Consider the following 144,179-nt stretch of genomic DNA (forward strand, 5'->3'; position numbering starts at 1 on the left):
TTGGTGTGCCTCAGTGGAAAGCATGGTCAGGGTCCCTTTTACAGGGCAGCCATTTTGTTGTAGCCCAGCATGGTTTTTAGCCTCGGCGCTGGCCCCTGCTGCTTAGGAGCCCTGGTAGCTGATACTAGATGCAGAAACCTGTAAACTGAATGGCGCAGCACTCGGTTGGGGTGGTGAGTCCTGAGCCCCTCAGTCTGCAGCAACTAGGTGGGATTGTGCACCTGTCCTATGTCCCCAACGGTGGCAGACAGGGTGGGTCATGGTTTTAGAAACTGGTGTTTCTTCCCCAGAACTCCCTGCAATTGCAACCGGCTCGTCTGCAAACAGTGCAGTGCCTTTGGATGCTTTGTCGGCGGTCCTTGAAATGTTTGTTGCCAGGGTGGAGGCGGTGTGCGGGCGCAAAGGTGGTTAAAAAAAAACAAAAAAAACAGCCCGTGCCCCCCCATCCTCCGGGGAAAGCACTGATGCAGACACAGACTGGCGGCCCCTGCTCCGTTTCAGATGATGCTGACCAGAGCGAGGATGAGTCCCCACTCGGGTCCGCGCAAGACAAATTGCTAGTTGGAGCACTTATCACAGCTGTGCGTGATACCCTGAAAATTCAGGATACAGCAGATTCCTCTAGCGGCCCCTTTTGGGTCCCATAAACCAGCCCTGCACCTAAGGTGTTTCGTATGTGACTTATTTCGATAAGTTCATATACAAGGAATTGGAAACCTGCAACGGACCTTCTCGGTCCCTAAAAGAATGGCGGTACCCCTTTGAGGAGAGCCTTCTTAAAAATTGTTCGGCTCCTCCAGTCGTGGACCCCCCAGTATCCAGGCTAAACAAAGTAACCACGATTCCGGTAGAGGGGACTCCTGCCTTTGAAGACCCTACTGACAGGAAGGCCGAGGCAGTGGCCCCTTCCTTGTTTACGGTTGTGGGGTCAGCAATACAACCAGTACTGGCCACAGCCCTTGTGTCACAGACACTTGCTGAATAGGCAAAACTTTTGTACCGCGAATTGCGAAGCGGCAGGCCTCTCCTGTCTTCGTGGAACTAGCAGACGAGTTACTGCATAGCCTTAAGTACGTTTGTGACGCAGCCCTGGATACGCTTCCTTTGCTCTCCAGGGCTTCAGTGTCAGCAGTGGTGCAGCGGCACCCGATTTGGCTAAAATGCTGGTCTGCAGACCAGGCATCTAAAAAATGCCTTGATGGATCTACCCTTCCTTGGTGAGTGGCTCTTTGGAGCCACATTGGATGACATTATTAAGAATGTCACAGGTGGGAAGAGTACCTTACCCCACAACCGTAAACAACTTACTCCCACAGGCCAGGAAGACCAAGGAGTCCACGCCGCAGGCAAGGGCCCACATTTTCCTCTCAAAAGAGGCTTTTTCGTCCGTCCGAGACTTCGGGTAAACGCTCCCAGTCCGACCTCTGAGGGACAAAAGCATCCCTGGAACCACAAGCCTAACAAGCAAAAGTGCTACCACATGGTTTTCCCCCACCCATCACGCAGGAGAGGGGGTCGCCTTCGGGAGTATGCAGCCCGGTGGCCCTCTCGGCTGTCCGACCAATGGGTCTGCGAACAGATTTCCTCTGGCTACAAGAGAGTTTCTCTCTTGGCTACCAAACAGGTTTTTCCCCTCCAGCATACCCTTTGCTCCCGGCTCCCCGGGAGGCTCTATTAGGGGAAGTAAGGGACTTGCTAAGCCGCGGGTGATAGTGCCTGTGCCTGATAGTGATTGGTTCTACTCCAATCTGTTTGTAGTCCCCAAAAAGGAAGGGGTACGTCCAACCTTGGACCCGAAAGCCCTCAATTGCTTTGTAAAAGTACAGAGGTTCAGAATGGAATCAGTTCGCTCAGTAGTCACTGCACTCCATCAAGGGGATTCCCTGGCATCTTTGGACAGCCAGGATGCATACCTGCACATACCCATAAGCCTCAGGCATCAGAGGTTTCTGTGATTTGCAGTAGGGGAAGCCCACTACCAGTTTGTGGCGCTCCCTTTTGACTTGGCATCAGCACCCCGAGTCTTTACCAAGGTATTGGCTCCAATTTTGGTGTTGTTGCGATAATGTGGGATTGCAATCGTAGGTTACCTAGACTATCTCCTCCTGAGAGCAGCTTCTGTCTCAGAAGTAAAAGGGGGATGTGGCGATCAACATGCAAATCCTGCAGGAATTTGGGTGGCTGTTGAACCTCAAAGTGGGTGCTTATACCGACTCAGTGCTTGGAGTACCTAGGCTTACTGCTGGACTCCGTAGAAGCAAGAGTTTTTCTCCCTTCAGACAAGCTGCAGACTATCGGTGCCATGGTAAAACTATTGATGAACTGCAGGTGGTCATCGCTGCGCCTCTGAATGCGAGTCCTGGGCCTCATGGTGGCCTCCTTCGAGGCGGTACTGTATGCCCAGTTTCACACCAGTCTTGCAGAAGGAGATATTGACAAAATGGGACAAATCTCTGTTAGCCCTGGATTGACAGATTCGGGTGAGGCAGTCAGTCAGGGACTCCCTGCTATGGTGGCTGAGGTCCCCGGCACTTCGGTCCGGGAAGTTGTTCCTACCTCTGCATTGGATAGTGATCACAACGGACGCCAGTCTGACCGGCTGGGGTGGAGTACTGGGAGTACAGTCGACCCAGGGCCTCTGGTCGGGGGAGGAATCCAAGCTGCCGATCAATGTGCTCGAGCTCTGAGCGATCAGGCTATGCCTCTCCACATGGTCGACAAGACTAAGAGGGCTTCCGATCAGGATCCAGATGGACAATGCCACGGCGATGGCATATGTCAACCATCAAGGAGGAACAAGAAGCTCGGCTGCAGCACGGGAGGTTGCTCAGATCCTGCAGTGGGCAGAAGGACATGGATCGGCCTTGTTGGCCATTTACATCCCGGGAGTAGAAAACTTGCAGGCAGTGGATCTTCTGGCCTCCCGTCTCAATCGCAAGGTGTCGAGATTCATATCTAGGACAAGAGATCCTTGGGCATACTCGCTGGTGGCTCCATGGGGTCAGTACTGACTGATCTATGCCTTTCCTCCGCTAAAACTGTTACCACCTCTGCTCTGCAGAGTGGAGGTCGAGGTGATTCCAGTGACACTGAATGCCCCAGATTGGCCTCGGTGTACGCCAGCCTAGTACGCCTTGTGGCAGACACTCCCTGGCGACTGCTGCTGCAAGAAAACCTTCTGTGTCAAGGTCCGATTCTCCATCCTGCTTTACCATTGCTGGTTTTAAGGGCATGACTGTTGAAAGCCAGGTGTTAAGGAACCAGGGCCTGTCGGACTCAGTGATTTCAACTATGTTGAGGGCGCGGAAATCTTACCTGGAAGGCCTACATCTCCATGTGTGAGGAGAAGGGGTGGCACCTATTCCGTTTCCAGGATCCTGCTGTTCCTACAGCGAGGAGTAGACCAGAAACTGGCTTTAAGCACCATTAAGGGACAAATATCAGCCTTGGCTGTTTTTTTTTCCCCAATGACCCCTGGCGTCTCACTCTCTAGTGAGCACTTTTATTTAAGGGGTCCGGCCTGTAGCCCCTCCGATGCGTCCACGTTTGCCCCCGTGGGATCTGAACCTGGTGCTATTGGCACTTCAGAAACCGCCGTTTGAGAACATCGGGGAAATTCCTGTTGACTCTTTACCAGAAAGTGGTCTTCCTATTTGATCCCCTGCAGATTTTCTTAATTTCCCCACTTACAAAGAAATGAAGAGTCTATATTTTTTATCATAGGTATATTTTAAATGATAGAATATCAACCAAAAATCCAGAAAAACACATAAAACAAATGCTACAAATTAAGTTGTAGTTCAGTGAGTAAATAAGTATTTGATCCCCAAGCAAAACATGATTTAGTACTTGGTGGAGAAACCCTCATTGACAAGCAGAGAGGCAAGACGTTTCTTCTAGTTGGTGACCAGGTTTGCACACATCTCAGAAGGGATTTTAGTCTACTCTTCTTTACAGATCTTCTCTAAGCCCACATTCACATTGGGTTCATTTGGCATAAGATGTAAAATGACATCTGTCTACAAGACAACTATTAATCATTAACTCCACAAAGCTGGCCTTTGTGGAAGAGTGGCAAGAAGAAAGCGATTGTTGAAAAAAAAAAGCCATAAGAAGTCCTGTTTGCAGTTCACGAGAAGCCATGTGGGAGACACAGTAAACATGTGGAAGAAGGTGCTCTGTTCAGATGAGACCCAAATTTAACTTTTTGGCACATCACGGTGGACACACCATGGTTTATAGCAAAGCATATGCATGTGTTAGAATGGACTGACTGGGCCAGACCTAAATCCAATTAAAAATCTGTGGCAAATTCTTAAATATTGCTGTTCACAGATGTTCTCCATCCAATCTGACAAGAGCTTGAATTATTTTGCAAAGAGGAATGGGCAACATTTTCACTCTCTAGCTGTGCAAAGCTGGTAGAGACATACCCAAAAAGACTTGCAGCTGTAATTGCAGGGAAAGGTGGTTCTACAAAGTATTGACTCAGGGCGGCTGAATACAAATGCACGCCACACTTTTCAAATATTTGTAAAAAAAAATAAAAAAATGTATCATTTTCCTTCCACTTCACAATTATGTGCCACTTTGTGTTGCTCTATCACATAAAAGGGGTATGAATACTTTTTCTAGGCACTGTAAGTTGAGATAATGCATGTATGAATGCTAAACATCAGGTAGAAATGTGTTCCAATCACAGTTTAGCTTAGTAAAGCTGGCACTGCAGGGTCTCAAATGGCAAACCACCAGATTAGAAGACAACTGGTTTTAGACTTGCTCTCCCAAGTCTGAAGCAAGGTTACCCTTTCAGCCAAGCAGATATTAGAACAAACATGCAACGTTCTATTATTGACAAAAACAGCAGTGGCTGCAGTGACCAGTATTGTACTAGTTGCATATAATGGGGATCTGCTGAACCTTGAGTGAGGTTACCCATCATTTGTGATAATCTGTTTAATATACAACTATATAGGGAACCTGCGCTAAGGCACCATTCACACTTGTGCAACTCGTTATGCGACTTTGGACCCCAGTCACATGATAGGTCATACCCCATGGTTTTCCAATGAGTACTGTACACATGTGCGACTTAGTAGCTCCTGCACTACTTTGGTTCAACTTTCATGCAACTTGTGAGCCATATACTCCAATGTAAACCCTCAAAAGTCTCATGAAAGTCACACCTACATGTGCATTAGAATTTGTAGAACGTGTGAATGTACCCTTGGATCTCTCCTTTCAAAAATGCTGGTTGGCTGACTATCATACCAACCCTAAGGTTTTTGAATGCATAACATGAGTTTTAAACTTAAAAATTAAATAGCTCTTTGCTTGTTCCAGGCAAGTAATCCAAAAGTACTGAAGCCAAAGATAACCAGATAACCAGCATTGTAGGAAAACAGCAGCAAAGAAAACTTCGATTTAGCAATAAACCAAAAGACCTTGATGGGCAAAATGCAAATTTCAGATGGGTATTACTGTGGGACAGCCATGTGACTAAAGCGGTTTCTAGCATGTGATGTCTGTGCCATATTACATGGCGAATAGAAGCTTTTTTTTTTTTTTTTTATTTCTCTGGATACAGGATTTCATTAAAATGAAGCCATCATGAGAAATTTCTGGGGGACAAAGCTGGCTTCCTTCTGAAAATGCTAGTTGCCCGGTTGTGGACACAGTCTACCCTTAATGCTTTACACAGAATTAATGTTGGAATTTATTTCTATACTTGGTCTAAGTTAGTGACTCAGAAATTCGTGTCATTCAGCCTACGTCATTAAAATCCATTCTGTATTACTTTCTGTTCATCACCCTATGGGATTTATTCTGTATGGAGGGCCTCCTTTTGTGGCGCTTTCTGTAGCCTGAGATTGTGTAGACCAGCCATTGTCATATCTACTAAGCTGAGCATGTTCCAGTTTTTAATTCTTCGATAGTGTTTATAAACTGTATATATTTACCCCCCCCCCCCCCCACCAAAAAAAAAAACACTGGACCCTGGTGATCTTTGTTCACTTTCATGTCGTTCAGGTAGATCTCCATCGCTCCAGGGTTGCCTACACGTAGAATACAGAAGGTTAAAATCCCTATTTTATTTTTTATTTGGCTGCGATTTGTGTCTAAATGGGAAGATTTTTCTATCTGTCCAAGACAAAATGGGGAGGTCTCTAAAGCAAGTAAAGTCTTTCTCTAAAGATAGCTATCACTGGAACAAGCATCCCACACTGGAAGATATCCCACCTATTCCTGTTCGAGTGACAACTCAAAAATCAGGCACTTTACACCAAAACACCTTAAAAAAATCCTTGAAGAATTTAAAGCAAAAAGGAATTACACCACAGTACAACCTAAACAGAGCAGCATTTGTAACCACTGAAGGCTCCGGTACCTGGCCTTGGACAAAGTGCCAATACAGCAAGAAATAGCTTGGGTGAATCTTGTCAATTGTTATTCAAAGCTAAATGCCACCATCACCTGAAAGTGCAAAGAGCCTGGCAAGTTGGCTTCTTTTCCAATGGAAAACATCACTATTTTCATTGAATTGAGTAATGGATACTAGTCGCTGCTTCACACCACCACCAAGAAGAGAGGAAAAGATCAAAGATTTTGTGCTTTATATTTCTCAAATACTAGACTGATTTCTAGACAATTCATTGCACCATAGTGCACAGACATCCATAGGCAACCCTTTTGAAGGGTGGGTCCATGGCTTTACAGTGGTACTCTACAAAATCCAGCTATAAATAGAAAACCAGCACACCAAGTAGTAGAATCTAAAGTTGGATTTAAAGTCCCATATCAGGATGTCTCTGTCTTAGAACCTTGGTTTAACTTTTTTGCAAATATGAGGCTTAAAGAGAAAATCAGCACACCAAGAAGTTGATTCTGAAGCAGGATTTACTGATGTCTAGGTAATTCTATCATTTAAGACTTGAAGTGATTATTTAAAAAAAAAAAAAAAAAAATCAAAAAAAACTTTACAAACATGTTATACGTACCTGCTTTGTGCAAGGGTTTTTCATAGAGCCCCCCCAATTCTCTTATGGGATGCACCTGTGGCTATTCCCCTTTGTCGGGTGCCCCCCAGAGAGCCTCTTTCCATGGATATGCCCGTGTGGGTTTGTGCGCTCCCAAGTACTGCTGCTGCGTCCATTGACACAGACAGTAGGACTCAGCCCCACCCCCCACTGCTGTGTCACTGGATTGAAAGCAGCAGGAGCCAATGGCCATCAATCTGTCCAATGTGGCCAGTAACAGTGCCTGGAGCCGCTGGCCTTGTGCACTTTGCTGGGATGGATCAGAAGAAGAAGAAAAAAAAAAAAAAAAAAGGGGGGGGGGGTCTGGGTGCAGTTGCAGCACAGGTTTTTCACCTTAATGCATAAGGGTGAAAAACCCAGAGACTTCACAAGCCCTCAACTCCAGGCAAATATATAAAAACACAAAACAATGCAGTTATAGTCTCATTAAATATATAGAATGCATTTTATTTGCAACTAAAAAACTAATTTGGAGGTTGTAAGCTCTACTTTTAATCCCTTGCACAGTTGCTCTCACACTGAGTGTGGTAAAGGCAAAACTGAGGGCCAGTCAGTTGTGCTGCAGTGCATATAAGCTGTCAGGAAACATTCTGGAACTAGTAATGCCTTCACTGTCCAATCACAGGCTCGGGGCAGAGAAATTACCTATCTGTATTCCTTAAAGAGTAAGTTCACCTTTACAGAAAATCTGTAAGGTAGCCTTACACTGGACTCCCCTCCCACTTTTCTGTAGTCCTGCAATCCTGGTCTGTCAGGAACTGGAACATCGCTTCATCGGTCCAGGGATTCGCTGACAGGACAGATTCTGATTGGTCAACGCCATCCACGTGACGGTGCTGATTAGAACGCCTCATGTTCATACATGCCGAGAGGTACGGAAAGGAGATTAAGCTGCAGGGATTTTTGAATGCCTGGACCAGCGAAATGGCGTTCTGGTTCCTGATAGGGCAGGACCGTAAAGGCAAACTTACACTTTGAGGCTGGGTTCACGCTACTGCGGAAGCGAGAACCGGATGTGATTCGCACCGCACTGCAGTGCAAATCACATCCGATCTCTGTGCGATGCAAGTTCAGCCATACAGATAGTATGGCTGAATTCGCATCGCACCCGCCACAAACTCGCACGGGACCCTTTTTTGGTCCGCAGCAGAATCGGATCGCATGGGTGTTCACACCATGCGATCCGATTCCTGTCCGAGTTTGCAGACCGCACTGCGATATGCAGACTGATCTGGGGGTGTCATTAACTTTTCACTGACACTCCCAGCAGTCCGCATAGGGCAGTGTGAACTGCCGGCGGGAGGCATGCGATGCGGGAAAACGCCGCGGATTCGCGGCGTTCCCACATCGCTCCGGTGTGAACCCAGCCTAAATGCAGTAGAAAAAAAATCCTAGTTCTATTGTCTGGTAGGGGTGTATAAACACTATATTGCAAAAACTCTGGACACCCGACCACCAACATATACATTATAAGGCCAACAGTAATTGAACAAATATCCAAAATTATTGTATTCAGGTGTTTCCACTGAAGGGCACTGTTAAAGCTGAACTCCAAGATAAGCAAATATTGTTTAAATACAAAAAATGTGTATCCTTACATGAATCTTTGTGTGTTCCGTTTATTTCTTCCAGACTTGTGCAGCAATCCAGTGTGATAACTTACCTTTGTGCAAGACCTGTAATAAATACCAGTCACTGATGCACACTCTCCCTCTCTCCTTGTGCAGCGTGACTGGTCTTGTCTCCACCCCTTACTGTAGTTTAAGCCAGCCTGTAGTGGATGGATCCTGCTGGGTCCCTCCCACAGCTTTGCTCTTTGTGCAATCTAGTGATTATGTCAAGGCTACATTTGAAAGTGAATACCAAAGGCATTTGGTGCACTCAAAGTGGCCACTGAGAAATACCATTAAAAGGAAAAGCAAGGTCAAAGCTCTTTTGGCCATACTTATCCTGTGGGTCACAGGAGTGCACTTATTTCTGCACTCCTGTGACCTGTATTCTATCGACAGCAGGCTAAAATCTGCTGTGGGCTGACATCACTCAGCTGCTCCAGGGTCTGGCGTGATCCTGACTTAAATATCGGGATCCACCTAGATGCCTGACTGGCAGATGGCTCAGTGTTTCAGCACGCTGCTGAGAGCCTGAGCCAGTGGCTCCTGCCCCCTTCCCAGCTCAGAATTCTAGCAAGCACTGGAGGGGCAGAGTGGAGAGTCAGTGGCTGACAGGCACCAGCTCTCTACTCTCTGAAGACTGAGAACCAAGTGACAAGCTGTCTTTGATCAGTCGGTTCTTGGTCTTGGGTGCAGCAGGAGACAGATGCAGCATCCAACCAATACTGAATCCACCTAGGAGAGTATAATATATATATATATATATATTGTGGCAGCACGCATGTAAAATCACCTGGTTGTATTCAGGATGGGAAATATGTGTGTCCTAGATTCAGGCTTTATGCAGACTTTTACAATTAGAGGGGAAGAGTTAATGAGCCCAGCTGTAGTAAGTGGGCTCATTAAGACCTCTACAAAAAACCCCAGCATGCATAGGGAGATGCTCCATCCTGGAACCAGTTTTGTGTGTGTAGACTGGGGAGTCTGAGATCTGTTCTGTGCGGTGAGTTAACGCCTGTGTGGCAAACCCCTACAATAGAGAAAGGGACTGGGGCAGCACAAGGCTGCACCCAGTTGTTAGACAGGGAGTCTATGTGTGTAGTTAGAGGTCAAGCTGACCAGGATTTATTTTCTTGTTTTATTTTGTTTGGCTGTTATATGTATCACTGCATGTTGCCTAAATAAACCGGATCTTTTATTTTTTGCACCTACACCGCTGTCTGCTGTGCCTGACTTTGTGTTGTGAACCCATCCCGGGGGACACACACACCCGCTACCGAGCGAACCCCCTCACAGTTGGTGGAGAATTTTGGCAGTTTTTTTTTTTTTTTGTTGTTAAGGCCAGCATGGAGGAGATACTGAGACAGCTGGCTCTAGCAAATGCAAACCAGCAGCAAACAAATGCAGCTTTGCAGCAGAGTTTGGAAGCCCAGCAGCAGGCAAATGCAAATCAGCAGCAGACAAATGCAACTTTGCAGCAGAGTTTGGAAGCTCAGCAACAAGCCCAGCAGCGATCTGAAGCCCGCTTCATAGACCTGTTGCAGAAGCAAGAGCAGAAATTTCAACAGCAAATAGAGACATTGATACAGCAACGTCCGCAGACCAATGAAGCAAGTGGGTACAATAATACCGCAACCTTTGGTGTGAGCCGTTTACTGACAAAAATGACTGGAGAGGATGATCCAGAGGTGTTTTTGACCACATTTGAAAGGACTGCTGAAAGGGAAAAGTGGCCTAAGGAGCAATGGGCTGGACTGGTGGCCCCTCTGTTAACTGGGGAATCGCAGAAAGCTTATCATGACCTAGAGCCTGACCAAGCAAAAGACTATGTGGTGCTAAAAGCAGAAATATTGGCACGGCTGGGTGTCACCCTGGCAGTCCGGGCTCAGCGTGTGCATAACTGGACTTTTCAGGTTGGAAAACCTCCCAGGTCTCAAATGTATGATCTCATTCACCTGAGCAGGAAGTGGCTGCAGCCAGAGATTTTGACCGCACCAAACATTGTGGAACGTGTGGTTATGGATCGTTTCCTGAGAGCTCTTCCTACTGCCATCCAAAAATGGGTAAGCCATGGAGACCCAGAAAATGCAGATAAACTTGTGGATCTGATTGAGAGGTACTTGGCTACAGAAAACTTGACCACCTCTTCCAGGGACTCACGGACTTTCCCCCCCAAGACCAGATCATCCCCAGTGGCGGGTAAGATGACTCCAAGGGGTGAGGGTGGAGAGAGTGAGAGGGTGGGAGTTATACCTAAGGTCTGGCGGGAGCAGCCCAGGAAGCCCATGCTGCAAGAGGCAGCGAAAAAAATTATTTGCTACCGCTGCCGGCAAGAGGGACATATTGCAGCCAATTGCCCAGTTGTGGATGAGCCTATGCAATGTGACTTTATAAGGGAGAGACGTCAGTCGCTGTTTGCGATAGTTGCATGCACTGCCATTCGGGGACCTGAGAAACATTTATGTAAAATGTGTATTAATGGTAGACATGTTGATGTGTTGCTAGATTCAGGTAGCCTGGTAACATTGATAAAAGCTGAATTAGTTACTACAGAGGTCTCTGGGAAGAACAGGGTGGCTGTTATTTGTGTGCATGGGGACACCCGAGAGTATCCTGTAACTTCAGTGTTTTTTGAGACCCCCCAAAGGTAACCTCTCTCATCAGGTGGGGTTAGTGTCTCAGTTACCACATGATGCTATTGTGGGAAGGGATTTTCCAAAATTCTGGGAACTCTGGGATTGTCCTGAGGCCCCCATTGGTGCCCCCTATAAACCAGGAAGATGACCAGAATTCCTCTGGGAGTGGTGAGGACTCTGCTGAATTTCCCTTGTCGGTATTGGCGGGGGAAACTCGAGAAACTGGGGAGGAGCCAACATCCTCAGATGAAAACATGCCGTCTGTGGAGTTTTCGGATCTTGAGGTTCACAGGGAAAATTTTGCCACAGAACAGTTAAAAGACCCCACCCTAATAAAGGCACGGGAAAATGTGGTGAAAATAGATGGCGAGTTAGTGAACCCAGATAAGACTTGCCCTTATCCTTACTTCACTATGGAAAGGGACCTGCTATATCGAGTGGCTCAAAGGGCAAAAGAAACCATTGAGCAACTTGTAGTGCCCAAACCTTACAGGAAGTTGGTGTTAGAATTGGCTCATGGACACATTCTGGGAGGTCATCTGGGGACAGAGAAAACCAGAGAGAGGGTATTGCAGAGATTCTATTGGCCTGGGGTCATGAAGGAAACAGAAAATTATTGTTCCTCCTGCCCTGTGTGTCAGAAGTCGGCACCTATGCCACATTTCCGTAACCCACTGGTACCTCTTCCTATCATTGAGGTCCCCTTTGAGAGGATCGCAATGGATTTGGTAGGTCCGATAATGAAGTCTGCTAGGGGGCATCAGTACATTTTGGTTATATTGGACTATGCCACCCGTTATCCGGAAGCAATTCCTCTCTGAAATACCTCGGCCAAAACCATAGCCAAAGAGCTATCCCTTGTTTTTAGCCGCGTGGGTATTTGTAAGGAACTGCTTACGGACCAAGGTACACCCTTTATGTCCCGGGTTATGAAAGAATTATGCAAGTTGTACAAAGTGAAGCAATTGCGTACATCTGTGTATCACCCCCAAACAGATGGGTTGGTTGAAAGATTCAACAAAACCCTAAAACAAATGTTAAAGAAGGTGGTGGATAGAGATGGAAAGAATTGGGATTGTCTAATACCCTATCTGATGTTTGCCATTAGGGAGGTACCCCAATCCTCTACGGGTTTCTCACCCTTCGAGTTGCTCTATGGGAGACACCCAAGAGGGCTGCTGGATATCGCCAAGGAAACTTGGGAAAATGAGAGTTCTCCTCACAGGAGTGTGATTGAGCATGTCGCCCTGATGCAAGATAGAATTGCACAGGTAATGCCAATTGTAAAGGAACATTTAACCCAAGCGCAGTTAGCACAGCAGAGAGTGTACAACCGTGGGGCCAAGACACGTACTTTTTCCCCGGGGGATAGGGTCTTGGTGCTAGTCCCTACGGTTGAAAGCAAATTTCTGGCCAAATGGCAAGGTCCATATGAAGTAATTGAAAAAATTAGTGAGGTGAACTACAGGGTTAGACAGCCAGGAAGGCGAAAGCCGGAGCAGATCTATCACGTCAATCTGCTGAAAGCCTGGAGGGATAGGGAATCCCTAGTCGCAGAGACTTTGTCACAAGTACAGCCTGATTGCTTAGTTCCTGAGGTTGGAATAGCAGACACCTTATCGAAACCCCAACAACAGGAGGTTAAAGAGTTTGTACTTCGTAACAAAGAGATTTTCTCTGAGCTTCCGGGACAAACATCTGGCGTAGAGCATGACATTATCACCCCGCCAGGAGAAAGGGTAAAACTAAAACCTTATAGAATACCAGAGGCCCGACGGGAGGCAATACGTGGGGAGGTTCAAAGGATGCTGGAATTGGGTGTGATAGAGGAGTCCCAGAGTGACTGGTCCAGTCCTATTGTACTAGTGCCCAAACCTGATAGGAGCTGGCGGTTTTGTAACGATTTTAGACAAATAAAGTTACAAAATTTGACACCTACCCCATGCCACGTATAGATGAGTTGGTTGACCGGCTGGGAACAGCCCGATATATGACAACTCTTGATCTCACCAAAGGGTATTGGCAAATTCCCCTGGCCGAGTCGGCCAAGGAGAAAACTGCGTTTGTAACCCCAGATGGGGCATTCCAATATAAGAGAATGCCGTTTGGGTTACAGAATGCACCGGCAACATTCCAGCGGAAAATGGATACGATTCTGAGGCCCCATCAGAAATATGCTGCAGCTTACCTGGATGATGTGATTATCCATAGCACAGACTGGGTCTCACATTTGCCAAAAGTACAAGCAGTCCTAGACTCTATCCGGGTTTACGGCCAATCCAAAGAAGTGTACCATTGGACAGGAGGAGGCCAAATATCTTGGGTACACTATTGGGAGGGGGGTGATAAAACCCCAAGTCAATAAAGTCGAGGCCATACAGAGTTGGCCACGTCCCAACAGCAAGAAACAGGTACGAGCCTTTCTGGGAATCGCTGGCTATTATCGACGATTCATTCCCCATTTTGCTTCTCAGGCTGTGCCCCTCACCAACCTGACAAAAGGGAAAGAGTCGGTTATGGTTAAATGGTCCCCAGAGGCTGAGGAAGCATTTCAGTCCTTAAAAACAGCCTTATGTAGCCAGCCAGTGTTGTACTCACCAGACTTCTCTAAGGACTTTGTTGTACAAAGTGATGCATCAGACGTTGGGTTAGGAGCAGTGTTATCCCAGGTCTGGAACGGGGAAGAGCACCCAGTCATTTACCTCAGAAGGAAGTTAAAATCCCATGAGGTAAATTACTCCACGATTGAGAAGGAATGTTTAGCAGTGAAGTGGGCTCTAGATTCCCTTCGGTACTATCTGCTAGGTAGGCACTTTGACCTGGTGACTGATCACGCTCCTTTAAAGTGGATGGCTCAAAACAAGGAGACCAATAGAAGGGTAAATAGGTGGTTCCTGGCCCTACAGGAATTTAACTTTACAGTTAAGCATCGCCCTGGTGTTAAAATGGGGAATGTGGATGCTTTGTCTCGGATACATGCGTGTCTGGCTGCTTGTGTTACAACCCCAAGGTTGAAACAAGAGGGGGGGGGGGGTATGTGGCAGCACGCAGGTAAAATCACCTGGTTGTATTCAGGATGGGAAATGTGTGCCCTAGATTCAGGCTTTATGCAGACTTTTACAATTAGAGGGGAAGAGTTAATGAGCCCAGCTGTAGTAAGTGGGCTCATTAAGACCTCTACAAAAAACCCCAGCATGCATAGGGAGATGCTCCATCCTGGAACCAGTTTTGTGTGTGTAGACTGGGGAGTCTGAGATCTGTTCTGTGCGGTGAGTTAACGCCTGTGTGGCAAACCCCTACAATAGAGAAAGGGACTGGGGCAGCACAAGGCTGCACCCAGTTGTTAGACAGGGAGTCTACGTGTGTAGTTAGAGGTCAAGCTGACCAGGATTTATTTTCTTGTTTTATTTTGTTTGGCTGTTATATGTATCACTGCATGTAGCCTAAATAAACCGTATCTTTTATTTTTTGCACCTACACCGCTGTCTGCTGTGCCTGACTTTGTGTTGTGAACCCATCCAGGGGGACACACACACCCGCTACCGAGCGAACCCCCTCACAATATATAATATATAATATATAATATATATATATATATATATATATATATATATATATATATATATATATATATATATATATATATATATATATATATATATATATAATATTTTTTTTTCCCTTAAATACCCATACTTCTTTAAATGAAAGTGTTAATGCCACAGCTTGCAAAGTTGCTCTAGACTTTCAACCTTACACAAAGACAGCTCCATAAACACATGGTGTGATTTTTGCTGTGGAGTAACTTGAGTGGCCTGCACAGAGCACTGACATCAATCCTATTAACACCGTTGTAGTGAAATGCTGAAAATGGTGAAAATGCTGATTAAAAGACAACAGCCAAAGCTTGTTTGTTGTACTTCTCCTGGGGATCACAGGAGTGCAGTTTGTTCTGCACTCCTGTGACCCATTTCAGCCAACAGTGGGCTGAAGCCCGTTGTCTGTTGACATCACGGAGCATGTCCAGGCTGGGGAAAGAGCATGATATGGTCGGGATTCACCCAGATTGATTGGACTGGCACCTGGTTCAGCCTCTCAGCGAGCTGTTGAGAGCCTGAGCAAGCTGCTCCCACCCCTTCCACAGCCCAGCAATCCAATGAGGCAGTGACTGACAGTCACCAGCTCTCTGCTTACGGAACACCGAGAACAGAGCGAACAGCAATGTTTAATCACTCAGTTCTCAGTCTTAGAGCCAGCAGGGGACCGATGCTGCATTTACCCAGCTAAGTCTGATTTTTAAGAATAGCCAGGTCTTCTGCCCCAACATCAGTACCAGACCTTACATAGACTCTTTAGGTTAAATAACCACAAATTCCCACAGAGACCCTGCTAAATCTTGTGGAAAGCCTCACCAGAAGAGTGGAAGCTGTTAGGTCTACAAAGTGGGAGCCAACTCTACACCAACATCCACATTATTTTGGAAGGGGATGTACAAGCTTATATGGATGTGATGGCCAGGTGTCTACAAATTTTTGGTCATATAATGGGATTGATTGACTAAAACTGGAGAGCGCACAATTTGGTGCAACTTGGGATAGAAACCAATCAGCTCCCAGGTTGTGTTTTTTGTCAAAAGCTTAACCGATCAAGCGGACATTAGAAGCAGATTGGCTACTATGCACAGCTACACCAGATTTTTCATTCTCCAGTTTTAGTAAATCAACCACAACGTGCATCAGGTCCTGGAACATCATAAATACTAATCCGTTTGCAGGTAAATCTGCTCTAATATATGTATTTAAATAGCATATTGAATCCACTTGCCTGGAGTTGCACACTTAAAAACACAATTTTTAACAGAGCTGTAAGCACTGGTATATTTATCGTTTTTGAGTATAATAAGGAAGAAAATGTTTTGGGTCTCTCAAGCTATCCACAGGTTATAGAGGGTGAGGTTAAGAAGAGATCACCACCCACTACACTAGGTGCACAATGGGTGAATGACGAAATGCCAGAAAGCAAGTGCCAGTTGTTTCCAAACTCAGAAAGATGACAAGGAGCTCAAGTAGAATGACCAATTTATTCCAAATTAGTTTAAAAATTACCTTAAAATGTCATGACATAGAAATTATGGAATAAAAAAAGAAAAACCACCTAAGATGCAATTCTTGGCCCTGATTTCTGAAGGATCATAATGTATATGTGGGAACGCTAGAAATATTTATACCAGCCATGCGTTCCTTACACATGTTTAGTAAATAAAATTTTCCAACTGTCATGGTCCTAACAGCAAGGCTGGGGAGGGTGTACGTGATATTTGATAGATCAGAGCAGATAGATTGCTGCCTAAATACATACCGGTACCACCTACCAGCTTAGCATGCCTAGCAGAAATTAAAGGGTTATTAATGTGCTATAAACTAACACTCTGAGTCTGTGCAATTTTAAAGACCAAGGATTTACCTAAATGGATATTTAAATTACAGATGTACTGTAGTTCACTTGTTTAAACCACCAACTGGATTCCTACCTTATCCCAAACCTGAGGACTCCAGTGACATGTTACAAGAAAATTGATCATCATGCCATGGAGTCATGGTTCTCCTACTCTATTCTCCATATAGATGAATATGGTTGAATAACTCCAGTAGGAAGGGAAACCCCATTATAATGGTTGCAGCAGGTAGGACTGGGAACTGTGCGAAATCTGCTGCTTCTAGTCAACACCGAAATCCCAGTTTCGGGGCAGTGACCCTTACAAATGTTACTCTACCATATTGCAAATTTCACCTTCAAGATAAGTTCTCTCAGTTCCCCCTTTACAAAAATTTGCTAAATTATCCCTTGACTGATTGTGATAGCCGTTTGTTGTCTATTAATGTTTTCCGTGACTTGCTGAACTTATAGGCAACAGAGATGATGTTGCCACAAAAACAGGAATTTGCCCAACTAAACAATCGATCCAATCCTCAAGGGACAAGCTTCACCTGTTTTGAGAGATAACCAAACTAAAAAGACTGCAGCTAAATGGATACAATCCCCTTTAATATTATTGCTCAACTTTGATCATATTTGTCCTTTGTGCTCCAGATTGCAAAAAAACAAAACAAATGCTCAGTAGCAGAATGAATGAGATTAGACATTACAGCAAAGCACAAACCACCAAGAAAAAAAAAAAATAAAGTCTACTGCATCACTTAGTAACACCTATCAAACAATTCTTCCTCTGCGTAGACCTGCACAGAATAAAACGCTGTAAATTCTATGGCAAACAATTGATCTTCAGAATACAGCATAACACTGCTCTGGTACTGCTCATACACAACTAATATATTCTCTTTTTTCTTATTTGAAACATCCCATCAAAAAGAAAAAAAAGTTTATTGGCACTGGAAAAGAGGCATTTTAGTCACTGTGCTGCCTTTAAAAAAAAAAAAAAAAATCAGGGGAAAATAAAGACAAACAAGAGTTTTTATCTTTACAGATACAATTCTCTATATTTAGAAATTATCAAATTATCACATACATGTTTAACTTTTAAATCTTCGTTGTTTCTGGGAATGAACTGGCAGCTGACCTTATCGCCTGGACAAGTGCTTTCGTTAAGCCACAGTGTAAAGGGAGGAAAAAAAGGGGGGAACCTCTATCCAATACACATTACAACGCATGGAAATGTACCATAAACATATCCAAACTTAAAACTAAAAAGATAAAAACAAAACAAATGATACAAGTGGATTGGCAATGAGGGTTCCAAGTGGAGTTGGAAGTATAAAAAAACATTTTTTTTTATTATGTTGCAGAAATGAGGGTCAGTGGGAAACCGCAGAGCAGACTGCAAAGTTATTCTTCCGCAGGATGTACTTCTATTTCATGGAACCGTTTTATTGAAAGGCGGCCAAACCACCCAGAGAGAGAGCAGAAGATAAAGCCAGCCGCCTTTAAGCAGCATACTATGTGAAAAAGCCTACTGTGCAACAGAGAATGGAGCAGATAGTTCTGTAGCTGAAGCTTTGTGTTTGTAAAGAAAATGGGCAAATAAATGAAAGTCTAATTTAGCCACGTTAAACATTGAACAAAGCTCCCCCCTCCCCAAGAAATTGGGACAAAAAAAAAAAAAAAAAAATCTGACCAAATAGGCCAGAAGGGCACAGACAGGCCTTCCCAAGTCATGTAGCTGAATGAGTTCAGAGATTGGCAATAGAGGAAATAAGGAAAGCTTTAGAGAAGCAATTGGAACTGGCAGTGGAATTTATCGGACAGTCACGCCGAGCTTCTCCAGCACACGCACACCCTTCTCCTGGTACTCCTCCCGGGTCATCCAGAAGTTGTCTTTGTCTTTCATGATGTCTGCTAAAACAGCTCCTCCTAGGAATACCATGTGCTTACGACGAGGAGGATCTTCTATACGAATCTTGAATTTCTGAAAAGACAGGAGGCATAATCGTCAGTATAAATGTCTTAATAAAAAAATTAAGAACTACCTTAAAATTACCAGGTCACTGTCACTACAGGGTCAAAAAAGCAAAAATCGCAATACATGCAGAAAAAGAAGGCCCTATTACTTACCTTTCTGATGGCCTGTGTCTTGAAATGCTGTCAAAAATACTTGCTGCCCAGGTGGCGCGAGTATTACACTAACTTGAGGTATAAAATACTTGTTTTCCCAGTTGCACATAGTGGTTCCTTCCACTGGCTCATACGTTTTGTAGTGACATATGAGCCCGCACAAGGAGAAACAGCCTATTGGGAGGGATAACAGGAATTCACACAACCAGATGTGTTAAATACCTGCAGGGGCTGGGTAGCAACATCACAGTGGTGTTTTAAGACACTGGCTGCCAGAAAGGTAGGTATAGCATCTCTGGTTTCTGCAAATAATGACATTTGCTCCCCCCCCCCCCTTTAGTAATAGGTCACTTTAATAACCAATATGAGTCTACAAGTAAAATCAAGCGCTGAATTAATAAAATGCAGGTAACACTGCAAAATTCAGTTTTGCAATACAGAGCCAAATTATCAAGCTATAATTATACAGAGGGACCTAAAAGTCCAATTTTCACCACCCGGCCTAAACACAACCATTGTGGTGTTGGCATACTATGGAGATGCCAACAGTTTTACAAGGGATAGCGTCCAGAGATGAGAGAGCCTAACCAACTCCACTAACAACTGAAATGTCACTTTAAAAAACAAAGCAAAAAAACAACACACACCACATACTAGATAGGTTTTCAAAACTCTGAAGCAGTAATACGATCTTACTAACAATCAAACTAAGAAAAATATACAGAAAGATAACATTTTTATTGAATGCCAAGTGCAGTAGACAAAGATTTAAAATACCACCAAGCAAACCATAAAAAACAGAAAGATGTACTCCATCTAGTGGCGAAATACTGTATGGATAAAATTCTGTCTTACAAAAGGGCTTGTGTAGAGATAGGGTGTGGTGCTGCGTTAGTAAGCATGATTCTTTTGCAAACAGCCAACATGAATTTAGTCCAAAAATGTCAGATTATGCATATCAACAGTGACATATCTGGGGTACTGCACTGCAATACTGATTCCTAGCATGTTTACAACGTAAACAAAGTTACAAGTATATCAGATGTAACTAACCCATTCCCAAGGTAAACAGTTATGGTCCTAGCCTAGAGCAAAGAGATGTTCAAATTAGCTGCATCTCACATTTTACGTGTTTTCAAGGGAAGCAACCCACTGATTTTAACCGTTTCCCCAAACAGTCATCAGTCATGGCATGCCTTGAATGTAACTGTCACAGCTGCTTGTTCTCTCAACCAAACTTTCAAGGGACCAGAGCGAGAACTGATCACATGTGCAACACCAAGGCAACTGCAGATCAAACAAAGGCTAAGATGGCTACTTTGTTCAACTTTAAAAGGCATGTACATGCTGGCAATCAGGTTATAGCTGCATTGATCTATAGGCACCATTCTAAACAAAGCTCATGAGTGCCTAAGGGCTACTCTCAAATGAAGCAATCATGTCTTGCTTGCTTCATCAATAAAAAGGATGGAAAACATTCGGCAGCAAGCAGAGAGGGAAAGAATATCTTTTTAAAAAGATAAACGGGTCAGACCAGCTATTACTGGAGTCTATACTTATACAGCATCACACACATTGATGTGCTAGCTCCAGACCTGCCACTGTTGCAGAAAGCTTGCAATGGCAACCTCAAGGACTGGTAGGTATTCTCTTCTGACCAGACAACTGGTGATCCTCTTTAACCATTATAAAACCAAGGATGGTGGTTCCTGAAAGTTATGCCTTTGAATATTTATATGTGGCCCAGATATTATGTTGAGCTACAAAATAAGCTTGGGCATAGTATCTGCAGATGTACAGTCCAATTTAAAAAAACAAAAAATATGTTAACTTACCTGTAAAATTCCATATCTTGGAGTACAGTACAGGACACAGGCAACATTCATACACACTGGATATTGGCATATACCTTTAGGTGACTGGATAATGGCAACCTTTTGAGAACACCCCGGGGCACCTCCTCTATACCCCTCCCCTACATGAGAATATATTAGTTGTGTATGAAATCTGTAGCAAGCAATGCAAAGTAAACTAAGGAAAGGAAGGGAAGGTGGTCTGCCCTGTACTCAAAAGATAAGAAATTTACAGGCAAGTCAAAATTCTTTTTATCCTAAAAGTGAAGTATGGCCAAAGCTTTTTTTGGCCATACTTCTCATGTGGGTTCACAGGAGATCACCTAGTTCTGTCAACATAATCATACACCATGGGACAAGCAATGAATACAAAAGATATGTTTTTGAAATGTCGCTCAACGCAAAAGATAAAAAAAAAAAAAAAAAAAAAAAAAGATTAAAAAATGAAAAAAAAAAAAAAATATGTCAAAATCCGGGCAGCTGCAGCTTAACCACATGCCGACTGCTGCACACCATTTTACGTAAGCAGAATGGCAGGGCAGGCAAAATGGGCAAACCCAGACTTCCCTTTGAAATTACCACCTAGCGCACACACAATGCAGGAGCATGCACGTGGGTCCCACAAACTTAATGTTCGCCAGCGGCCTGTGATTGTGGTGAGAAGAGGCAGAATGGGTAGATTCTGCCTAGCAACATGACAGGGATCTACTGTAGGTTAGGTCTTCTGGGAAAACTGCCATAGCTGTACATCGGCCCTTTAAATAGACATAGCAGGCGCTCGCCCGCTGCGTGACGTAGGAGCTGATGCACATGCCCGGCGGGCGGCCGCGTACGCTCCTGAGGGGGCACAGGGCCAAATCACAAAAAATGCTCTGGTCAGCAAGAGGGTAAATCCTTCCAGGCCTGAAGTGGTTAATGGTATGTTATACCCATGTGCATAAATCCTTGAAAATAAGAGCTCCACGACCCTATTAATGCACCATATCTGGGTTCAGAAATTAAGTGTTATAGTTCTTTCTGGCTGGTTAGTAGCATGGGTAAGCTGAGGGAAAGAGTCTGCTTTTCCCATGCCATCAAAAATGTTTTCATGGAGAGCCCTTGAAAGAAATTGGGGCGAAAGGCAAAATGGTCTTGAAGGAAGTGACCATTAGGCCTAGAGAACACTTAAAGATCCAAGAGAAATCTCTGTGGTTCTCTATGAGTTCGAGCATGAGCTCCTAGAGAAAGAATTTTCTTTTCTAGAAGAAACTTTTGCTTGGCATGTCCAAAGAGTCTGCAGATAGAAAGCACTTAAGGGTGCTCTTTAGAGGTGTCCAAAAAGAATGTCACATTTCGATTCATCTGACTACTATATTGTTTTACACTTTGCAACAGACCATTTTAATAGAGCTTTGGCCCAGAGAAGATGGCAGGGTTTCTGGATAATGTTCAGATCTAGCTTCTTCATTACATGATGGGGCTCATCTTTGCATTTTTGGATAGCACAGCAAACCGTCTTCACAGACAGCGATTTTTGGAGGTATTCCTGAGCCCATGCAGTGATGCCCATCACAGAATGATGCTTATTTAATGCAGTGGTGTCAGAGGGCCAGAAGAACACAGGCATTCAATATTGCGTTTCAGCATCGTTTCTTGTGCACAGAGATTTCTCGAGTATCTCAAGTTTTTTTGATATTATGTACTGTAGATGAGGATAGATTTAAAACCTTTGCATTTTTACGTTAAGGAAGATTATTCTGAAATTATTCAACAATTTTTAGATGCAGTTTTTCAGATTGTTGAACCTCTGCTCATCTTTACTTCTGAGACACTACTTCTAAGATGCTCTTTGTATAGCCAGTCATGTTACTGACAAATTAACCTAATTAGTTGCAAAATGTTTTTCCAGCTCTTCCTTGTTAGTACCACCACTTTGTGTTTGTCAGCTTTTTGTTGCCCTGTCCCAACTTTTTAGAGACATGTTGCTGCCATCCATTTTAAAATGATATTTTTTTCCTTTAAGTGGTACATTTTGTTCAGTCTAATCATTTGATGTTTTATTTTGGGAATAAAATATGGGTTTAGGATATTTGCAAATCAGTGTATTCTGTTTTTATGTAGATTTTACACAGTATCCTATTTTGGAATTGGGGTTGTTCTGACCTTGCAGTATTTTAAAATTTGAGGGAATCTGTTGCTTAGGCAGCCTTTGGTTAATCTGAAAGAAGAAAGCAGAGAGGGAACAGACTTCTGAATTCTCTACCCACTTAAAACGACTGATTGAACTCGCATGCCTGTGACCCAGAGAGCGACAAACTAATAGACTTCTCCCTACTCTTGGGAATGAGGGCACCTCTTCATTTGGGGGAAAATTTAGTGGGCCAAGCCTTGTGCCAAGGGGAAGGGGTGAACTTGGGCTTTGAAGCTGAAACCTGGGTAGTGCAAACGGGTGTTCTACATTTTCAGGAGCTGGTTCTCCTGAAGAGGCTTTTGAAAGTAAAACCTTTCTGCCAGTGACCTCTAAAAAATTGGATAAGTGCCTAACCAAACAGGCATCTTGCTTGGAAGCTCAGGCAAACAAAATGGAAAGCCGGCCACTCTGGAATACCTTCTGAAGTTTATTGATGTGACTCTTCAGTTACATCTAGAGGATAGTCATCTTTTGAGACTGGCAGTGTGGGGATTCCTGCTTCAAAAAACACTCTTCAGGTCAATTGGACAACAAAAACAAAAAAGAAAACTTGAGATGGGGATGACGTGGGACCAATATAATAACCGGATAATATATAAATAAAAAGGGACATGTAGGTGTTCGATGATTTAATGTGTATCGTTTATACAAAAAAAATATATATATTTTTTCTTTTACACTATTTATCTTCCCATGTATTCCCTCATCTAGATTGATTGTCCAGATCATTGATTTTAAACAATTGTGATATATTCAAAGAAAACTTCCCACCCACATTTACAGCTGTGTTTCCAATGAACTTTTTTGGAATTACGTCAATTGAGCAATGGGAGGGGACTGATCGTGTGTGTGTGTGTTATATATAAAGATATATTGTTTTTCTGTCTTAAATGTGCTGTGATCAAGGCTAGAGTTGCCGAAACATGTTAGCCGTTTGCTTTTACTGAACCATATTTCAATAAACTTCAGAAGCTATTCCAGATTGGCCGGCTCTTCATTTGTTTGCCTGAGCTATGCTACATGGATGTGTGGGAGGACATCCGAGCCTGAGCACCTGGGAAGGAACAGCCAACCTTTACTGAATGTCATTTTCCCTCACTGATCAGAGCGGTGCTTTTTTCGTGTTGCATCTTCCTTGGAAGGCCAGAAGTGCGAGGAGCCTTTTACAGGCAGGTTCAGCTGTCCAAGCTTTAAGGGTAGGTTCACACTGGTCTGACACGTGCTCCAACTTCCAGAGCACAAGTCGCATGCCATGTCAAAATCAATGGTTCCCTACGTGAGCCATCTTAACTGGTTCGACTTGTGTCGACTTGACTTTGAAAATGCTTCCTGCACTACTTTGGTCAGGCTTGGGCAGGATTTCAACCCACTGATTTGAATGGAAGTCGAGATCATCATCTTAACTGATCCAACTTGTGACATGCGACTTGTGCTCTGGGGATCTTGAGAGGAACCCCACGCAAAAAAAAAAAAAAAAAATACATACCATACCCTTATCCAAGTATGCAGCCCCGCAGGTCAGTAGGGGGGGGTGTCGATGTGTGAGAATCCACCCCTTGTGACGTCACTTCTTAAAGTGTTTCCAGAATCTAAAAAAGCCCCCTGCCCACAGACCCCCACAACCACTGCTCAGGGTTGTTGGCAAGAAGACCGTGTCCCAACATGCCCACTGCCCAAAAGCAACCCTTCACCATGTTGAGGGCACGTGGCCTGGTATGGTCCGGGGGAGTTTGGGTTCCTCGCTCATCTCTTACCCCCACCCCCTCTCCATTTTCCTAAACTGCATGCTTGAATAAGGTTCTGGTATGGACTGGGGGGGGGGGGGACGGACGACACCCCACGCTGTTTTTTTTTCGTAGTGCTCATTGCTTTGAGTCTGCAATCCTCAAATCTTCACCCTTTCGCTGAGAAAATACACCTGCAGAATTTTTCATTTTATACACTTCTGGGTGTGTTGGGTGCCTGGCTCTCCGCTGCAGTACTGTGACGCTACCTGCAAGACACATCAATAGTGTGCCCCAGGGGACATGTTGGTCCTGCTGCATTCAGTGGAAAGAAATATAGAACTACATTGGGAAGCAGGCATCTGATATACACCCAGAAGAATCGGAAGCTAAAGATTCTGCCAGCAGCTGTGCCCTACAAGAAAGTAAAGATTCGAGAAACATGCAGCAAAGCAGGTATTTATAATTCGTTTTTTTGCAGTTTTGTTATTCTTTAAATTCCAGAGTCTTTAATACACAATACAAAGGGTAATGTTATTCTGCAAAATGCAGTAACCATATCCCAAATAGTGTCAGATCACCAACCCATTAATGGTAATAAATTGTGCATGAACCTCTGCATGCCGATCACCAAAAATAAACTGATTAGATAAGTTAAAGCATTCCTCAGTTTTTTTTTCCCCCCACTTCCTTGTTGGTTGAAGCACTGGGGACATAGCCAACACCTTACAACAGCCTAGAAAGGCTACATCACCAATGGCATCAACAATCTGTCAAGCTGCTCTTATTGCTAAAGTAATGGCAAGGTGTAAATTCATGACCATACCAAATAACATAATCCACATGTGAGATCTGCTGCCAATTTCACCAATGCCTTTTCCTTCCCAGGGGAAAAAAAAAAAAAAAAAAAGACAGGCACTTATGACATCGACTTTGAAGATGGTGCCATGATTTAAAAAAAAAAAAAAAAAAAAAAGACAGGAGGGGGCAAAAGAGCATTAGGAAAGAGAGCCAAGATATGAGGCAAACAAAATGGTGTATATGGTTTTTAGTTTACTGGGTTTTTTTTGTATTGGTGGTGCTTTAACATAGGGAAGACTAAATACTGTATTCAAAAGTCAACTGGGATGTGATGTGATTTGTTGCACTGTAGAATGTTAATTACTAAATACAACAATTCTGGCCCAGTATCTGATACTTTAAAGTTCTTACCGATAGTTTCTCAACATCTCCTTTTAAGACTCGCTCTAAGTATAGTTGTTTAAGTTCTCTCTCCAGGCGAGATGGAAGACCTGGATACATTGTGGAGCCTCCAGACAGAACAATGTGCTTATAGAACTCTGGCCTGAAAACAAAAAAAGATAACCAAGAAATTATTATACATGGTGTAAGAAAATCTAAACAAGAATGTAGACCAACCTTTCAGCCCCATTGAAAGTGCACATTTCACTTATATGTGATGCTTGAGCAGACAAGCTCACTGGGATGACTATTAGTAATCTGAAAATCTCAAAGCAGACCACCACATGTAGGTGTACACACTAAACACGCACACATCATAACACGGCCCAAAGTCAAGGAATATTTAGACGCTATGCAGCTGAGAAGAAGAGGACAGAGAATAGAATTAACCTGACGTTACTAAAAAGGGGTTATCTTCTACCCCATTCTTGGTCATCATCAGCAAGCATTATTCATGTTGCTTCCAGCAATTGCAGAGGAAGGGTTAGCACTGAGCCAGTCGGGTCTGCACTGCACTGTGCTATTAATCTAACAGAGGGAATAAAAAAAAAGGGAAGGGTGCTGCCCTTTCACTGCACAATCACAGGGTGGAGAAGGTCTTTGAGCATGCTGTTTAACTGCTGTATAAAATCCTAGGGTTGAAATAAAAATAAAAAAAATCCTAGGGTAGCCCAAGACATATCTGTCATCTGGTAGGGATGTCTGGATCAAAAACACAGAATTACAAATCCCCTGGCAGTTGAAAACACCCACGGTTATTTTTTCGAAAACAGTATGGATGGGCAAGGCTCCACCCACACAGCCACGTCATTCATTCATAGATTTGTTGTAGTTTGAATGGGCTGCATTTAATTTTTTTGAAAGGTGAACTTAGCCTTTAAACTCATAGCCAAGATTAAATAGTTACGTGGACCCATCTATTATGAAACAGAGTTGATACTTACTAAAGAGATAATCACAGCAAGATCTCACACTTGCAGTGGGTATTTGGCAGGCAGAAAGGAGGAGTTATGCAGGCCATACACGGTCGAATTTCGAACAAATTTTCTTTTCAAAATCAGAAAATTCGTTTTTTTTTTGTGATCCGATGATGCCACCATTGATTTTCGAAATTCAGCCGACCAAGCCTTCAATTTCACCTCATGTTGCTACAGAAAATAATTTTCTTGGCTGGGAATCTTCTTTTCTCTCCGTACATTTTCTTTTATCTCCGTACATTTTCTTTTCTTATTACGTTTCTCGCACGATTCTCCCATCATTGATTAGAAAATCGTTTGTTTTTCTAAAAATTTCCAACATGTCCGATTCCTCAAATTTTATTTCTGCACGAAAATCGGCTGTTGCTGCAGCCCACTAATGGTGCGAAATTCATACGAAAATTCTAAGATATGATTTTCGAAAGAAAATTCTTTCGAAATTCGAACCGTGTATGGCCGGCATTATATAACCTCCTTGCTGGGTGTTCATTAAAGGATAGGCTGGAAGTAAACATGTGTCTGAAGTTGATATGTTGAAAGTAGAAAAAAATGGGCATTGCAGCTTCTTTATGGAACTGCATAGCCGCAGTTGGGTCACAGTGCCCATTCTGACATATGTCCACAGACAAAAGTGCCTGCAATGGACATGTGAGCATCAGGACTGGACCACAGAGAATTGGAAGTTAGCCTGGCCTGATGAATCACTTTTTTTTTTAAATCATGTGATGGCAGGGTGTGTGTGCATCCCTTACCTGGAGAAGAGATGACACCAGGATGCAGTATGGGAAAAAGGCAAGCTGACAGAGGCATTGGGATGCTTAGGGCAATGCTCTCCTGGCAAACCCTGGGTTCTGCAATGCATGTGGATGTTACTTTGGCACGTAGCACCTATCTAAACATTGTTGCTTTTCGTGGTTCCGGTCCAGTATTTCCTAACAGCGGTGCACCTTTTCAGCAGGATAATGTGCCCTGCAACACTGCAAAAATGTTTTAAAGAACACAATGATGCGTGCATGGTTGATTTAGCCTCCAAATTATTTAGATCTCAGTCCAATAAAGTATTTGTGGAATGTGCTGGAAAAACAAGTCCAATCCATGGAGACCCCACAGTACAATTTACAGGACTTAAAGCGGGACTGTACTGGGGAAAAAAACATTAAAAGCCAGCAGCTATAAATACTACAGCTGCTGACTTAATAAATGGACACTCACCTGTCCCGGGGTCCAGCGATGCTGGCAGCCGAGGCCGATCGATCGGCTCTCAGCTGCTGCCGCCACCATTCTAGGTGAGGGAATCAGGAAGTGAAGCGAACCGGCTTCACTTCCCGGTTCCCTACTGCGTATGCGCGAGTTGCGCAGCGCAATAGGAATTGTCTGCGCTGTCTCTGGGACCCGTGTGTGTCCCAGCAGACAGCGCAGCAGGACAGGAAGAGGCATAGACTCCCACGGGAGTCTATGCCCGGAAGTGGGTGTAAATACCTGTCTTTGACAGGTATCTGCACCCCCCCTCCCCCGTGAAAGGTGCCAATTGTGACAACGGAGGGGGGGGGGGGGGGGTTCCGATCAGCGGAAGTTCCACTTTAGGGTGGAACCCCGCTTTAAAGGGTCTGCTATTGATGGCTTGGTGCCAGATACTACAGCGCACCTTCAGAGGTCTAGTGGTGTCCAAACCTTGATTGGTCAGAGTTTTTTGGGCTACAGAAGGAGGACCTACTCAATATTAGGTGGGTGCTCATAACATTATGGCTGCTGTAGCAATAGTACTAGTAATGAAACATTAGAAAAGCAAGCAGAAACTTGTGCCAAGGTGAGCCCTGTGGAGCATCCAATGGCCGAAGCAACATTAAAAAGGCAGTACCCATAGCATGGGTTCCAGGTACAGTTACCAAGGTTTTACTGAGGTTTAGCCAATCTGGATGCACTGCTTCTGTTGTAGAAGACAATGCGGGACACAGCTGAAGAGTTGATTGTGGAACATAAAAAAATAAGCAAAAAAACTGAGGACTCGAGTGGGGTAGGGTTAAAGGGTAGGAGGGTAGGGGTCCTCAAAAGCTTTGCCAGGGTCCATTCACCTAAAAGGTATGAGCCTATAGCCCTACGACAGTGATAACTTTGCCTATGTCCTCTGCTGTTCGATTAAGATACAAGTGTGTGATCACCCTCTTAAACTGGTTGTTACTTGTCAAAATAAATTCACTGGCAGCCCCTTGATTTTATCCAGGCATAACACTCCAAGTGTTTTTTTTTTTTTTTTCTTATTCAAAACAAAGCCTCTGAATACCCTTTTTCAGATATTTTTAGGCCGATCACGCGACTTCCAGCCGCTCTCCTACTCCAATCCAGGGCCACAGTGGTAGGGGCAGAGATGTCTGATGTCAACAGGAGAGGTCATGTGGCCACTTGGCCCCTCCTACTGCAGCCCTGGATCAGAATAGGAGAGCTACCCGGAGTCAAGATGCTTAGGGTAATGCTCTCCTGGCAAACCCTGGGTTCTGCAATGCATGTGGATGTTACTTTGGCACGTAGCACCTATCTAAACATTGTTGCTTTTCGTGGTTCCGGTCCAGTATTTCCTAACAGCGGTGCACCTTTTCAGCAGGATAATGTGCCCTGCAACACTGCAAAAATGTTTTAAAGAACACAATGATGCGTGCATGGTTGATTTAGCCTCCAAATTATTTAGATCTCAGTCCAATAAAGTATTTGTGGAATGTGCTGGAAAAACAAGTCCAATCCATGGAGACCCCACAGTACAATTTACAGGACTTAAAGCGGGACTGTACTGGGGAAAAAAACATTAAAAGCCAGCAGCTATAAATACTACAGCTGCTGACTTAATAAATGGACACTCACCTGTCCCGGGGTCCAGCGATGCTGGCAGCCGAGGCCGATCGATCGGCTCTCAGCTGCTGCCGCCACCATTCTAGGTGAGGGAATCAGGAAGTGAAGCGAACCGGCTTCACTTCCCGGTTCCCTACTGCGTATGCGCGAGTTGCGCAGCGCAATAGGAATTGTCTGCGCTGTCTCTGGGACCCGTGTGTGTCCCAGCAGACAGCGCAGCAGGACAGGAAGAGGCATAGACTCCCACGGGAGTCTATGCCCGGAAGTGGGTGTAAATACCTGTCTTTGACAGGTATCTGCACCCCCCCTCCCCCGTGAAAGGTGCCAATTGTGACAACGGAGGGGGGGGGGGGGGTTCCGATCAGCGGAAGTTCCACTTTAGGGTGGAACCCCGCTTTAAAGGGTCTGCTATTGATGGCTTGGTGCCAGATACTACAGCGCACCTTCAGAGGTCTAGTGGTGTCCAAACCTTGATTGGTCAGAGTTTTTTGGGCTACAGAAGGAGGACCTACTCAATATTAGGTGGGTGCTCATAACATTATGGCTGCTGTAGCAATAGTACTAGTAATGAAACATTAGAAAAGCAAGCAGAAACTTGTGCCAAGGTGAGCCCTGTGGAGCATCCAATGGCCGAAGCAACATTAAAAAGGCAGTACCCATAGCATGGGTTCCAGGTACAGTTACCAAGGTTTTACTGAGGTTTAGCCAATCTGGATGCACTGCTTCTGTTGTAGAAGACAATGCGGGACACAGCTGAAGAGTTGATTGTGGAACATAAAAAAATAAGCAAAAAAACTGAGGACTCGAGTGGGGTAGGGTTAAAGGGTAGGAGGGTAGGGGTCCTCAAAAGCTTTGCCAGGGTCCATTCACCTAAAAGGTATGAGCCTATAGCCCTACGACAGTGATAACTTTGCCTATGTCCTCTGCTGTTCGATTAAGATACAAGTGTGTGATCACCCTCTTAAACTGGTTGTTACTTGTCAAAATAAATTCACTGGCAGCCCCTTGATTTTATCCAGGCATAACACTCCAAGTGTTTTTTTTTTTTTTTTCTTATTCAAAACAAAGCCTCTGAATACCCTTTTTCAGATATTTTTAGGCCGATCACGCGACTTCCAGCCGCTCTCCTACTCCAATCCAGGGCCACAGTGGTAGGGGCAGAGATGTCTGATGTCAACAGGAGAGGTCATGTGGCCACTTGGCCCCTCCTACTGCAGCCCTGGATCAGAATAGGAGAGCTACCCGGAGTCAAGACCGGCCTGAAAATATCTGAAAAATAGTATTCAGAGGCTTTGTTTAAAAAAAAAAAAAAAACCCCACAACACTTAAGAGCGTTTTATGTCTGGGTAAAATGGAGGGGCTGCCAGTGACAAGTTTTTTACTTTTTTTTTTTTTTAACCACTTGCTTACTGGGCACTTAAACCCCCCTCAGTCCCAGACCAATTTTCAGCTTTCAGCGCTGATGCACTTTGAATGACAATTGCGCGGTCATACAACACTGTACCCAAATGAAATTTTTATCATTTTTTTCCCACAAATAGAGCTTTCTTTTGGTGGTATTTAGTCACAGCTCGGAGTTTTATTTTTTGCTAAACAAACAAAAAAAGATGCAAAAAAAAAAAAAATCATGTTTTAATAGTTTGTTATACAATTTTGCAAACGGGTCATTTTTCTCCTTCATTGAAGTGCGCTGATTAGGCGGCACTGATGGCTGCATTGGTGGGCACTGATGGGCTGCATTGGTGGGCACTGATAGGCTGCACTGGTGGGCACTGATAGGCTGCACTGGTGGGCACTGATAGGCATAGTTAAGGCGGCACTAATAGGCACAGATAAGGCGGCACCGATCGGCACAGATGGGCACAGATAAGGTGGCACGGATGGGTGGCACGGATAAGCAATGATACGTACCACTGATAGATGGGACTGATGGGCACTGATAGGTGGCACTGATAGGTGGCTCTGATAGGTGGCACTGATGGGCGGCACTGCTGGGCACTGATGGGCGGCACTGGGGTGCAGCACCTTTAAGGAAGATTGTGGGCACTGTGGGTGGCACTGTTGGTGGCACTGTGGGTGGCATTGTGGGTGGCACTGTGGGTGGCACTGTGGGCACTATGGGCACTGCTGGGTGGCACTGATGGGGGGCACTTACTTTCATTCAGGATGGCACTGCGGTGGGCAGGTGGGCACTGGCAGGAGGCAGGTGGTCAGCTGTATTACTGGCCGTGATCGGGACTGATGTCCCGATCACGGCCGCCGGTGATCGGCTTTTTTTTTCTCTCCTCGCGCTGTCAGCGCGAGGAGGAATAATAGCCGATTACCGGCTCCGTTCTGTCACATGATCAGCTGTCATTGGCTGACAGCTGATCACGTGATAAGGGGTCGGGATCGACCCCTTGCACGGATCGGTGATCAGGCGAGTCTCGTGGACTCACCGATCACAGAGCGCGCCGCGCGCGCCCCTCAGGGGGCGCGCAGGCCGCTCGTAACCGGGACGACGTCAATAGACGTAGTCCCGGAAAAGTAGATCCGCGCTAATGCCGTCATTTGGCAATAGCGCGGATCTCAAGTGGTTAAACAACCAATAGCGAGGGGGGGGGGGGCGGGACATGGGGGGATGGGACGCAGAGAGACAGACACACGGAGCTGACAGGCAGGGAGGGGGAGGGGAGAGCAGCGGATGACTGTACCACATAAACTGACCATGGTAATAAGGGCTCAGCAGCCATGATTATCATGGTAAGCACAGATGGGGACACAGGAACTGGCAAGATCAGACAGATTTTTTACAGCTTAGAGAGGGGCAGGTTAGACAGCACAAGCACTGTACTGTTTAACCTGCCATAAGGGAACAGAAGCGCTCTCTTTTTTTTTTTTTTTTTTTTTTTTTTTAGGATTACAAACACCAAGTGAAGCATTCCTTAAAGCAGCCTCTCTCAACCTTTTCAACACAGAGGAACCCTTGAAAATAGTTCTCCGGTCTCGGGGAACCCCTGCTAAAAACTCTTGATACATTAGTGTGATGGTCAGTGGGAAGAATTACCTCCTTACAGATAGTTAAAAAGGTCAATGGTATCAATGGGAACTTAAAATTGCCCAATGCTGAAGGAACCCCTAGCAACCTCTGGAGAAACCCCAGGGTTTCATGGAACCCTGGTTGAGAATCACTGCCTTAAAGGGTCACTAAACAAGTTTTCTCATTTTCATTGACTTTAATGGATGAATAGGCAAAGAGACTATAGGTAGATTTTAAAGAGGGCATAGTGGGGAGTGAAATATTATTTTCAATAACAGAAACCTGCACTGACCGGTGTAAGCAATCGGTTGTTGCCGGCTCCTGGTGAAAAGAAATTGTACTTGCCCAGCTGTCATACTGCATCAAGAAAAATTATGCTTATCAGCAGTTTCTGGCATTCCCTTGTCTTCAATTCATGCTTTTTGACAGTTACTCAGCAAATATTAAAAGCCAACAACCAGGCTAGTATCTTCAGAAGCAGAAGACACCCCACAGATTTCTCCCAGAACAGGTTTTCTGCCACTGACTAGAAATCAATCGGTTATACCGGGATGATAATTGCAGCTATCATCCCAGTACCATTTTTCGAGCAGATGGTCAGCTCTCTAGTAAAAACAATCCTAGAGGCCAACTAGCCGCTGGATTGCTTTTACAAGTAGCGGCTTTACAGGCATTTTTTCGTTGCACTGGGAGTTCCGATGGAGCAGGCGATGCTTTGACCGGCTGAATATAGAAGTGATCAAAGACTGGAAAGGCTTTGATCATCTCTATGATATAGGAACCTGGAAGCGATACACATCACACCCGGTTTCCCCCAGTGCCATTTTCAAAAAAGAAAAGCATTTGATTACACTGATCTTGGTGTGAGCAAATGCTTTTAAGTGCAGAAGAGATATCTGGGGTCTTATAAAGCCCCAGATCTCTCAATAACAAAGTACCTGCCACATGCCCATTGCTGTCACGAGGGATGTTTACAATGTTTGTGACAGCAATAAAAGTGATGTAAGTGGTAACCTGTAAAGGCTTTTACAGCATCACCTATGGATAGTAACATTTATGTTCCTCAAAATTTGAACCACTTTCAGACCGGACCAATTTGCTGGTCAAAGACCAGACCACTTTTTGCGATTCGGCACTGCGTCGCTTTAACTGACAATTGCGCGGTCGTGCGGCGTGGCTCCCAAACAAAATTGACGTCTTTTTTTCCCACAAATAGAGCTTTCTTTTGGTGGTATTTGATCACCCCTGCGGTTTTTATTTTTTGCGCTATAAACAAAAATAGAGCGACAATTTTGAAAAAAAACGCATTATTTTTTACTTTTTGTTATAATAAATATCCCCCAAAAATATATAAAAAAACATTTTTTTCCCTCAGTTTAGGCCGATACGTATTCTACATATTTTTGGTAAAAAAAATCGCAATAAGCGATTATTGATTGGTTTGCGCAAAAGTTATAGCGTTTACAAAATAGGGATAGTTTTATAGCATTTTTTTAATAATTTTTTATTATTTTTTTTTTTTTTACTAGTAATGGCGGCGATCAGCGATTTTTATTGTGACTGCGACATTATGGCGGACACATCGGACATTTTTGACACATTTTTGGGACCATTGTCATTTATACAGTAATCACTGCTATATAAATGCAGTGATTCCTGTGTAAATGACACTGGCAGTGAAAGGGTTAACCAGTGGGTGGCAGTGTAGGGGTTAAGTGTGCTAACTGTGGGGGGGTTGGGCTTTCATTTAGTGTACACTGTTCTCTGCTCCAATCACATGGAGCAGAGATCAGCGTCACTAGTTGCTAGGCAGAATAGACAAATGTTGTCTACACAGCATTTGCTCTATTCGGCCGCTCCGTGAGACGATCGCGGGGATGCCCGCGGCGATCGAGTCCGCGCGTCCCGCGACCGGACTCACGGGGGTCCCGACCAGTGCGGGAGCGCCGCCGTGCTCCCGATGGCAGGGCGGCATCGAATATTGGACGTACCTGTACGCCAATATGCCTGCCCGTGCCATTCTGTCGACGTACATCGTCGTGCGCTGGTCGGGAAGTGGTTAAAGTGCAACATATTTTGTATCCATTTACTTAGAGTAACATCTTTTACAAAAAAAAAAACCCAAAAAAATAGGTTATCTTTTTTTTTTTTTGCTTTAAAATTTTACGAAGTATACTTTTCCCTCCAAAAAATTGCTCTTGAAAAACCGTTGTGCAAATACTGTGTGAAATAAAAAAATTGCAACACCCGTAAATTTATTCTCTAGGGCCTCTGCATTAGAAAAAAAAAAAAAAGCAAGCTAAAATGGTTAATAAATACTGTAGCTGCTTACTTTTAATATAAGGACACTTATTTGCCCAGGGAGCCCGCTCAATGACATACCTCGCTGCGGTGCTGTGGGACGAAAGTCCCGTATAAAATTTGCAAAATAAGGTATATAAAAATAATAAATACACACACACACACACACACAATATATATATATCCAAAAACAAGGGGGGGGGGGGGGGGGGTGAGGTGTGCCTATGTTTACAAAGGAGTTCAATTTTTACCTAGGACACGGCTTTAATAAAAGATTAATCTTTTATTTTACCTTACATGGTAGCCAACACAAAGCATTAGGATGCAAAATTAAGGCTAAACTTTGGTCAGCCAAAAATACTAAATAGATCTGGGTGTATCCCCTCATCAATTAAAATGTGAGAAAACTCCCATGCATGAATTTTACCTATAGGTAAGCTCATGATCAGGTTTACCTATAGGTACAGTAAACATTTCATAAACATGCACCGTTTATGAGCCATTTACTTTAGATACAGCCAGTGACGTCACCACGAATGCGCTCTAAGGAACGGCATAGCCGTGCCTTCATAGTCCTGGGCCATCAACGATGGCTCCCACGTACGCATGTGTGGGAGTGACATCACTGTTGCTCCGGCCACACAGCTGAAGTCCATGAACCCAAAAAGACCACCGGTGAAGATGGAAGCGCTGCTGGGTGGCTTTGTTGAAAGGCAAGTTTCACATAGTGTGGTATTATGCGATGCATACTATCATATTAAGGCATTGCCTTAAAGGTTTAGAAAAATAAAAAGCCAGCGGTTTACTACAACTTTAATGTCCTAATGTGTTTTAGTCTAGGGGCATCCATCAGAGAGAATTACATGCCCAATAGGTCATTATTCCACAGTCCAGCAGGCTATACCCTCCACTGCTTTTAATATACATGTCTGATATCACAAAGTCACTCCACGTTTGGTCGTGTGGATACTATCATCACAAATGTGATTGCGTATAATGCAGAGCAAAGGCCACGTTCATGCATTGTATGAGATAATGTGGGGGGCTCTCATATTGTGTGTAAGCTGACTGGTGCTTGGCCTTAAAACAACATTTTAAACTTACATTTCTATACAGCTGTAAGTATGGCGGCATACTTAGAAACAGAGAAGCAAGAAAGTAATTACTGTCACATCTGACATCTACATAAACCTTTTACATGCTCACATATACAGATACAGGTTTTAGTCATGCTGTAAACCAGTGGTTTTTAACCCTGTCCTCAAGTACCCCCAAAAGGCCATGTTTTGGGAATTTCTCTTCGATAAAATAGGTGTCCAAAATACCAAGCCATTGACTGATTCAAAGTACCTGTGCAAGATAAAGGAAAACCTGCAAATATGGCCTGTTGGGGGTACTTGAGGACAGGGTTGAGAACCACTGCTGTAAACCATCCTCCCCAAAAAATAAATACATTTAAGGGGTGGTTGAAAAAAGTGCTCTGCTACATATGACTGCACATGCATGATTCCAGTGCCAGTGCTGTTAACCTTTCAGTGAAGCAAGTAGAAGAAAAAAAAAAAACTCACCGAGTATCAATGTCAGCTGCCTGGATGGTGTTGAACAGCAACTCAGCAACGCCAACGCCTTCTACGTTGATAAGATGAGGCTGGAACAGAGCTTCTGGTGCTTCAAAGCGCTCTCCACCTACTTTAATAACCCTGCCATCTGGAAGCTGTGCAATAAAATAAAAATGAACATTTACAATGTCACCTTTTATTTCTGAAACTGCTGTGCTACTCCAGGCCCAATTAGCAGAAAAGTTTATTGTGCCCTCTGGTGTCAGAGGGACCTTGTATTTGTCCGCTCGACAAGCTTATAGTATGCGCCTGGCAATTCTTTCAGAAACATTACCAACGTTAATATTTCCAGTACTTTGTATACATCCATTTATGCATTTGATCCCTTTGTGAGATGAAGCCGATTAAGCAATACTGAACAAAAGAAAAGGTTTGCAATATGAAAACATGCTACTCTGCTTTACAAAAGGGAATATTTATTTTTTATGCCAAACGTTTGAAAAAAAAAAGAAGAAAAAAAAAAAAAAAAAAAAAAAGAAGAACATTCTAAAAAGAAACAGGAAAAATAAAGCAAATGGGCAAACGTTTCTAGCATGAAAATCAAGCATAGTTACAAATGCAACCCTTCATATTTTTTACTGGTTAGGGATTTTCAGTGAGGTTTTTTGGGGGATATTTAAAGAGACCCTCTCACCCTGCCCATTTAGGACAAAGTGACAGGGTTTGAACCTACCGACTGAACTAAATCCATTCACTTGCAGATCATTCCTCTGCTGCTCGTTAAGTTGTCACAACTGATGCAAAATTGGTGTTTTTAAGCAAGGAGATGCTTTTGACTTCCTCCCATGATGCAGCATTTGGGCCTAGGAACGAATTGCTAGGAAGGAACACTTTCACATGACAAAGGATGTGACATCATCACTTCCTGTAAGCACCAACAACTAGATTTGTGGCGGGGGAAGGAACACTGGAGAAGTACTGTAAAAAGACCAGTAGACGTTCTGGGGAATGGGCTTTAAAGCTGAACTGGCGACTATTTTAACCACTTTCAGACCGGACCATTTTGCTGGTAAATGACCAGAGGTCTTTTTACACTTTGGCACTGCGCTGCTTTAACTGGTAATTGCGCGGTCATGCAATGTTGTACCCAAACAAAATTTGCGTCCTTTTCTTCCCACAAATAGAGCTTTCTTTTGATGGTATTTGATTGCCTCTGCGATTTTTATTTTTTGCGATATAAACGTAAAAAGACCGCAAATTTTGAAAAAAAATGATATTTTCTACTTTTTGTTATTAGAAAAATCCAATAAACTCAATTTTAGTCATACATTTAGGCCAAAATGTATTCAGCCACATGTCTTTGGTAAAAAAAAAGTCAATAATTGTATATTTATTGGTTTGCGCAAAAGTTGTCACATCTACAAACTAAGGTACGTTTTCTGGAATTTACGCAGCTTTTAGTTTACGACTGCCTATCTCATTTCTTGAGGTGCTAAAATGGCAGGGCAGTACAAAACCCCCCCAAATGACCCCATTTTGGAAAGTAGACCCCCTAAGGAAATTGATAAGAGGCATGTTGAGCCCATTGAATATTTTATTTTTTTGCCTCAAGCGATTGAATAATGACAAAAAAAAAATTTTTTTTTTTTTTTACACAAAGTTGTCACTAAATGATATATTGCTCACACATGCTATGGGCGTATGTGAAATGACACCCCAAAATAAATTCTGCTGCTTCTCCTGAGTACGGGGATACCACATATGTGAGACTTTTTGGGAGCCTAGCCGCGTACGGGGCCCCGAAAACCAAGCACCGCCTTCAGGCTTTCTAAGGGCGTAAATTTTTGAGTTCACTTCTCACTACCTATTACAGTTTTGAAGGCCATAAAATGCCAAGATGGCACAAAACCCCCACAAATGACCCCATTTTAGAAAGTAGACACCCCAAGCTATTTGCTGAGAGGCATGTTGAGTCCATGGAATATTTTATATTTTGCCACAAGTTGCGGGAAAATTACAAACTTTTATTTATTTATTTTTTTTTTCACAAAGTTGTCACTAAATGATATATTGCTCACGCATGCCATGGGCATATGTGAAATGACACCCCAAAATAAATTCTGCTGCTTCTCCTGAGTATGGGGATACCACATATGTGGGACTTTTTGGGAGCCTAGCCGCGTACGGGGCCCCGAAAACCAAGCACCGCCTTCAGGCTTTCTAAGGGCGTTACAGTTTTAAAGGCCATAAAATGCCAAGATGGCACAAACCCCCCCCAAATGACCCCATTTTGGAAAGTAGACACCCCTAAATTTAGGGGTACACTAGTGAGACTAGGTAATAAATGGCGGGTGCCCTGAAACTATAAAAAAATAACTAACCAACCAGCGTCACCTGTAACAGTTATATGGTGATCACTGGTGAAAGGGTTAACTAGGGGGCAATTAGGGGGCTTTATGCGGTAGTATATGGGGGTCCCTGGCGCTATAAAAAGCTGCGGCGAACCTAAATACCTACCTGCCTAACTAGCGTCACCTGTGACACTAATACAGCGATCAGAAAAACGATCGCTTATTAGGCTGGGTTCACACTGGAGCGATGCGGGAACGCCACGAATGCGCGGCGGGTTCCCGCATCGCATGCCTCCCGGCGGCAGTTCACACTGCCCTATGCGAACTGCTGGGAGTGTCAGTGAAATGTTACTGACACCCCCAGATCAGTTCGCATATCGCAGTGCGATCTGCAAACTCGGATCGCATGGTGTGAACACCCATGCGATCCGATTCTGCTGCGGGCCAAAAAAAGGGTCCCGTGCGAATTTGCGGCGGGTGCGGCGAATGGCTGAACTAGAATCGCACAGAGATCGGATGTGATTTGCACTGCAGTGCGGTGCGAATCACATCCGTTCTCATAAACCGCTGCAATGTGAACCCAGCCTTAGTGACACTGGCGTCGGGGGGTGATCACGGGGTTAAACCTTTATTGGGGGGGTTAGGGGGGTACCTTAGAACTAAAGGGGGCTAACCCTAACTGCCCTAACAGTTATTAGTCACAAATGACACCCGCCGGGTGATCAGGGGGTTAAACCTTTATTAGGTAATAAATGGCGGGTGCCCTGAAACTATAAAATAATAACTAACCAACCAGCGTCACCTGTAACAGTTATATGGTGATCACAGGTGAAAGGGTTAACTAGGGGGCAATCAGGGGGCTTTATGCGGTAGTATATGGGGGTCCCTGGCGCTATAAAAAGCTGCGGCGAACCTAAATACCTACCTGCCTAACTAGCGTCACCTGTGACACTAATACGGCGATCAGAAAAATGATCGCTTATTAGGCTGGGTTCACACTGGAGCGATGCGGAAACGCCGCGAATCTGCGGCGGGTTCCCGCATCGCATGCCTCCCGGCGGCAGTTCACACTGCCCTATGCGAACTGCTGGGAGTGTCAGTGAAATGTTACTGACACCCCCAGATCAGTTCGCATATCGCAGTGCGATCTGCAAACTCGGATCGCATGGTGTGAACACCCATGCGATCCGATTCTGCTGCGGGCCAAAAAAAGGGTCCCGTGCGAATTTGCGGCGGGTGCGGCGAATGGCTGAACTCAAATCGCACAGAGATCGGATGTGATTTGCACTGCAGTGCGGTGCGAATCACATTCGTTCTCATAAACCGCTGCAATGTGAACCCAGCCTTAGTGACACTGGCGACGGGGGGTGATCACGGGGTTAAACCTTTATTGGGGGGGTTAGGGGGGTACATTAGAACTAAAGGGGGCTAACTCTAACTGCCCTAACAGTTATTACAGTCACAAATGACACCAATGCAAAAAAAAATAAAAAAAAAATGACATTGGTGTCACTGTGACTGGGGGGCAGGGGTAATTGGGGGGGTGATCGGGGGGTAAAGAGGGGGTGTGAGTGTGCCTGGCATGTTCTACTGTGTGTGTAGAGTGTTGGTGCAACTTACTGATCCGCTCTCCTCCGTGTCGGAACGAAAAATACCGACACGGAGGAGAGAATACATCACTTCCTCTCCTGTGTTTACATTACAGGAGAGGAAGTGATGTCACCGGGGATTTCTATTCGTCGGGAGCGATCGCGAGGGGGTGGCCATGAATGAATGGCCGTCCCCTCGTCCGGGATCGCTCCCGAACGAATACCGACCGCCGCAGGCACCGGGCGGGGGCCCGATCGGGCCCCCGACCCGCGGGAGGCAAGGGACGTACATGTATGTCCTTATGCCTGCCCGTGCCATTGTACCGACGTACATCGGCGTGCGGCGGTCGGCAACTGGTTAAAGTACCCAGAGAACTAAAATTGCATTACCTTAGACCTCATCGGCTGCAAAAGATATCCTCACACTATCCAAGAGCAGGGTGCTGTGAGGTGCTTCACTTTAAATGCGATTGGTGTATATGCACCTTATAGAACTACATGTCCCATGAATCCTTTGGCATGCAGGGATAGGCAATGGCATTGCTGTGGGTGGGAACAGGGGAGTTCCTTTCGCCTCCGTTACCACACACTTCCCTAGAAGCAACCCTTCCATCTCATTAGAATATCCTACTTAAACTTTGGGAGGGAATAGGATGGGGGAGATAGGCAGTGACCCCCACTCCATAAAGGAAGTACTTCAAAACGAAAAAGGCACTGTTACATGACCACTATTTAATCTCTGCTCTGAGGCCAGAAAACACAATAGAAAGATTGTTCTGTGTGGAGCTCCACTTTAAAACCTTGATCTAAAAACAGGCAGTGTGACAGAGTCTCTAATAGCCAGTGTTCATTTATGTAAAGTTTGGTAAAAACATCTATAGTAAATTTAAAGTGAAATGGAACTGCAGAGCAAGCCTCACCCAAATGTGAGTAACTTAAGACTTTTGTTTTTCCATCAAAAAAAAGAACACAATTTTAGGATTAAGCTGTACAGCAGTTAAAAAAGGGGGTCAAGTTAAAGTGGTTATAAAACCTACACACCTTAATGCAATCCTTGCATTGAGTTCAAAAAAGCTTATGCATCAGTATCCTCCTCCCTGCCCCCATTCGATCTGATGCTCCAGCTGTCATCTGTTGGCTCTACATCGAGAGCTGAGAGAAGACTGCTGCTCGCTCAGTGCTTGGGTCCACTCTGAGCAGAAAATGGTGACCGCCAGCCACCACTCTGCTCTGCCCATCCAGCACTCACTGGAGCTATGGACTGTAAAGGGGGTGGGTGTCTGGCAGCAGCTGTAGGTGGGTGGATCCTGACATGACTGTCAGAATCCCTGCAGAGCCTGGACCAGCTCTGTGATGTCAGCCGACAGTGGGCTGCTGAATCTGGGACACAGGAGTGTAAAAAAAAAATCCCAGAAAAGCTTTGACCATACCAATTCTTTAAGGCTTGGTTCACACCAATGCGTTTTTTCATGCTTTTTTTGCAGAAACAAGAAATAATTTTTAACATGAATTCCTAAGGAACACCTTCACATCAATACATTGTTGTGCCTCTACATTTTAGGAAACATTTGGTGATTTTAACCTGTGCTTTTTTGGTTCAATAGAGCAACGGAGAAGCAGAAGAGCATGTAGTGCATTTTACCGCAATTTAAATTTTTTAATCTGCCCAACAAATTTGCACCCAAAAAAGAAAAAAAACGCTAAATGCAAATTTTGGTAAAACCCACAAACAGCACTGCAGAAACACTCAAAAGCAAACTGCATAGGTGTGAATGGTGCTTAAGGACATGTTTCCACCAAGTGTGTTGGGCTGCAGCCTTTTCCCAACACAGTCCTAACAAAAAAGGCAGTATGCTTTGATCATTAATAGGTCTGTTCATATCACTAAACTGCAGTGTTGTACAGTAAAAAGAACTGCAAGCACTACCTTTTTTTAAATTTTTTGTCCCATTTAAAACACCCCCCTCTCGGCTATAGGCCTTCAGTTTTGTCACAAGCAGTGTCAGAAGCATTAAAAACTCCATAGAGGGGTGGATGCTGTGTCTGTCAATGAACTTGTGAGACGTTTAACTCGCAGGGCCAGCCCCGTCCAGTGGAGCTATATCGCGGCTGATCTAGCACATATCGGCGTTCTGCATGCGCTCGCTGGCCAGATTGGGGAGACCACTGGATCAAGCGTCCAGCCCATTGCCCAGTCCGGCAACCGATTGCAAAAATCCAGGAAAACAAATAAAACTTGCCTGGACTAGAGATTCGCGGGAACTAGCAGGGAACTAGATCCTTACTCCTGACTAGGCAGAAAAAAAAAAAAATCTAAAGGCCTATAGCAGAGAGGGGGGTGGTGTATATCATCTAGAATGGCCCATGTGCGTAGTCGAGTCTTTTCTGCCTAGTGTCCTACTGCTGTAGGGGGCGATATAATCCTATGGTTCTCAATAAAAAAGCACTGTGTCTGTCACAAAAAAAATTGATTTTATGGTCATCTTTGGTGTCTGGCACACACTGGCATATATCTGTATATACTGGTAGACTCCAGCAGTCAGACCTTTCTACTACTGTTCCCAGCTCTATTTCTCTGTACCCTGCACCTAACACGGTGGATATCACTCATACTAAAATAAAATTCCAAGGCCTCCCCTGTAATTGCAGGACAGGTGTGCAGACCTAGGAAGTAGCTAAGATTTTGGTATCTAAGGGTCTGAAAGATAAGTGTTGGTGGACAGTTAAATGTCCCAACTATCTATCAAAAACTGAAGCATTAGTGTTGCATAGCTTGCCCCTTTATAACCACTTGCCAACCGCCCTACAGAAGACTTACTAAGAAATATTTTATTATATCTTTTCATGTGGCAACACTGAAGAAATGACACTGCTACAATGTAAAGTAGAGAGTGTAAAGCTTGTAAAAGGCTTCATTCCCATGAGGCGGATCCGCTGCCTTGGAGTCCGCCTCTGTCCGCCAGCTCAGTGGGAGATCTCTCTGTTCATCTCCGCTGAGCCAGCGGATGACAGGTCCCTTCCTGCTCACTGAGCAGGGAGGGGCTTGTCAATCGCCGCTGGTTTCTATGGAGAGATCAGATGAAAATGGACAGCATGTCCGTTTTCATCAGATCTCACCCGATCCGATCAGCCAGCAACGGATCCGGACGTAGGGCCATCAGTCTGCTTTTGGCGGATTGGACAGGGTCGGATGTCAGCGGACATGTCACCGCTGACATCCGTCGCTCTATAGACCAGCATTGAGCGCCCATTCAGGTCCGCCGTCAAAACTGACAGGCGGACCTGAACGGTCCGACAGTGTGAAAGGGGCCTAAGAGTGTTAATTTACTGTCCCCTCAAAATAACTCAACACACAGCCATTAATGTCTAAACTGCTGGCAACAAAAGTGAGTACACCCCTAAGTAAAAATGTCCAAATTGGGCCCAATTAGCCATTTTCCCTCCCCGGTGTCATGCGACTTGTTAGTGTTACAAGATCTCACTTGTGAATGGGGAGCAGGTGTGTTAATTTAGCGTTATCGCTCACTCTCTCATACTGGTCTCTGGAAGTTCAACATGGCACCTCATGGCAAAGAACTCTGAGGATCTGAAACAAAGTATTGTTGTGCTACATAAAGATGGCCTAGCCTATAATACGACTGCCAAGACCCTGTACCTGAGCTGCAGTGCGGTGGCCAAGACCATACAGCAGTTTAACAGGACAGGTTCCACTCAGAACAGGCCTCGCCATGGTCGACCAAAGAAGTTGAGCACACGTGCTCTGTCATATCCAGAGGCTGTCTTTGGGAAATAGATGTACGAGTGCTGCCAGCATTGCTGCAGAGGTTGAAGGGGTGGGAGGTCAGCCTGTCAGTGGTCAGAACATACGCTGCAGACTGCATCAAATTGGTCTGCATGGCTGTTGTCCCAGAAGGAAGCCTATTCTAAAAACGTGAGGCACAAGAAAGCCTGCAAACAGCTTGCTGAAGACAAGCAGACTAAGGACATAGATTACTGGAACCATATCCTGTGGTCTGATGAGACCAAGATAAACGTATTTGGTTCAGATGGTGTCAATCGTGTGTGGCGGCAACCAGGTGAGGAGTACAAAGACATGCATGTCTTGCCTACAGTGAACCTTGGTGGTGGGAGTATCATGGTCTGGGGCTGCATGAGTACTGCCGGCATTGAGGAGCTACAGTTCATTTAAGGATCTATGAATGCAACATGTACTACGACATAATGAAGCAGAGCATGATCCCCTCCCCTTCAGAGACTGGGCCTCAGGGCAGTATTTTAACATGATACTGACCCCAAACACACCTCCAAGACGACCACTGCCTTGATAAAGAAGCTGAGGGTAAAGATGATGGACAGACCAAGCATGTCTCCAGAGCTAAACCCTATGGCGCATCCTCAAAACGGAAGGTGGAGGAGCGCAAGGTCTCCAACAGCCACCAGCTCATGGAGGTGTCGAAGAGGACTCTAGTGGCAACCTGTGAAGCTTTGGTGAATGTCAGTGCTAGAAAATAATGGAGGCCACACAAAAGAATGACACTTTGAGCCCAATTTGGACATTTTCACTAAGGGGTGTACTCACTTTTGTTGCCAGCGGTTTAGATATTAATGGCTATGTGTTGAATTATTTTGAGGGGACAGCAAATATACACTGTTTTACAAGCTGTAGACTGCACTACTTTATGTTGTAGCAAAGTGTAATTTCTTCAGCATTGTCACATTTAAAAAAAATAAAAAAATAAAAAAAAAAACACAATATTTACAAAAAAGTGAGGGCTGTACTCACTTTTGTGAGATACTGTATAAAAACAAACAATTTTACACTTCTGCATAGGGGGCACTGGCATGCTGCTTCTGTTGTGATTAGTCACAGCAGAAGTCGATCAGCAGGTTCCAGCCAAAGGACGTCTGCCGGCACTTGCTGATCGGTGGGGGAAAGACCCAGAACAGAGCTCTGCATATGTAAACAATGCAGAGCGCCGTTGTCCGCAGGGATGCGCTGAATATGGTTTCCCTGCAAAGGAGAGAATAAAAACCAGCACATCCCTTGGTAAAAGCACTTCACTGTACACAGAAAAACACTAGTTAGGCACACATTTAACCCTTAAATTGCCCTAGATGTAAACCCTTAAATTGATCCAGCCAGTGTCAGTACAGTGACAGTGCATATTTTTTAGCACTGCTCACTGTATTAGTGTCACTGGTTTCCACAAAGTGTCAAAGGTAACACGATCTCCAGTGTTGTGTTATTGTGTTCTGACAGGGGGATGGCCCCCAATTGGCAGACTGCTTCCGGCCATGCCGGCTGCATTACATATGGGGCGAGTGCCAGACAGTTTCTATTGAACCAGCCGATGCCGTCCGATATTTTACCGGTGAGTGCTAGGCTTAAGCATACACGGATATGTAAGATACTTGAAAAGCACTGTATACAGGCCAGCTAATACTTACTGTGTAGGATTCCACAAGCACTGTGGTCTCTAGTGCTAATTTCTGTTCTTGTTCTATATTGTAACCAACATAGCAGAGCTTCTCCTTTATCATACGCACAGTCTCAAAATCTGCGGAGTGATTGAAGGCGTACCCGCGCAACAAAAGTAACTGCAAGAAATGAAATCCAATTAGGTGATCTAGTGTGCTAAAAATCATTCCTCATGTGCAAAAAACTAAATATGAAACACGTAAACTAATTCAAATGCCTAAACAGGAAGATTGCTTGCTGTGCCAAAGTCATGAGTTCCTCATATAAAAACAATTACTATTATAATAAAACTGTACAACTTGAAAAAGGTCCATGCAAATGTAGTGTGAGCTAAGCAAGTCTGTCAATTTAAACGACTGTGGTAAGAAAAAATAAAAATTAGGATTTCATAAATAAAATGAAGTACACCAATGCCTGGTTATTTTGGAGGAAGCACCATGAACGCAACATGGGTTTCTAAGCTGTTCAGTTTTTGTTTAACCCACAAGGTAGGCAGACCCAGTTGCACATTTCTATATATGTACAGTATTGGTAAAATTAAATACAGGATTCATGAAAAAAAAGTTAGTGAAATTCTGTAAGTTAAACTAGATTATTTACTGCATCTGTTATCAATTTTTACCACAAGATGGCACTGTGGAATCTGTGTGTTACCCAACACCGCTGTCAATGATCATTTATTAAGGCAAACATACAGATTATATATTGCTTTTTATTATTATTCAGGATTCATACAGAACAGTTTGTACAGTGTTTTAGAACATGAGAGCAGAGTTGCAATATAAGAGGAATTAGAGGGCCCTGCTCATTAGAGATTACAATCTAAAAGGGAGGGTCAAATGATACAAAAAATAAAATAAAAAATGAATAAACTGTGGGGCATGAGCTGATGGAGAAAATAAAAGTACAGTTGTTAGGTGAATGCAGGATAAGCTTCTCTAAAGAGAAGGCTTTCCAGGAAATCACCTAATGTGGACATAGTAAAAGATAGCAGGACAAATTCAGGTAGGGAGTTCCAGAGGATGCAGATGTTTTGGAGACAAGCATGTGAAGACATGACAAGGGGGCTAGAAAGCATGAGGTCTTGAGAAGAACAATTTGGTTGGAATTTTAAGACTAGGTTAGTGATGTAGCCAGGGGCAGAGCTGTGAATGGCTTTGTAAGTTGTTAGTATTTTAAATTGTATTTATTATGCGAGCAAAAGTCAGTGGAGGGTTTGGCAGAGAGGGAGGCGGCAGACAAAAAATGGTTGGTAAGATGGAGGAGTCTGGCAGCAGCATTCATGATGGACTGAAAGAGGGATAGCCTGTGTAAAAGCTAATCCAATGAGGAGGGAGCTTCAGTAGTCGAGCTAAGAGATAACCAGGAAGAAATTTAGATTAGCGGTGTCATTGATTAGCAAAGGGTGTATTTTGGAGTTGTTGCAAAGGTTGAGGCGGCAAGCTTTGGACGGTGATTGGATTGGGGGTCAAAAAGAATTTAAAGTCCAGGATTACCCTTGCCACCCAGGCATGCGGGAACAGACTATTAGTTGTCCCATCAATCTCGACAGAAAGTGGAGGAGGCAAGAGGGAAAGGAAATAGGAGCTCAGTTTGGGATAGATTGGAGTTTGAGGAAGTGCTGTGACATCCAGACTGATACGTCTGTCAGTAAATTAGTAATGCAAGAGACTGATGGAATGAGCTGAGGGGTTACAAAGATTTGGGTATCATCAGCATAGAAATGGTATTGAAAGCCAAGGGAGGCATCAGCTGACCCAGAAATAGGTGTAGTTCGAGAAAAAGGAGGTCCAAGAAGTGCACTTTGGAAGACCCTGAAAAAAAAAAAAAAAAAAAATAGGGAAGAGTTGAGTAATAGATGTCCCCCTCACTCATAAAGTGAGGGTACCCCTTGATTGTAAAGGGGACCTTGGAGAAGGCTTGATGGCCTTGTGAAGAAAGGAGGGGCTGAACTTGGGTTTTGAAATCTAAGCTTGATTAGAGCGGTAAGGTGCTCTGCTTTTTGAGGCACTAGGGGCTCCTAAAGAAGGTGCTTTTGTGACCTACTGCTGTGGAAGTAAAACCTTTTCACATGTGACCTCTGATAAAAATTGTTCAAATGCCTTACCAAACTGCCAAGCCTTTAGCCATAGGATTCTGCGCATGTGAATGGAGATTACAGCCATTCTGGAAAATGTGTCATGGCATGTTCTACGGCATCTACACAGAAAGGTACAGAAGGCAACTGTTTTGTAACAGCACTATCCAGAAATACAGGGTTGTTAGTTGTTCCAGCCCAGTTAGCTGCAGACTGACATACTGAAATAGCGAGTGCTGGTTGCAGTGCTGGGGCTCAAAGATTAAATAGAGCGTTTAGGAGTGTCTCAAACTTTAGATCTGCAGAAACTTTGAAAGAAAGGGCACGTTTAATAGGAATACATGTATAGTGGACTTTTGTGAATTTGGCCTCCACTGGATAGAGTTCACTAAAAGGAGTGAAACATTTTTCAGAAGTGAACCAGTCTTCAAACTGTACATACGATAGGTGCATGGACAGGGAATGGTTTTCAGGGTTTTGTAGGTCTCTTCATACCGAAAGAGCAAAATGAAGGTCAATCCCAGGTGACGCCTATTCAGGGGAAAAGGGTCAGACAAGGAGCTAGCAGCGTGTCAGTTTAGAGCATAGACCGTACTGCAGGAGGTCATGCTCACACTATTTTGCCATTTCACCCATTTTTTTGTAAGTGTAACTTTTTTATTAAAATGCACATTTGTTTTAAAAAGTTAGTGCACTATGAGCTTTTTTTTTTTCTACCTCCCCAATATGCTTACATTTGAGCACTTCAAGCCAGTGTCCAATGTGAAGCCCAGCGACTGATCGCAACTAGCTGAATTGTTCTGGTGGGGGACACACACATATGGGTCCTGTTGGTATCTACATCAGCAGGTGGAGCCGGTGTTCAGCATGAGTTCCAGCAAGTGATCAACAACCGATTTGCCTTTGCGGAGACACACGCATATAGATCCCGTTAGGATATTAGGATGTGGGAGGCTACCATCTATTCCTTAGCACGGTGGTGAAGCATCTTTGGAAATGTTTGCACTGAACTTTGACTCGTGCATAGTTTTGGATGGTCACTGTTATTTGATATAGCAGATGATGCATAGATGGACTCATTTATTTCATATGTGTTTTTTGTTACCAAGGTTGTTTTAGTATAAACTTTGAACCCATCATTTAGAGGTTCTTTGCACCAGTACTTTTGTTTTTTTATTATTGGAGGACATGTGCTTTTCAGACTGTTTCACTGGTTTCAAAAGTTTTTTTTGCCACTTTTTGTTTATACATACACAATACTTTTATAAAAGCTTACACGCTTAAATTTTGACAGTGCACTTTACATTGCCAACAAAATGGAGGAAAGTTAATGCATAAAATAAATCTAGAACCAGATGCTGGGACTGGTAATAGAGTTGGTGCTTTTTCTAGTGCAAGGGACGTATCGCCACAGATGCTGTGTCATTACGTACAGATTTGCTATTTCCAATAGCGGTCTACCACTAAATCATATCTGAAAAAGCATTCCATCTGTGTCCTTATCCACAATTTTCTGGTCCAATTAGGGCAAGAGAATGGTCAACTCTTCAACTCATGATTTCTACATAGTTTGATAGTACAGTACAAGTTGCCTATTTGTGCAGTCTGTTTACCATCAGCAGCGTAATATTGGAGACTGACACCAACCTCAAAACTCTCATGCTTGAGTAACGGCATTTACAACATCTCTATATTACCCTTGTCGTGAAGACAAGACGACGCTTCCAATAGTTTACTTTAATCCACTTGGTTACAGCAACAGTTTTCCTCCCAGCCAGCTGGAGCATCTGTGGCTTCGGTGTGTATCATTGTTTATTGCATGTTACGGTTTTGTTTCTTGCCAAACATAGCCCGATAGTGATATTCACTGCTTAGACAATGCTTACCCAGTTTAATTGCCAGTTTTTGATAGGTAGATTTTTGCTTTCTCCTGGGGGCTGGGGAATTGTTAGGGTCCAACTGGATCTTCACTTCACACATCCTTCAGTCTGAAAATCTACCTGGTTGAGGTTATGCATTTTTTTATGTGTTTTAGAGAGACAACATGGTCCTATTTTTAACTTCTTGGGGGTGAGAGTATCATCATATTTATGAAATTTTGTTAATAAAGTAGATTTTTTTCAAAGTCAAGCCACGTGTGTCTTTAATACAGCTGTTATACGCCCATGGCCATAGTCTCTATGGGAATCCCTGGTTTGTTTGCTTCAAGTGTTGTGCAGGCCTTTGGCAGAGTGAATGTTTGCCTGCAATTTTACATTGACTCTCTCTCACCTGATCTCTCCCACAGCTACAAGTGAGGGTATTTCCTTGTGAGGCTCACATGGATTAGGGTGTGGCATATAATTATCACAACTGAAAGAAGTGCACAGAAACCCATTTGAAGAACCTACTTCAAGGAATCCTGGTGGCAAAAGGACAGGAGGAAGTGCCCAAGTTCTTTAACAGCTCAATGCAGAAGTGGCGTTAAAGAACATTTGAACTTGAGCACCAAGTTTGAAAAAGTTACACTGTGAGGTGAACACATTCCAAACATAGCCCTGATTTTTACAGTAATGCTCAGATGCAGGGCGACTGTCTTAATTGATCACCACGCTGGACTGTAAATAAAATCCTGGCTCCATCTATCACAGTGAACCTACGTTAAAATACGTCTACAGGGACTGGGTTCCTTAGTGATGTACCATGGCCCTGGACCTGAGTTATCTAGAGTGCTATACAACGCATTGCACCAAGTGCCAAGTTGAGTGCCCACGCAGGATCTAAACGCTCAATGCAACATTACAGGCCATTCCAACAGCATGGGGTCTGGATACGGCTTCAAAAGTTTTGACTAGGGTTGCAGCAATCCAAATACACGTTTCTATGCTTGCATTAGAAGATAGTGAGGGATAGACTGAAGAATCGGAAAATAAAAAAAATTGAATATAAAAAACATTAACATTCCAAATGTAATATGACAGTGTTGCCAAAAATGTGGCTAGAATGTCTACTACACAATAGACATGTGCATTCGTTTTCGTCCGAATGCATTTTCGTCCGAATTTCAGCTATTTTCGTTTTGACAAACGATAACGAAAGCACAAAATCCGAAAAACAAAAGATCCGACATAAATAAATGCTTTATTTTCGTTTTCATTGTTACAACAGTTCGATATAGAATAGGAGATTCGACATGACTCTGACAACAATCTGTGTCTATAGAACCTGTGTTCGAATGTGCCTAACCTTACCTCTATTAGTCCAAGATTATATAGAGAAAATATTCGACAGAGAAAAAAGATTTGACAGAGAGAAAAGATTCTGCAAGATACTGTCCTAAAAAGTGTTTGGGGACCCGGGTCCTGCCCCAGGGGACATGTATCAATGCAAAAAAAAGTTTTAAAAACGTCCGTTTTTTCGGGAGCAGTGATTTTAATAATGATTAAAGTGAAACAATAAAAGTGTAATATTCCTTTAAATTTCGTAGGGGGGGGTTGTCTATAGTATGCCTGTGAAGGGGCGCATGTTTCCCGTGCTTAGAATTGTCCCTGCACAAAGTGTCATTTATGCAGGAAAAAAAGTCCTTTAAAATCACTCGCAGCTATAATGAATTGTCGGCTCCGTAATACAGAGAACACTCATTGAAAGTCATTGATTAAAAAAAATAAAAAAAAATAAAAAAATAAATAAAAAAATAAAAAAAAAGCGTGGGGGTCCCCCAAATTCAATTACCAGGCCCTTCAGGTCTGGTATGGATATTAAGGGGAACCCTGCCTCAAATTTAAGAAAAAATTTGACGTGGGGTTCCCCCTAAAAATCCATACCAGACCCTTTATCCGAGCACGCAACCTGGCAGGCCGCAGGAAAAGAGGGGGGGACGAGAGAGCGGCCCCCCCCTCCCTCCTGAACCGTACCAGGCCACATGCCCTCAACATTGGGAGGATGCTTTGGGGGTCTGTGACCCCTCAAAGCACCTTGTCCCCATGTTGATGAAGACAAGGGCCTCATCCCCACAACCCTGGCCGGTGGTTGTGGAGGTCTGCGGGCGGGGGGCTTATCAGAATCTGGAAGCCCCCTTTAACAAGGGGACCCCCAGATCCCGCCCCCCCCCCCATTTGAAATGGTAAGGGGGTACAAAAGTACCCCTACCATTTCACAAAGAAAGTGTAAAAAATGGTTAAATAAAACAAACACACTTTTGAAAAATTCCTTTATTAAAAATAAAAAAATAAAAAAAGATTCCAGCGGCGGTAATCCACTCTTGCTATCCAGCGACGGACGGTCATCTCTCCAGCGATGTCTCATCTCATCCAGCGCAGCGAATCCTCCGTCCTTCTTCTGTCTCCGTGGAGGAGACACTGCAAGGATTCCGGCGGCTGACGTTTCTTATATACGGAGGGCGGGGCCACCCGTCACCTGACCCCGCCCCCTCTGACGCAAGGGGAAACCCGGGGTTCCCCGTGACGTATAGGTGACCCCGCCCCCCTCTGATGTAACGGAAACCTGCCTGTGTTACATCAGAGGGGTGCGGGTCACCCCTACGTCACAGGGAACCCCGGGTTTCCCCTTGCGTCAGAGGGGGGGGGCGGGGTCAGGTGACGGGTGGCCACGCCCTCCGTATATAAGAAACGTCAGCCGCCGGAATCCTTGCAGTGTCTCCTCCACGGAGACAGAAGAAGGACGGAGGATTCGCTGCGCTGGATGAGATGAGACATCGCTGGAGAGATGACCGTCCGTCGCTGGATAGCAAGAGTGGATTACCGCCGCTGGAATCTTTTTTTTTTTATTTTTAATAAAGGAATTTTTCAAAAGTGTGTTTGTTTTATTTAACCATTTTTTACACTTTCTTTGTGAAATGGTAGGGGTACTTTTGTACCCCCTTACCATTTCAAACGGGGGGGGGGGGGGCGGGATCTGGGGGTCCCCTTGTTAAAGGGGGCTTCCAGATTCTGATAAGCCCCCCGCCCGCAGACCTCCACAACCACCGGCCAGGGTTGTGGGGATGAGGCCCTTGTCTTCATCAACATGGGGACAAGGTGCTTTGAGGGGTCACAGACCCCCAAAGCATCCTCCCAATGTTGAGGGCATGTGGCCTGGTACGGTTCAGGAGGGAGGGGGGGGGCGCTCTCTCGTCCCCCCCTCTTTTCCTGCGGCCTGCCAGGTTGCGTGCTCGGATAAAGGGTCTGGTATGGATTTTTAGGGGGAACCCCACGTCAATTTTTTTTTAAATTTGACGCGGGGTTCCCCTTAATATCCATACCAGACCTGAAGGGTCTGGTTATGGATATTTAGGGGGAACCCCACGTCAAATTTTTTCTTAAATTTGAGGCAGGGTTCCCCTTAATATCCATACCAGACCTGAAGGGCCTGGTAATTGAATTTGGGGGACCCCCACGCTTTTTTTTTTTATTTTATTTATTTTTTTATTTTTATCAATGACTTTCAATGAGTGTTCTCTGTATTACGGGAGCCGACAATTCATAATAGCTGCGAGTGATTTTAAAGGACTTTTTTTCCTGCATAAATGACACTTTGTGCAGGGACAATTCTAAGCACGGGAAACATGCCCCCCTTCACAGGCATACTATAGACAACCCCCCCCTCCTACGAAATTTAAAGGAATATTACACTTTTATTGTTTCACTTTAATCATTATTAAAATCACTGCTCCCGAAAAAACGGCCGTTTTTAAAACTTTTTTTTGCATTGATCCATGTCCCCTGGGGCAGGACCCGGGTCCCCAAACACTTTTTAGGACAGTAACTTGCAAATTAGCCTTTAAAATGAGCACTTTAGATTTTGAACGTTGGAGTCCCATAGACTTTAATAGGGTTCTAAAGTATGCTATATACTAGCTCCGTCGAATCTTCTTTATACATTCGACAGACACCATAAGCCTTCAAAGACAGATTCGACCGTGATTCATGTGGATTTTCGAACGAATGCAATTTTTGAACGAAAAACGAAATAAATAAAAACGAATTTCGGGAGTAACTAAATAAATTAAGTTTTCAGACGAAAACGAAATTCCGAAACGAAATATTTTACTCTGCACAGGTCTACTACACAACACATTAAAAAGACGCCTGGCTGGTACAGAAATTACTGTATATTGAGGATTCTTCAATAAATGTACATTTTGATAAAAAGAACGTTATGTGAAATAAGGCATTAATGTTGTGCTATTTTGATAAATCTTGCATGAAATTCATGAGTGATTTCATACTTTTTAAAATTGTGTCTATGTATTCTATGGACTTGATTAAAAACACAAAATGTGGCTATAAATGACATTTGAAATATATTTCCCATCAACAGACTGTTTTCTAAAATGATTTCACAGTAGTTATTTTAAGCCAATGATTGGTCAATCTCAGCACTTAAGTGGTACACCACATCTGAAAGGTTATAATACAGCCCTTATCTACGTTCCAGCAGCCCATGGGTATACACGACACTCATCTGTGGGAAATCTGTTCATTTTAACCATAATGAAAATTTCATGTTGACTGCTGCAGGGCAATCAATGCCACAAACATTTTCCAAGTGTGATAAAGATCCAGTAATCCTGAATTTAGTGCATGTTTAAAGGAGAACTTCTCACGTTAAAACTATAGAAGAGCTACATAAGTAGCTGCGGAGGCGTGTGTTGGAAGATCGCACAATGGTCTCAAATTAGTGTTTTTGTAGTACCCAGAGAACCCTATCACAATGATTTTCATTACAGATTTTAAACAAAATGAAAAGCACATAAAATTCAAAACCTTTCTGTATATTCTGGAAATGACTGTATTATACAACTATACATTGTCTTGAGTTAACCTGTGTGATTTATGCAAACTCCGTTTCCTGAACAGAAAACCAGAAACTTCATAATTACAGATAAATAATTTGTACATGAGTAGCTACAAGCACAGTAAAAAGCTGCACTTATATGCAATGAATTAGGGTTTATAGAGAATAAGGTACTCCATTATTTTACCTTTATAAGGTAGCGAGTGATGTCCCTGCCTGCAATGTCAAGTCTCCTGGTGAGATGAGGCAGAGAGAAACCTTCGTAAACTGGGCAGATATGAGTGACCCCATCTCCGGAGTCTACCACAACTCCAGTCAACAGACCTGCAGAGGAAGCAGAAACAGTTACATTGTGATACAGGTGCACCTGGAGTAGTCACACTCATACTGTTCATAAGTAGTCCAATAAATGTTTTTGTTGCCCCCAATTAACTTGTGAGCTGTTGCTTAGAAGTGTAATTAACAAAACGCTTAATGTGATAATAAAGGGTGTGTTTTTTTTTTTTTTAACATGTCATGCTTACCTGCTCTGTGCAATGGCCTTGCACAGAGCAGCCCTGATCATCATCTTCTCAGGTTCCTTACCAGTGCCGCTGGATCTTCCCACCTGGACCAGTGCCCCCCAATAGCAAGCTACTTGCGATGTTAGCACGTGCGTACTCGCGCTAAAGCCCATCTCATGCGTCCATAAGACAGCCATGGCTCGGCCCCGCTTCCTCTTTATTGGCTCACTGAATGACTAACAGCAGTGAGAGCCAAAAATAATTCAGCCTTTACAATCATAAGTGATTGTAGACCCTCACCTTGTAAAAGAACCAATTCAGTTTAAAATAGAAATGAAAAGCAAAACGTGTGTGTGTGCGTGTAACAAAAAAAGTTTGACAAGTTTAATCATTCAAGGTAAGAAGGCTGAGTTCCTAGCATAGGTAGGGAACGGACCACAATGTGTTCTCCGTCAGAATACCAGGGATTTCACACAAAGGAAGCAATACAAAGAACAGGATATGTTTTCATACAAGTACATGGTACAGCAGGCATATACTGTAGTAGGAATATGAAACATTGATGCAACTTATTCTTTACCTGATAGTAGGGGCTTGTATGTAGGTGGATAACTGCACTCCAATAAAGCCAAACTTCTTTATTGAAACATATCCATACAGAATGCAATACAGCAGAAGTGAGACCGATATAAAAAATGTAAGTTACCACAGCCAAACCTCTTTAAAACTGAAACTGCCTCAATCTATTCTCAAGACAACATTCAAAATCAGCTAAAATAATAACAGCAAACACGACATCACATTAAAGCGGAGGTCCACCCTAAAGTGGACCTTCCGCTCATCGGAACCCTCCCCCCCTCCGGCGCCACAATTGGCACCTTTCAGGGGGGAGGGGGGGTGCAGATACCTGTACAGTACAGGTATTTGCAACCACTTCCGGGATAGCTCTCTGCGGAAAGGGGCGTATATTACGCCCCTTTCCGCAAGTACCCGTCCCTTTCCGCAAGTGCCCCGCTGCCTGCTGAGAAAACACACAGATCCCAGAGGTAGCGGGGACCGTCCTTATTGCGCAGCGCGCGCATGCGCAGTAGGGAACCGGGAAATTAAGCCGAAAGGCTCCATTTCCTGATTCTCATACCAAAGATGGCGGCGGCAGCACCCGAGAGACGATCTACAGATCGGCTTCGGGTGCCGACATCGCGGGCGCGCTGGACAGGTAAGTGTCACTATTTTAAAAGTCAGCAGCTGCAGTATTTGTAGCTGCTGGCTTTTAAAAAAAAAAATTAAAAAAAAACGCGAAGTCCCGGCGGACTCCCGCTTTAAGATTCAGAATAAAACTTGATCAAGCATAGGCAAATAGCTCTCAATCATATTCCCCATCTCATTAAACTCAATACTATATCTAGTTGAAAAAACAAGTTTATCCTGGAAAAACGTAGTACTGGTTTTCAATTTGGCAATCCTATATGCTCTATTTAAGTATTTTCAGTATTCCCTATCTGCAATCCGAACATACAAACATTTTGCTTCTTTTTCAAAGCTTTCTTCTTCTCTACCTCTCCTCTGTGTGGTGGGTATGTCCTGAATCAACCCATAAATATAAAATATGAGAGAGTTGTAGCTCTGAAATGGTGTAGAGATGTGTTCTTGCTGCTACCTTGGATTGTGAGCTCCTTGAGGGTAGGGACTGATGTGAGTGTACAATGTACAGGGATAGGGACAATTGTAGACACTCACTCAGGTTGAACTGGTGTCTATTCAACCCTACTATGTAACTATGCAAGTATACTGGATATTTAATCCACAAATTAGAATCGAAATAGCTTAAACTTTGAGTGGGATGTGACTCCCTTTTATTAATGAACCAGTGTATCTCTGTCCGATAGCAATATTAGGACATGTTTCTCTGTTATCGCTTCAGAAAAATTAAAGGATATCACCACATTTCCAAAATTAATAAATTAATGTATGCATGCACGAATAAATAAACTGCTCTTTTTTTGTAGGCATTCTTTTTTGTTAGGACCCTTTGAAAGCACTGCAGATCGTGGGTGTAACGCCATGGTCCTGCAGACTGTCCGTGCAGCCGTTTGCCTGTACCTCATTGTGTAACTGGCAGGTAGTTACACAATGACAAAAAGACTCAATTTACTACTAGAGCAATCAACAGCACCCTGGTAGTTCATTGAGGACTACAAGCTGACGGGCTCAACGCCAAGAATTGAGAGATAAAAGGCCACCGATGGCTCAGGTTTGGGTCCACTCTCCCCCTCCAGCGCTCACTGGAGCGTTGCACTGTAGAGGTGGCAGAACGGTTAGCTCAGGTTCAGATGCTCAATGGTGCGCTGAGAAGCTGAGCCAGCTGCCGGTCAGGCATCTGGGTGGAACCCGATACTATTGTCAGGATCTCTGACAGACTCTGGCTTCAGCCCGCTGTCAGCTGAATCTAGGTTACAGGATTACAGAACTAAGTGCACTCCTGTGACTAAATGGAGAAGTAGGTCCAAGAGCTTTTTCCATACTTCGGATTACAAATATACAGTACCTCACAAAAGTGAGTACACCCCTCACATTTTTGTAAATATTTTATTGTATCTTTTCATGTGACAACACTGAAGAAATGACACTTTGCTACAATGTAAAGTAGTGAGTGTACAGCTTGTATAACAGTGTCAATTTGCTGTCCCCTCAATATAACGCAACACACAGCCATTAATGTCTAAACTGCTGGCAACAAAAGTGAGTACACCCCCAAGACCCCTTTCACACTGAGGCCAGATTTTCTCAGTCACGAGCTGGACTAGCAACCTATACTTTGGCAGATAAGGTTGGACCGATCTGGAACAGTATGTGCATCAACTTACGGGCTTGCTTATACTTTCAAAAAGTAGTAATTCGAGGCAGAGCAAAAATAAAAATGTGAATTTTAACTTAGCAGTAAATTTCGCGTCCTGGAGCACATTGCAGGGGAGAAGTCAGAACAAAGGTAATACAGTGGTGTGAAAAAGTGTTTGCCCCCTTCCTCATTTCCTGTTCCTTTGCATGTTTGTCACACTTAAGTGTTTCGGAACATCAAACCAATTTAAACAATAGTCAAGGACAACACAAGTAAACACAAAATGCAATTTGTAAATTAAGGTGTTTATTATTAAAAGGTGAAAAAAAATCCAAACCATCATGGCCCTGTGTGAAAAAGTGATTGCCCCCTAAACCTAATAACTGGTTGGGCCACCCTTAGCAGCAACAACTGCAACCAAGCGTTTGCGATAACGTGCAATGAGGCTTTTACAGCGTCCTGGAGGAATTTTGGCCCACTCATCTTTGCAGAATTGTCCTAATTAAGTTACATTAGAGGGTTTTCGAGCATGAACGGCCTTTTTAAGGTCATACCACAACATCTCAATAGGATTCAGGTCAGGACTTTGGCTGGGCCACTCCAAAGTCTTCATTTTGTTTTTCTTCAGCCATTCGGTGGTGGACTTGCTGGTGTGTTTAGGATCATTGTCCTGCTGCAGAACCCAAGTTCGTTTCAGCTTGAGTACACGAACAGATGGTCGGACATTCTCCTTCAGGATCTCTTGGTAGACAGCAGAATTCATAGTTCCTTTTATCACGGCAATTCTTCCAGGTCCTGAAGCAGCAAAACAGCCCCAGACCATCACACTACCACCACCATATTTTACTGTTGGTATAATGTTCTTTTTATGAAATGCAGTGTTCCTTCTACGCCAGATATACTTGGACACACACCTTCCAAAGAGTTCCACTTTTGTCTCATCGGTCCACAGAATGTTGTCCCAAAATTCTTGGGGATCATCAAGATGTGTTGTGGAGAAATTGAGACGAGCTTTGATGTTCTTTTTGCTCAGCAGTGGTTTTCTCCTTGAAACTCTGCCATGCAGGCCATTTTTGCCCAGTCTTTTCCTGATGGTGGAGGCATGAACGCTGACCTTAACTGAGGCAAGTGAGGCCTGCAGTTCCTTGGACGTTGTTGTGGGGTCTTTTGTGACCTCTTGGATGAGTCGTCGCTGCGCTCTTGGGGTAATTTTGGGTGGCCGGCCACTCCTGGGAAGGTTCACCACTGTTCCGTGTCTTCGCCATTTGTGGATAATGGCTCTCACTGTGGTTCGCTGGATTCCCAAAGCTTTGGAAATGGCTTTATAACCCTTTCCAGACTGATAGATCTCAATTACTTTCTTTCTCAATTGTTCCTGAATTTCTTTGGGTCTCGGCACGATGTGTAGCTTTTAAGGATCTTCTGGTGGACCTTACTGTGTCAAGCAGCTCCTATTTAAGTGATGCCTTGATTGTGAACAGGTGTGGCAATAATCAGGCCTGGGTGTGGCTAGAGAAATTGAACTCAGGTGTGGACAACCACAGTTATAGTATGTTTTAACAAGGGGGGCAATCACTTTTTCACACAGGGCCATGATGGTTTGGATTTTTTTTCACCTTTAATAATAAACACCTTCATTTACAAATTGCATTTTGTGTTTGCTTGTGTTGTCCTTGACTATTGTTTAAATTGGTTTGATGTTCCGAAACACTTAAGTGTGACAAACATGCAAAGGAACAGGAAATGAGGAAGGGGGCAAACACTTTTTCACACCACTGTATATGCTGCTACGTTCAGGTGACTGAACACTGGCAAAAGCCTAGTTTGTGAACACCTCCATTGCACTTTCATAACCCACCCACCCCATGGCACTCCAAATTTCCAGCAAGCAAGGAGAAACAGAGGACAGAGGAGAGGGACTTGTGTCTTGTGCTGTACTCCAGGATATGGAATTCATTGGCAAGTCAAAATTCCCATTATTTTAATTGTACAGGAAGTCATAAATCATTGGATAGCCCCAGCAATAAACTAAGGGGTGGGCAACAACATAGCAAAACATAAGCAATCAGGCACACAAAAAATAAGGGTCAACAGATCATAAACACTCAGATAAAAGCGTGAAGCACCTTGTTGCCAAAGTTCACTAGGGTTGAGGAAAGAGGGTGCGATCTGCTCCTCACCCCCCCCCCCCCCCCCCCACCCCTAACCCCCTGTCTGCCCACACTCCAATCCCTGGTGCTGAGCCCCAGAATAGGAAAGTAAGTTGGGGCTGAAAATTTGAAGTCCAGCAGCCTCAGATACATCTGGATGAGAGGTGGTGAGTGATCTCACCATCCATCCCTGTCTGTGACTGAAGTCTCCCCCCCTTCTCTCTCCTGTCTCTGAATGAGTACACCAAGGCAAATTAGGGTTCTCAGAGCACAACTTACATCAGATTTCCCCTTTACACCAGAGGCCACAGTGTTTCCCCTTTACATCAGAGTCTTCTCCATACATCAGAGTTCTCAGGTTTCCCCCTTAAATCAGGCTTCCTAGAGCATCCCTTATGTTAGAGTTCTCCCTTACATCAGAGTCTGCAGAGTCGCCCTTTACAGTGAAAGGGAACTCTGCGAGTTCAGATGTAAAGGGGGACTCTTGTTCTTAACTTCATATGATTAAAAATGTTATTTAATAGCAAAAAATATGTATAGTTTATACCATAAAAAAAAATAATTGCTGTGCTAAAGTGTTCGGGTTTGACTTGAAGAAAAAGGTGGCAACCCTATTCAGCAGAGGCTTGAAGATCCACCAGATAAAACTTTGACACAGTATAAACAGAAGACAATGGGGCAGCCTTGCAAATCCTTGAAACAGATGCAGTATACAGAGAGGCCTTGGCATGGGCACCGCAGCTTACACATATATTTGCAAATGTGTGCAAAAAAACTGTTTTAAAGTGAATTGTTAGACAGGGTCAATTTGGTTTGTCTGCAGGATAGCTGGTATGTGTGCTGGGAAGTTTGTGTGCATGATATGCATTGCCCTTCCATGTGCACCTTGCTGCAAAGGTTAGTTATAAATTGGGGCGGTTGCTTTTTTTTTTCTGCATAGATTGTTTGTCGATTTGGTGTGGGGTCACACTTGATGCCTTCAGCTGCCATTGTGCTCTTGCTGGGCGTCCAATGTGTTCCCTTCAGGGAAAACTTCCCTCAATTTATCCACTGCAATATCTGCTCCAACCTGGAGACTCTTAAATAAGTCTGTTTGTTTTGTAAGATGAAAACGTTAAGGCTCTGAAACATCTTAGACCCAAAAACGTAGTAATTGATGTTAAATAAAAGAAAAAAATTGAGTTTAAGTGGTATCCTTTATAGGCCAACTTTGAGATGCAAGCCTTTGACAGCTGACCACATTCTAACCTGCTTCAAGCAGGTTTTGCATTGCAATAGACTTGTATAAGAAAGCAAAACCCGACAATATGAACAAAAGCCACTCAATACAGGCCCTTAGTGAGAGAGGCTTCAACTGCCAAAGGATTTCTATTTCTGTCTATCAAACCCTAAGATTTACAAAGATCTGGCACACATCACAGCCCTGTATGGCAGGGTTGGATGCCCAATTTTATTCTGCTGGAGTTCAGTAAGAATTACAGGTCTGGTCTCTCCCCCAGCCTGTGTCTGAACAGTAAAAGAAGCAGCAGAAGACAGAAACAAACATCCTCTGTTCTTATCTCCCTAACAGCATGCTTCTTGTGCTGCTTTTCAACCTTCCAGTCTGAGGCGTGCTGTATTGGAACTGAAGAGGGTGATGCCAAGACAAAAATCGAGGTACTAACATGGTTTGCATTAAAATAAATTTTGTGTTTATAGCTGCATAAAATTGTATAAAAAAAAAAAAAAAAAAAACTAAATTCCCTAAATTTCTCTCTCTAGGGGGATCAAATGCATATTATCATAGGTCCCACTGATCGGTGGCTCTGTTCCCTAGACACAGCTCTATAGGCTGGCTGTAGCCCCACCCTTTAGAATAGTAAAAGATCACCTCTGTGGGTCTGTGTAAAGTACCTGCTTCTACATGTGTACAAGCAGTTACAGATATAGCCATAGAGTAGAGCTGCATGATTTTGGCTAAAATGAGAAACACAATTTTATTGCTTAGAATAAAGATCACGTTTCTCGGTGTAACTTCTTTCACATTATACAAAAAAAAAAAAAAATTGGGCTAAGTTTAGTTTTTTTTTATTCACTAAAGTATTTTTTTTTTTTGAATAGCGTTTGAAAGACCACTACGCAAATACGGTGCGACATTAAATATTGCATGTTTGGGTGTTCCAAGTAATTTTCTAGCAGAAAATAATGATTTTTACTTGTAATCAACAAAATGTCAGAAAAGGTTTGGTCTTTAAAGTGGAAGTAAACCCTCCTATCGTTTTCAGCCAAGGAAGCTGCCATCTTGGCCTCCCTTTAATCTTTAACTGCCATGAAGCTGCACATGTGATCAGTTATGACACCAGCCATTGGATGGTTTGACAGTTTGGTTGAGAGCACAACCAATGTGACAGTTAACATTTCCGGCATGCCGTGTTTTTTCAAACTGTTAGATCGATGGGTTTACTTCCGCTTTAAATGGTTAAAGTTCCTTCATTTACACCTGGAGTTCTTTCCTTTGGTAAAAGAACAAAAAGATACTTTGTTTCTACTTATTCAGTGTTGTGATTATACTTGGCAGGTTGCCCAGACTTTTTTTTTCTCCAGGTGTGAGCACTTTCTGCACTTGTCAAAAATTAGGTCCAGCAAAAAAAAAAAAAAAAAAAAAAAAAAATTTAAAAGCCAGCAGCTACATATACTACAGCTGCTGACTTTTAATAAATGGACATTTATTTATTAGCGGTGACGAAAGCCGAAGCCGGTGTCGAAAGCCGAAGCATCGCTCGGTTCTCGGCAGCTGCTGCCGCCTACCTCGCTGAGGGAATCAGGAAGTGAAGCGTTGCGGCTTAAGTTCCCTACTGCGCATGCCCGCGTAGCACTGAGCGTCTTAACTGCTCCTACTATCGCCTGGGACCTATGCGTTTCCCAGGAGACTGCGGGGGGGGGGGGGGGCAGGGGATATCTGCACCCCCTCCCCCCTGAAAGTAGCCAAATGTGACACACCGGAGGAGGGGGGGGGGGGAGTTAGCATGACAGCGTTTGGAACCCAGAGGCTAGCTTTGAACTACCTTGTGCGAGTATGGTGCTGGATCCTTGGACAACCAGGTGTTTTTATTAAAGAGGAAGTAAACCCTGATGAGTTTACTTCCTCTTTCATTCCCTGCAAAGGCAAAGCATAATGGACTACTATGCATCGCATAGTAGTCCATTATGTGTCACTTACCTGACACAGGAGCCAGCGAAGTCACCGCTGTCCCCTGTAGTCTGGCGCATCCATCTTCTCGGTGGATCTGGCCGCTCCGCCGCTGTCATTCAGCGAAGCACAGGAGCCGACACGTGCGGCAGCTCTGTCGTTGAAAATTCAGCGCTCAGTGCGCGCCGATGTCTACGGCGCATGCGCCGTAGACAGCGGTGCCTGTCTTCGGGCAAATATCTCCTAAACCGTATAGGTTTAGGAAATATTTCTTGGACCTACAGGTAAGCCTTAATCTAGGCTTACCTGTAGGTCAAAGTGTGTTGTAAGGGTTTACAACCACTTTAAAAGTCAGCAGCTACAGGACTTCACACTAATCGTTCACTCATAATAGGACCCAGATCACTCAGAGCTGTGGCTCTCTGTTTGCCAGCCTTTTACTTGTGCACATACTGTACACAGCACGACCGATGGATCGCAAAGTACAGAAGGACTGTGTGAGCTTTCACGACTAATGGAGTGATCAGCAATGTAAGGTGAGGGCTATTTATAACACAGCCCAACATTGCTGATGGCTCATTCATAAAACTAAAAGCTCAAATAGCACTGTAGCCCCCAAAGACAAAACGCTCAAGGCTGTGATCTTTTTTGAGAGTGGCAGTGCTCATCTGTCTGGAATGGCCCCTGCTGCCAGACCAGAGCTGTGAAAAAAATAAATAAAATAGGATTCTTTTCCAGCAGTGTTGTTGGATGTGTGCGTGTGTGGAGGGGGAACCCGATCACCCATGCTGTTTAGAGACAAGGGACACAGTTACACGGAACTAAGTGCCATATTCACTTGGTCCTATAGGTAGTGTGCAAAACAAAAAAACGTCTGATCTTCATAAAATTTTCCCAGAGTACAACAACCAAAAACCCCGGAACCTCAAAAACAGCCACTTGCAAGATTTTGCGGACAAAACACGTATCTGAAGATGCTAGAACATCAACTTTGTAACATTGGATGACCAGGTAGACGCCTTGCATACTTGAGATACACAACACCTGATGTCAGAATGCCCACGGGGCTCTTGTTAGAATCCTGGAAGGCCCTGGTAGAGTTTGCCATAACAAGGAAAGGAGGAGCCCGACCCTTAATGGCATAAGCCTGGACAAACGTCTGCCTGATTCATCGAGAAATAGTGGCAGAGAAGGCCAATAAGGCTTTTCATGAGCTGTCCATAATCACAAAAATTAGCCTAGCTATGAAAGGAGGCCATACAAACAGGTACACACAAACCAACCTGACCACACCCAAGGAGTGCAGTACAATCTCCTAGGATGTGAAAGGCGTGGACACAGGGAAGGCAGAACAATGTCCTCATTTAGGTTAAAGTCAAACAGGAAGGAAGGAGGATGGTGAACCACCTTATCCCCGTGTAAAACCAAAAAGGGAGATTTATAGGACAAGGCCACAAGAGCTTGTGTTGGCAACCAAAAACGAACTTCTGGGAGAAAGTGTAAGTAAAAAGGAAGAGCACTAATGTTCTCAAAGGGAGGCTGCTGAAGAACCGAAAGAACCTGGTTCAGGTCCCTCTGGGACAATAGCGTGCACAAGCATATACGCTGAACCCACTGAACGCAAGATCAGTTTCTGACGTCTGTAGGAAAAAGGCCAAGATCAGACAACGAGCTGCCACACACACCGCGAAATGTAAGGATTCCATGTGCAGTGATAGATTTTCAGAGAGGTGGATTTTAAAGGTGCCCCAAATGGAAATTTTGGTGCCGAAACCGAAAATTAAGGATACACTAGGCCGAAAACAGATAACGAAAATTGACAAGTATTTTATTATATAAATTGAATTATATCCAACTTTTTAAAATCAATTTAAAAGAATATGAATTTATTGTTGGCCATTATTGGCACCTTTAGTGCAAGAAAGGCAAAAATGCAGTCCTCAGTTTCAGTTGGAGGAGGAGGAGGAGGAGGAGGGAAGAAGGAGGAGGAGGAGGGAAGAAGGAGAAGGAGGAGAAGGAGGAGAAGGAGGAAGACGAAGAGAAAAGGGGGGAGGAGGAAGACGAAGAGGAAAGGGGGGAGGAGGAAGACGAAGAGGAAAGGGGGGAGGAGGAAGACGAAGAGGAAAGGGGGGAGGAGGAAGACGAAGAGGAAAGGGGGGAGGAGGAAGACGAAGAGGAAAGGGGGGAGGAGGAAGACGAAGAGGAAAGGGGGGAGGAGGAAGACGAAGAGGAAAGGGGGGAGGAGGAGCAGGAGGAGAGAAAAGGGAGGAGGAGGAAGACTAGGAGGAAGAAGGAAGAAGGAGGAGAAGGAGAAGAAGAAGAAGGAGAAGAAGGAGAAGGAGAAGGAGGACGAAGAGTAAAGGGGGGAGGAGGAAGACGAAGAGTAAAGGGGGGAGGAGGAAGACGAAGAGTAAAGGGGGGAGGAGGAAGACGAAGAGTAAAGGGGGGAGGAGGAAGACGAAGAGTAAAGGGGGGAGGAGGAAGACGAAGAGTAAAGGGGGGAGGAGGAAGACGAAGAGTAAAGGGGGGAGGAGGAAGACGAAGAGTAAAGGGGGGAGGAGGAAGACGAAGAGTAAAGGGGGGAGGAGGAAGACGAAGAGGGAGGAGGGGGAGAGGGAGGAGGGGGAGAGGGAGGAGGAAGAGGGAGGAGGGGGAGAGGGAGGAGGAAGAGGGAGGAGGAAGAGGGAGGAGGAAGAGGGAGGAGGAAGAGGGAGGAGGAAGAGGGAGGAGGAAGAGGGAGGAGGAAGAGGGAGGAGGAAGAGGGAGGAGGAAGAGGGAGGAGGAAGGAGGAAGGAGGTGGAGGAAGGAGGTGGAGGAAGGAGGTGGAGGAAGGAGGTGGAGAAAGGAGGTGGAGGAAGAGGTGGAGGAAGAGGTGGAGGAAGAGGTGGAGGAAGAGGTGGAGGAAGAGGTGGAGGAAGAGGTGGAGGAAGAGGTGGAGGAAGAGGAAAAGGGAGGACGACCAGGAGGAGGAGGAGGAAGGAGTGGAGGATTGGGTGCGTCAGGATGACACTCCCACAATGGGTGGCACCCGGGGGCGGACCCTGGCCCTTTATCTGCTTTTTTTTTCTTCTTCCGGCTGATACCAAAAATACAGTTTTTGGCCGATAATGTTCGGCGGCTGAAATTTCTGTGCACTTCTAGTAGATTCATGAATCACAGAATCCGACAAACCCCTGTTCCTCAGAACCTTCATTCAATAGCCAAGTCGTCAAAGCCAAAGATGGTAAAGCAGGATGGAAGATTGGTCCTGGGGACAGAAGAACTTAGCGCAGCGGAAACTGTCAGGGGATGATGGCAAGCAGCTGCTCCACATTAGCGTACCAGGATCGCCAAGGATAATTTAGAACCACCAGAGTGACCAGGATCCCCCTTCATCCCACGCAGCAGATGAGGGAGAAGCTTGAGAGGGGGAAAAGTAAAGGAGTTGCTAATGGCTCCAAGGCACCACCAGAGCATTAGTCACATCCGCCAGGAGATCCCTTGCCACAAAACTCAACACCCTCCTTTTGTGGCAGGAGGCCAGTAGATTCTCGGCCATGCCAGATGAGAGAGCAAGAGATAGAGAAGCCAAAGACCAAAACCACCAGAAAAAGGTAGGCCCTGGTGGTCATAGGGATTTGGTTGTCCAAGGAAGTGGGAGATTGGTCTCCTTCTGCAGGACCCTCCTGTAAAGCTGCACACGCAAAACCACCTCGGAGGTGGACACCGTGGCTTGCGAGTCCAGGAGCGTGTAGTGCCATTCGGGGACACTTTGAAGGCTGTGATCCTTTGCCCAAGGAGCCTGATAAACGTCTGTTCAAATAATTTGTAATTTACATCTTTGCCATTCTGAATCTTCCCTCCAACCAATTTTACACCGATTCTGTACTTGCCAAGTATGCAGAAAATCTCCCTCTATCAAGTCTGGCTGCAACAATTTTAACTGTGGGCAGCTGAAGCTGCTGCCTGTTTACAAGGCACACCTCCAGCTCTGCAGCTCTCATTGGTCCTCCGACTCATCCCCGCTCCCTCTGGCAAACTCTCACGAGAGAGAGCTGCACATGATGTCATAAGCCTAGATTTTTTACCAGACAATAACAGGAAGTGGGCTGTGTAAAGTATTTACTGGCAGAAAAAAAAACATGTTTTACTATCCAAAGTTAAAACAAGTGCATAAGATATATTAGATGGAAAAATTAACTGAAGTTCCGCTTTAAGCCAGAGCACATGTCAGAGAAGCACAGCCGAGACAGAGCTTGGAAAGCACAGGGGCTGCATCTAAGGCTGCAACACATACATACCCAAGGCCCTGTACCAGCTGACCCAAAAAAACAGCCAGAGGGGATGTTAACTACCAACTAGGACTACCCATAGGTGATGCTGTGCCTGTTCTTTTCCACCTAATGTGCTACTCCTGAAGGTGGTGCTATAACCCTACAGTCAAGAATGAAGAATGAAGAAGGAAGAATGAAGTTCTATAGCCAATTAACATAAGTGGGGAAAAAACAGCTCACTATGGGCAGCAGATATATCAGACACCTATGCATGTCCATACATACATTCTATTCAGTGATGTTACCAGTATTGCAGGGACATTTTAAAAAGCCAGTCTCAGGGCCTAGCAGTGTGTGGCATTTGCTGTACACTTTGTGAATAAAAACCCGTTCAGCAGGGTAATGGAGTAAATTGCAGTCACCATGGAAACTGGATAGGGTTTTTGTGCGTTTATTTCTTGGAGAGGGCTAGTTAACTGCGTAGGATGAGAAGTAATTATACATTGTCACGCTTCCATGTACACTTGTGACAAGTGAAAACACCAATAATACTAACGATTCAACTGTTAGTCTTTCATGTATCATTTGCAAAGATTCTGCTATAAAGTTATGTAAGAAAATGCAACTGATGAGCATGTTGGGTTTATCTTACTGGATCAAAACATCAGGTACATTTAAAAAATAGTTTTCTTCAATGTATCTAATATTTCTTTATAAGCAAAAGCATTCTTGAAAGCAAACCATAAAAAAGGCGCAAATCCTGTACTTTGATTACCTACCTTGTGCATACAATGTAAGAACAGCCTGGATAGCAACATAAACCCCTGCAAATTGATAGGTCTCGAACATAACCTACATAAAAAAAACAAAAAAAAAGTAGTTGGTAAAATTAGCCTGTTTGGTTAAAAAAATTAAATAAAAAAGTGACTAAACTCTGGTTTAAAATTAAATATCCAAGTACATATTCTTAACTCAAAGTACATTCTATTTCTCTGAGCTTCCTCAAAATTGCATATTTTTTTTTCTTTTTTGCTGCTGTGTTACAACTTCCAGTTAGAGGATAGCTACGTGAATTCTCAATTGTTCCATTGTAAAGCCTAGTACACACCATCTTTCTTTCTTTTTGTTTCTGTTCAACACAGCGGACAGAATGAAAAAAAAAATTCCGAAGAGCTCGGGGGGAGATTCTGTTCCAACAATCCAATGTTAGTGCAGCAATCTCCCCACTAAGCTATTGTGTTCTGGCGGGGGGGGGGGGGGCACACCCCGAGTGCTTATCATATACGCATTGGCAGACCCCTTTCAGTCAAGCCCCTTTGGACCCGCTGCCGTACACACGGGCCAAATGGCAGACGGTTACTACTGAGCCGGCCAATATCGCCCAATATTCAGCCTGTGTGTATGGGGCCCCAAGAGCATTCAACCCTCTTTCTCTCACTCTAGAAATGGAATAGGCTCATAGACTGAGATTTTGTAGTGTGCATAGAGCAATGCATGCCATCACAATTACCATGCAATGGTCGTTTCAAAGAAACAGAAGTGAGGGGGGGAAAATAAGATATTAGGGAGCTCACAGAGATGTTACAAGGAAGCAGGAAAACACAGTAAAAAACGAATAGCACAAACCACATTTATAGTGTAAAGAACCTTGATGCCCTGTATCAGGAGGCTTAGGACAGAAAAACATCAACTCCATGGTTGAGATGGAACAAAAACCACATGGTAAAAATGACTGCTGGAGGACAAAGCCACCTTGTCGCAATAAAGCAACAGGAAATGGTTCCTTGGCTGAAAAGCCAATTCCAAAACTTAGCGAACCAAAGTAATGACCAAAAAAAATTACCTCCCGAGTCAGAAGGACTACAGTTAAACCTAGGATTGGCTAAAAAAGATTTCTGCAATACAGAAAGTACTAAAGTGGAGGTTCCATGGGGCCTTGCCTGGTGGAAAAATAAACATAATGCCTTGCACAAATGCATTCACGAAGAAACGTGAAGTATAAAATAAAAAAACAGTGCTGCGCAATTTGTTAAATGTCCATAATCAGTAAATATCACTAAAGCAGTCCCAACTGGTGCTCGTGAAGACAGTATAACCGATTGATGCGGTGAAACACAATAAAGAATGGTAGGTCTGGTGACTGTGATCCCTCCACCACAAAGATGGCCTCTTACCTCCAACATTCGACCTGAAATAGGTCACTCTGCAGTGTATAGGAAAACCTTGCCGTACAGGAAAACCTTGATTCTCCCCCAGATAAGCCAGGCGGTATATGGAAAGGATACAAAAGGCCAAAATAGTGTAATCCTATTTATTAAAAATCTGTAAAAAACAAAAGGCCGAAGACGTGATACGAAACATAAGTCAAGGCGTACCTGGTTACACAATCCTTCCTGTGCACTTCCGGTCAGTCTGGTTATCCGTGGCTAGCGGTTGAGCGCACGCCAGACCTTGCACTGAGAACGGAGCTTCCCATAGACCTGGAGATACGCCGAACAGCCTCAGTGCCGGGCTAAGGAACTTTTTATAGTAAGGAGCCATTTGGCTTTTGTTTTTTCAGATTTTTAATAAAACTGGATTACACTATTTTGGCCTTTTGTATCCTTTCCATATACCTCCTGGCTTATCTGGAGGAGAATCAAGGTTTTCCTGTATGGGTATCCCACCCAATCCCCATTGTATTGCAGCAAGCAAAATCTTGCTAAAGCTATATTTGACCTTCTTTTAAGTAAAAAGGTCAACATCATCTGGTAAGGAGATATCTATATACAGAGCACTTTGGGTGTACAACACATCGGTGAAGGCGGCTCAACTTTGGTAGAAAATTGGTTGTCATTCACCTTAGACTTTTTTCGTCCCTTCCAGCACATGCTATGAATACACTGTTGGACTATATTTAACAACATATATTGTGGATACACTCTGACTTTAGTGATATTTACGGATTATGGACATTTAATGAATTGCGCAGCACTGTTTTTATTTTATGCTTATTTGGGGTATTGATTGAATTAACCTCGAGTGTCTGCTGGCAGTTCAACTTTTATTTATATTCATATGTGTCAGCGCTGAATATTTTCCTATTTTTTTTTTTTTTAAGAAATGTGAAGTAACATTTTTGAAAAAGGACCCCCAAGATGGAAATCTGACTCTTGGATCGAACTTAAGGCCAAACTCTGATTAACACCAGATTGCAGTAAAACCTAGAGGCAACCCATGGCACACTCGTGAGAATGAAATCCTCTATCTAAAAAAAAAAAAAAAAAAAAGTTTTTTTTGAAGCTTCCTTAAAATCATCTTTCAAACATTCAGTAGGGCAGGAATGACCGAATCAGTTACTCCTGTATTTCTTAAGACCCACTCTGGCTTCAACACCAATGCCATTAAAGCCAGCGAATGTAAAAGGAGGGTGGAAGATTGTACCTTGGAATAGAAAATCAGTCAGATCCAAGGGTCGCCCACAGGCATGTTTAAGATATTGGAGAACCACCTTTTCTAAAGGCTAGGAAGATGCTGTAACAATGGTCACATATAAATTAACCTCCCTGGCGGTAATCCCGAGTCTGGCTCGGGTTGGGATTTTAATTACAGGAGCGGTAACCCCGAGCCAGACTCGGGATCGCATCGCTCGATGCAGGGGAGGACACAGTGAGACTTACTTACCTTGTCCCCTGGATCCAGCGATGTACTCCGCGCTGTGTGATCCAGCTGTCCTCCGCTCGATTCACAGTGCCAAATGCCGCCGAGCTCCGTTCCCTGCGATGTTATGGCGCACAGGAGCGGAGAACGGCGGCAAATTCAAAAAAGTTAAAAGACACAAAACACACACAGCACTGTAATCTTACAGATTACAGTGCTGTATTACAAAATGACACACCCCCTTTGTCCCTAGTGGTCTGTCCAGTGCCCTGCATGCACTTTTATATTATAAATACTGTTTTTTCTGCCTGGAATTTGGAGATTGTCCATAGCAACCAAAAAGTGTCCCTTTTTCAGTTTTTTGGGGATTTGATTACATTATTGAATAATTTTTATTATTCTTTATTATATTATAAACTTTATCATACCCAGGATGTCTGCTAGACTCTGGTTTGAAGAGATTTCAGAGCGTTATTCCTAAGAATTACAGGACTACAAAATAAAACGCCAGATTTCCATGCAAAATAATTGTACCGCTTTCAGCACCTTATTCCAGACTGAATCATACCACCAGGGAGGTTAAGAAGGACTGGTCTGGACGCCAGAAAATTTACATCTAGGGCAGTGATCATCAACCCTCTCCTCAGGGCCCACTAAAAGGCCAGATTTGCAAGAGAACTGAAATACATCACAGGCGATATCATTTGCTGCTCATTGATTGCAGTATTCCAGCCTGCATCTCCCCAAGGTAATACATAAAACCTGGCCTGTTAGTGGGCCCTGAGGGCAGGGTTGATGACCACTGATGTAGGGTTTCCCCTCATTGGCAGAGTACCTGAAATAACTCTGGGTGAGGAGCCCACTCCCCAGAAGTAAGTTGCTGACAGTTGAGAAGATCTGTCTGCTAATTTACCACATCTGGAATGTGGACAGCAGGCAGTGCAGAAAACAGACAGCGTTCTGCTCAAGACCGGATGAAATGCACTTCCTCCCGAGCAGTCCAACTAGACCCATAAAGGAAGCCCTTCAGCTGCAACCAAACAGAGTAGGGAAAGGCAAATCACCCTCAATTCCAGGCAACAACCTCTCTTTGGGTGATAAAGTTCCCTGCACTGCGATATTATCCAAAATTCCACCCCAGCCCATCAGGACCCTCCAGGTCAAACAATTTCCCAGCTTCTACATCCATTAGATCATCCACCATTCCAGAGACAGATGAGGGTTACGACACTGGAAAATCCAACAATGTCCATGAGAGCCTTGCCTTTCCGTAGACTTGCACTCCTGATTGGTTTTTGGCAGCAGCAGGAGCCATTGGCTCCTGCTGCTGTCAATCACAGCCAGTGAGTGGAGGCAAACCGCGGGGCTCCATGTGTGAATGGACACAGCGCAGCGGCTCAGGTGCCTCCCATAGCAAGCCGCTTGTTGTGGGGGCACCCGACATGAGGAAGGAGTGCCAGTTTGGGACCCGAGAAGGAGGATCAGGGCCACTCTGTGCAAAACCACTGCACAAAGCAGGTAAGTATAACGTTCATTTACATTTTTTAAAGCTTTACAATCACTTTAAGACCACTGGAGGCGCCTGGAATAAAACTGGACAAAGGAAACTGCCTCAAAAAAGGAGGCTACCATTTTCCAGAACCCTCATGCAAAGGAAAATTGAGAGACTGGTCAACCTTCTGAGAACCTCAACCTGCACCCTCAGAGCAAGACATTTGTCTGAGGCAGGCAGGTGGGGGCGGGGGCTTGGGAATCACTAATCTGGCCTCCTGAGATCCAAGACGGGACAAACATCACTGCCTGATTTTCGGAAGTGTGAAAAGGTTTGATTAGAAACCTCAAAAACGTTTGCCCTCTGGCCCCAGAATAAATCACAACTTGAGATAGAAGATAATTGAGAGCTTTCAAAAGAGCACATTCAAGCACATTCAAATTCAAAGAAACATTTGAAAGCATAAGGCATAGAGGGGGAAAGCTCTGTAGCTACAAGTCACTATATTGTGTACCCACTGATCTGCAATGTCACACTGCCAAACATCCGTGAAGGCCTACAAACATTTCCTCACCCGAGTGAGTAGGGGCACCAATTCATTAGGAAGAGGAACTTTTATTTACAAGCTAAGTTTTGGAGTTCTTGGATTTTTACAGAATCAGGACTGAGGTTTGTGTTTTGAGTCCAGAGATTAGCAAAAGGAATTTTTTTTTAGAAGCAGCAGGTTTTAGAACTGTAGGCTTAGCCTAGCTTTGGGGGGGGTTAAAGGGGAGGCACTTCAACTTACAACCAAGGCAGGCCAAATCAACAAGTGTCCTAAAGTGCTGCTTCTGTACCCCAGCGATAGATTATAAATTTCTCCCTTGTAGCAAAGGAACTGCAGGAATGTGGCCCAGAAGCAGTGGAGATGTCAGATAGGTGAAGGGAGTTAGAGCTGCAAGGAACATTGCAAACTGTTTGGAAACATTGCACAGCGGACTGTGTCAAGGTTCTTCCCTAGTTGAAGGTGGTATTTGGGATTCCTCACCCCCTACATCCCCTCTTCTGCCATCAATGAGGCATTGCCTACTGACATTTGTATATAGGGAACCTTGCTAGAAACATAGATCTAAGTCAACGCATAGGGCACAATTCAGCATCAACGTGCTGGTTACCCCAGGAGATTTTATACGAAGAGCTACCTGTTTCTCCACACCCAAAAGGAAAGGTTGTGCTGACCTTTAATACTTGCTGCAATCTGTAATCCCACAAAGAAGGCACTAAAGCAAACTGTAGTCCAACCAGCTATTAGTCTGTAGCGACCGCTAGCCCCACAAGGCACAGCTACTGCTGCGACCTGTAGACCATTGAATGCAACATCGTACTGTGACCAGCAGTCCTAAGAGAGCCCACACTGCCATGGGGAATCAAGATGGCCTCCATCAAATTCTTTTTGGACTTTTTATTGTTGGTAAAAGTACAAATTTCATATAACGGCATTATATTCAACTTAGGTCTACAGGTGGTACCTACATTCCAGATCTCAGTCCTAGTGAAAGAGACACATGAAGAGGACTCTTACAAAAAAGAACAGCCCTAACAAAACTGTAGGAATAAGATCACGGTTTTTCCTATGCAACAGACATACATCAGAGACCAGGAATTACAAGTCCCATTAGATTATCCAATTACCAGAGGATTGTCCTTTCACCTAATGCAATTCTGCACAGATTATAAACAAAGTAGAATCAAAACGATTTACCTCGACAATCTTCTCACGGTTTTTGGTTGGGTTCATCGGGGGCTCTGTTAGGAGGATTTTACAGTCTCTGGTGTCTATGTTCAATTTCTCAGGCCCGAATGTGTAGTCCCACAAGTGCTTCATGTCATCCCAGTTCCGAACAATACCATTCTCCATGGGGTAGTTTACTTCTAGCATGGAACGGAGCTCACTAGCTTCATCTCCAACCATGAGGTCCTGAGAATGCAGAGACAATGCTCAATAAAAACACATACAGCTATGGATTTCTGTACAAGGTAAAATATTCATACATAGTATATTAGCTAACCTATTTTTTCTGTGTCCTCAGCTCAGATTCTGATGATTGAATAACAGCTTCACATACAACTTAAAGTGATACTAAAAAGTATTTTTTTCTTTAAAAATAACAAACCTGTTATACTTACCTGCTCTGTGTAGTGGTTTAGCACAGAGTAGCCCAGATCCACCTCTTCTCAGGTCCCTCGCCAGCTGTCATGGCCCCTCCTTTCTGTTGCGTGCCCCCACAGCTAACAGCTTACTATGGGGGTGCCCGAGCCGAGCAGCAGCTATGTGTGTCCATTCAGACATGGAGCCGTGGTTAGGCCCCGCCCCTCTCTCCTGATTGGCTCCCTGACTTTTGACAGCAGCGGGAGCCAAATGAACCGTCGTTGTGTCTCAATCAATCAGGAGGGAGAGTCCTGGATGTCCGAAGCACTCGTACACATCGCTGGATCGAGATGGGGCTCAAGTATGTATAAGGGGAGCTGAGGGGGGCTGCTGTACACAGAAGGTTTTTTATATTAATGATTGGAATGCCTTTAGAATCACTTTAAGATCATTGCACAGCTTTAAAAACACACCTGGTACTGCATCTACATCACATGAAGAGTTCTCCAACCTTGTTTCAATGCTACACATCTTAAAGCGGATTTACACCCATAAATGTAACTTCCACTGACCAGATTACTACCACCCCCACAATGCCACAGTTGGCACCTTTCGGGGGGGAGGGGGGGTGGGGGGGGAGCAGATACCTGTCAGTCCAGGTATCTGCTCCCATTACCGGGGAAAGATCGCAGTGAACTACACAAAGTCCAGCCCCTCCTCCTTCCCCCCCCCCCCCCCTGCTTTCTGGAAGACACACAGGTCCCAGAAGACAGGAGGGACCATTCAGAAAGGGCAGCACGACTTGCGCATGCGCATTAGGAAACAGACTGTGAAGCCACAAGGCTTCACTCCTGTTTCCCTTAGTAATGATGCCGGCACCTGCACCCAGACCTGAAGGATGGGACGGGCTCCCAGGACAGGCAAGGGTCCTTACATGAACATTTTTTACCCAAGAGGAACACCGCTTTAACCCATGCATTTTTAGGTGTTTTAGCACAATACAGTCAATCCTTTTTTTTTAGTTTGCAAGACTTTAAAGGTGCAAAGCTCTTCTGATGGTGGGGCACACCTGTGATGTACTTTGTGTACCGAGCGTTGATAGTGAATTAGCTGAGCAACATGACCAATTTTCATACTCCAGCCATACAGAATTCAGGATCCAACTGATAAAACAAAGGGTGACAAATCACTAAAAAACTTCCATTAGCGATAAAGAAATAGGATTTCAATAATGCTGCCTTCAGACACCACTGAAACGCATCTGCTAGTGAGGGATTTAAAAAATAAATTTGCAATTAGAGAGTTTTGTGACACACTAATATTATTATGGGACACAAAGTCACATAAAAACCTTGTGAAGTAGCTTTTACACAAACAGCCATGGGCAACTGCTGCCAACATGAAAGAGGATCCATCTTTTAGTCTGGAATGCTCCACTTTTGGGTGAAACTCCGCTTTGAGGGTACATACTACACCTGGGAGCCTTTCATTCTTTTAATGTGTCTAACAGATGGTCAGCAAGTTTAACATGCCCACAACCGAAGGTCTACCACTGCGCTCCTAGGGGAGATTTGATTAAAGCTGCCACTCTAAATAAATCAAAATGAAGAGTGTATTTTACCCCCTACCTAAAATGTAAAAGTAAATATTGGGGCTGATATTCAAATATATCAATACTGTAACATAAAAACATAAATTAAATAACACTCTGTGACAAGTGAAAGTCACTGTGAACATTAGTGACACAAATTAAAGTCCATAAAATAAGCCAAATTTTGTCACTTCTGGTTTAGACCCCTTTCACACCAGGGCGTTTTGCAGGCGCTATAGCGTTAGAAATAGCGCCTGCAAAACGCCCTAAAGAAGCTGCACCATTGTTTGTAGTGTGAAAGCCCCGAGGGCTTTCACACTACAGCGGTGCGCTGGCAGGACGTCAGAAAAAAGTCCTGCCAGCAGCTTCTTTGGAGCGGTGAAGGAGCGGTGTGTTTACCGCTCCTCCACCCCTGCTGCCCATTGAAATCAATGGGGCAGCGCTGTAATGCCGCCGGCAAAACACCGCTATTGCGGCATATTGCCGGCGGTTTTAACCCTTTCGCGGCCGCTAGCGGGGGTAAAAGCGCCCCGCTAGCGGCCGAAATGCGCCGCAAATCCGCCGGTAAAACGCCGCTAAAAATAGCGGCGTTTTACCGCCGACGCAAGGTGCGGTGTGAAAGGGGTCTTAATGTCAAATGTCACAGCTGGTTGCTGTACAGCCATGTCCCGACGCATTTCATCATCACAGCTTACTCATGGATTGCTGTTCTACAGCCACGCCCAGACACGTATCGTTATCACAACTGCAATCCCATAAGTTGTGATAACGAAATGTGTCCAGGTGTGGCTTTACATCAACCAGCTGTGACATCTGACTTCAAACCGAATTGATGATCCGAGTCAGTGAGGGCAGAGATACAGATAGTACACCGCGGGTTCGCTGTGACCACAATATACCACCATTTGCTGATAACAGGAGGATTGTTTTTAAGCTTCCTTTATTTGGATCTATGCGAGTGCAATAGTTAGAGATTTTCTTTTATTCATTAAATTGTTTTAAACGTTATCAGAGTATTGGAGGACATAATTTATTTTCATGTGGAGAGCTCTTTTTCCATGTGCACGGTTGGATATTGGTGGGATAATTTAACCCTTTCAGGGTAAAAGTGTATATGCCGAGCATGAGAGTGCAAGGCACCTAAAGCCAGTGAGTGCGTTTAAGGGGAGCGGAAGCACTTTCACATGCGGTGTGGTGGAAGATCTGGAATATTACAACTGCTATAGAAAGATATTTTTGAAGTCAGTCAAAATTTGGATTATTTTATGGACTTTAAGTTGTATCACTTCTGTCACTAATGTTCACAGCGACTTTCACTTGTCACAGGGTGTCATTTCATGTTTATATTACAGTGTTGATTGCCATATTTCAATATCAGCCCCACTATTTACGACAGAATAAAAATTTGGAAGGGATGTCATGCATTGTATTTTTGCACAAAATCTATACTGATCCAACAAAAATCGTATGAGAAAAAAAAAAAAAAAAGTTGCATTTGTCCCTTCTAATAAATTTAGGACGAAAGCCCTGTATGAACGATTATTTCAAAAGTGGTATATTTTGGTACGATTTTCTGATCGTGTGTACTAGGTTCAAGGAGAACAGTGACAGTTTGCATCTTCAAAACAAATCAACGTCACCACCCAACTCTCTGGCCTGACACATATATAGAGATATATATATATATAGAGATATATATATATATATATATATATATATATATATATATATATATATATATATATATATATATATATATATATATATATATATATATATATATATATATATACACATATACACATACACACACACACACATACACACAAAGTAGATTCAGGCAACTTTTGCACTGGATGTGCTATTTAAGCATAAGCTTGCTCATTGAGGCCGACAAAAAAATAAATAAATTAAAGAATTCCTGTTTACATTCCAGAACTAGTCAAACCTGGTGCTGTAAAAAAGTAGCAACAAGAAGTTGCTAGCCTGGAATGCAGGAAATATGTGTTATTTTCAATGTAAGGTAGACTTTCTATTACACAGGTAGAATCCTCATACATGGACGAAAACAGACACCATTCTCTGCACTTTCAAACCATTTTCCTCATTTCTCATATTCTCCATGCACCCTTTGGACAGACCCCCTACTATGAAAACCAATGACAGCTGGCACTTCCAGAGAGATGTGAAAAGGTTTTGTCTAACCATGTGCAGTAATTAAGCGTTTCTGGTAACTGTTCTACAGCTCCCGATTGGCCACACGGTGTGGATCTGGGAGGAGCGAGTATGGGAACTTTGTTGGGAAGGGAGGGGGTCATTTATAGGATAACTTCAAACAAGCAAAACAAAAAAAAAAATTTTTTTACCAATAGCATAAATTTGCAAAAGAAAAAGGCAACGTGCAAGATAGAGTTGCACCGATACCAATATAGATATAGTTGCCGATATTGAGTAGTTTCACGAGTACTCACAATAACGCTCTGATAACTTTTCGATGCGACTTGAGCCCACACAAAATAATTGGTCTCAAAAAACACGGCAAAAAGTGCATGCGATTTATACAGGAATGCTGTACGATTCCTGCCCGATTAGCATTTGGTTTCCTACACCAATCCTGTGTGAACCCAGGCTTGTCTTCGAGACTTCAGCCTGGGTTCACACGGGAGCGCTGCAGGAAACCACATAAGAGTCGGAAAGGAATCGCACCACATCGCTGTTCAAATCTCATGTGATTCTATGCAGTGCAATTTGAGCACATTCATTTTGTATGGGCTCAAATTGCACCACAAAAGGTATCAGTACTGGATATCGGTGAATATATGACCGAAAGTATCTGTACTCATACTCTCCGATAAAAATATGGTATCGGTGCAGCCCTAGTGCAAGACCTGCAGACAGGTTAGTAATTAGTCAAGTTTTTCTTTACAAAATTAAAGTTCTAACTGCTAGAATAAAATCCCACTTAAGGAAGAATTCCTGGTATGGAAATTTTATACATAGTTAAATTGGTCCCGCATGGACCAATGTAATTCTGTATATACCATACCAATGCCCTTGAAAGCTGGAATCACTCAAATCAGTCTGTCATCCTTTAACATGGAGGAACCCTTGAAATAACCATTTGTGTTCAGGGAATTCTAGCTAATAATTGTAGATTTACAGCTCACAGTACAATAGCACTATGGTTATTGGGAAGACTCCCTCCATGCAGATAGCTAAAAAGATGATTGGAGTCTTTTTCCTCATCTGAGAAGCAAAAATTATTGCTCAAGGATGCAGGGGCTTCCCTGTGGCATCAGAGGGGGCGGGATCACCCGGCCAAGGGTTGTGGGGATGACCCAAAGCACCCTCCCCATGTTGAGGGCATGTGGCCTCTCTCATTCCCCCCACCCCCCTTTTCCTGCAGCCTACCAGGTTGCATACTCGAATAAGGGTCTGTTATGGATTTGGGGGGGGGGGGGGCATACATTTGTTTTTTTGGTGCAGGGTTCCCCTTAATATCCATATCGGACCTGAGGGGCCTGGTATGGATTTTTTCTTTTTTTTGGATCGGTGTTGCCGTTAATAGTCATATCAGATACAAATGGTCTGGTAATGGGCTGGGGGGAACCTGTACTGTTATTTTCAAGGAGTTTCATCTATATTGCCAAGACTCGACAATTATAGCTGCGATCAGTTTTAAATGACCATTTTTCCTTTACCACTTCCTGACCACCTCACGCTGATATACGACAGCAGAAGGGCGCGTACAGGCAGATTCACATACCTGTACCTTGCCCTTTAAGAGGTGGTGGTGGTGGCGTGCTTGCTGGAAGCTCCGAGAGTCCAGTCGTGGGTCCCGTAGACTCGATCGCCGCAGAGATACCCGCGATCGCCTCACGGAGAGGAAGAACAGGGAGATGCTAAAGTAAATAAGCATCCATCTCGTTGTTCTGCCTAGCAACAGCGACACTGATCTCTGCTCCCTGTGATTGGAGCAGAGATCAGTGATGTGTAAAACACAGCAACACCCCCCACAGTTAGCAACACGCCGTGGTTAACCCCTTCACTGCCAGTGTCATTTACACAGAAAATCAGTACATCAAACACTTATTGTGATTTTTTTTAACCAAAAATATGTAGAAGAATACGAATCAGCCTAAACTGAGCAATCATTTATACAGCAATCAGTGCTTTAACAAATGCACTGATTCCTGTGTAAATGACACTGGCAATGAAGGGGTTAACCACTAGGGGGCAGTGTAGGGGTTAACTATGTCCTGATGAGTGATTCTAACTGGGGGGGGGGGGGCGAGGCTACGTGGGACACGTCACTGATCTCTGCTCTCGATCACAGGAAGCAGAGTTCAGGGACACTGTCACTAGGCAGAACGGGGAGATGCTTGTTTACATTAGCATCTCCCTGTTCTTCCTCCCCGTGAGACGATCAAGGGTATCCCCGCAGACATCGCAGGGGGGGGGGGCTTACTTACCACCTGCAAATATTTTCAGAACTGCTCTTTCTAGATTACTTGTTCATTCCCACACCATGCAGAAATTGTTAGCAGAGCTCAGACAGGAGATATTGCTTGCCGATATTGCATAACTGACCTAACACAGTTTCACAAGGTTGGGTTGTGAGAGTAATTAACAGACATGCTGCAAATCGAGAAAACGAAAACGTGCAGAGACAAGTAGAATCTCACTTGATGTTAAAACAAATTTTCAGATATGGTTAATTAGACAAAATATGCATTACTAAGAAAAAGGCACAAACTTCATCAAGCATTCAGTCTCAGCTGCTTACCATCTTTTTCTTATTCTACTTGAAGGTTTTAATAAAAGAAAAGAGAAGTAAAATTATAAAAATATGATAAACCGCAAAAAAGTTGAAGAAACAGTCTATAAAAGAACATGGAAAAAAGGACGTAGAGGTTTGCCAGTAGCAATGACCAATACAAGGTGGAGTGATCAGTGTGCAGGGATCTCTGCCTATGAATGGTCTGTTGATCTCATCAGCTAGATAAGGCGAGGAGAGTGGATTAGTGTGCATTGATGGTCCTGATCATGGATATAGAGAAGTATTAAGGCATTTGTTTTTATCAGAACTCCATTTCTCCTTATTCAAATCAATAGGAATGCAAAAGTAGCTTGGGGAAAAGGTCACAAGACCTTCCAAAAGGAACTCGGGTCCATCTCAGAAGAGACTCAATTGACCTGGAGGCATGCCACATTTGGGGCCTAAAGCAGTATATTAAAGCAGTGGGTGCTGGAAGCCTGTTAGTTAATATTTATTGCATTTGTTTTATATAATGAGAATAGGTCGTTTCAATTGTAGCTTCATGATCCTCCACTGCATTGGCCTGTTCAATAGAGCTGCACAATTCTGGCTAAAATGAGAATGACAATTTTTTTTGCCTAGAAAATAAATCACGATTCTCGCAGCGTAACATCCCCTTTCACATTAAAGTGGAGGGCCATCCTAAAAAAAACAATTACATAAAAATGTCCCTAAAAATCTGAACAAAAAAATATATTTTTTTTTTTAACTTGCCAGAAATAGCTGTTGCTAGGCAGATCGTCCTAATCTGCCACTTCCAACACCGTGGTGATCTTCAGTCTTCTCCTCCTCGCGTTGTCCTCTGGGGAAGGTGGCGAGGTGTGTTCTGGGAACTGTGTGCGTCCCAAAGCACTGCACGACTCGCGTTTGCGCAGTAGGAAACGGGCAGTGAAGCCGCAAGGCTCCACTGCCTGTTTCCCTTAGTTGGAATGGTGGCGCCGGGAACGAGAGCGGGGGGACAGGACGGCCAACATCGCAGGCACCCTGGACAGGTAAGTGTGCTTATTAAAAGTCAGCAGCTACAGTGTTTGTAGCTGCTGACTTAAAAAATTAAAAAAAAATTTTTTTTTAAAAATTCAGCTGGCCCACCACTTTAAAAACCCCCAAAAAAATGGGCTAACTTTACGGTTTCTTTTTTTTTTATTCATGACGTGTTTTTTGTTCTCAAAAAATTGCGTTTGAAAGACCGCTGGGCATATACAGTGTGACAAAATATTGCAGCAATTGACATTTTATTCCCTAGGGTCTCACATATATGTGAGGTGCCGCAAAGTCATCGGCGCCTTGATTGGAAGGCTGCGATTTGACCTGTCAAATTATATGACAAATCAGTTCAGTGTGAATGAGGACTAAGCACGAGTAGGTCAGGTTTTGAAGAATTCACCAGGTGAGCTCTGTTGTACCAATGACTGATCTAGTGACGCAGAGTAAATCAGCTGTGAAAGAATAAGGGTGCCCTATAGGCTAAACAGCTAACTTAGAAATTCAGGCACAAACTCCCTATAGACTAAAGACTCTGCAGGGCAACTCAAAATGTCACTCAGTTGAAAACATTTATTGCTGTGAACACATTGAAACAGATATTCTATCCAGTCTAAAGAGTTTTCCAATCCCTCTCCCAATGCAGTTCACTGGCATTGTCTGCAAGCAACCATAAACATGAGATTGTAGACATAAGATCGGTAAATGTCATTTAATTTAAGGTGACAGAGCACTACACCCCATCCAGCAGGCCCATACTCCGCACAGGGAATGCTACACAACCTCTATGTTGGGCAAAAGTCTAATACCTTAATGGACAGTTCTATTTTCGTGGGTGATCCGCTGTGGGATTCAAAGATTGTAGTTGGGAAATGCTGTTCTAATGTGCAATATTAGATTGTTAACCAGAATGGCACATTGCGTTTTAAAATAACCCAATTTTTATTATTTTTTTTAATGCAGCTTCATTAAGGGATCGCAACTACAAATCCAGTAACACAAATAGAGTTGTTCAATTAACACTTACCTTGATTTCGATGTTTCCCACTTTCGCTGTGGAGCGAATGACAGGCCGTCCGACCAGGGCTGGGAAGATGTGCTCTGGGAAATTGGATCCAGCATAGCCACATTTCACAAACTGAAGACAAAAAAAAAAAAAACAGACAAAACATTAAATACAAAACCAGCAAATGCTGACAAGGTATTGACTAATTTACTTGAAGCCAAAATCTAGAAATCTAATTCTATTACAAATGGCAAAAGCAGCCACACACCCCCCCCCCCCCCCCCGGAGTGCAAGCAGGCACAGCCTACATTAAAGTGGCAACAGCACTATACCTCCCAGCAGTCCCATATTCTGTAGGCAGACTTGGATTTTCATACAAATCCCACAGGATATGCGTCGGTCCTACAATGTCTCAGCCTGGCATCGCTATTATACACAGCGGTGCAGGGCAGTAGAAATGATAGCTGAAATAAATGAATCTGTAGCCAGTCAACAATTTAATAAGTATGCTCCGTCATCCTAATTTGTAACCATTAAGTTCTGGAACTAGATTGACCAAAAGGTTAATTGCAAGACCCTCATTCAGAGCACAGGAATGCTGGAATATGTTGTGGGTATGAGCTCTGCAGAATATGTACAATGTATGATGCACGAAGGCTTAAGCCAGCCATACATGAATCAAATGGAATTGCTTTCTTGCAACCACGGGTTGCAGGAAAGAAATTCGCTCCGTGTATGGCTGGCCTAAAGCCTCGTACACACGATCCGATTGTGGGCAGGGAATTGTGCGATGACAGACTGCCTAAAATCCGACCGTTAGTACGCTCCTTCAGACAACTGTTGTCCAACTTTCAGCCAACAAATGTTGGATGGCAGGTTATTTTTTTTTTTGTTAATATATCACACACACATACAATTAAAAAATATCACCAATCTGCGGCCATGTAGAAAAGTTCTAGCCAGGCAGCAACACTGTTTACACTACATGGTTATTTACAGCATACTGATGACTGCCAACAAAGACTGCTGTATTATGGAGGCTCATTACAGTGGATTTCGTACTTCTCAGAAAATGTTTACAAATGGAATATAGACTAGCAGCATGCATAAATATATATCCCACTATGAAGCATTGGAATGAACAGCTGGTTATGGGTGGGACGAGTGGAAATATTAATTTTGGTTTCTTATCCCAGAGGACGGACATTTAGCGGCCTCATGCACGAGCTATGTCGCCGGGGAATCGCTCCCACAAGACTAAGAGCAACAGTTCCCACAGGCACCAAAGTTCTTAGGAGACAGACAGATTTGTTCCAAATGTTGGTCTACCTATGGCAGTGCTTACATTTATTTTTTTATTTTATTCTTTATTCTTGATTTACGTAAGCTGCCATTTATTGGCTTACAGGCTGCAAATTAGTACTACACTTCATCCACTGCTCTAGGAGTTCTTGCACACAGGCCAGCTGAGCCCATTCATTGTACCAGTAATTCCCAAAATATTTCTTCCACCCAGGCATCCTACAGCTTGTGACATGAATGGCCATGTGTCACTGTATTCGAGTATACAGTGGTGCGATCATAAACATGAGTACAGTGTACTGGCATCTGCAAGAAAAGAGAATATTTACTATTTTTTTGGCATAGCCTGTTTGCTGTACTTGTGTTTACGATAGCACCACTGTACACACGAGTATAGCGGCACACAGCTACTCATGTCAATGACAAGCTGTAGGCTGCCCAGGCACAGGAAATACCTTATGGTCCATTTCCATCCAACCAACCCATAGGTGAGAGCAGGCTCTGTCCATGTTGCATAACTGAGCAGACAGGACCTGTCATCCGCTTGATCAGCAGAGAGTATCCCCGCTGAGCAGGCGGATTCTGTTTGGACAGATCCGTTCCATGTGAAAGGGGCCTTATAGTTTGGCAGATAGTCATTCTGACCAAAAATAAATAAATCTGCTAAACAGTAAGAGGGTAAAAAAAGTTTAACAGCTTGCCGACCAGCCACTGTCATTTTACTGCGGTAGGTTGGCACAATCCTGCGAACCGTCATAGCTATGTCGGCTCGCGGGATCGGGATAGCAGGCACGCGCACCCGCTGCACAGTGGGGGTGCCAGTGCTCATGGCCGAGGGTCGCAATGACCGATCGCGAGCAGGAGATACAGAACAGGACAAACACACACTTACCTGTTTTGAAAGGAGTGACAGATCATGTGTTCCTATTAGCTAGGAACCACGATCCGTCACTTCCTCTAGTCAGTCCCCTCCCGCTAGTTAGAAACATACAAACCAAATCAATTTACACTTATTGTGATTTTTTTTTACCAAAAATATGTAGAAGAATACATATCGGTCTAAACTGAGGGGGGCGGGGTATTTATTATAGCAAAAAGTAAAAAACGTTTTTTTACAAAATTGTGACTTTTTGTTTATAGTGCAAAATAAAACCGCAGAGGCGATCAAATATCACCATAAGAAATCTCTATTTGTGGGGAAAAAAGGAAGTAAACTTTGCTTGGGTGCAAGGTCGCACAACTACGCAATTGTCAGTTAAAGTGATGCAGTGACGAATCGCAAAAAATGGCCTGGTCATTCAGCAGCCACCTCTTCCGGGGCTAAGGTGGTTAAACAATATTCTCCTTTTCCATACAGATAAGCATACAGTACACAGAAATATGGTATTTGTGCCCCTTCATGGAATCTGGAAGCTGCATTTGAGATCTTAAAACTCTAGTTATCGTCCTCACAAACACTTCATAAACATACATATTCTTTATTTCCAGCAATATATCACTAGATCTACAATTCCTGCAAATTTCTGGCCTGGATTAGCATATTTCAAGAAACAATGTTACTTGCTTTCAAACATCTGATGAAAGATCTCATAGGTATGGTTTTTTGTTCCTATAACATGCTGAGAGGCCGCCTGACTGCGAGTTGAAGCCAATATACCATATATAGAAATGTGTGGGTTCACTTCCTATTGAGTCATACACAGCTAGAGCACACAAAAGCAGAAACAGGCACATTCTCATATGCTCAGAACTACTAGGTAGTTACTGAAAAGCAAGTACAGTAACTAGAACAAAGGTGGTTATGTTTTAATCTATCCATACAAAAGAATAAATTCAAGCTGGTCTACAAATAGGTCACACACACTATATCTCACAAAAGTGAGTACACCCTTCACATTTTTGTAAATATCTTTTCATGTGACAACACTGAGGAAATTACACTTTGCTACAATGTAAAGTAGTGAGTGTACAGCTTGTATAACAGTGCAAAATTGCTGTCCCCTCAAAATAACTAAACACACAGCCATTAATGTCTAAACCCCTGGCAACATAAGCGAGGACACCCCTAAGTGAAAAAGTCCAAACTGTACACAACTAGCCATTTTCCCTCCCCGGTGTCATGTGACTCGTTAGTGTTACAAGGTCTCAGGTGGGAATAGGGAGTAGGTGTGTTAAATGTGGTGTTATCGCTCTCACTCTCTCATACTGGTCACTAGAAGTTCAACATGGCACCTCCTGGCAAAGAACTCTGAGGATCTGAAAAAAAAAAAGAATTGTTGCTCTACATAAAGATGGCCTAGGCTATAAGACGATTGCCAAGACCATACAGCGGTTTAACAGGGCAGGATACACTCAGAACAGGCCTCGCCATGGTCGACCAAAGAAGTTAAGTGCACGTGCTCAGCATCATATCCAGAGGTTGTCTTTGGGAAATAGACGTATCAGTGCTTCCAGCATTGCAGCAGAGGTTGAAGGGGTGGGGGGTCAGCCTGTCAGTGCTCAGATCATACACCGCACACTGCATCAAATTGGTCTGCATGACTGTCGTCCCAGAAGGAAGCCTCTTCTAAAGATGATGCACAAGAAAGCCCACAGTTTTCTGAAGACAAGCAGACTAAGGACATGGATTACTGGAACCATGTCCTGTGGTCGGATGAGACCAAGATAAACTTATTTGGTTCAAATTGTGTAAAGCGTGTGTCATGGCAACCAGGTGGTGAGTACAAAGACAAGTGTGTCTTGCCTACAGTCCAGCATGGTGGTGGGAGTGTCATGGTCTGGGGCTGCATGAGTGCTACCGGCATTGGGGAACTACAGTTCACTGAGGGAACCATGAGTGCCAAAATGTACTGCGACACACTGAAGCAGAGCCTATTGAGAATCTGTGGGGCATCCTCAAAAAACGGAAGGTGGAGGAGTGCAAGGTCTCTAACATCCACCAGATTCCTGGTGTCGTCATGGAGGAGCGGAAGAGGACTCCAGTGGCAACCTGTGAAACTTTGGTGTACTCCATGCCCAAGAGGGTTAAGGCAGTGCTATATTACATACATACATACATACATACACTGTATATAGATATACATACATATACACACACACACGGTCCCCGAGTTACAAACATCTGACTTATAAATGGAGGGAGACAACAGGAAGTGAGAGGAAATCTACCCCTAGGAACGGAAATTCACACTTTTAAATTATGGGAAAAAGGGGTCTTCACTGATGCTTCATTACCAAGGCTAGTTTCCACAATAACCCATAATGTTCAAAAACCAATTGTCATTGGGACAGAAAGTGAGGCGAAATATTCTGATCAGGGGTACAGACAGAAAAACAAACCTTATAGGGGTGTTAACCCTTCTCACTGCTATCCAAAAAGCAAACAAAAAAAAAAAAAAAAAAAAAAGTACCTGTTCCGACTTACAGATTCCACTGAACAAACCTACAGACCCTATACATACACACTTTCTAAAGCAATTTTGTTTAGATGAGAAAGGAATGGTTAAAGCTGAAGTTTATAGGTATAGCTTTTTCTGCATAGTTACACTGGTCCAGCTTAGACCAATGAAAGTATGCATGTGCCATACCTGGACAAGCCCCATGGAAGCTGGCAAGCACTGTCTACATGTCAATCCATAGAATGCCTTGCATGTTTCTCAATGCAAATCAAGGCATTCTCTGAATGGATGGATAAGGAGCCCATTATGGGGCCACTGCCCTGCCTCTCCACCTCATCCAATCAGAGGACCAGCAGAAGGAAGAAAAGGTTAGGAGTTTAAAGAGGAGCTACAGGCGCCCCCAAAAAATGTAAAAGGTCAGCAGCTAGAAATACTGTAGCTGCTGACTTTTAATATAAGGACACTTACCTGGCCAGGGATCCAGCAATTTTCTCACCTAAACAAATTTCTGGGAGGGTGCAAACAAGCAGAGCTTCACCTTTTGGGTGGAGCTCTGCTTTAGGCTGCTGGTGGGGCCAATATTAAAAGCTGACCTTCATGGCTTCTGAGCACAAGAGAACCAAAAGCGCTATTTAAATTACATTTTTAAGATTCAAAGCAAACCCCCAATCCATCCACCCATAGCATTTCTGGTCATGGCCATCCTGAGTAAGGGCAAATGATTCATGTAGCATTTACTTCCTGTCCTTAGTGCCTGAATGTATGCAGGACAGTGTGCTTAGCCGAGAAAACCCCTACTCCTCCCCTCCTGAAAACACCTGGGATGTATGACATTTGCCTAAGGAGGAAACAGGAAGTAACTGAAGAATTGTAAAAAAAATAAAAATAAAAGTTTAAAACAAGTAGATGTTAACCATTTACAAATGCTAGCAACAAAAGGATTAAAAATAATCAATGTTGATTGGGAGCGTAAAGTTCCACTTAAAAAGTAAACCACAGGTTGACATTAAGGGTGAAAAAGGAACTTGCAACACATCCCTCTTGACAAGCACTTTTAGATCGGTTTTATACAATATTAGAGCCCTAGGCGCTACCTCAAAAGGATGTTTTATGAGCTAGACCCGTGAGTTTATGGGGATCCTCTAAACCCTCTCTATTAGACGAGATCAATGACCCACCTACACCGAGGGAAGGCCACAAAATCTCCTCCACTAGTGAGATTATACTAGTATGTCTTATCGGGCTACAAAATCTAATTGAGGCTACCAAGATTGTGTACAGTATTCCCCTATCTTGGGTGCATAAACAGTAGGCACTAAGAATAAAATAAAAATAAAGGTAACAGCAAACAGGGGAAAAAACACTCCGTACTCTACATACACCCTATTATTATGAACCAATACTTGATATTGGGATGCATTAGACCAGTGAGATGTAGTACATAATTATAAACACAGATGAAAAATCTGAAACACAAAAAGTCTGAATAAAATTACTGTGTAAATCTAATCATAAATGTGAAAATCCTCAGTCAAGGTGTTTCATTAAGTCCACAGTGTATATGTCCAAGTCCAAAAAAAAGGAGGACAAGAAAGTAAGTATCACTAATACCTCCAATGTGACACTAAAGTCCAAATAGTGTTCAAAAAAGTGTGCAAAAAAAATGTAAGAAAGTGCAAAAAAAAAGTGCAAGAAAATGTTCAAAAAAAAGTGCAAAGGCTCCCGGATACAATACTCAATATTCCATAAAGTGCAATGTGCAAACTATGCAAAATATGAAAATCGAGGTAAATATAAAGTGCACAATCAGTTTATGACAAATCTCCAAACGGATCAAAAAGTTGTCACTTTGGTGCTCATTCAAACAGATCCAGTGACTAACGTGCTCGTTCCCTTTTGGGTCCCCACTCACCAGATCTTTGTCCCCCACCCCCTTTGACCGTCGTTGAGGAAGTCTGACGAAACGCGTATAACGGAGCCACACAGAATCCGTCACTCCCAGCCTGCAGATCGCGTGGAGCGCAGCTGGAACGCACACCTCCTCCTCCGTTTGGAGATTTATCATAAACCGATTGTTTACTTTATATTTACCTCGATTTTCATATTTTGCATAATTTGCACATTGCACTTTAAGGAATATTGAATATTGTATCCGGGAGCCTTTGCACAATTTTTGCACTCTTACATTTTTTTGCATTTTTGCACACTTTTGGACACCATTTGGCCTTTAGTGTCACATTGGAGGTAATAGTGATACTTTCTTGTCCTCTTTTTTTGGACGTGGACATATACACTGTGGACTTAATGAAACACCTTGACTAAGGATTTTCACATTTATGATTAGATTTACACAGTAATTTTATTCAGACTTTTTGTGTTTCAGATTTTTCATCTGTGTTTATAATTATGTACTACATCTCTGTGGTCTAATGCATCCCAATATCAAGTATTGGTTCATAATAATAGGGTGTATGTAGAGTACGGAGTGTTTTTTCCCGTTTACTGTTACCTTTATTTTTATTTTATTCTTAGTGCCTACTGTATATGCACCCAAGATAGGGGAATACTGTACACAATCTTGGTAGCCTCAGTTAGATTTTGTAGCCCGATAAGACATACTAGTGTAATCTCACTAATGGAGGAAATTTTGTGGCCTTCCCTCGGTGTAGGTGAGTCATTGATCTCGTCTAATAGAGAGGGTTTAGAGGATCCCCATAAACTCACGGGTCTAGCTCATAAAACATCCTTTTGAGGTAGCGCCTAGGGCCCTATTATTGTATAAAACAGTTGTATATCCACAGCCTTCTGGTGGGGGCTGGGGACTTGGAGGGCGGCAGCAACCTATCATACACCTTATCGTGGTTTTTCTAGTATTTTTTACTTTTAGATCTGAATAAGCAGACATGTGGTTTATAAATAGTAGATGGAATACGGTCACGATTCAAAAATGTAGGTCTACTCGCGCCTATAGTAGAATGCAAAATGAATTCCAGGCATGGTATATTGTTACAGCTTGGACCAAGTTATCAGTAATGTTCCCCGCTATCTCTAGGCTAAAAACCATCTCCCCCATTATGAAAAAAAAAGAGGGAATGGCTGTTTATAGCAGGATTACCAGATTAAGCCCACGATCACATTGGGCCGATTTGACATGTCAAATCAGAGATAATTGCCGGTAATGGCACTGCCTGAATCGGTGCAACGCCGGCTTTGCGGCACCGCACCGATAACCAAAAGTAGTTCCTGCACTACTTTTGGCGACTAAAGGGGGCGATTTCAATAGACATCTGCGCATTAGGGGCGGAGCTGATAGCATCACTACGTCACTTTCGGTTTGGAGTTTCTGGTCTGTGGAACACAAGGCGCCCCAGACAAACGAACCTACAGCTGTATATCATCTCCCAGTACTATTAAACGTGCTTTTTATGAACTTTTATTCAATACATTTATTCATATGGATTTGCATGATGGAATGTCCTCTTTTACGCACTTATATGTGATCGCACAATACAATTGTGGATGATAAGGAGGGAACACAGGATGGAGTTAAATCAATTGTGAGGCCTTCGACCCCTGCAGGGGTACATCTATTTGGCGAGTGCGGACCTGAGGGGGGAGCATGTGTGAAAAGTCACTGTTTTCCTTCATTTATATGCCTCAATATTCTTTCAAGCACCAGTCACTTTTTTTGGAGATGTTCACCTATGTGGATTTATGAACTGAAAAGTGCAACGGATTTGTTTATAGTTTGAACACATTTTTTTAAAAGGAACAGACATTTGTTGTTTTTTCATTGTTTTATATCATTAGCACTTGAGCGCCTTATTTTTCAACAGTTACCACTGCACTGGATGCTATTGTATAGCAGAGCTGCACCTGGACATTACATACTCACACTTAGTGATATCACATATTTTATCATCCATTATTTCACTTTTTTTTTTAGTTTAACAGCGCCGCTTTACCTCATACCTCTTTTTAAAGCAGAAGTAAAGCCATCCATTTAAGTTTTTTTTTTTTTTTTAAACAGTTACATTTCAGGCACGAGCTGGAAATGTAACACTCTCATTGGTTGTGCTCTCAACTAAAACGTAAAACCACCCAATGGCTGGTGTCATACCTGATCACATGAGCAGCATTATGGCAGTTGTAGATTAAACAGAGGCCAAGATGGCAGCTTCCTTGGTTGAAACCGATAGGCGGGTTTACTTACACTTGAAATCTGTGACAAACCTGCATAGATGTCTGACAAATCACCCCTGATGTTGTACTGAAATGCCAGTTTTAAACTCGCACGATTACACTCAGTGTGTATGTGGGATAAAATAAAGGGAAAAAAAAAAAAAAAAAAAAAAAAAAAAAAAACTGATGCAACCATCACATCTAAGGAATGATAAACTAATTCTATTGTTTTTTGTTCTTGGGTTTAGGGACACTTTAATTCGGTATTAAACCCAAAATGTAATCTATTGCAGCTTACAAATCATTCGGTCCAATGGGTGAATTTGTTTTCTCTCCCCCAACCCCCCCCCCCCCCCCCCGCCCCTGTGTAACACCTGTGAATGCACCCGCACGCCAATTAGATGAGAGATCCCCAACAGGGGGGTCTCTAATTAGCTGCAGAAGGCAGCCCCATTGAAAGCATTGGGACTCCCCCCACACCTTATTGCCACTCGCATGTAAATATGGAAATGCTCATACAGCGATCACATGTAAGCCATTGTCCCTGGACGTGAAATTGCCTGTGTCTAGAAGTCTGAGACAACCATACAGCTAGCATTTTCTGAAGATCGGTAATGGCAGCCTCCATGTTACCCAAGTACAGGCTTCCTTTAATCAGACAAGTAACTATGCGAGGTCAAAAGGGAGGGTATATGTACATTCCACGATCTTATCTGGGCAAGTCTCAACTCAGACTGGTGAGGTGTGCTGCTAGAAGAGTGAATTACTACACTGCAGGTAAAACGTACTCTGTGCTGCATGTCCTGAGGTCACAGCCGCCTCTCTAAACACAGGACTGTCCACAAAATGGTACAACACAGAAGCAGTGGAGCTTCATTTAGCCAGGTTCAGAAATAAAAAAAAAATAAAAAAAAAATAACTTATAGTCAAGTACTATGGGTATAACTGCATTGCACGCCACAGGTTGGGGGGGGTCTCTGCCTGGCAGTGTCCTAGTAATGTTTGTTTACTGCTGCAGTTCTGTATTTTTCTTCTCATATTCGCTCTATGCCTGAACAGGTTAAAGTACTGAAACTAAACAGCCAATTATTAGAGAACAGAAAGGTGTGGACTAGCTGCTAACTAGTAAATGAGAAGGTTTGTGCTTCCTGCCATTTCTCATCTGAGCTCAAAGTCCGCTTCCTCGTTTATGATCAATAAAACAAAAGAAATAAGCCAGTGCTGCTCCCCTGCTAGACAGCCTTCCCATTTATTCCAAGCATGCAGTAAATGTTGGGCAATGGTGTATAATTTCTTCACAGAGATGACATTAACATTAGATTACTTGCTCTGATGAGCACATAATACATTTACTGCCGATATATCATTTTCAATTTAGGAAAATTTTGTTGAAAATTTTATACATTCTATGCATGAACAAAAAAAACAAAAAAAAATAAATAAAAATACCTTCTGCGTGCAGCAACTCCAACCCTCAGAACCCCCTAATACTTACCTGAGCCCCATCTCAGTCCAGAAATGTCCATGAGAGCACCGGCTCTCCCGGGTCTCTTCCTCCTCATTGGCTGAGGCAGCAGCGGAAGCCAGGGGCCCCCAGTACTGTCAATCAAAGCCAATGAGAAGAGTGGGGTTGGGGCCAAGAGATGCGCCACGTGTGAATGAACACGCAGAGCATAAGCTTGGGAGTGAGCCTGCATGTGCGCCCCTATAGCAAGCTGCTTGGTGTGGGGGGGCTTTTAGCAGAAGGGAGGGGCCAGGAGTGCCAGCAGGAGTCCCAAAAAGAGGAGAAATGGGGCTGCTCTGTGCAAAACCAGCACACAGAGCGAGCAAGTATGACACGTTTGTTATAAAAAACAGAAATCTGCCTTTAATATCACTTTAAAGTGGAGTGCTACCCTAAAAAAATAAAAATAAAAAAATACGCATTAATATTAAAAAAAAAAAATGTTTTACCTGCCCAGAAATCCCTGTTGCTAGGCAGTCTTCCTAATCTGCCTTCTTCCTGCTCCTCTGTGATCTTCAGTCTTCTGGGTAATGGGGCACGCTGTGTGCTGGGAACTGTGTGTTCCCTAATACAGCGCGTCCCATTCACAGAGCGCAGCGTGACTCGCGCACGCGCAGTGAAGCCACAAGGCTCCACTGCCCGTTTCCCTTAGTGAGGATGGCAGCGCTGGGACCCGAGGGACATGTCAGCCTCGGCGGCCGACATCGCGGGCGCCCTGGAAAGCTAAGTCTCCCTATTAAAAGTCAACAGCTACTTTTGTTTCAGCTGCTGACTTAATATTTTATTTTTTTAGGGCTGAAACACCGCTTTAAAGAAAAAAAAGTTACCTTTTTCACTCCCACCTTTAATTACATATCAATATTTAAAGATAGAAGGACCAGTTATATTCTAACTTAAAAAAAAATCTGTTGGGCATCTTGCAGAAACTGTACCAACCCCAAATATTGACAGGCGTGATACACAGAGGAGGTGGTGTGTAAAAATGCAGGCTTCAATTTATTTTAATATTTTCCTGAACTATGACAGTTAAACAGTCCTACCATATGAAGAACTAAACAGTTAAGTCTATTCATAGAGCACGCTGTCACTTTCAGGAAAGCACATATGGATTATGTTATTAGGTCAGCTGAAATGCAAAGAGTTTGGCCGAATTCATTTAAAAGAAGCAATACAGACAGCATCACAAACACGGAGCAGAGAGGCAACCCTCAAGTTTTCAGGAAAAAGTCCCAAAGTCCCTATTTCCTGAGACCATAGAAGAGGGGGGGGATCAGCAGAGTCAGCACTTTTTAACTCACATATTAATTAGAATTGTGGATAGATTGGCAAAGCTGATGTTCTGATTACTGAACAATAAATACAACCTTTTTAGTGTTGTATGAGACTTAAAAGCTATAACGTATATTTTTAGGAGTTACAAAAGAAACAACTTTCTGAATAGTGTCCAAGTCTTCTAAAATAAGCTAAACATTTAATTCAAGGCTCATATGCTCTCAAGACAAAAAATAATACACTGTATTACAAATCAGCAACATAGCTCAGGGGAAAGAAGTATGCTGTATTTAGACTATGTTTAGTAAAGAAAGAAAAGGAAAAAAAAAAAAAAAAACGGAAGCAAGAGTTTGAAAGAGGAGGAAATTACTAAGCATATGATATCAGAGAGAAACCAAATAGCCCAGACTGGGGGAGGTGAAGCAGTCGTGTCATCACAAAGACAAAAGTACAGCCCTCTGCAGCCTTATTTAACGAACAGAATTTAAACTGGTGACTGACTTTACTGTATAAGACAATCCAATGAGAACACAAATAGAATGCAAGAGAGATATACACCACCACTCAAAGGCAGGTCCTGGGAACTCCCAGATAATTGCTCCAGGTGAAGGGATCCGGGTGCGAGCCACAGCATGCAGATAATGTGGATAATGACAGAACTCTGGATGGCCGCACTCCAATGCAAAAATGATGCTTTAATCAAATATTTAGGACACCGCAAATTACATCACAGCGAAAGATGCTAACAGCTGACGCGTTTCACACTAAGGCTAGTGCTTACTCATAGCTGTAGCTCCAGAGTTCTGTCATTATCCACATTACAAATATAATGCAAGTAGAAACATATTTATATTCCTTTATACCCTGTATATTTGCATAGCTGATCAATTACTGTATGCAGGGCTTTTTCCCAATGAAAAACAATTCTGACTTATAAGGGACAGCAATTTTATGAAGATGTAGACGCCATTAAAGTGAACCTTCAATCATTTTTTTTTTTTTTTTTTTTTTTTTTAGTAAAACATTTTTTTTCTGCCAGTAAATACCTTATACAGCCCACTTCCTGTTTGTCTGGCCATTAGCCTAAGCTTAGGACATCATGCACAGTGCGCTCTCACTCTCGTAAGAGTTTGCCAGCAAGGGAGGGGGAAGAGTCATAAGAGGGCCGATGAGAGCTGCAGAGCTGGAGGTGTGCCTCTGTGTCTGTGTAAATCCAGGAAGCGAACAGGCAGCAGCTTCAGCTGCCCAAAGTTAAAATGGTTGCAGCCAGACTTAGGCCCCTTTCATACTGAGACACTTCTAAACTGCCAGTGAAACATTTGAGCACTTTTGGAGAGCTTTCCATTCATTTCAATGGAGAGGGGCGTTTTTTTCACTGCCCTGCCAGCCCACTACCCCAGTGTGAAAGCATTTATTGATTTTAATGGAAATCGGGTTTCGTGAGCTTTTCAGGCCCTTTTTTAGCATGAAAGTGCCTGAAAAGCGCCTCAGTGTGAAAGGGGTCTAAGTGGAGGGAGATTTCTGCAGCATATTTGGCAAGTAAACAATCACGGTAGATATAAAATAATATGCAAAAGGGTTGGAGGGAAGCCTCAATGTCAAAAGATGTTTTATTACAGATTGTGTGAGCAGACCGTAGTTCCTCTAACACTTGAAAATGGGACAGTTGGCAAATACATGCAGGAAACCTTTAGCTGGAAGGAGGTAAAACTACTAAAAGCAATGGGCAGCTAACAGCTCCCGCAGCCAATTGCAGTGGCTTGCATGTAAATGCTCATGGAGCAATTACATGCAAATGATCAGCCGCGATTAGCTGCAGGGAGAGGCTGCATCAGCCTCCCATTGCTTTCAATTAAGCTGCCTTCTGCAGATAAATCGCTGAAAGAATCTCTGCTGGCTCTACCGCATGTAAATTGCTGACTAATCAGACAACAGTCATGTGAAGAAAGTAGGTAAACCCATTGAAATTGGTGACATTTTAAACATAACTGAACTTGCAACATTTAGGTTTTTAAAGCCGTAGTAAAACGCAGTTGGTGGGGGAAAAAAAAAAAAAGTTGCCTACAAGACCATGTCATAATGTGCTAACATGCATCACATACTAGCACATCATGGGAAACTTACCTTAAAATGAAGCCCTCCATCATCACACTGTCACTGCTGAGAGGGTTTCCATCTTCTCCCGGTCTTCCCTTCAGGTTCGCAGCCTCCGGCTACACGAGTGACCACGGGTGCAATGACGTCACTCTCGCACATGTGCTCGGGAGCCCCCATTTACAGCATGGGCTCTGAAGGTCAGGCGCTGTATGCCGGACCTTCAGAACGCATTGCGCTGGTGACGTCACCGGCTGCATGCACTCTGAATATCTCCTAAACAGTGCAAGTTTAGGAGACATTCACAGTACCTAAAAAAGGTAAGCCTTACCTGTAGGTATAAGTGGTGTAACAGAGTTTACGACCACTTTAAACTGACCAAACAAAGATTGAATTTCAGCAGACTGGCAGACAAACAGCATCCAATCAGATGCAAGACTGTTCAGGTATTCTGACAGCCATCAGAATACAACAGCTGGTACTGTAGACTTGTCCATCCACTGTTTAGTGTGAACAGGGAAATCAAGCGATTGCCTCATATTAATGCCCTGCTTTATTCAAACCGTGCCTACAGATGAGGGTGATATACTTGAATAAGAACACAAGAAATTGTGCCATTTCAGTCCACAAACAATAGGTGTAAATATGCCTGTGGAAAAAGTCAAGTACACCCTTGGCATCAAAATCTGGTTTTGTCATTTTTAGCAGAAATTACTTTGTATAACTGTCCACCAGTCTCTGACATTGAAACCATGCAAAATGCCTTCACTTTATTCAAGATATTTTTACGTTTCCTTGTATGGGCTGCCCATTTTTAACACCCTCACAAAGTTCCAATGGGAATCAAATCAGAGCATTCCATAAAACGTTATTTCTTCTTTTTGAGCCACAGTAGCATGCTTTGGATGATTATGTTAAGACTAAATTTCTGGTTCAAATTCAACTTTTGGACAGACAGCCTCTCTTATGAATCCCCTTTGAGATGCTGCAAAATGAATAGCGGACTCAATGACTGAAAAGCTGCCCAGACCCAGAAGCAGCAAAACCATAACATTTCCACCACCATGCTTCACAGTTGTTATGAGGTTCTTCTCCTGGAACAAACAGGATTATTGGTAAGTGCGCGCAGTGGGCACCCGGCTGTGAAGTCGCAAGCTGTCACAGCTGGGTGCCCATAGTGAAGATGCAAGCGACAGGGACCAAAGACAGCAGGCGAGACCGACTGGGGTGAGCACCCTGCTGGATTGTGGGACAGGTGAGTGGCTGTTTTTTTTTTTATGTCGGCAGCTACAGTTTTTGTAGCTGCTGACTTATTTTTTTTCACAGGTGGTTGGAACTCCTCTTTAATAACTGATTTAAAATCATTTGGCATTATTTTTAAATCTCTTGCCAAAAAACATGGGCATCTGCAACTTTCTTTCTGAGGGCCTTAGAGAGCTCTATTGATCTTGGTGTCTCTCCTGCGCACTTGCATGCAAGCCGCCGCTCACGGCATAGGGCCCATGTGAATCAGAACATGCAGCCTTTTCTTCAGAGAACATGCGTCAATGAATTCAGCAGCGTTGTATATAGTAAATATCTCCTAAACGGTGCAAGTTTAGGAGATAGTTACAGTACCTACAGGCAAGCCTTATTATAGGCCTACCTGTAGGTACAATTAAAAGGAAGACTTTACTTCCTAAAAAAAAAAAAAAAAAAAAAAAAAAAAAAAAAAAACACCCCACATGTTCCACCTGCATATTCCGAAAGGAGAAAGTAATCATGGCACCTAATCTAGAACACATTCTAATTTCATGAATTTGAAGCGATGTACTTATTTTCCATGTCAAATCTGTATAATTCTGGACGGATTAGGAAGTATGCAACAAAAGCTGGATTGATTTGATCTTTTAAAAGGACATTCATTTTTATTGTGTTATTTTAAGTCAAAGTTCTGCTTTGAGGGATAAAGCTACAATTACAAAACACTTGATACCAGTGCCACTCAGTCACATGATTAAAAGGCCTTTTCTTGTTTATAGCACTGAATTTGAAGCTCACTATTCAAATTCTATTGGACTTAGTAAATAGAAGTCATTTCTGGAGTTCCAGGGATATTAGTGTAGCAATCACGCAGCATAACGTAATGCAAACAAAACAACAATTCCTCACATGCCTGTTTGAGTGTGCCCTTGGGGAGGGGGTGGAGTTTACTTATATGCTAAAGATCCCACAGATAACCAGTAAATACAAGTCTTACTGCACTTACTAGTCCTTTTACTTTTGGAAACCCTGATTTTATTTGTATTTTGTTTCCACCTTAAAGAGGAGGGCCAACCCAAAAAAAAAAAAAAAAATTTAAATATATATTTTTTCACTTACTTGAAACGCTGTTGCTAGGCAGTCTTCCTCATCTGCCTCTTATTCCGCGGTGATTCCTCCTCTTCGGTTAGTGGCCCCATTGCCTTCTGGGACGTGTGTGTCCCAGAAAACAATGGGGCCTTTCACAAAGCGCCGCTCGACTCGCGCATGCGCAGTAGTAAATGGGCAGTGAAGCCACAAGGCTCCATTGAATTTTTCCCTTCGTTAGGATGGAGGCGCCGGCAGCCGATCCAATGGACGGATCGGCCTCGGGGTAGCCGACATTGCAGGATCATTGGACAGGTAAGTGTCCTTATTAAAAAAAAGTCAGCAGCTACAGTGTTTGACAAAAAAAATAAAAAATGTATTGGCCAGAACGCCCCTTTAAATTTACAATCTATAGATACTAAGATACAACACATGGTAAGGACCCATTTATATTGTCCATATTTGTATAATAAACATTTTTACACAAAAATGCAAGGCACCGCAAGCAGAAATCCCATGGATTTCTATGTGGCCAGCTCGCATCTAAACACTAAAGCAACATATTTTAAGTAAGGGTTGCAGCAATTTTTTTTTTGTATAGCAATGAGATATACTTATTGATTGTAGGCCTATAGGGAAAGTGGATTAATCCCTAGCCAGCAAAAAATGCATGTCAAGCTTTTGTGCTTTTTTGGCATATCTGCAGAATGTACATAGGGCTGGTTCACAATAGAACGTGAATGATTTTGCACATTCAAGTTTGAACAGCCAATTCCTTTCAACGGGTTGCCAAACGGAACACGCAAAAAGTAGTGCAATTGCTACAACTGCAAATCGCAGAGTATTATGCAGTTTGGTGGCCAAAAATGCCAGATGCATTTGGAGTGCCACTAACAATATCACCCAAGCGCATCTCTCAAGCATAGAGCATTCATGTGCGGGAAACACAAAAGAATGCGCATTTCCTCCACCACATTCTAGTGTGAAGTTGCCCATACACGTTTGGAAAAAACATGGAGCAGAACACCACATCAAATATAGATATAAAAAAAAAAAAAAAAAGGTTGTCTTTTCATATGACAACACTGAAGAAATAACACTTTGCTTCAATGTAAAGTAATGAGTGTAGAGCTTGTATAACAGTGTCAATTTGCTGTCCCCTCAAAATAACTCAACACACAGCCACTAATGTCTAAACCGCTGGCAACAAAAGTGAGTACACCTCTAAGTGAAAATGTCCAAATTGGGCCCAAAGTGTCAATATTTTGTGTGGCCACCATTATTTTCCAGCACTGCCTTAACCCTCTTGGGCATGGAGTTCACCAGAGCTTCGCAGGTTACCACTGGAGTCCTCTTCCACTCCTCCATGACAACATCACGGAGCTGGTGGATGTTAGAGACCTTGTGCTCCTCCACCTTTCATTTGAGGATGCCCCACAGATGCTCAATAGGGTTTAGGTCTGGAGACCTGCTTGGTCAGTCCATCACCTTTACCCTCAGCTTCTTTATCAAAGGAGTGGTCAACTTGGAAGTGTGTTTAGGGTCATTATGTTGGAATACTGCCCTGTCTTTGAAAGGAGGGGGGATCATGCTCTGCTTCAGTAGGTCACAGTACATGTTGGCAATCATGGATCCCTCAATGAACTGTAGCTCCCCAGTGCTGGCAGCACTCGTGCAGCCCCAGACCATGACACTCCCACCACCATGTTTGACTGGAGGCACGACACGCTTGCCTTTGTACTCATCACCTGGTTGCCGCCACACACTCTTGACACCATCTGGACCAAATAAGTCTCATCAGACCACAGGACATGATTCCAGTAATCCATGTCCTTAGTCTGCTTGTCTTAAGCAAACTGTTTGCGGGCTTTCTTGTCAATCATCTTTAGAAGAGCCTTACTTCTGTAACGACAGCCATGCAGACCAATTTGTTGCAGTGTGCAGCGTATGGTCTGAGCACTGACAGGCTGACCCCCCCGCCCCTTCTTCAGCCTCTGCCGCAATGCTGGCAGCACTCATACATTTACCAAAGACAACCGCTGGATATAACACTGAGCACGAGCACTCAACTCCTTTGGTCGACCATGGCGTGGCCTGTTCTGAATGGAACCTGTCCTGTTAAACAGCTGTATGGTCTTGGCCACCATGCTGCAGCTCAGTTTTAGGATCTAGGCAATCTTCTTATAGCCTAGGCCAGCGATGATGAACCATGGCACCTCAGATGTTTTAGAACTATATTTCCCATGATGCTCATGCACTCTTCAGTGTGGTTGAGCATCATGGGAAATGTAGTTCCAAAACACATGGGGTGCCAAGGTTTGGCATCACTGGCCTAGGCCATCTTTATTTAGAGCAAATTGTTTTTTTTCCAGATCTCCAGAGAGTTCTTTGGCATGAGTTGCCATGAGGTGCCATGTTTAACTTCCAGTGAGCAGTATGAGAGAGAGAGCGATAATACCTGAGACATGGTAACACTAACAAGGGAAAATGGCTAATTGGGCCCAATTTGGACATTTTCACTTAGAGTTGTACTCACTTTTGTTGCCAGCGGTTTAGACATTAATGGCTGTGCATTGAGTTATTTTGAGGGGACATCAAATTTACACTGTTATACAAGCTGTACACTCACTACTTTACATTGAAGCAAAGTGTCATTTCTTCAGTGTTGGCACATGAAAAGATAGAATAAAGTATTTTCAAAAATGTGAGGGCTGTACTCAATTTTGTGAGATACTGTAATGTAATGATAGGGAGTATAATATATATATTTATATATATAACACACACACACACACACACACACACACACACACACACAAAAAAAGACAGCCAATCAGGAGAGAGGGAGGGCAGGGGCGAACCCAGGTTCCGTGCCTGAATGGATGCCCTCCCCATAGCAAGCTGCATTTGATAGGAGAGAGGCCAGGAGAGCTGAAGAGGGACCCGAGAATAGGATCTAGGCTGCCCTGTGCAAAACCACTGCACAGGACAAGCAAGTATAACGTGTTTGTTAAAAAAACACTAGACTTCACAATCACTTTAAATACTTTTTTTGGCATGATCAGTCCTATTTTTAATATCAATGCCAAAATCTCACGATTTCTGCCAGGGGAAGCAAACATTTGAGCACAACTGTATGCTAAAGTACAGATCTCACTGGGGGAAATCGATAAATGAGCACTGTATGTAGTACGGCATGGATACTGGAAAATGCATGGTACTGTGGTATAGATCTCACTGGCCTCTTGCATATCAATGTCTCTGTGTACATGGAATTAGTGAACATGTTGCAAAGCCTCAGATTTTACTTCCTGTGTTTGCAGGAAATCAGTTACTTCACTTCCTGTGTGCAGGCTCTTCTCTTGCATTATACTTCTTGTGTGTGCAGAAAGTGAAGGACATTCTGGATACAAGTGTGATGGTCAAATGATGGATTGGAAACTAACTCGCAGTTTTACCGCTTATTGAAAATACAGGAGTGTAGGTCTTTGTTGATCATATATGAAACACAAACATCTGTACCAGGGGTAGAGAGAACCTACAACTTCCACTGGCACAATAAATTTCATCCTGCACACATGTTTAGAATGAAGGAAAGTGAAAAGTAACTGTCTCAGCAGATATTAGATCTGTGCAACCAGATGTGCAGCAAGAGGAAATATTTGTGGTTTGCAGATTTTAGCTAAAATATGGACTTTCTCCAAAGGAACACAGAATGGGTTGCTTACTCTGGGCTGGCAAGGAACCATCAAGTACTAAACCAAGCAGTACATATCCGTAGGGAATTGCAAATCTGCTGAAGTTCAGGACAGGAAAGATGAGTCAACTATTTCCATTAGTTAAAAAAAAAAAAAAATAAATAAAAAAAATCTACTTTTAAGCACTGCACAAAAGGGACCAAACAGTCATGGTTCTTCAGAGGGCTTTTAGGCTGGGTTCACACTGCTGCGGTGTATGAGATCGGATGTGATTCGTACCGCACTGCAAATCACATGCGATCTCTGTGCAATGCGATTTCAGCCATACAGATAGTATGGCTGAATTTGCCTCGCACCCAAACTCACACAGGACCCTTTTTTTTGGTCCGCAGCAGAATCGGATTGCATGGGTGTTCACACCATGCGATCCGATTCCTGTCCGAGTTTGCAGATCGCACTGCGTTATGCGAACTGATTTGGGGGTGTCATTAACTTTTCACTGACGCTCCCAGCAGTTTGCATAGGGCAGTGTGAACTGCCGCCAGGAGGCATGCGATGCGGGAACCCGCAGAGGATTTGCAGCGTTCCCGCATCGCAGCAGTGTGAACCCAGCCTTAAAGAACCATTATATTTGGTTTCTAAATGTCTCCATTCCCATGTTTAAAGCATATTGAAACACAAAAAAACATCATACATTGCAGCTTACCAATCTTCAAAAGAGAACTATGGCCAAAGCTTTTTTTGGTCATACTTCTCTCGTGGGTCACCGGAGTATCCTTACTTGTGTTCTCCTGTGACCCAGAATCTGCTAAAGCCCACAGATGTCACAGAGCCACTCCAGGTTCTGCAAGTATTCTGAAATGAATCCACCCAGATCTACGACCAGCTGCTGGCTCAGCCTCACAGAACGCTGCCCAGAGCCTAGGCCAGCCCCTCCCACACCCTCTCCAGCTGATAAACAGGTACAACTTCTCTAAGAGGATTTGTTTCATATCTGTATATCATCTGAGCCAGTCACTTCACTGGGTATATGTAAGGCTTTTATTAATGTTTTAAAGAAGAGCTCCAGTCATTGTGAAAAAAATACTGTAGCTGATGACTTATTAAAAACGCACACATAACTGTTCAGCAATCCAATGTGGTCATCACCTGGACAGATTTTTCAGCGGTCCATGGTGCCACCATCTTGCTTGTGGGAAGTCAGCTGTGACTTCCTATGGCTTCACAGCCAGCTCCCCATTGTGCAAGAGCAAATTGCACTGAGCTTTCTGAATGGAGCTGCACCGCAGACTTTTTTCTTTTTTAATTGCAAGTGTAAAATGTGAGATGAGGTCTTTTTGACCCCAAATCTCAGGCCGCGTACACACGCGGGGACTGTTCGCCCAACTTTGTCCGTCAAACAGTTTCGGCAAACAGTCCGCTCAAAATTAGCATGGACGGACATGGCCACACACGACGGACGAACAGTTTGCTGAAACCGTGCGCGATGACGTGAACGGCACGTACGACGGGACGAAAAATACGACGTCCTATACACTGCATTATAACTTTCGGCGTGAAAATCCTTTCTGACCATGCGCGCAACTTTGTTTGATGAACAAGCCTACACACGCGGGGACTGTCCGCTGAAACAAGGTTTCAGCGGACAGTTTTTCGGAATTTCCAAAAAACCTTGTTCAGCGGACTGTTCGCTGAAACTGTCCGCTGAAAGCCCACACACGAGCGGACTGTCCGCTGAAACTTGGTTTCAGCGGACAGTTTCAGCGAACAGTCCCCGCGTGTGTACGCGGCCTCACAGTTTTTTTTTTTATTACATGGGATGCTTACATTCCTTGTAATAGGAATAAAAGTGATCGCAATTTTTTTTTTTTTTTTTTTTTTTTTTAAGGGACGGTGTAAAAATCAAAAGTAAAATAAGGAGAAAAAAAAAATTTCAAGTGCCTCGTCCCTCTGTGCTCGATCGCAGAAGCGAACGCATACGCAAGATGCGCCTGCATATATAAAACGGTGTTCAAACCACATGTGAAGTATCGCCGTGATCGTTAGAGCGAGAGCAATAATTCTAGCAAAAGACCTCCTTTGTAACTCAAAACTGGTAACCTGTAGACATTTTTTTATACGTCGCCTATGGAGATTAAGTGTCAAAATTTGTCGCCATTCTACGAGCGGGCACAATTTTGAAGCATGACACGTTGAGTATCAATTTACTCGTAACATTATCTTTCATACTATAAAAAAGAAATTGGTCTAACGTTTCCTAATTTAAAAAAAAAAAAAAGTTTTTGTCCCCCCCAAAAAATTGCGTCTGTAAAACCGCTGCGCAAATACGGTGTGACAAAGTATTGCAACGACCGCCATTTATTTCTCTAGGGTGTTAAAAAAAAAAGTATATTTTTTTGGGGGTGGTTCTAAGTAATTAGCAAAAAAAAAAAAACCCTGTCCTTAAGTGGTTAAATTCATATATACACAGACACCAAAACAGATGACTTTCAATGTCAAAAGTTTATTGGAGAGAAAACACAACGGTTTCAGAAATGATCGAATGTTCCATACAGAAAATTATTGTAGCTTCCCATCCTATCCAGCTGCAGTTTCATCTTCAGCTGTCTCTGCGATATTAGGTAAAAAGAAAATAGAATAGGATTGAAGCCTGTTCACTCAAACTAAAAACAGAACGATTCCTTATTATTGGATGTTGCTGATCTTTATTGCCATAAAAGCCAATTCCTTTTCAGTCTAAAGCTCTGCTTGACTACATGTATTGAGAGATCAGTGGGAGGCAAAGCTACAGAAACAAATGGTGCTGCAATATACTTAGAATATGATTCGCATTTCTCTTTTGAGAACACCGTGTCACAGAACAAACCATGCGGTTATGACTGTTATTGGAATATGATTAATATGCATAATAGGATGTCTGAAAGAACTAGTTAGAACCATTTGGTAGCAATGTGAAGACCAATGGCAAAGTCCATGGAAAGCCTACAGTACAAGATGACCATTTATCATCCCCCCAAACACAACAACAGATGCCGTTTTGGGTTTTTTTGCAAATAAATGCACATGTATAACCAAAAATCTAAAAGTTTGGAAACGTGTTCAGTGGATTGCAAGCAATGCTCTGGCTTCTGCAGACTATTCCTCCAGCTCTGGTCCATACTGAGGACCTTTAGTTACAGAGCTGCATCAAGTGTCTACAAATGCAGCGACATCACCGCACTTGTGCTTTATTGAGAACTACAGTCCCTCTTTCACAGTGGCAGATGGGAGTTGTAGTTTTTTTTTTTTCCATTCACAACCATGAATGACAAAGCTGGGTGGGGAGAAGAACCCATGGATTCTATAAGTGAGGAGGCGGTGGTTTGGGGTGGAGGACACTGACCTCGTTTCATGTTACACCCTAAATATGGGTGTAACATGAAACATTATCTGAAAGGTAAAGTTAGCTCAGTAGTGTCACCTCAGGGATGTCAACAATTCTTAATACATTTCTAAACAAAGACTAATATGTGTTAAACCCCCATCCCTTAAAAATTGTAAATTTCCTTATGTGCCAGTCTGTGCTGCCTAAACAATTGGGCAGTAAACACCATTATAACAGGAAATGAAAGCAGAGTTCCACCCAAAAGGTACCTACTTTAGAGAGGGACTTCCTGTTCCACTTCCTTGTTCAGTTTTCAGGCCACCAAGGCTACTTCTCCTCTCCCCCTAGGCAATCTTCTGAGACACGTCACAGGTCCCAGAAGATTGCATGCCCACTCAGATCGCAGCGCAAGTTGTGCATGCGTAGTGCGTGCCCAGGCGTGAAGACACAAATTGTCACAGCCAGGTGCCCACAGTTCCAATGACGGCACCACAGAGGAGAGGGAGAGAAGCAAGCGTGGAACAGGCGAGTGTTTATTTAAAATCAGCAGATACACTTTTTGAGGCTGCTGACTTTTAATGAACTGAAAAAAAAGCCTGGAACTCCGCTTTAAAGAGGAACCTCACTCAATCAATACTGACCATTTTTAATCCTTAGGTTGCTAGCATTAATAAACAGGAGAGAAAAATATACCATATTTACTTTTTTTTTTTTTTTTTTTTTTTAACATTTCTTCAGTTTTTTCCTGGTTTGCTGGCCTAGGCAAATGATGTCCCATGGGTCTTCAGGAGGGGATTTCTCAGCCAAGCACCTCCTTCTGACTGCATGCCTGAGCCAAGGGCAGATTGATTCCAGAAAGTAATGCTACATGAATCATCTGCCCTTATGATGGCCACAGCAAGAAAAGAGGTGTGTTTCAAAGCTATTTCTCAGCAAAATATGGCATGGAGACATGGATGAATGAGTTTGCCTTGAATATTAAAAATTTAATAGCCTTTTTTTTGTGGTGCTCAGATACTTTAAAATGCAACTACACTGCGTTTTTATATATTTTGTACAATATCATTAGTAGTTTTGATGTTCTAACCATAGATTCACCCATTGACTGTTTAGATAAGGTTCAAATTAGAAAAATTCTCGACGATAATCTCTGAAGGTGCAACTGGAAGTGTGCCGAGTGCAACTCAACACAAATGCACACAGCCACATTGGGATTGGGCAAATAAAAGTGTAGCCTGGGCAAAAATCAATTTTTAACCCTGCTTACCAATACAGTTAGTTCCTCTTGCATAGTTACAATGTGCTTCCTTTATAACTATGTGGAACGTGAGTAACCCTACACTGAAAAGGAAGTTTGAAAAAAAAAAAAGTTCCCTTTAGCAAACCTCAACTGTTCATTTTAGTGTACAGAAAAAAAAAAGGTGTCCATTTCATGAATCAAGAAACACTGGGGAGCCTACCAAAGACTTATTTTAAGCCCTGGTTCACATTGATGCCATTTGACATGTCAAATCACCAGCTATTGCCCGCAACTGAACAGTCTGAATTTGCGGCGCTTCACCAATTTCCAAAAATAGTTTTTTGCACTACTTTTGGTAATTTTGTGTGCGATTTCAATAGACATCTGCGCAGGAAACCAGACAGAGGTCTCTGAAATCGTCGGAGTGACATGCGAGAATGAAATTGTGCGAGTTCAGCTAAACTCGCACAATTCCAATCTTGCATCAATGTGAACCAGCGCTGAGACACATTTTCAAAACAGGATTAAATCTGAATAACTCTTACGGCCAGTTCACAACAGAACATGGTTGCGGAAAACTAACATTCTGTACACGTTTCTGGCACTGCACTCAAAACGCACTGCAATTGCAATCTGCAGAGGATGTCAAAGATAATGACACCCCAAACCCAGGTCACAAATGCAGTGAATTTTCCCGCATTGGATCGAATGTTACACAAGTACCATGCAATCTGGTTGCAGTGAGTTGCCAAAAGTAATGCGTACACTACTATTGGTGTGGTGCTCTGCTGTGCCATTTTAGACCTAAAATCACACAGCACAGAAATGCATGTGAATCGCACATGAACGCACAGCACGTTAATGATAAGCTGATATGAATGTGTTAACAAGCGCATTCCTAGCTTGTCACAGCAACTTGTAAAAAGAAAACCTTTCATCCAATCTAAATAAACCCCGCCTTAGTCTACCTGATAGTAAAAAGGGCAGGTTCTGGTGTAAAGCTGTTTAAAAAGTAAAGCTTGAAAGTGATGGGAAATTCTAAATTTTTCAGTAGTGGCCACAACAGGGATTGGGGTGAAAACTTCCAATCAGGACATTTTCACATCTCGATGTTTCTTTGGAACAGGAAAGTGACGCTTTTGGTTTTTGATACACTTTAATTCTCAGCATTTGTATTTGGTATATGGCATGCAATGAGGATTAATAAAAAGTCAGGTGGTTTTCTATCTTTATACATTTGATGCATTAGGATAAAAAGCCTTCTGTGTGCAGCAGCCCCCCTCATATTTACCTGAGGTCCCTCTCTGTCCAGTGATGCCCACGAGTATCTCAGCAGTCATTGGCTCCCGCTGATGTCAAAGTCAGCTAGCCAATCAGGGGAGAAAGGGGGTGGGCCAGGTCGGGACTCGGGACTGTCTGAGTGGACACAGGGAGTTGTGACTTGGGTGCCCCCAAAGCAAGCGGCTTGCTGTGGAGACATGAACATGAGGGAGGAGCCAGGAGCACAGAAGAGGGACTCGAGAAGAGGAGGATCTGGGCTGCTCTGTGCAAATCCACTGCATAGAACCAGTAAGTATAGTATTTTTTCTTTCTATAAAAATAGCAAAGCCTTTACAAAATAACTTTAAAGGAGAAGTTCACTTTTTAGAAAAAAAATGCAAATTTTTTTGCTGGAAAAAAAAAGAAAAAAAGGGGGCATTTTTTCAGAGCCTGTAAAGCATTGCACCAGCGATCAGCAAATCATTGGTGCCATGCAGGTCTTCAGATCTGCCAGTGTATCTGTGTGCCCATACATGCACACATGTACAGACAAGCGGATACAATCTCACAGGAAGACAGAATGAACTACCGCGGTGCTCCACAGCATCATAGTAGTTCATGGAAAATTATAAGCCCACAGCCACAAACGCTGCTGGACCTTGTATTTTGTATTTTACTGGATACTGTGAACGACTGACCTGGCCGGGCAGGTGCAGTTCTGCTCGGCCACAGTTTTTTAAAATTGTGACAGCTAGCGGGGAGGGGGAAAAAGATCCCCACTACCTGTCAGATCAGGGAGGAGCGGGAGGCGGTCCATTTGTAACATGTTACACCCTGACTATCAGTGTAGTGCCAATGGCTGGTACATAGGAGCCTATGGGTGATCCACAGCTCCCGGATTTCCTAGCCATTGTTGTGCGCCGTCTCCTGTCCTGCAGCCACCACTCATTAACACAGTGGATCACATGACCAGACAGGAGCAGGCTGAAAACAGGCAATTGTACACTATTTTTTTTTTCATTTTTTAACACAGGTTAGTCAACATAAGTAACAGGAGGGAGAAGGAGACATTTTTAAACCGTTTATTTCAGACAGGAATTCCACTCCAAAAAACAGCACTGAACGCTGTAGAGATGTGATGCAAGAAATTTCTGTCTTGGGCATTTTGGGAACTTCTGCCTGGAATCAGGTTACAAAGCCTGCAGTGATCGCTTATCTGCCCAGCAATCAGGCCTCTTCCTGTCATTGTAGAAACTAAAACACTGGTTTATCATAATTAACAAATGAGCTATAAAAGAATCCTATAGCAAAACAATACTCAAAGCACAATCTATTGTGCAATAATTCTATGCATAAAGACATGAACTTGTACTGATGGAAAACAAAAGACCAAAAGAAACGCCACATAACCAGATGAAGCAAACTGATCACCTTGAGTCCCCGTTCACACCTATGCGAATTAGATGTGCGTTTCTTTGCATCTAATTGACATAGCAGGAGAATGCGAGCCGGTTCACATATCTCCGTGGCGGCTGCAGAGCGCACTGCATAAAAACGCTGTGCGTCTTTGGCTCCGTTTCAGGGCCGAATTCAGGGATATAATTGTCCCTGAGACAGGGAACGGGGACGCACATTGCCCCTGTGCGATCCGCAGTGTGCTATAGTGTGAACCCGGGCTTAGACACACAGCTAGTAGTAGTTACTCACATTCAAATAGGTTTGTTCTGTAACCTTGATATTTTGACCCTCGTCTAAATGGCTTCCTCAGTTCTAAGACCTCATGCACACGGATTTTTTTACAGAGGCGTTTTTGAGCTTTTTTGCAGCATAAAAACGCCACTCCTTGTTAATCAATGGCCTCATACACACCATGGCATATTTGAGCTGTAAGAGGCATTGGAGTTTTTAAGCTCCAAAAAAAAAAAAAAATCCCGGACCAACATGTTCTGAGGCTCCAGTGCTAGAGCTGTAAAAACGCCAGATGCCGGTAAAAGGTGTTAAACGCGGTTTAACAAGGCTTTTTTCTGCCTCTATTCAAAAATCAATATTTCCCTATGGGAGCCCATTGATTTGAATATAAGTCTCACCAGAAGTCAAATCAAGATGATCCAACTTGCGGTGCGACTTGTGCTGAGATCTTGAAGGGGAACTCCACCAAAATGTAAAAAAAGAAAATATTTGGGTGAGGTTCCCCTCTCCCCACGACCCTTCGGTCTGGTATGGATCTTAACGGGAACCCCCAAGCCAAAAAAAAAAAAATATTGTGGGGGTCCCCCCCAAGACCCATAACAGACCCTTATTCGAGCATGCAGCCTGGCAGGTCAGGAAAGGGGGGACAAGCCATACCAGGCCACATGCCCTCAACATTGGGGGGGTGGGGTGCTTAGTGTCAGGACCACCAACCCTACCACTCAATTCAATCACCATGCTAAGGCAGATTTGAGAAAAAAAATCATGAGTTAACTGGTTAAGAGTGTCTTAGCAACACCCTGCATCAAGGCAGGACGGGATGATGCCATCTTTGGGAGTTTTGCAGCCAGGTTTTAATTGCCTACACCTATAGCAAGGGCATTATTCAACTTTGTGCAGTTTGTTTTTATCTACAAAAAACCCTTAGGTGCCTAGGCAGTTTTTTGGTAGAGGTGAACTAACCTTTAAAAACTAGTTAACTGCAGAGCTATAAGGCTCATTCATACCAGATGCGGTGGAGTTGAAATAATGACTATTTCCAGTGCAGCCCCAATGCATATACAAGGCAAAGTGGTGTCAGTGCTAAGCACAGCATAGCTGTGTTGTATGCTAAAAAGTACTCCGTGTAGTATTTTTTCTCAGGGCAGCGACCTTAACCACCACTGTAAACAAAGCTCTAGTGAAACATCACAGGTGACATTTTAATAGTGTTCCGTAAAAAAAAAAAAAAAATTTAATATATATTATATAGTGGCCCGGCGGCCACTGAACTGCACGTGTGGGGGGGGGGAGCGCCCGGCGGCCACTGAACTGCGCGTGGGGGGGGAGCGCCCGGCGGTCACTGAACTGCGCGTGGGGAGCGCCCGGCGGCCACTGAACTGCGCGTGGGGGGGGAGCGCCCGGCGGTCACTGAACTGCGCGTGGGGGGGGGAGCGCCCGGCGGTCACTGAACTGCGCGTGGGGGGGGGGGGGGGGGAGCGCCCGGCGGTCACTGAACTGCGCGTGGGGGGGAGCGCCCGGCGGTCACTGAACTGCGCGTGGGGGGGGGGGGGGAGCGCCCGGCGGTCACTGAACTGCGCGTGGGGGGGGGAGCGCCCGGCGGTCACTGAACTGCGCGTGGGGGGGGGGAGCGCCCGGCGGCCACTGAACTGCGCGTGGGGGGGGGGGAGCGCCCGGCGGCCACTGAACTGCGCGTGGGGGGGGGGGGAGCGCCCGGCGGCCACTGAACTGCGCGTGGGGGGGGGGGGGGAGCGCCCGGCGGCCACTGAACTGCACGTGGGGGGGGGGAGCGCCCGGCGGCCACTGAACTGCGCGTGGGGGGGGGGGGGGGAGCGTCCGGCGGCCACTGAACTGCGCGTGGGGGGGGAGCGCCCGGCGGCCACTGAACTGCGCGTGGGGGGGGGGGGGGGAGCGCCCGGCGGCCACTGAACTGCGCGTGGGGGGGGGGGGAGCGCCCGGCGGCCACTGAACTGCGCGTGGGGAGGGGGGGGGGGGGAGCGCCCGGCGGCCACTGAACTGCGCGTGGGGGGGGGAGCGCCCGGCGGCCACTGAACTGCGCGTGGGGGGGGGGGTGGCGCCCGGCGGCCACTGAACTGCGCGTGGGGGGGGGGGGGGGAGCCCCCGGCGGCCACTGAACTGCGCATGTGGGGGGGGAGCGCCCGGCGGCCACTGAACTGCGCATGTGGGGGGGGGGGAGCGCCCGGCGGCCACTGAACTGCGCGTGTGGGGGGGGGGGGGAGCGCCCGGCGGCCACTGAACTGCGCGTGTGGGGGGGAAGGGAAGCGCCCGGCGGCCACTGAACTGCGCGTGTGGGGGGGGGGAGCGCCCGGCGGCCACTGAACTGCGCGTGTGGGGGGGGGGGGGGGAGCGCCCGGCGGCCACTGAACTGCGCGTGTGGGGGGGGGAGCGCCCAGCGGCCACTGAACTGCGCGTGTGGGGGGGGGGAGCGCCCAGCGGCCACTGAACTGCGCGTGTGGGGGGGGAGCGCCCGGCGGCCACTGAACTGCGCGTGTGGGGGGGAGCGCCTGGCGGCCACTGAACTGCGCGTGTGGGGGGGAGCGCCCGGCGGCCACTGAACTGCGCGTGTGGGGGGGGGAGTGCCCGGCGGCCAGTGAACTGCGCGTGTGGGGGGGGGAGCGCCCGGCGGCCAGTGAACTGCGCGTGTGGGGGGGGGGAGCGCCCGGCGGCCACTGAACTGCGCGTGGGGGGGGGGGAGCGCCCGGCGGTCACTGAACTGCGCGTGGGGAGCGCCCGGCGGCCACTGAACTGCGCGTGGGGGGGGAGCGCCCGGCGGTCACTGAACTGCGCGTGGGGGGGGGGGGGGAGCGCCCGGCGGTCACTGAACTGCGCGTGGGGGGAGCGCCCGGCGGTCACTGAACTGCGCGTGGGGGGGGGGGGGGGGGAGCGCCCGGCGGTCACTGAACTGCGCGTGGGGGGGAGCGCCCGGCGGTCACTGAACTGCGCGTGGGGGGGGGGGGAGCGCCCGGCGGCCACTGAACTGCGCGTGTGGGGGGGGGAGCGCCCGGCGGCCACTGAACTGCGCGTGTGGGGGGGGGGGGGGAGCGCCCGGCGGCCACTGAACTGCGCGTGTGGGGGGGGGAGCGCCCGGCGGCCACTGAACTGCGCGTGGGGGGGGGAGCGCCCGGCGGCCACTGAACTGCGCGTGTGGGGGGGGAGCGCCCGGCGGCCAGTGAACTGCGCGTGTGGGGGGGGAGCGCCCGGCGGCCGCTGAACTGCGCGTGTGGGGGGGGGGGGAGCGCCCGGCGGCCACTGAACTGCGCGTGTGGGGGGGGGGGGAGCGCCCGGCGGCCACTGAACTGCGCGTGGGGAGCGCCCGGCGGCCACTGAACTGCGCGTGGGGAGCGCCCGGCGGCCACTGAACTGCGCGTGGGGAGCGCCCGGCGGCCACTGAACTGCGCGTGGGGAGCGCCCGGCGGCCACTGAACTGCGCGTGGGGAGCGCCCGGCGGCCACTGAACTGCGCGTGGGGGGGGGGAGCGCCCGGCGGTCACTGAACTGCGCGTGGGGGGGGGGGGAGCGCCCGGCGGTCACTGAACTGCGCGTGGGGGGGGGGGGGGAGCGCCCGGCGGTCACTGAACTGCGCGTGGGGGGGGGGGGGGGAGCGCCCGGCGGTCACTGAACTGCGCGTGGGGGGGGGGGGGGGAGCGCCCGGCGGTCACTGAACTGCGCGTGGGGGGGGGGGGGGAGCGCCCGGCGGTCACTGAACTGCGCGTGGGGGGGGGGGGGAGCGCCCGGCGGTCACTGAACTGCGCGTGGGGGGGGGGGGGAAGCGCCCGGCGGTCACTGAACTGCGCGTGGGGGGGGGGGGGAGCGCCCGGCGGTCACTGAACTGCGCGTGGGGGGGGGGGGGAGCGCCCGGCGGTCACTGAACTGCGCGTGGGGGGGGGGAGCGCCCGGCGGCCACTGAACTGCGCGTGTGGGGGGGGGAGCGCCCGGCGGCCACTGAACTGCGCGTGTGGGGGGGGGGGAGCGCCCGGCGGCCACTGAACTGCGCGTGTGGGGGGGGGAGCGCCCGGCGGCCACTGAACTGCGCGTGTGGGGGGGGGGGGAGCGCCCGGCGGCCACTGAACTGCGCGTGTGGGGGGGGGGGAGCGCCCGGCGGCCACTGAACTGCGCGTGTGGGGGGGGGGGGGAGCGCCCGGCGGCCACTGAACTGCGCGTGTGGGGGGGGGGGGAGCGCCCGGCGGCCACTGAACTGCGCGTGTGGGGGGGGGGGGCGCCCGGCGGCCACTGAACTGCGCGTGTGGGGGGGGGGCGCCCGGCGGCCACTGAACTGCGCGTGTGGGGGGGGGGGGCGCCCGGCGGCCACTGAACTGCGCGTGGGGGGGGGGAGCGCCCGGCGGTCACTGAACTGCGCGTGGGGAGCGCCCGGCGGTCACTGAACTGCGCGTGGGGAGCGCCCGGCGGTCACTGAACTGCGCGTGGGGAGCGCCCGGCGGTCACTGAACTGCGCGTGGGGAGCGCCCGGCGGTCACTGAACTGCGCGTGGGGAGCGCCCGGCGGTCACTGAACTGCGCGTGGGGAGCGCCCGGCGGTCACTGAACTGCGCGTGGGGAGCGCCCGGCGGTCACTGAACTGCGCGTGGGGGGGGGGGGGGGGAGCGCCCGGCGGTCACTGAACTGCGCGTGGGGGGGGGAGCGCCCGGCGGTCACTGAACTGCGCGTGGGGGGGGGGGAGCGCCCGGCGGCCACTGAACTGCGCGTGGGGGGGGGGAGCGCCCGGCGGCCACTGAACTGCGCGTGGGGGGGGGGAGCGCCCGGCGGCCACTGAACTGCGCGTGTGGGGGGGGGGGAGCGCCCGGCGGCCACTGAACTGCGCGTGTGGGGGGGGGGGGGGAGCGCCCGGCGGCCACTGAACTGCGCGTGTGGGGGGGGGGGGGGAGCGCCCGGCGGCCACTGAACTGCGCGTGTGGGGGGGAGCGCCCGGCGGCCACTGAACTGCGCGTGGGGGGGGAGCGCCCGGCGGCCGCTGAACTGCGCGTGTGGGGGGGGGAGCGCCCGGCGGCCGCTGAACTGCGCGTGTGGGGGGGGGAGCGCCCGGCGGCCGCTGAACTGCGCGTGTGGGGGGGGGGGGGGAGCGCCCGGCGGCCACTGAACTGCGCGTGTGGGGGGGGGGGGAGCGCCCGGCGGCCACTGAACTGCGCGTGTGGGGGGGGGGGAGCGCCCGGCGGCCACTGAACTGCGCGTGTGGGGGGGGGGGGGAGCGCCCGGCGGCCACTGAACTGCGCGTGTGGGGGGGGGGGGGGGGAGCGCCCGGCGGCCACTGAACTGCGCGTGTGGGGGGGGGAGCGCCCGGCGGCCACTGAACTGCGCGTGTGGGGGGGGGAGCGCCCGGCGGCCACTGAACTGCGCGTGGGGGGGAGCGCCCGGCGGCCACCGAACTGCGCGTGGGGGGGGGGGGGGAGCGCCCGGCGGCCACTGAACTGCGCGTGGGGGGGGGGGGGAGCGCCCGGCGGCCACCGAACTGCGCGTGTGTGGGGGGAGCGCCCGGCGGCCACCGAACTGCGCGTGTGTGGGGGGAGCGCCCGGCGGCCACCGAACTGCGCGTGTGTGGGGGGAGCGCCCGGCGGCCACCGAACTGCGCGTGTGTGGGGGGAGCGCCCGGCGGCCACTGAACTGCGTGTGTGTGTGGGGGGGGGGGGGGGGGGTGCCCGGCGGCCACTGAAATGCACAAGCGGAAGTGCCCCCGTCACTGGAAGCTACCTGGATGGAGTAGTGAAATGTATTCAACATTACAAAAAACAAGATCAGTTAACGGCAACTAACTACACCAGGAATGACACCGACACATCACACCATGTCACATTCCTACAGATTTCCTAACCTGATGCTATAGATTGCACTTTCCAATCTGAAGATCAATAGTCACACAGTATAGAGAATGAATGGGATCCTCCTGCCAGCTCAACACATGTTCAGGTATGCAGAGGTTTTGATCTGGCTGGGCCTGCACTTCCCTCCCACCAGAACAGGCGGGGACATGCAGGAAGACATTAACTCCAGACCTGCCACAGCCCAGCCACCTAATCCGCCTGACACATGAATGAGATGTCAATGAATGGGGGGCACAGAGCCCAGGGGTAAGGAGATGGTGGCTGTATGGCAGCTGGCACAGTAATGACACTGATGGAGGCAGAGGACATGGGGCCCCTGTGCCAGGTACACAGGATATGATATGGGGGGGGGGGGGGGGCACACACATTAAAAAAGACATGGGTAAGTGCGAAATAAAAAGAAACAAAAACGGGAGAAGAAATGTATGGGGCCCTCCGCCTTTCACAGGTAGATGAACTGTGAGGTGACAGGGGGGGGGGGGGGGGGGGCTGTATTATGCAGCACCCAGGGCAGTGCCACTGATGATAGAGCTCGGGGTGGGCACAGCCCCTGTATGGAGGATTCCGGGCACTGCACCCCCTGGCAGAGCCGGCAATGGGTGGGTGTGAGTCAGTCAGAGTCTCTCTCTGATACAGACATAGGGGAGGTGACAACCAACGCCCAGCGTGTGCCCGGGCACACGGTTACTCACCCCGGTACCGTTGTCGCAAACCACCACCTTCCTGCCTTGGCTGTCCATGTCGGTGCCTCCCTCCTCCGCCGGAGCCGCCGAGCTCTCAGTCACTGGCTAGACCGGAAGTGCGTCCCCCGCCCGACTCCAATACTACTTCTCCTTCTCCTCCGGTAGGTGGGAACACGTGACGTGCCGTGTCACTGGCAGCCTCCGCCCCAAACGGCCAATCAGGAAAAAGCACGGGAGTCTTGCGGCGAGGGCGGGGGGAAGCGGAAAGAGCGGTTGGACGGAGAGGTGAGGAAGCCGGAAGTTCATTCATCCGGTGTGGATGCTGATGGCGCCATCTTTGTTACTGGCAAAGAACAATGCTCACTTTATAATATGCAAGTGGTTGTTGTGTGGTTTAAAGCAGAGTTCCAGCCATTTGCTTGTTTATTAAAAATCAGCAGCTACAAAAAGTTTAGCTGCTGACTTTTAATAAACAGACACTCATCTGTCCCATGGTCCAGCAGTGTCCTCACTGTAGCTGTGTCCTCCCTGTGTCCTCCCTCAGTGGTGCTGGCATTTCTACTATGGGCACCCAGTGTTCTGTCAAGAGAGCCAACTCATCAAATTCTCCAATTACTTGACTTCCATTTTTTCTCCAGCAGTAATTGCAGATTTCGCCAACTTGCCTGTTTTCACAGAACTCTGGCAGCGTATACACTACAGTAGATAATATATAATCCGGTCCCAGCATCAGAGGCGGCTTCTGTGTGTAGACGGGTGCAGGAGAAACAGCCGACCACGGAATCCTCATAGTAACTAAATGAGTGACCTCAGTTCCCAGCCATTTCACAGCCATTGTTGGTCCTCTCCTGCACACAGCTTCCGCTGCTGGAAACTGGACCAGATCTGCTACAGAAATAGGCAAGTACAGCGATTTTTGCTTTACAGGGTTAGATAGATTAGGTTTAGATTGTGACAGAGAGCAGGTTTAGAACTATGCCGCATACACACGACCAAACTTTCCGGCAGACTAGGTCCGACAGAAGCAGTTCGTCGGACAATCCGATCATGTGTAGGCTAATCCGATCGTTTTTCATTTTAAAAATCCGACGGACCTAGAAATAGAACATGTTTCAAATCTGTCCAACGGACTCAATTCCTATCGGGAAAACTGTTCATCTGTATGCTGGTCCGAAGGACCAAATACGCCGCAAGGGAAGCTATTGGCTACTGAACTTCCTTTTTTAGTCCCATCGTACGTCATCACGTTCAAAACGAACAGACTCTGGAACGGACTTAGTCCGTTCATGTGTGGGCAAGTCCGTTCATTCGGAAGGTCCGTCGGAACTCCGCCGAAGGTCCGTCGGAACTCCGCCGAAAGTCCGTCTGGAAGATCATTGGACCTAGTCTGCCAGAAAGTCCGGTCGTGTGTACGTGGCATTAGTTTTTGCCTGGACATACACTTTAACCACTTGCCGACCCACTGCAGTACATTTACTGTACATACAAAACTATTACAATATTAGGAATAAAATACAAGAATGACAGATATCTATAATAAGCAAAATGCCTAGCAAATAAACAGCCTATGATCTTCTGTAACAGTAGAAATACACTTAAAATGTACTTAACTCCGGACACTGTGTAATCATGATCTCTGTTGATCCTGGAGACCAGGCACCCTCTTCTTCACTTATTACAGATTCTTCCTCCTGCTCTGATGTTAATCCACGATGAGTGGCATCCTATCAGTTTCTATTGCTCCTTTTATTTGTGCCTTTGTTTACCAGTTTGTAGACAATAGTTACAAACTCATTTACTTTAACAATCAAACTGCCAACTGTCAACAAATCCCATTGTTATCAAGGCATTCGTTTGAGAAACATCCTCAGACATCCCTGATCTCTGCAATCTAACTAGTCTGATTGTTATTCTATCACAGTCGTATAGAAAAATCGTATATATTTTATATCAAATGCAACACATTCCGCCCTTGATTTTTCTCAGCGTACACACAGAAAATCTCTTCATTACTAACAACTCATGTCTGTCACTGAGAAGGTGTTTCAGTCTTTGGCTAAAAAGTTCATTAGAAAGTCCATTTTAAAGTTCTTTAGAAACAAGTCCAGGCTTGTAATACATCAAAGATCTTGCTCTCCACAGCTCTTGCAGTCTTCCATCATTCTGTCCATCATGTAACCACTTTTCTCTAGTCTTCCTATGGATCAAATCGAAGACAGACTGTGGAGTGGAAAACAAAGCGGATTATCTGTTCCTTCTAATAATACATAAATAGTAGACCCTTCAGCTACAATCTCTCCTCTAACTAGCTTTTTTTTGCCTTGATCTCTGCCCAACACTCTTCCACCTGTCTGTATCCACTTCTGACCCTCCCAAAGAACATCAATAGCGAGGAGAGGAAATATACTGATATTTCCCAGTAGATCGCTGCTGTTTATTTTGGAAGGTTTAATGGTATGTAGCCTGACTTTCCACTCTTGCTGGGAAGTATCCACTAACCAGTCAGGGTCCCAGCCACTGTCTTGAAGCTCATCTGCCAATCCAACTATAACGTCAAACCTTCCTGCCAAATTCCCTCTCATTCCTAGAAAGGCTTCAGCTTCAGATACATCACTCTTGGTTTCCATGTCATGGGAAGCAGTAACTTAGTATCTGTTAATTCCTGTTCTTTCAGGAACCTTACATAAATACTGAACTTTTCACTCCAGCTGTGGAATCTGTACCCCAGCCCCAAGACAACAAGAGAAAAGGCCTGGTGCACAAGGCACAGCTGATACCCCTAGGGATATTAATTCAGATAGACCAGTGAGTAGTTAAAAATGTATGTATATCATTTTTATGGCGAATAGTAGTAAGGCCTAATTGGTGAGGGATAGAACTATATAAAGCCTCCACATCGATGGTGACCAGAATAGTGTCCTCATTTACTCCGCATTCTTGGGGGCCTCCATGTCGATGGTGACACTATTCTGGTCGCCATCGACATGGAGGCTTTATATAGTTCTATTCCTTTACCAATTAGGCCTTACTACTAGTCGCCACATTTTATCTACTAGTCAGCTGTACTCCCCTCAGCTGTCTGACTTTATTATTCATTCTCTTGAATTTATACTTACTCATAATTTTTTCTCTTTCAGTGGTTCCCACTACCCCCAGGTACAGGGCGTTGCCATGGGCACTTGTTGTGCCCCGGCACACGCCAATCTGTACCTGGGGGAGTGGGAACACTTACTTTTTTTGGACCCAAAAGCAGATTGCTTTTGTCAGCATTTAACGACTTGGTGTCGCTACATTGATGACATTTTGTTGCTTTTTTGTTGCTTTGGACTGTAGATCTATTACATCAATTTTTTAAATTTATGAATTCCAACAATACATTAAACTTACGCTTTACCATGTCTTACGATTTGTCTACTATATCCTTTTTGGATTTAACCATCATTAAGGACAACAAAGGCTTTCTTCAAAGTAAATTATGCAGAAAGCCGACTGCTGGCAACACCATTTTGTCAGCAACCAGCTTTCACCCCAAACCGTTACTTCAGTCTATCCCATTTGCCAAATATTTGATGCTTTTTTTTAACAGGAACCTGCTCTATTGAGAAACAGACACCAAGCCCGGAGCTATCCCAACAAAACATTAAAAATCGCCTACAAAAAAGTAAACGCTAGATCTAGACGTGATCTCCTTGCCAAAACACACAACACTCCCCCCTACGTATCATCACCACATATTGTCAGCAGCATTACCAGATCTAACATATACTGTCTAAATACTGGCAGATACTTACCACAGACCATTCCCTTGCACTTTTGTACCTGCACAGCCACTTCTCATGTACAGGAGAGCTCCATCTATACGCGACAAACTTTTTAACAGTGAATACTCTTTAAACATCTTCAATTTCGAGGCACTTTCCAGTGCGAGAATTGTGGATATTGTAAATATATGGATACTGCCAAACAAGCAGTGTTGCCCAATGGGCATCCTTTTCACCCACATCATTATGTCAATTGTCGCACGATTTGTGTAGTCTATCTCCTGTCGCGTTAATGCGGCTGTTATTATGTAGGTATTATGTTATTATGTAAGTTACCATTTTGGAAACTGATTTTTTGCCATACCATTAGTATCAACACAAAAGATCCAATGGGTGCCACTGCGGCCTAGTCCACCCTGACCATACCCCAAAAATACACTTTTTGGCCCTTAACCACATCCCCCCAATTCCAGAGGTGGCGATTACAATAAATTGTTGTTACAGAGTCAATGGAGGTGGATATTCCACCTCAACGCTACTGCACCCCCTGGCCTCAATGAGTCGTTTAATTTCAAACCTTTTCTTGAGGGCTTTCAATCTGGGGTTTGTGAATTAGATATTATGTCTTTTCTTGTCTACTATGCTATACTGCTCTCCACTTACTAGTTTGGCACTAAAATGTCATTTTGGTATCTTTATCCATATTCTAATTTTACCAGACCATCCATTGTTGGCTGTTTATACCTATCTGAATATTATGCCATACAATGCAGCTAATATATCGGTCAATCTCCCACTACTTAGTTTCTCTCATTTTACTTTTATGTTATACATTTATGTGTATCTTACATCTTTGTTAATTTTCCAATGTATTGTTCTATACTTGAGCTATAATTACTGTTAATATTGCTTTATATTGTGTGTTGCTATTCACCCATAATAATTTTTCTATAATTTCCCCCTGTTTTTTCTACATATATAATGCACTACCGTCCGGTCTCTGCTTGTGCCTGCCCGGCGCTCGGGAGACTCCACAGGCCCTTGCGATTGTTTCTTGTGGCCTGTGGTTTGCTTGCCCTTTCAGCGCAGGGCTTTCCTGCATTCTTCCTGGAGCGCAGGCAGTCGGGCATCACGTGCGCCATCCTGTCAGGGAGCTCAATAGACGGACTTGATGCAGCCATTGGCGCACAGGTCCGTCTCAAATGGCTTCAGCTGTGGAGGCTGCCGATGGCGCCTATCCACAGCCGACCATAATTAACCCTTGTGGGTTGTTTAAAGACCTGCACTCATGGCGAATAGTACACCGTGTGTTGCACGCTGCCAAGCACCGTTCTGATTTGCCTGTTGTTTTCAGGTTAGTATCTTTTCCTCTAGCACATGGGTCTTCAAACTACGGCCCTCCAGTTGTTCAGGAACTACAATTCCCATCATGTCTGTGAATGTCAGAGCTTCACAATGCCTCATAGGATGTGTAGTTTTGCAACAGCTGGAGGGCCGTAGTTTGAGGAACCCTGCTCTAGCATATTTGCCATTGCATACTTTACTATTCAGGCATATTCACATGGTTGCTCACCACCATACTACTTTTATTTTTCTGCCAGACTCCTTATGCTGCACATTTTTGCCGTTTGTTTTGCTGTTCTGGCTGTATCACCAGACAGTTGAGCTCCTGCAGTCACAGGCCACCTTTGGCTTCAACATTATACTACCACATGCATTCCACCGCCATATTTAATGTTTTAAAGTTACTAGAGTACTTTTACCCCCTGTTGCTGACCATTGGTGCTGTGCTAGACGTGTAAGTATCTTTATTATATATAACTTCTATCAAGGATGAAATAGTTGAGCTATGCACTTTTTTTGTTTGTACTCATTTTCTTACATTTACATTTTAGACTATGTATTTACGAGATGTTTATCTTGCCTAAGAAAAAGGACGGATAGTCCGAAACATGTCGACAATACTCTCTACATTACATATGGTCCAAGCCTGCTTTAACCACTTAAGGACCGCCGCATGCCATTGTACGTCATCACAATGGCATGTACAGGCACAAGCACGTACATGTACGTGCTTTCCTTCCAGCGGGTGGGGGGTCCGATCGGACCCCCTCCCGCTGGATGCGGCAGTCCGTTTCGCTGCAGGAGCGATCCAGGATGAGGGGACGGCCGTTGGTTTCTGGCCATCCCCTCTCGATCACTCCTGGCGAATGAGAAGCTTCCTCCCACTGTGTATAGTAAACACAGGCAGGGAGGAAGTGATGTCATTCTCCTCGGGGCAGTCTTATTGACCGGACTACGAGGAGAGGACACAGTAAGTGTGCACCAAACACTACACTGACACATAGGTACACAAACCCCCCCCCCCCCCGATCACCCCCCCTATCGCCCCCCGAGTCACAGTGTCACTGATTGCAGTGATCATTTATTTACTGATCACTGCATTCAGTGTCAGTTGTAACAGTAAAAACTGTCAGGGCAGTTAGTGTTAGGTCCAGGGTAGCCCCCTACCACCCCCCAATAAAGGTTTAACCCCCTGATTGCCCCTAGAGTTAACCCTTTCACCCCCTTTTGCCAGTGTCACTAAGCAATCATTTTTCTGATCTCTGCATTAGTGTCGCTAGGTAGCTAGTTATTTTTTTAGGTTCACCGCCAGGTTTTTATAGCGCTAGGTACCCCGATATACTACCCAATAATGGTTTAAACCCCCTGATTGCCCCTAGTTAACCCTTTCACCCCCTTTTGCCAGTGTCACTAAGCGATAATTTTTCTGATCACTGCATTAGTGTCACTGGTGCCGCTAAGTAGCTAGTTATTTTTTTAGGTTCACAGACAGGTTTTTATATAGCGCTAGGTACCCCCATATACTACCCAATAACGGTTTTAACCCCCTGATTGCCCCTAGTTAACCCTTTTACCCCCTTTTGCCAGTGTCACTAAGCGATAATTTTTCTGATCGCTGCATTAGTGTCACTAGTGTCGCTAGGTAGCTACCGTATATACTCGAGTATAGGCCGACCCGAATATAAGCCGAGGCCCCCAATTTACCCCCAAAAAAACTGGCAAACTTATTGACTCGTGTATAAGCCGAGGGTGAGACATGCCTGTCCATCCCTGTGTGTGTGTCCGTCCATCCCTGTGTGTCCGTCCATCCCTGTGTGTCCGTCCATCCCTGTGTGTCCGTCCATCCATCCCTGTGTGTGTGTGTGTCCATCCATCCATCCATCCCTGTGTGTGTGTGTCTCCATCCATCCATCCATCCATCCCTGTGTGTGTGTGTCTCCATCCATCCATCCATCCCTGTGTGTGTGTGTCTCCATCCATCCATCCATCCCTGTGTGTGTGTGTCTCCATCCATCCATCCATCCCTGTGTGTGTGTGTCTCCATCCATCCATCCATGTGTGTGTGTGTGTGTGTGTGTGTGTGTGTGTGTGTGTGTGTGTGTGTGTGTGTGTGTGTGTCCAGCCTACCTGTGTCCCGAGCCTTTGTCCCGAGCCTCCGTCCCGTGCCTTGCCTCCTTGCCTCCGTCCCGTGCCGTGCCTTGCCGCCGTGCCTTGCCTCCGTCCCGTGTCGTGCCTTGCCTTGCCTCCGTCCCGTCCCGTCCCGTGCCGTGCCTTGCCTTGCCTCCGTCCCGTGCCCTCTTCGTCGGCGCCTCGGCGGCCATTGTAAAATTCAAAAGCCTCCGCCTTCGCCTGTGATAGGCGGAACACTGAATTTCCCAGCAGCCTGTGTTCCGCCTATCACGGACATCTAATCATCCTCGTCCGTAGTACGAGGATGATACGATGTCCGTGATAGGCGGAACACAGGCTGCTGGGAAATTCAGTGTTCCGCCTATCACAGGCGAAGGCGGAGCCGGAGGCGCGGCTTTTGAATGATAGAATGGCCGCTGTCTGTCTGCTCGACACGCTGATCGAGCGGGCAGACAGCGATGACTCGAGTATAAGCCGAGGGGGGCACTTTCAGCCTCAAAAAAGAGGCTGAAAATCTCGGCTTATACTCGAGTATATACGGTAGTTATTTTTTTAGGTTCACCGCCAGGTTTTTATAGCGCTAGGTACCCCCATATACTACCCAATAATGGTTTTAACCCCCTGATTGCCCCTAGTTAACCCTTTCACCAGCGATCACAGTATAAGTGTCACTGGTGACGCTGGTTAGCCAGTTAGTTATTTAGGTTCCCCGTCAGGTTTTTATATAGCGCCAGGGACCCCCATATACTACCTAATAAAAATTTGAACCCCCTGATTGCCCCTAGTTAACCCTTTCACCAGTGATCACCGTATAAGTGTTACGGGTGACTCTGGTTAGTTTGCTTTTTATAGCATCAGGGCATCCACCATTTATTACCCAATAAAGGTTTAACCCCCTGATCACCAGGCGGGTGATATCAATTAGGTTTTAGGGTCAGGGTCTGCGTCGCCCCAGGCAGAGCTAGGTTAGTGCCAGTACCGCTAACACCCACGCGCAAAGCATAAACCTCCTGTAGTGGTATAGAATCTGAACAGATCAATATCTGATCAGATCTATACTAGCGTCCCCAGCAGTTCAGGGGGGCCAAAAAAATGCATTGTTAGCAGGATCAGCCCAGATACCTGCTAGCACCTGCGCTGTGCCCCTCCGCCCAGCCCACCCAAGTGCAGTATCGATTGATCACTGTCACTTACAAAACACTAAACACATAACTGCAGCGATCGCAGAGTCAGGCCTGATCCCTGCGATCACTAACAGTTTTTTTTGGTAGCGTTTTATATTTAAATCTGGAAGGCAGTGCTTGGTTTTCGGGGTCCCGTACGTGGCTAGGCTCCCAAAAAGACCCCCACATGTGGTATCCCCGTACTCGGGAGAAGCAGCAGAATTTATTTTGTAATGTAATTTGACTTATGCCCATAGCATGTGTGAGCAATATATCATTTAGTGACAACTTTGTGCAAAAAAAAAAAAAATTGTAATATTCCTGCAACTTGTGGCAAAATATAAAATATTTTATGGACTCAACATGCCTCTCAGTAAATAGCTTGGGGTGTCTACTTTCCAAAATGGGGTCATTTGGGGGGGGGGGGTTGTGCTATTTTGGCATTTTATGGCCTTCGAAACTGTGAGGAGTGAAATCAAAAATTTGCACCCTTAGAAACCCTGAAGGCAGTGATTGGTTTTTGGGGTGCCGTACGCAGCTAGACTCCCAAAAAGTCCCACATATGTGGTATCCTCGTACTCAAGAGAAGCAGCAGAATATATTTTGGGGTGCAATTCCACATATAACTATGGCATGTGTGAGCAATATATCATTTAGTGACAACTTTTTGTAAACTTTTTTTTTTTTTTGTCTCATTATTCAATCACTTGGGACAAAAGAAAAAAAATATTCAACAGGCTCAACATGCCCCTCAGCAATTTCCTTGGGGTGTCTACTTTCCAAAACGGGGTCATTTGGGGGGGTTTTGTGTTATTTTGGCATTTTTTGATTTTTCTTATAACAAAAAGTAGAAAATATATTTTTTTCTCAAAATTTTCAGTCTTTTTCCATTTATATCGCAAACAATAAAAATCGCAGAGGCAATCAAATACCATCAAAAGAAAGCTCTATTTGTGGGAAGAAAAGGACGCAAATTTCGTTTGGGTACAACATTGCATGACCGCGCAATTACCAGTTAAAGCAGTGCAGTGCGAAATTGTAAAAAGACCTCTGGTCCTTAGGCTGAAAATTGGTCTGGGGCTGAAGTGTTTAATCCAGCATTGTAAAGTACTTTCTGTATATACATAATACGTGTTACCTCACCATTATATTTTATTTAATAAAAATTATATACATACATTTTTAACTACTGACTGGTCTATCTGAATTAATATCCCTAGGGGTATCAGCTGTGCCTTGTGCACCAGGCCTTTTTTTCTTGTTCCCTCCTTCATCCCCCCAACCCTAAGAATAGGGGGGTTTTATTCTCAATGTTTTGATTAAAAAAAAAATACATCAAGGAAATTTCGACTCATTTTGAACATGAAGTAAGTGAACATGTACTGTATGTAAGACCCCTGGGTTCTTCATGGTCTCATCGGACCTAAGAGACGCCTATCTTCATATCCCCATTCGACAGGAGTCCAGGCAGTTTCTCAGGTTTGCAGTGAAGAAAGGGTTTAAGACCCTCTTTTTTCAGTTCAATGCTCTGCCCTTTGGATTGGCGTTAGCACCACGCATCTTCACAAAGGTTTTGGCAGAAGCTCTGTGGATTCTGAGATTGGAGGGAATTCATATAATTCCCTATCTGGACGACCTGCTGATCTTTGCAGACTCAGCAGACTTAGCAGGTGAAACAGAACCTAAGCAGAACTATCAGAAACCTTCAGCAGCTGGGGTGGCTGGTAAATCAGGCGAAGTCACAGTTGGTACCTACTCAAAGTATAGTATTCCTAGGATACCTAATAGACTCAACTACATCCAAAATTTTTCTGATGAAAAAAAAGTGGCAGATAATTGCAGAGGTGAGCAGTCTCTGCGTATGTACAGAGACCTCAATTCAGGGTATAATGAGGGTTCTTGGTTTGATGACAGCAGTAGCAGCCATCCCAGGAGTCCACTTCAGGCGTTCATGCTTTCTGTCTGGGATGGAAGGAAGGAATCTCTTCAGAGGCAGACAGAAATCTTGCAGGAAGTAAAACTCTCAATAGAGTGGTGGTTGATGCTGCAAATCTCTCTGCAGGTCGACTTTGGTCCCAACACAACCCTCTGGAGGTTACCACGGACGCCAGCGGTCAAAGGTGGGAAGCCCATTCAGGCGCACAGATAACCCAGGGTGTCTGGAACTGGCAGGAATCCAGCCTCTCCTCCAATGCAAGGGAGCTAATGCAGTTCTAAAGGCTCTAGTAGTCTTTGGTTCGACTCTGAGGGGAAGACACGTGCAGATCCTTTTGGAAAATATTACCGCAGTAAGTTACATCAACAAGCAGGGGGGTACAAGAGTCCCAGGTCTTATGAGGATAGCAGAAAAGATCCTTCAATGGGTGGAGGCAAATCTTGTATCCCTGTCTTCAATTTACATAAAAGGGGAATTAAATACTCTGGCAGATGTCCTAAGCCGGGAGATTCTGTCTCAGACAGAATGGTGCTTGAATCAAACAGTGAAACAGGGAATCCCACAAATAGACTTTTTTGCTACAAGGCAGAACAGGCAGGTGGGACAATTTTTCTCCCTACAGAGAGATCATCTCAGTCTGGGCCTAGATGCCCTATCCCAATCCTGGGAGGCAAATCTGGTGGATGCATTTCCACCTTTTGCCCTCATTCCAAAGATTATCCGGAAGATAAGAGTGTCGAGCACGAAGCTTATCCTGATCGCACCATTCTGGCCAAGGAGGTCTTGGTTCTCAGAACTACTAAGACTCAGCATCTCATAGCATTGGAGACTGCCTTACAGGGCAGACCTCATATATCAAGGAGAGGTGAATCATCCAGGGGTGAGGTCTCTTTCTCTGACAGCCTGGCTTCTGAGTTATCGGCAAAAGTAATCCATACCATTCCTAGCAGCCGGAAGCTGTCCACTAACGCTATTTGCAATAAAATCTGGAAAAAATTTGTGGCCTGGCGCCTGCTCAATAACAGAGTGTTAGAAGCCATGATCCCGGCGGTCCTAGATTTCCTCCAATTTTAAATGGACGTACCTGTACGCTAATTTGCCTGCACGTGCCATTCTGCCGACGTACATCGTCATACCGGTCGGGAAATGTTTAATACTGAGGAGCTAATACATGTGTGCTGCTTTTATGATGTGGATCATGTGTTTCCTGTGCTAGGTGGGAGGAGGCTATCTCTCTGTAAGCCGTTAACAGGTAATAACACTGTTTATCCAGGAATACTTTCTAGCAGCTCCTCAATCGCTCCTCTGCGCTCAGCGTGCCCCCCCACGTGAGGATGCCCTGCGGCAGCTACCTAAAACTGTATTCTCTTTTTTTCCTGCACGAAAGAATCCCTTAGCAGCATGTGACCCCAGCTTATATGGAGGCCTGCCCCCGCCAATACCGAATGCTAATTGGTCAGAGCTCTTCACATAAGCTGCCTGGCACTCAAACCTCAGATCCAACCTCTGTTCCAGAACAATCTTTTGGAAAGCAGGGGAGGTGCCGCTAAGCCAAAGCACAGGTGGTCACACCCACTACTACACTAAACACTCCTAATCTCAAAACAAACAGGCCCAACCTGAAGCACAGGCCTGTCTATATTTGCCTACACTAATATCTTAAACCCAGAAAAATCCTATTCTAGCACCTACCTTATGGTAGAGGGTGCTACATAAGGATTACTACTCTCAACAGTTCTTGAATAGTCTCCCTAATTTCTTTGTGGCTTCCAGGAAGTCTGCTTGAGAAAGACTGGCTTCTCTGGTGGAGGAATGTAGACAGGAGTCCATTTCGCATGACCTCTGATCACATCCTTCACTGCCCTAACCAGATACACTTTATCAGGATACCCAAATGTGAGTGTACCCCATTCAGTCTGAATAGACTGACCTTGAAATACATCCATCACAAGAATAATTTCAGGTAACTCTGATACTGTCAGGGCTGGGCTCAGCCTTTCCTTCTCTGAGCTGGCCACGCAGCTGTCGGCTAATTGCCAGCTCCCATCTCTCTCCACAGTTACCCAGCTGTTGATCCTGCTCGTCAGTCCTGCCTACTTAAAGCAGGGTTCCACCCTAAAGTGGAACTTCCGCTGATCGGAACCCTCCCCCCCTCCGGTGTCACAATTGGCACCTTTCAGGGGGGAGGGAGGTGGAGATACCTGTCAAAGACAGGACTTACACCCACTTCCGGCCATAGACTCCCGTGGGAGTCTATGCCTCTTCCTGTCCTGCCGCGCTCTCTGCTGGGACACACACGGGTCGCAGAGACAGCGCGGACAATTCCTATTGCGCTGCGCGACTCGCGCATGCGCAGTAGGGAACCGGGAAGTGAAGCCGGTTCGCTTCACTTCCTGATTCCCTCACCTAGAATGGTGGCGGCAGCAGCCGAGAGCCGAGCGATCGATCGGCCTCGGCTGCTGGCATCGCTGGACCCTGGGACAGGTGAGTGCCCATTTATTAAAAGTCAGCAGCTGTAGTATTTATAGCTGCTGGCTTTTAATATTTTTTTGTAGGTAGAATCCCTCTTTAAGCCATCAAGTCCAGAGGAGCTCTGCCTTTGCCTTGGTCACATCACAAGTAACTATCTCCTGTGTTCCTGTTTAAAGACTGGCTTTGCTGACATCTCTTCTGGCTCCAGATCCTGCTTGCTGTTCCACTACTTTGATCCCTGACTTCTGCTTGGCTAAATATCCTTTCCGGTTACTGAACTTTGGCTATGTTTTGACTACATTTGTTCCTTTTACTTTTATTATTAAACAAGTGTGATTTAACTGTACTTCTGTCTCAGTCTGATTTAATGGTTTCTGACAGCTACAAAAAATATGTCATGAATCCTGATCTCTTGCCAATAGCCAATTTCACCCCTATCCTAACTGCGTGTGTAGTTTGCCCTCCCAAACCTTTTACATAAATCAGTTCTCCTTTGTGATGGGAAGGATTTCCTTGCAAAAGTGTAACTTCAGCTCCAGTATCAATTAAAGCCATTACATGTGTAGGAGAAGATGACTTCCCCCCCCCCCCCCCCTCGCTGCTATTACAGGAGACTCACCTTCCCTTCATAAAGGATAAGGGACTTCCAAATCCCCTTTTGTGATTCTCTTTAACTCCTCCCCAGGATAAAAGGATTTGGGTTTGGGTTCATGTTCAGTTTTGGGAATTGGTTTGGGTGTAACAGGAGGGGTCTGTTCTGTTTTTTCTAAGTCTAGGCTTATTTATTTATTTTTATGGTTCACTAGGAGTAGTGTTTCTAACCCTGACAGTTTTGTCTACTAAATGTTTCCACCTCTTCAGAATTTCTGCAGTAGAAATGCCATCTATCTCATGCTCATGCCTTTAACTAGTTGCCGCCCGGCCACCATCAAATGACGGGGGAGTGGTGTGGCTCTCGTTCTCGGACGCCGTCATATGACGGTGTCCCAGAACGGTTGCTCTTGCTCACCCGCAGGGGTTTGCAGTGTGTCGATGGGATCATAAGTGCCCTGATTGCAATATAGTGCGAACAGTGTCACCAATCAGTGCCCACCAGTGCCAGCAATCAGTGCCCACCACTGCCCACAGGTGCCACCAATCAGTGCCCGTTAGCAATGCCAGTCAGTGCTGGCTATCAGTGCCACCTATCAGTGCTGCCCATCAATACCCATCACTGCTGTTGATCAATGCCCATCAGTACCGCCTATCCATGCCACCTAGCAGTGCCCCCCAGTGCCGCCTATTAGTGCCCATCAGTGCCACCCAAAAGTGCCCATCAGTGCTGCCTATCAGTGCTCATCAGTGCCCATAAGTGCGGCATATTAGTGCCTCTTCATCAGTGCCACCTAATCAGTACCCGTGAGTGCCGCCTCATCAGTGCCCACAAGTGCCACCTCATCAATGCCATCCATTTCAGACTATCAGTGCCACCTCATCAGCGCACATCAGTGAAGGAGAAAAATGACTTAGTTGAAAATTTACTGACAGAAACAAAGTCTTTTTTTGTAAAACATAAAAAACCCAGAAGTGATTAAATACCACCAAAAGAAAGCTCTATTTGTGTGAAGAAAATTATAAAAAATTAGTTTGGGTACAGTATAGCATGACCGCGCAATTGTCATTCAAAGTGCGACAGCGCTGAAAGCTGAAAAATGGCTTGGACAGGAAGGGGGTATAAGTGCCCTGCAGGCAAGTGGGTAATAGGTCCACCCACATTTATTTCCTAGAGATAACTAGCCTGGTTTTCCCTTCACCTCCTGTCTTCTCTACCACATTCCCTTTCTTCTCTGTTCTTTTCTGCTGTTATTCTTCCTGTCTGGCCTTGACCTTATCTACTGCCCTGACAAGTTTTGTTTTAGTCTCCTCTAGCTCCCCAACTGGCTGAAAAGGGTAGTAACTTCATGAATCTTGCTGTTTAATACCAGGCCTCCCAGCAAGGACAATAAATGAGCCCTAAGATTAAATGTACATAAAGGAGGTATAACCTGGATGACTCTTAGCACCACATCCCAATATATATGGAAAAACACAACAGGGGCAAGGGATCTAACCCTTAGGGACTTTCAAGGTGCTGATATATCATAATAGAAACAATATCACAAGGAAAAAAATAGTGTAAAAATAACACAGATTTTTATTACACACAAGAGATACAAAACAATGTAAAAGTAAAAGCACTTAATCCCATTATTTGATTAAGGATTTTGATACAGTTTATGGAGCTTATAAAATATACCACTCAACATGTTTCGCTCTGAAAATGAGCTTCCTCAGGAGTAGTTGGTATATCTAGTAGATAAACTGTAAATTAAATAAATACATACATAAATCAAAATAAATAAATTGGATACATGCATGGATATAGTTCATGCTAACTAGCAATAAGACAAAATAACTTGAAGTTACAAAATACAATAAAGTATGCACAAAGGTCAAGAAAAAAGCATTGAAACACATGTTTATAGTATAAACAATATATATCCAAAATGTGATCTCACCTACACACCATATTTGTAGTACAACTGCACGTCCCATTCGACTATGTTCTAATATGTTAGGGATCAAGATCAGAGCCCAAAAATTGATGCTGGGCGGTCCATATCAGAGGTCATAGGAAGGCTGCCAAAAATAGGACCTAAACAAATATGAAAGGTCTAAGTATGTGTACGCATATAAATCGTACCCCATTCAAAAAACATAGGCAAATGCGCCATTACCTAAATCTAGTGGAACAATAGGGTCAGCCAAGGCTCAGCTTATATGAACTTGCTGGTTCAAATTCAATAGTTGAAACGAGATTTGTGCAGTAAGAAACAGATGGACAGGAGCCCCTGCAATGTTGGTTGAATAAATAAAAATAAATCAATAAAAAACAAAAAACACACAAAAGACAGATATTGTCATAGGTACAAGGTATTCACCCATATAAGGGACACTAACTACCCATTAAACTTACCTGACCATAGGCGAACAAAAGATCTGCTGGGAGCACAATAAAGTCTGCTGAGTCACAGAGTTCAATCTCCTCCAGTTGCAAGAAACAGACAGGCAGAGCAATTGGCGGTCTGAATGACCGCATTTAAGCAGCCCGCCCAGCCCGGCGGCGTCTGACGTCCCCGCCGGGCTGCAGACAATCATTAAGGAAAAGCTGTGTGGGGAAGGTGGACCAAAATGGTGTCGGACCGGCGCCGAATTTTACCCGGGAGGGGTATAATAGAATGTGTTCAAATAGCGTCGAACAGTATCGAATAATTCAATAGAGGAGTATGGCGAGATGTACCATAATGGCGTAGAATAGCATCAAATTATTCGCTCACAAGGTACAACAAGATGGCGCTTAATCTGCGCCAATACCCAGAAGTCCTCATATCTTAAGTAGCTAATCGAAAAGGTAAAGTGAAAAAATCACAACATTACCGATGCTGAAACAAAAACGTCACAAGCCACAAGAGATAGCCTACCCTGGAAGTATTTAACATATATACAAAAAATCCGAGCAGAAAATGAAAACCAAACAACCCCCCGAGATCAGAACACCATTCTAACCACTATTAAACAATTAAAAATTCAAATCTAGCTAGGGACTATCACCCTGCCCATACTAGGTTACAACAAAGGTGTTAGATTGGTCTTTTTATCCAGCCATGGATCCCACCGACCCCGCCTAACAGACTTATCCCTATTAAAAGGGCAAACAGTCTAGGGAAATGGCTGACCCCTCATTGCCCGACAGAATGCCTGGGTTGTCCGTATGACCTCACATTGAAAAAAGGACACATACCCGCATCAATTTGAAAATATAGAAATGTAAATTTAAAATCGACTATTCGGTGGGGTATATAGATCACATTGAGGAGAAGAAAAAAAAAACTTCTCTACAGAAAACATTTGAAACTTATCGCATCATTTAATCCAGGATATTGCAAAGCAGATAATTCATATATCCATTTGGTTTCTTGTTGCAGCAGAATTCTGTCATAGTTGCCTCCTCTGGGGCCCGGGGAACATACTCTAATGCAAAGAAATGCATTTTATTACCATGGAAACCTCCCAGATTATGATTTTGTCAGTTTAGGGTGTTACCCACCCATCATTGTCTGGGACTCGGAGGTTTCCATGGATGATGGGTGATGATTTATTTAAATGACCATACGCTATTTATAATATTTTATATATAAAAAAAAAAATTCTCTCTCTCTCTCTCTCCCTCCCATGGCAAATTACTGTGGTCCTGCCTTTGAAGGCCTTATGGACCAAATGCACAAATCCCAAAACAGTACTAGTGGGGGTGTGTCAATGGATAGATTTTTCTCTAGATTAAAACACATGTTGGAAAAGAAATCCAGGTTTTATTGGAACAGGTGGTACTTTATTAAGTACCAGGAAGACAATATAGCCCCATGAGGGCTACGAATACAAATTTTTCCAACTATTGGCCAGTTGGAGCCCCATTTCAAGAAGGAATGGGAATCCAACCTTCAGGCCTGTTCCATGACTATGATGTCTTTATTATGCCAATATTACACTACGGAACTATTTTCATTGGATAAAGAAATTGAAAAATTGCATGAAGATAACCCCACAATTGTGAATGATGCATTGTTTCCAGAGAGAGAAAGCACTTTAAAAACTAATTTGGAAAAATATGTGGCTGAGATCATTAAAAACAAAGAGGACAAGTTCCTAAGGGACAAATTAACCTATGACAATAGTCAAGCATACAATTGGGGTAACATAAAAAAACGTAAAAATAAAAATCGCTTAAATACTAACCGTAGAATTCGGAATGAACCTATAGATTCCGATTCATCGGTTTCCTCCATTTCCTCGATTTCTTCTTCTTCACAGGTCCAGGAGACTGCCAAAATAGGCTCCAACAAAGCACTCACTCAAGTAAGATCCACCAAAGATAACGCACTTTCGGGTACCACTAAACGCACTACGGGCACTAAAATGTCCAGTAGGCGCTGCAAAAAACACTTCCACTCACGCATCAGGTTCCTCTGAACCTGATGGTTCCTCTGCTTTACTTTCACCATCACGGACACAGGTAAGCAACCTGAATTCTAATTCTTTCACTTTGTCACAACCGGATTTTCGTCCTGCACTAATTTTTACACAACCGGTTTCGGACTCGAGAAAAACAATGAATCACGAGCCCCAAAAATCTCTCAAGCCCAATTTGAAATAATTAATTTGTCCTTGTTTCCACTTTCAAATGAGCAACTATCAGTGCTTAAATTGGGGCTTACATTTTGCCCTGTACAAAAAATTAATCAATTTGAACTTATCAAAGACATAAACCTATTTGCACGAAAACTTATGTTCAAGATCTTATTTGACAAGCCAGATGGCCAAGCACATGCCTTGGATGACCCTGCCTGGAGGGAACTTACTATTAATGACATTAAAGCTATGGAGGACCTTATGGACTTGTGGGAGGAGGGGGGCATTGACGAAACGGACTTGGAGGAGGAGGCAAACTTAGCAATGTGCTCAAGTGCTCCCCCTTCTTGTCTTCCGGTGCCCCCTCTCCCACCGGGTCAAACCATCTCAGCCAACTGAATACAAACCTAAATCTCATACCTTTCCTTCCCTGCAGGGAAATCCTAATGTGTGGGCATTCACATGCCAGGTCACTAAGGAAATTTCCAAAGATAGATGGAAGAATCCTTCAAATCCCAATTTAACTCCATCTCAGATAGATGCTCTAAAATCTCTGCAGCATAACTCCCAGATAATTATCAAACCCTCGGACAAGGGGGGTAATTTGGTAATCATGGATGTCCAACAGTATGAAGCCATGGTTCATGATATCCTTGGCAATCGACAATGGTACAGAAAAGTTTCTGCCAGTCATTTGACCCTAGTCTCTACTAGATATTCCTATCTGATTGGATCCGCCTATCGCTCAGGCCTGATCACCAAAAAAACTTGGGAATTTCTGAATGTAACATTTCCACGTATGCCTACTCTGTATGCTCTTCCGAAGGTACATAAGAATCCTCCTAAACCTCCTGGCGCCCTATTATGTCCGGCAACGGGTCTTTAACTTAAAAAGCGAGCCAACTAGTTGATGACTTTCTCAGACCTCATGTTGAGGGATTGTCATCATATCTCCAGGATACTAGGGACCTACTCAGGGCTCTGGATGGCATAGTCATCCAACGGGGCTCTTTGTTGGTCTCTTTGGATGTAGAGGCCCTCTACAACTCCATCTCCCATGACCGGGGTTTGGCAGTTGTAGAGGACTTCATTAGTGAGAGCACTAACAGTTCCCCTCAATACAATGCATTCATTTTGGAGTTGTTGGGCTTTATCCTGACTAATAACATCTTTTTATTTGGCAATTCCCACGTCCTCCAGGTGCAGGGGGTGGCTATGGGGACTAAATGTGCCCCCTCATACGCCAACCTGTACCTGGGGGGGTGGAAACGCAGCCTATTCTATCGAGATGACATGCAGGCCTATATGGAATACCTACCGGTATGGCGTCGTTTTATAGACGACATATTCTTTATCTGGTCGGGTACACAAGAATCTCTGCTTGATTTTCTGGAAAGTCTCAAAATTAACAATTTTAATTTGAGTTTTACTTATGAGTTCAGTCAGTCTAGGTTGACTTTTCTAGACGTCCAAATTTTTGTAGAGGAGGATGGGAATATTGGCACTACTCTCTACTGGAAACCCTCATCGGGGAACACTCTTTTACATGCTACTTCTTCACATCCAGCACCCTTGGTGACTAGTGTCCCATATGGGCAATATCTGCGATTAAAAAGAAATTGCAGTTCCAATGCAGATTTTGAGAGAGAAGCTCAACTATTATTTCAATGATTATTGCAACGAGGATATAGCCGCAGTTGCCTCAAAAAGGCATACTCTAGGGGGGTGTGGCCGGATGTAGACCTAGGAGGACATGTGGTGCTGGAGCTCCTGCCATCCTGAAAAGAATCCTATACCATCCTTCACCTGTCTGATCTTGGGGATGGCCAAGTTATCTCCCCTGCACCTCTGACATTCCGGCGGACTACGGGGAGGCATTATTGGCGTGGAGAGCGGTGTGTTTGGCGGCTCCGTGGCTTGAGGCCTAGCCGGCTCGCGGTGTCCGGCCACCATCTTGCGGCCTGTAGAGCCTCCGGACCGGCCGCGGTGGAGTACTGAGTGCGGGAATCGGCTGCACCGGGACGCGGAACGGAGGGGACGTGGGAAGGAGAAGAATCCTCGGGCCCTACTGCCGGATACGGATGCGGTGGCTGACACGATCCGTCGCAAACGGCCGCGCAGCGGTACATCTGCCATTGGGAGGACTGTCTGCTCTGTGGAGGCCCTGTACTATCCTTGCTGGGGCGGTGAGTCCTTAACTGGGGGGCATTGATAACTGCACAGGAGAGGTGGAGAGAGGTGAGGGAGAGTGGGTAGCAGCCCTGGTGTCATTCCCTGATGCTCTCCATGCTGGGCACATGAACTGAATGTACTGAATATCTTCAAGGGCCATACTCCAACTTCCTAGTACATTGCAAGACTGTATGCATACTTATTGTTTTGTCTCTAGCTGTGAGAGGCTCTTGGGGGCTACCAAAACTGTGCTTTTTGCTATCCTACTCATTCACTACTGTATCCCTGCAGTGGAGTATCCTTAAAGGGCCGCACCATCCTCTCTACACACAAGTATACTTCAGGCCAGCTTGCCGTCATCCTTTCCTCATGCCCTCCAAAGGCAAGTCTGCCGCTAAGAAAGCACCGTTACAGCCTGCGCAGACCCCTAGTGACTTTCTGAATCAATTCAAGGCTCTAATGGCGGATATGGAGCAGGCGGCCCCACAGGAGGCTAACCCATCTGCACCCAGTTGCATCCAACCAATGATACCACTGTTATTCTTGCAGCGATTGAGCAAAGCAGAACTTCTTTGTTGGTGCACATAGATCACCTGGCGGAGGAATGCAACCTCATAAGAGCAGATTTTGATAAATTTCGGGGCAGGCTCTCGGAAACTGAATCGCGAATCTCAGCGACGGAGGACACTACTCACCGTCATGATGAGGCCATCCAAGCGCTGCAGCGTACGGTTCCGACTCTGGTGGCCAAGTCCGATGACGCTGAAAACCGTTTGCGCAGAAACAATGTCAGGGTCTTGGGCCTGCCGGAGGGAGCAGAAGGGGACCGTCCAGCTGAATTTGCCAAAGATTTCTTTAAATCATTGCTTCACTTGACCGATGTCCCCCCCAACGTATGTGGTCGAGAGAGCTCACAGGGTCCCGACCAGTCAGGGTCCCCCGGGGGCCCCCCCCCAGACCATTCTTGGTACGCTTTCTAAATTTTTGGGATCGAGATCAGATCCTGCGTGAGGCTCGTAAACATCAGAATCTACCCTTTGAGAACACGGTGGTGCACCTGTATCCTGATTTCTCTGCTGATCTTCAGAGATGACGCAAGACATTTACAGACGACAGACGGAGGCTTCGTGAGCGTGAGCTGAAATATTCTATGCTTTATCCCAGCCGACTGCGGATGCAACATGGAGGATCGGTGAAATTCTTTGAGTCTCCTGCGGAAGCAGATCAATGGCTACAATCGCTGTAACTGGCCTGCTAGGACACTCCTGATTACCAACCGGCGGGCTGATAGCAGCTACCTGTTTTTTCTCCTTTTTTGTTGTTGCCATTTGGGGTTGATGTTCTACTTCGGGGTGGCCTGACTCCTCTACAAATGTGTCTCCTGCTGGAATGCACCTGATATCCACCAAGAAGCCTGACGTACTTTGGCTGGGGTGGGGGGTGGGTGGTGGCAGTTGATGGCGGCTTCTCCTGTACATTCTCCTGCAGGTTCCCTGCCTCGGGTGGGGCCGCCTGTCATGGTTGCCTATATCATTTCTTCTTTTGTTCTTACCCCCACCTGGATAAAAGAGCTGGTGGGAGATGCGTAGAGGCACAGGCTTTCCGGATATTCATACCGAAGGACTGACGGGTTGTGAGTGGAGTGGGAGCTCCAGGCACGTGAACACTATGTCCATGATCTTTTGAACTCTTGGTTTACACTTAAACCTTTTTTTGGTTCTAGGGTTTTTATTTTTTGTCTAGTGGTCCTTTTTTTGACCCATCAAGGCTATGCCTTCCGGGACTGTTTTTGGACACAGTTTGGGGATAAGCTGCGTGTACATGTTTTTTTGTGTTGTTACATGGCAGCAGGGTGTTTTGGGGTTTTACAGGGTAATGGGTGTGATAAGTGCAGCCCTCCAAGGTAAATGGTTTATCTATATGCTTAATGTTATTTCTGATTTTAGTCTGCAAATGTATGTATCACTGATGTCGTTTGTACTTTACTTACCGTCTAACGAGTCACGGGGGGAATGATGGCAGGATCGGGGTTTAATGTAGTTTCATGGAATGTTAGAGGTCTTAACGATAAGTTCCGTAGAGCTTTAATGTTTCAATATTTAAAAATGTTCAATCCTCATGTGGTGTTCTTGCAGGAGACGCATCTGGATGGGAGCAGGGTGCTGGCCTTACGCAGGGCCTGGGTACAGAGAGCGTTGCATGCTACATACTCTACCTACTCCAGGGGAGTATCAATTTTAATTAGCAAGGCGGTACCGTGCACCATCCACCATGTGATCTTGGACCCGGGTGGTAGGTTTTTGGTGATTGTGGCGGATATTGGTGCGTGCAAAATGGTATTGGTGAACGTTTATATCCCACCCCCATTCCAGATTCAGATCCTGTATGACCTTTTGGGTAAATTGGCGCCCTACATACATCTCCCTCTCCTTATAGCCGGGGACTTTAATGCTATCCTATCTACTGCTTTGGACTCGTCCAATGCATCTAGAGTGGCGTCCGCCGATCTCTCTGCCTGCGGTTGCTTCCCTGGCGGAGCTTTGGCGTTGGAAAAACCCTGTCACCAGAGGTTACTCACATTTATCAAAAACTCATAAATCCTCACCGAGAATAGATCTAGCATTTGCAAACACATCTATGCTTCAATTAGTGGGGGGGGGGCAAAATATTTAGCGGGGGGTATTTCAGACCATTCGCCCTTGTCAATTCACATTGGATCCACCTTAGGTCCTACGGGGAGGGGGTGGAAATTGAACCCGGGGTGGTTGGATGTGGAAGAGGTGTCCTCTCAAGTAGCGCCACACTTTGCACATTATTGGGAGGATAACAGGGGGTCTGCCGACGCCGCCATCATTTGGGATGCCTTTAAGGCCTGCATGCGGGGGCACTATATTTCAGCCATCAAACAGGCCCGCAGGTCCCACAATCAGATGGATCAAGAATTGCAGGACAGGGAGAGGGTGTGTGCTATGGAGCACGCGAACAATCAGTCTGATGTCACCTATGGCGCACTGTTGGAGGCAAGGCGTGCTTTAGCACTCCATTATTCTGATCTAACACACACATCTAGGACGAAAATGGCTGAATCCATCTTTGAACAAGGGGACAAGAACGGTAAACTGTTGGCCATGCTAGTGGCTGAGCAAAGGGTGCAGACCAATATTCCTTGTATCAAGAACACGCAGGGTGACCTATTGACAACCCCGACAGACATACTAGACACATTTGCGGAATACTACAAGACTCTGTATGCACCCATACCGACCTATGACATAGCGGAGTTAGACGGGTTGTTAGCATCATTGCAGATCCCGAGGCTGTCTGAGGTGGATAGGGACTTTTTGGAGGCTGACATAACAACAGAGGAAATTGAAAAAGCTATTAGGTCCTTCCCTCCCCGTAAATCCCCAGGGCCTGACGGCTTCTGCATCGAGTGGTATAGGCAGCATCTGGAAGTATTGGTTCCTAGACTTAAAAACTTGTATGATTACTGCTTGGAACACAGGTGTCTCCCGGCTTCTTTGCTGGAGGCACAGGTGATCCTGCTGCTGAAGCTGGGCAAGGACCCCCTATCATGTTCTTCGTATAGACCGATCGCACTGCTGAACCAAGATTTAAAAATTCTAACGAAGGTGCTGGCTACCAGACTCTCTCAGGTTATCACGACTCTGGTGGATATAGATCAGACGGGGTTCATTCCGCAGAAATCTACTGACACTAATTTACGCAGATTGTTTACCAACCTACAGATTGAACACGCCGAAAAAGGCTCTAGAGTGGTAGTTTCCCTGGATATGGCCAAGGCCTTTGATTCAGTAGACTGGCAATACATGTTAACAGTTCTGTGGAAAATGGGCTTTGGGGAGATCTATGTGACCTGGATCTCCTTGCTTTACAGTTCTCCACAGGAGGGTATCAAGATAGCCAATTCAGTCTCACCCCAATTTGGCGTCAACAGGGGCACGCGTCAGGGGTGTCCTCTATCCCCATTCTTATTTGCATTAGCAATAGAACCACTGGCTATAGCCCTGAGGCTATCACCTGGGGTAGGAGCACTGGAGGTGGGGGGTATTAGGGAGTGTATAGCACTCTGTGCAGTTGACATGCTCCTCTTCTTGAAGGACGCAAGGCCATCTTTGGAGGCTGTGTTCGGGGTGCTCGACAAATTTGCTGGGTTCTCCGGGCTCTGGGTCAATTGGGAGAAATCCAGCGTGATGGCTATTGACGGGGAGGCGCGAGAGCTGGCGACCACTAGGGTCCCCATTGCCTGGGTGCAGGAATTTAAATACTTAGGGGTAAGAGTTTCACCAAGAGTGGGCGACTTTATGTCTCTGAATCTCCTCCCCTTGCTGGCCAGGGTTAAGGTGCAGCTGGAAGCTTGGAAGCATCTGCCGCTGTCCCTCATTGGTAGGGTTAACCTGCTCAAAATGAAGGTTCGGCCTGTATTCCTTTACTTTTTATGTAATTCTCCTATTTGTATTCCCTGCTCGTTTTTTCGGAGGGTTAATAGTCTCTTTGGATCCTTTTTATGGGCCGCTACGCACACCAGAATAAGTCTCAGGGTTTTACGGGAGCCATGGGGTCAAGGTGGCTTGGCATTGCCGGATCTTTTTAAATATTATCTAGCTGGGCAAATGGTGGTCGCCGGACGCTGGCTAACACGGGAGGACGGGGATTCGGCAAATGTACTGGAGGCGGCCCTTTTGGGCTCCTATGAGAGCCTGTCCTATTTGGTATACAGTTGTCCAGGGGCTTCACCAGCTCTGACGGCCTCCATGCGGGCAACAATACGGGCCTGGGAAAAAGCGCAGACCTTGATGAAACAACCAGGGGGGAGTTGGTCTCCTGACACTCCTCTATGGTTTAATCCTAAATTGTCACATTTTGGGGACATACCGGATCCGGTGATATGGGCCAGGGTAGGCATTATACAACTGAAGCATATGGTGGGAGAGGGGAAGCTCTTTACGTTTGATCAGCTTAAGGTAAAACATGATCTTCCAAATTGGTATTTTTTCCGATACCTACAGTTGCGGCACGCTTTTCTCTCTCAGTTCGGTCCTGGGGCTCTGCAGTTGGGAGTGTCGCCTCTGGAAAATGTGCTGCGGACAGAGGACCTGCAAAAGCCTCTCTCCGTTGTGTACAGAATGTCGTTCCCGGACAGGCCGAAGCCTGTCCAAAAATGTAGAGATGTTTGGAGTGCTTTAGTACCAGACTTTGGAGGGGAGGATTGGGACGACATGTGGGGACACCCGTTTCAGACCCTAGTATCGGCTAGAGACAGACTCATCCAGTTTAAAATCCTGCATAGAGTATACTACACCCCAGCCAGACTGGCTAGAATTTACGGTACGGGTGCGGGGGGATGCTGGCGTTGCACAGCTGACCGAGCTGACTTTGACCATGTGTTTTGGCAGTGCCCGCGGATTGAGGAGTTCTGGAAGGGAGTGACGCAAGTTATACAATCTGTCCTTTCGGTGCCGATTCCAGTCACAGTTGCGGTATGTTTGCTCGGTCTGGTGGAGGAGTTGGCACCTCGAAAGGCGCAGAGGACTCTGATCTCTCTGGCACTGTTTTATGCACGCAAAGCTATCCTGCTATCTTGGAAGAAACCCGAACCTCCTACGGTTTCTTATTGGAAAGGTTTAACCACTTAACAACCGCCCATTGCCGATTAACGGCTTCAGGGCGGTTGTTTAACTCTGAGAGGCCGTTAATTAACGGCCTCCCAGAATTCTGCTCTCGCGCGCCCCCTGGGGCGCGCACACGAGAGCATCCGTGACCGCTGGGTCCAGTGGACCCGGCGCATCACGAATCACGGTAAACGGCCGCTCATTGCGGCCGTTTACCACGTGATCGCTCTGTCAAATGACGGAGTGATCACTTGTAAACAAGCCGGCGTCATGTTATGACGCCGGTTCCTCCCTCCCCCTCTCTGTACCGATCGGTACAGCGGAGGGGGAAGAGATCGGTGTCAGCAGCGATGTGGGCTGCATCTGCAGTGCCCACATCGCTGCTCACCGAAAATTAACCCCTCAATTCCCTGCCAACACTCTGCAATACCCTGCAATACCCTGCAATGCCCTGCAACACTCCGCAACGCCCTGCAACACTCCGCAACGACTTGCAACACTCCGCAACGCCTTGCAACACTCTGCAATACCCTGCAATACCCTGCAATACCCTGCAACACTCCGCAACACCTTGCAACACTCCGCAACACCTTGCAACACTCCGCAACACTCCGCAACACTCTGCAACACTCTGCAATACCCCGCAACACTCTGCAACACTCCGCAATACCCCGCAACACTCTGCAACACTCTGCAACACTCTGCAACACTCTGCAACACCCGCCAATACCCTGCAACACTCTGCAATGCTCTGCAACACCCGCCAATACCCTGCAATGCTCTGCAACGCCATACTCTGAGATACCCAGCCATAGTCGGTGATACCCTGCAATACCCAGCCATAGACACACCCCCCCCTCCCGCCGCCCTCCACCCTCCAGTGCTTCTACCGAATCGCTAATACGATCAAAGCCAGAATCTTTTTTTTTTTTCAGGCTTTCCAGCTTAGAGGTGAGATGTGGGGTCTTATTGACCCCACATCTCACTGTAAAGAGGACCTGTCATGCCATATTCCTATTACAAGGGATGTTTACATTCCTTGTAATAGGAATAAAAGTGATCAAAAAAATTATTTTTGGGGAAAAAAATGTAAAACTAAAATAAATAAAGTAAAATGAACA

The 144,179-nt window shown here is 45.2% G+C and overlaps 1 protein-coding gene across 1 annotated transcript; it reads right to left on the reverse strand.

Moving 5' to 3' along the window:
* Positions 1–16,344: 16,344 nt before the first annotated feature.
* Positions 16,345–117,480, reverse strand: ACTR2 (actin related protein 2). The gene is made up of 9 exons (XM_077485957.1): positions 117,252–117,480; positions 83,397–83,507; positions 74,592–74,807; positions 68,499–68,571; positions 54,996–55,132; positions 45,927–46,076; positions 36,548–36,693; positions 25,812–25,944; positions 16,345–18,706 (listed from the first exon to the last, which is right to left on the reverse strand). Exons 1-9 carry the CDS (start codon positions 117,297–117,299, stop codon positions 18,536–18,538), a joined length of 1,185 nt encoding a protein of 394 aa, XP_077342083.1. The 5' UTR covers positions 117,300–117,480; the 3' UTR covers positions 16,345–18,535.
* Between the last annotated feature and the right edge of the window lie 26,699 nt (positions 117,481–144,179).

Source organism: Lithobates pipiens, unplaced genomic scaffold (genome assembly GCF_037356315.1).
Source record: "Lithobates pipiens isolate NorthernLeopardFrog02 unplaced genomic scaffold, aLitPip1_a1.2 Scaffold_18, whole genome shotgun sequence".
Lineage (NCBI taxonomy): Eukaryota > Metazoa > Chordata > Amphibia > Anura > Ranidae > Lithobates > Lithobates pipiens.

Excerpts from the sequence above, each read along its gene's own strand:
- ACTR2 (XM_077485957.1), bottom strand. The coding sequence starts at position 117,299 with ATGGACAGCCAAGGCAGGAAGGTGGTGGTTTGCGACAACGGTACCGGG. Across the intron at positions 74,808-83,396 it reads TGGGAAACATCGAAATCAAG|GACCTCATGGTTGGAGATGA; the intron begins GTAAGTGTTAAT and ends CTGCATTCTCAG. Across the intron at positions 18,707-25,811 it reads GAGATGTTGAGAAACTATCG|AAATTCAAGATTCGTATAGA; the intron begins GTAAGAACTTTA and ends CTGTCTTTTCAG.